Consider the following 121,375-nt stretch of genomic DNA (forward strand, 5'->3'; position numbering starts at 1 on the left):
CAAAGTGAGAACATTTCCTTTCACCAAAACACGACAATAAGCCGACCTGAGAAGTTTTAAAGATGCGTAGCAAGAGAGAGTGGAGAGAGGAAGATATGGGAAAAAAACGTAAAGACAAAGCGAGCGAAAGAGGCAAGTTGCGAGAAAGAAAGACCAGAAGCGAACAGACAGAAGGGACAAACAGACAGAGAGAGAGGAAGAGAGGCAAGAGGAGAGAGAGAAATACATGAAGCGAGCGAAAGACAGACCGAGACAGAGAGGCGAGAAGAGAGAAAGATTTGAAAGCAACATTCTGCTCGAATGAAAGACACAAATAATACATTTATAGATTACAGGGAAAGGGGGCCACCTAGTCAGTTGTAGAACTGAATGCATTCAACTGAAACGTGTCTCCCACATTTAACACAACTCCTCTTTTTTGCCACTTTTTCTCCCCAATTTCGTGGTATCCAATTGGTAGTAGTTACAGTCTTGTCTCATCGCTGAAACTCCAGTGGAGAGTCTCAGTCTTAAATAATTTTCCACACAGTCTGTGCCTGTATTTAGTTTTCATGCTAGTGAGGGCCGAGAATTCACTCTCACATAGGTACGTGGTTGCAAAGGGCATCAGTGTCTTAAAAGCGCGATTTGCCAAGGCAGGAAACTCTGAGCGTAGCCATATCCAGAAATCTGTCAGTGGCTTCTGATTAAATACAATTTTCCCAGAAATGCTTGTTGAAATTTCGATGAGGCTCTCTTGTTCAGATATCAGTAAGTGAACTGGAGGCAGGGCATGAAAGGGATAATGAATCCAGTTGTTTGTGTGGTCTGTTTCAGGGAAGTAACTGCGTAATTGTGCACCCAGCTCACTCAGGTGCTTCGCTATATCACACTGTCCGTCAGCTTGAGTTAATTTGCACACACAAAAAAATAATCATACAGACCTGTGCGTTGTCCTTGTTAATGCAATTTTGTTCCGCACATTGAAAATAGTTGCAGAAAGTCCCTGTAATCCTAGATTCAGATCGTTCAGGCGAGAAAAAACAAATCACCCAGATAGGCCAGTCGTGTGAGAAACTCGTCATCATGGAAGCGGTCAGACAAGTGAAAATGATGGTCAGTAAACTTTTAGCTCGTCTCTCAATTCAAAAAAACGTGTCAATACTTTGCCCCTTGATAACCAGCTCACTTCTGTACGTTGTAAAAGCATTATATGGTCGCTGCTCATATCATTGCATAATGCAGAAAATACACGATAGTTCAGGGACCTTGCATTAACAAAGTTAACCATTTTCACTGTAGTGTCCAAGCTGTCAGGCATTCCCTTGGCAGCAAGAGCATCTTGGTGGATGCTGCAATGTACCCAAGTAGTGTCGGGAACAACTGTTTACAAAAAAAACTCAAACTCTGTGGCTTATTTTTCAACTTGGCATGTTTTGTTTCTAAATGTATGCGCAAGAGTGAAGGTGTCATCGAGGTGTGAGACAGTACTTTTGCACATGTAACACACTGTGGCTGAGGAAAGGCACTACTCCCAATGTAAGTGAACCCCAAATCAATGTAGTTTTCATCATATTTGCGCCTCTTTGATGGTCCAACATCCCGGTCGTTGTTCAGACATTTCCTGGGTAAGGGGGCAGTAGCCCTTCGGCTGCATCAGATTCCCAATTGTCAGTGTCCATGCTAGCTGGGCTAGCAACAAATGTAGAATTACTGATGCTAGCATTGGATGTGCTCGTGGAAGCAGAACAACTTGTGTCATCGACAGGTGCAGGTGTAGTACTGCTGGTAGTAGCAGTGCTACCAATAGAGCGGTTAGGTGTCTCTATGGACGTGGGCCTTACTTTTAACTATTTATTCATTTTCGCGCAAACGGAATGAGCAGCAGCTACATTTGGCTACATACGGTCCGTTAGTAGAATTCCCGCGAGAGAGTAACGCATTAATGTGATTGGATGTTCATCATTTGAATAGGCTACCTGCATTTGACATTGTGTTGTTATTTAGCTGAACACCAGATTGTTAAATTACATTTTTGGCAGTGAAACGAGGCTATTCAGGCAAGAAAAAAACCTCACCCAAAAGTTTAGCCCCGTTGGAAAATATAAAATGGACTGTTTGAAAATGTGAAAAAGTTGAAATAATATAAATCACATTTTTATCTGGCGTACCCCGACGGTATTGCACGTACCCCTGGGGCTAGGCGTACCCCAGTTTGGCAATACCTGATCCAAAGCATCCCAAACAGGCTCAATGGGTGACATGTGGTGGCCACACAATGGGGCATTGAAGGCCATGGCTGCCAATCGGCCCTGCTTCGAAAGCACCTCTCACTCACATGGCTCTCAGATAACTCAATTAGCCATTACCCCCATCAGGTGAAATGGCCCTTCTCACAGGCATTGCAGCTCCGAAGGAGGCTAGTAAATGAAAGACAGACACATCATGGATGCAACTGGGGAGTACTTGTTGTTCTGTGCAAGAAAGTAATATTCCAAAACAGACTCTGGGACAATAGATCCCACATGAATACAACTACAAATAAAAAGTAATCAAAACTTTTTAGAAACAATAAGACATAAAAAAAAACACTTTACAAGCAATAAAGCCGACGCAAAAGATCAGAGCGTTTAAAAATGTTGATGAACTACTATGCTATGTCTTCAAATTATAAGCGCAGCAATGCCCACACAGCAGTAGGCTATAAGCGTGAATGTTCCAAAATGCAATTAGCAGGAAAACACCGTTCTCCAAAGCACAACACATAGGTTGTTAATAGGACTAGGATGGTCTCTTTTGCTGCTGGACAATGAAGGACAGTTAAGAACATGAGAGAGATACTGGTTTCAATGGCATTTGAGGAAATGTTTATAAAATGATCCCCTTAACGTTCCTATAGTCGGAGCACGGTAAGATATGACTCATAAAATGAAAAAACAATTATGGTTAAATAGTTTGAAAACGTTGACTGCCTCCGTTCAGATTGCAAGGTGGGTGATGTTGTGATGCACAACAGGTACGGACGGGCCTTTCTCTCCTATCTGAAAGGAAAGTGACTGGAGTATAAGAATCAAGCCTTTAAACGCTAATATTAATTATCCAACCTACATTATATTTGGTAAACATGACTGGTGTTTAGCTAATAATACATGTAATTAAAGTCTCATTAAAGTTTGTCAACATTTTTAGGTACCTCCCTCCTGTCAGCATCGGTCTGGACATGACAGACTGTAGCCAATATGCATAGGCTATCACTTACAATTTGGTATGTAGGTTAAATATTTATGTACATTTACATACACTTGTGTTTTTCTTAACAGAATAGCTAGAGGTTTTCGATTTTCAAATCAATTTAATTAGCTATTTTGGTTATTGGCCTTGGTGCCCTAGCCGATTGGGCACCTCTAGAAGGCCAAATGGCCTTGCCCCTAAAATCATGAAAGAACTGGGACATTTTCAGCTTCCAGGAATGGTGGGCAGATCCTTGCGACATGGGGGGGGGGGGGCAATTATCATGCTGAAACAGGAGGTGATGGCGGTGGATGAATGGCACGACAATGGGCCTCAAGATCTTGTCACGGTATCGCTGCTCAATCAAATTGCCATCATTAAAATGCAACTGTGTGTGTTGTCCGTAGCTTATGCCTGCCCGTACCATAACCCCATCACCACCATGGGACACTGTTCCCCACGTTGACATCAGCAAACCGCTCACCCACATGACGCCATACACGCTGGCTGCATCACATCTGGCTGTGATTAGGAGTCCCATATGGCGGCGCACAATTGACCCAGCATCGTCTGGGTTTGTCCGGGGCAGGCCGTCACTGTAAATAAGAATTTGTTCCTAACTGACTTGCCTAGTAAAATGTTTAAAAGTCATCATCTGCCCGTAAAGTTGAAACCGGGATTCATCTGTGAAGAGCACACTTCTCAAGCATGCCAGTGGCCATCGATGGTGAGCATTTGCCCACTGAACTCTTTTACGACGCCAAACTGCAGTCAGGTCAAGACCCTGCACGCAGCACGCAGATGAGCTTCCACGAGGCAGTTTCTGACAGTTTGAGCAGAAATTCTTCAGTTGTGCAAACCCACCGTTTCATCAGCTGTCCGGGTGGTTGGACTCAAAGGATCCTGCAGGAGAAGAAGCTGGATATGGAGGTCCTGGGCTGGTGTGGTTACACGTGGTCTGCGGTTGTGAGGCCTGTTTGGACATACTTCCAAATTCTCTAAAACGACATTGGAGGTGACTTATGGTAGAGAAATGAACATTACATTCTCTGGCAACATCTCTGGTGGACATTCCTGCAGTCAGCATGTCAATTGCACACTCCCTCAAAACTTGAGACATCTGTGCACATTTTAGACTGGCCTTTTATTGCACCTGTGCAATGATCATGATGTTTAATCAGCTTCTTGATATGCCACTCCTGTCAGGCGGATGGATTATCTTAGCAAATGAGAAATGCTCACTAACAGGAATTAAACAAATGTGTGCGCAAAATGTTAAAGAAATAAGCTTTTTATGCATATGGAACATTTCTGGGATCGTTTATTTCAGCTCATGAAACCAACACTTTACATGTTGTGTTTATATTGTTGTTCAGTGTAGTTAATAGACCAATAAGAAAGAGTTCCACAATCTAAATCAAAGTGGTGATGCAGCCAGTCAATGTCACGGCCGTTAAAAGAACTGGACCAAGGTGCAGCGGGGTGAGCGTACATTTTCTCTTTTATTCGAAATGACGCCAACAAAACAATATAAAACAAACCGTGAAGCTTAAGGCTATGTGCCATCAAACAAAGATAACTTCCCACAATCACAGGTGGGAAAAAGGGTACCTAAGTATGGTTCCCAATCAGAGACAACGATAGACAGCAGTCCCTGATTGAGAACCATACCCGGCCAAAACATAGAAATAGAAAATCATAGAAACACAAAACATAGAATGCCCACCCCAACTCACGCACTGACAAAACCAAAATAGAGACATAAAGAGGATCTCTAAGGTCAGGGCGTGACAGTCAAGGTGCAGCTGTATAACTTTTTGAGGATCTGATCAGATCATGTTGAATCTTTTCAGCCTCCTGGAGGAGAAGAAGCATTGTTGTGCCCTCTTCACGACTGTTAGTGTGTGTGGACGATGATAATTCATTAGTGATGTGAACACCGAAGAACTTGAAGCTCTCGACCTGCTCCACTACAGCTCTGTCGAGGTGAATGGGGGCGTGCTCGGCCCTCCGTTTCCTGTAGTCCACGATCAGCTCCTTTGTCTTGATGATGTTGAGGGAGAGGTTGCAGAGGGAGGTGTTTAATCCAAAGGTCCTTAGCTTGGTGTTGAGCTTGGAGGGCACTACGGTGTTGAACGCTGAGCTGCAGTCAATGAACAGCATCCTCACGTGGGTGTTATTTTGTCCAGATGGGAAAGGGCAGTGCAATAGAGATTTCATCATCTGTGGATCTGTAGTAGGATTCGATCTTGGGCCTGTATTGGCACTTTGTCTGTTTGATGGTTCGTCGACGGGCGTAGCGAGATTTCTTATAAGCGTCCGGATTAATGTCCCACTCCTTGAAAGCGGCAGCTCTAACTTTTAGCTCAGTGCGGATGTTGTCTGTAATCCATGGCTTCTGGTTGGGATGTGTACGTACGGTCACTGTGGGAACGACGTCGTCAATGCACTTATTATTAAGCCAATGACAGATGTGGTAAACTCCTCAACGCCAACAGATGAATCCCGGAACATATTCCAGTCTATGCTAGCAAAACAGTCCTGTAGCTTAGACGAGCAGTCTCTGTAATGTCACTCTGCCCTGTGGCGTTCAGCAGTCTGTGTACTGTCACTCTGCCCTGTGGTGTTCAGCAGTCTGTGTACTGTCACTATGCCCTGTGGCGTTTAGCAGTCTGTGTACTGTCACTCTGCCCTGTGGTGTTCAGCGGTCTGTGTAATGTCACTCTGCCCTGTGGCGTTTAGCAGTCTGTGTACTGTCACTCTGCCCTGTGGTGTTCAGCCTGGCGTTGCAAGTACCATTTGTACTGGTCCCCCTGTGGGAATCAAATCCACAACCCTGGCATTGCAAGCACCATTTGTACTGGTCCCCGTGGGAATCAAACCCACAACCCTGGCATTGCAAGCACCATTTGTACTGGTCCCCATGTGGAAATCAAACCCACAACCCTGGCATTGCAAGCATCATTTGTACTGGTCCCCCATGGGAATCAAACCCACAACCCTGGCATTGCAAGCACCATTTGTACTGGTCCCCCGTGGGAATCAAACCCACAACCCTGGCATTGCAAGCACCATTTGTACTGGTCCCCGTGGGAATCAAACCCACAACCCTGGCATTGCAAGCACCATTTGTACTGGTCCCCCGTGTGAATCAAACCCACAACCCTGGCATTGCAAGCACCATTTGTACTGGTCCCCCATGGGAATCAAATCCACAACCCTGGCATTGCAAGCACCATTTGTACTGGTCCCCCATGGGAATCAAACCCACAACCCTGGCATTGCAAGCACCATGCTCTACCAACTGATCATCACAAACCACTTGATGTCTCAATGTACTTAATTACTGGATTGGTCATTGTTTTCTTCATGGTGATGGAAAGTCTACAGGTACAAACATAGATGACCAGCTAATCTGGGAAGCAGGGTAGCCTAGTGGTTAGAGTGTTGGACTAGTAACCGGAAGGTTGCAAATTCAAACCCCTGAGCTGACAAGGTACACATCTGTTGTTCTGCCCCTGAACAGGCAGTTAGGCCGTCATTGAAAATAATAATTTGTTCTTAACTGCCTTGCCTAGTTAAATAACGGTACAAAAATCTACAATACAGTAATTTACATTAAGTGGTTTGTAAGTATGGTAAATTAATACTGCACAAAAAATAGTTTTCCATGTTATTTAATCAAGAAAAATATTTCATTTGATGTGGATGTTTTGTGTCTTTGGATATAACTTTGCACCATTTGATGTAGATGTTTGAGGACAGGGTTTTGTTCTTTCTGGATCCCATTAGAACAACAATTGCAGAGATAGGGACAGGGCAACAACTCTTACAATTCCAACTTAAGTCCTGCAAGATATTGTTCTTAATTATACAACTACCTTTTTTGGCTAAAGCACCCCTACTTCCCGCGGCTCTGGCCCTGCGGCCTTCACAGTGTTAGCCTAAGATTATAGTCTTGGTTTCTGCAGTTGGAGAGGAACGTTTCCCTTAATGTTATCACCAGGGTGAAGAGGAAGGGCTTTTGGCTCTGCACACATGCAAGCACGCATACACACACTTCCAGTCTATCTCTATGTGAAATTGCTCAGTCTTAATCACAGGGAGATAAATGATCAGTCCTGAACCTGCACCTCATCTGGCCCTGAGTGTGTACTATGAGTGTGTGTTTGTCTGTTCATTTGAATGCAGAGTCGAGACCTTGATTCCCAGTATGTCCTCTCTTATTACTATCAATGTGGGAGCAGAGTGGAGAAGGGGAGGAGATGACGATGACTCCCATCCCGCCAGCACATCAATGGAGAGGGAGAGTACACATGGAAATGTTGCTCAGAATGAGATCTTAAATAACTCAATCATGCATGCCAGCACACACACAGTCACAGAGACAGAGCTGCTTCATCGGTCTCTGGAATGGGAAACATACCAAGTCTGTTTAAAATGCACTCCTCCAGTTCATGCCAGCGCTGAAAACAATTTATCTAGCAGCAATAAGAACAGCTGGTTGGGGGGGGGCACGTGTGATGTGGCTAATGCACCAACCGAGGTGTCACACAAACCCCTCTCGCCCTTCTCTCACTCCCCTCTCACTCTTGTCCCCCTCCTAGTTATCCAGGGCCTGGGGAGATGGTTGGTTGGAGAGGCGTTGGGGAGTGAGTTGTATCCCACTTAGGGTGCTGGAATCATGGGAAGACTGTGGAGATGTCATTTAGCACCATGCCTCCCATCTTTAATATCCAATCATCAAAACAAAACAGGCACTACATCCACTTCCTCTCCTCCTCAAACAATAGCAATAACAGAAGACAGCATTCAGACCAATAAGGATAGTCAGCATTCAGCTGTAGGGATTTAATCAGAATTACATTTGGTGCCTCATATGAATATACACAGCCATCTGGCATATGCAATGATTTGTGTGCTAGTTGGTCAGTGTGTGTGTGTGTGTGTGTGTGTGTGCCACAGAACCAAAGTCCCTCCACAGTGCCTCAAACTGGGTTCCCTTTCAACTCCCGACAAGATGGAGAATGGTGTTTTGTGTTGCGTAGCGGGGGCAACCTGGGGCAAGGATCCATCACAGAGACACCGGCCTGATAAACGCAACCGGGACCTCCCAATCTCCACGGCCCACAAAATAAGACCAGCAACCCCAGACATCATCTGACAGGATACACTGAAAGGTTCTCTATCGCTCTCTCTTTATCTCCCTCTCTCTTCACCCCTCACTCTCTCCCTTCATCCCACTATCTCTCACTCAGGGATATAATTCCAGCCGCATGGTTCTAAATTGATTCTGCCCTGTCCAGCAGGAAACCTTTGATAAAGCCTCAGCGTACAGTATGATTGAGCAGCTTCTTAATGTATTCTCAGTGTCCAGGCATGGACCTGGCTACTACTACTACCACCACCACATGCACACACACACCACGGCAGGGAAAATCAGGGAGGGCAGTAGCCTCAGTGGACAGTTAAACAGGACTTTGAGCTACAGTATCTCCCGAGGGGGATTACTACTGAACGGGCCTTTTTCGGTCGTGGAGAAGAAAATCAGATTCCTTTTCAAAAGGATCTCTTACAGTGCATGGGGGCATTTCCATCGAACAAGACCCATGAGCACCAATATGTAAAGTTCATAGGAGTATGAAATTGGGTGTCAAATGAAGCTAAGAGTCAATGTATTTTGGGGAAACTAAAGCATAGATTGAAAAAATCTATCATTTTCCCACAAACAAATTTGGCATAAGTAAAGATTTTGATTTCTGGATAAACAGATGGAAACATTGTCTTAGAAAACATCTACCAGAAAAAGTCTTACATAAAAACCCAATAATGTTGACGGAAAGTCCCCTGCCAACACTTATATTTAGTTTGGGAGAAATTGTTTACCTTCTGTGTGTTTAACCTCTACGGGATCGGTGCCCCCGATCCCGTAGGCCAGTCCAACCTGGCCTTGATGTTAATACTTCTTATGGCTTAGATCCTGTTAACGGGATCGATATGACAACAGCCAGTAAATGTGCAGGGCACCAAATTCAAAACAACAGAAATCTCATAATTAAGATTCCTCAAACATAGAAGTATTTTACACCATTTTAAAGATAAACTTGTTGTTAATCCCACCACAGTGTCCGATTTCAAAAAGGCTTTAAAGCAAAAGCACACCAAACGATTATGTTAGGCCTGCACCTAGTCGCAGAAAAACACAGCAATTTTTCCAGCCAAAGAGAGGAGTCACAAAAAGCAGAAATAGAGATTAATTAATCACTAAACTTTGATCTTGATCAGATGACACTCATAGGACTTCATGTTACACAATACATGTATGTTTTGTTCGATAAAGTGCATATTTGTATCCAAAAATCTCAGTTTACATTGGCGCGTTACATTCAGTAATGTTTAGCTTCCAAAACATCCGGTGATTTTGCAGAGAGCCACATCAATTTACAGAAATAGTAATCATAAACTTTAAGATAAGATACAAGTGTTTTGCACAGAATTAGAGATATACTTATCCTTAATGCAACCACTGTGTCAGATTTCAAAAAAACTTTACGGAAAAAGCAAACCATGCAATAATCTGAGTACGGCGCTCAGACGACAAATAGAGCCATACAGATATCCGCCATGTTGGAGTCAACAGAAGTCAGAAATAGCTTTATAAATATTCACTTACTTTTGATGATCTTCATCAGAATGCACTCCCAGGAATCCCAGTTCCACAATAAAATGTTTGATTTGTTCGATAAAGTCCATCATTTATGTCCAAATAGATCCTTTTGTTAGCGCGTTCAGTTCACAAATCCAAACTCACGACGTGCGGGCAGGTCCAGGTGAAAGTTCAGAAGAAAAGTCATATTACAGTTCATAGAAACATGTCAAACGATGTATAGAATCAATCTTTAGGATGTTTTTATCATAAATCCTCAATGTTCCAACCGGAGAATTCCTTTGTCTTCAGAAATGCAATGAAATGCAAACTAACACTCACGTGAACACGCGTGACCAGCTCATGACACTCTGCCAGACCACTGACTCATTCAGCTCCCATTCCCCCCTCCTTCACAGTAGAAGCATTAAACAAGGTTCTAAAGACGGTTGACATCTAGTTGAAGCCTTAGGAAGAGCAATTTGACCCCATAGACACTGTATATTCGAAAGGCAATGAGTTGAAAAACTACAAACCTCAGATTTCCCACTTCCTGGTTGGATTTTTTCTCAGGTTTTTGCCTGCCATATGAGTTCTGTTATACTCACATACATCATTCAAACAGTTTTAGAAACTTCAGAGTGTTTTCTATCCACATCTACTAATAATATGCATATATTAGCAACTGGGTCTGAGTAGCAGGCAGTTTACTCTGGGCACCTTATTCATCCAAGCTACTCAATACTGCCCCCAGCCTTAAGAAGTGTAACGTCCACAGACGGACTGGACCAAATCTGAACCTATCACAGACGTACGTTTCACAAGTTTGGATAGCACAGCACAGCACAGTAGAACACAGTATAGTATAGTACAGTACAATACAGTATAGTAAAGTACAGTGTAGTATAGTACAGTAGTGTACAGTATATTGTACTGTACTGACCTATACTCTACTGTGATGTCCAAACTTGTGAAGCAAAATGACATTCATATCCATAATTATGCATTTCTGTGTAGTACAGATCAGGGAACCATGATCTAATCTAATCCATTTTGCTTACTTTAAATTCAATAACCAAAAGAGATATTTTCAAACTCAAAAGGTACCATGTCATACCCGACATCCAAGGTGGGAAACGTGGTAGCATAAAAACCTGAGGAATTCTGTTACCAAAGTTTGCATCAGCACAATTCTTCCACTAAATTTGTTATTGTACATTTTTCAGTAGAATTTGTTGAAAGTAGTCCTTGTGCATAGAGTTGTCTGTCTTGTTAAACTTTGAAATCAATGTTTTTAGTTTGGCATACATTTTAAAGTGAAATAAAAGTTTAACTCCATTACGGTGAAATTGCCACTGGATAATATCTGGTCTGCTCTCTCCGATGTTGTCATGATCAAACAGGGTATTTTTTCTTCCACAGTGACAAAGCTGTTTCCTCAAAAAGTAATGTCAAAGCCAATGAACACTAATGTAAGACCCTTGCTGGCTGCTTTGATGTAATGGCCATATGAAATTGAGCGCCATTAGACAGAAGAACTGACTGGTGAGGCACGGGTGAGGAGGGACAACACTTTCTCCCCCTGCTCGTCTCTCCAACATTGCAATATGTGCTGACAAGTTTATAGCAGTATACTGTATCTCATCCTTGAATAAGCCCAAATTACTGCAATTAGAGTGCTGGTGCATAGAGGAGAAGGGGAGATGGGTAGTATCGATCATGGAATGGAATAGAATGGCTTGAGTGACAGACGGTTGATCAGAAGACATGGTTGGAGGGGGAGGGGGTGAGGTAGAGAAGTGCAGTGTAATGACTATTGGGGAGGACAGGACATGGGGCCAGTTACCAAGACAGTCAAATCATGTTGTAATGAGTATGATGGGAGTCCTGGTTTCAAGCGCATGGCGCAGCAGGTGTAAAGGACCACAGGAGGAGGCAGGTTGCAGGGTCCAAGGCCAGGCAGAAGGTCATACACAGGGAATCCAAAAAGGTAACAGTACAGGCAGGGAAAAAGGCTAATACCGTAGTCCGGGAGATCAGGCAATAGGTTGATGACAGGAAATAGGTTGATGACAGGCAGGGAATAGGCAAAAAATGTTGTTGGTGAGGATGGCCAAAAACCACAATACATAGGATGACTAATATGGAAATTAACAGCGCTCTGACTAGAATGTGGACAAAAACAAAACAATACCTCACAATGATGGGGTGTGAAGAACTGAACTGAATAGTGTGTGTAAATGACATACAGGTACGTGAACAGGTGATTGGGATCTGGAGAGTGATCTGTGTTCAGGGGATCTGTGTGTTTGAGAGTGTGAGCTGGAAAGTGAGCTGCGTTCAGGGGATCTATGCGTTTGAGAGTGTGAGCTGGAAAGTGAGCTGCGTTCAGGGGATTTATGTGTTTGAGAGTGAGTTGGAAGCAGATGTTACACATGTAACCATGTTTTGTCCTATTTGTATTTAATTTATTTTTAATCCCAGCCCCCATCCCCGCAGGAGATGTCTATACGTCTTTGCTAGCTAAAGCCCCACTTTATCTCAGCTCACTGGTCACCATAGCAGCACCCACCCATAGCTCGCTGCTCCAGCAGGTATATTTCACTGGTCATCCCCAAAGCCAACACCTCCTTTGGCCGACCATCCTTCCAGTTTCCTGCTGCCAATGACTGGAACGAATTGGAGAAGAGAAAGAAAAAAAAATCGCTGAAGCTGGAGACCTCGATCTCCCTCTCTAACTTTAAGCATCAGCTGTCAGAGCAGCTTACCGATCACTGTACCTGTACACAGCCAATCTGTAAATAGCACACCCAACTACCTCATCCCCATATCGTTACTTATTCTCTTACTATTTTGCACCCCAGTATCTCTACTTGCACATCTATCACTCCAGTGCTAATGCTAAATTGTAATTATTTCACCTCTATGGCCTATTTATTGCCTTACCTCCCTAATCTTATACATTTACAAACACTGAACATAGATTCTTCTATTGTGTTATTGACTGTATGTTTGTTTATGTGTAATTATGTTGTTTTTGTCACACAGCTTTGCTTTATCTTGGCCAGGTCACAGTTGTAAATGCTTGTTCTCAACTGGCCTACCTGGTTAAATAAAAAACAGTGTTTTTCTGTAATTGAAGATGTAAACTACATCTGTAAAACTAGTAATTGGAGAGTATTACTCATCCTTACTTCGAGTCCATAGCATGAAAGAGGTTGAGTGGTCATATCCATTGGCCTGATAGTTGTGTACTCTTCCTCAATAATATAGCAACAAGTCATTATATTATTTTCTATCATGAAAGCCTCTAAATGACACTTGTTTTTTTGTCCTGGTACATAACATAGTAGGTATAGATAGAGAGAGAGATAAATAGTATTGATGGGCTCTCAGGCTTGCACCCTCCCTGCTGCTCAGTCACATGCAGGCGAAGGCTGTGCTCCCATAATTCAGTCTGATTTAAGGCTGTGATAGAGCGCTTATAGGGATAATAAGCAACATAATTTGCAGGAAGATGTGAGCGGACTGGATAAATTAGGCAGTCGTTTTCTGCAGCACGCTTCTCTCCCTCTTTCTCGCTCGGTTTCTCCATCTTCCTCTAGTTGTGTCAATGTTTATCTCGCTGTGTCGTTCCCCCTCTTTTTCTTTAGAGGAGGAGGGTTTGGTTGTGACAGAGAGTAATCACATCTATAACCTGTGTACCATGTGTCTCCTTTCGTTCACATTTATCATGTTTATCCTTATCAAGCCCCGTGCCATTTCTATCAGGAAGATAGAAGCAGCATCTGAAAATGCATCGACTGCATGGATCACTATCATCAGTCATACGGACTGATCAACAGGCTAAGACATGAGCTATGAAGTCAGCTAAAGGAACATGACTGAACAAGTCAGTGAGATCTTCTCATTTACCAACCATCTCAGAAATTCATGAAGGTTCAAGAATGAACAGAAATTCCGCCCCAAATGTCCTCCAATGGAGTGTGTTTCTCGCCAAGCCAACTAGGAGCAAAAACAACAGAAAGCAATATTTTGTCAAATGAAATATTGATATTCTACATGTTCAATACAGTAAAAGTGCACCTCGCCTTGGCGCCTTCAAACAACCATAAGAGACTTGCAGCCAGGCCAATCCTGTAATGAAGCAGCCTCTCTACAGCCTGGTCCAAGATCTGCTTATACGTGTTTGCCACTGCTGACCAGGACAGCACAAACAGATCAAACTGTTCTGGGACTGGGCCATCTCTCATCTAGACCTACAGTGTAAAGCTGAATTGCTGGTCATAAGAGGTCCAACAAAAGATGTCAACTCTTGATGAGTGTGGTGATGAATGCAAAACAGTTAACACTGATGCCCAGTATTGCAAACATTTACTTTTATAGTTCCTGTTGGATCAACCTACTCATGCACTGACAGTTATTTGTAAGACCCTCCTGACCAATAGTTAAATAGCAGTTAAAAAAAACAAAACAAAAAACAGCATAACAGGATCAACAATGCTGTGGGCTCCGGTCAAAAACAGTTCAATTTATAGGGAAATAGGGACGGAATCTTGGACGGAATCTTGAAAATCCAAAACATCGCACAGCCTCACAGGAGAAACCCTCGTCAGTAATGTCTGCTTTTGTCCCCTTCAAAAATAAGGCCTACACTTGTAGAACAATATCACAACATGCAGCCTGTTGCATCAGGACGATTAGAGCTCACTCTGCACCATTTGACAGGCACACACACAAACACACTCTTTGACAAGCAGGCAGCCCCGCTCGGCGGTCCATAATGAGTGCCCTTAAACTCTACAGTTGCCAATTACAGGGCATCATTAGCATCAAAATGTATTTAAAATCAGGCTCTTTTTGTTAACTAAACCATGGTGGAGCTCCTCGGCGGTGCACGCGCTCCTCAGCGGTGCACGCGCTTCTCAGCGGTGCACCCACACACAGTGTGATCAAGTGCACTGAACCTCACAGCTTGTTCACATTAATTAAGGGGTTTTGAGAAAACATTCCATCTAAATTCACGGAATGTCTCAAATCTTTTGGGTTGGGGCTTGTTTGCACTTATGTACTCTCAGGAGGACTATGTTGCACAGCCACCCAGAACGGGAAGACTCCACGGTTTCATCACCACAGAGGTTGGTGCGTGTTGTGTATTCTTATGAAAAACAGCCGCCAAAAAGATCAGGGGAGGAAGAAACTGACTGTCAAGGAATGCGTGATTTTAGTAGGTTGGTTTAGGGGTTCAGCAGGAGCATTCCTAAAGCGAAGGTTTTGTTCAATGAATGTCAATCATCTACAGATTGCGAAATATGCAGATTTTTTTTTTTGATGGGGGCAGGGGGGTTAAGTTACTGTATATAATATGTACATTTGAAGTCGGAAGTTTACATACACTTAGGAGTCATTGAAACTCGTTTTTCAACCACTCCACAAATGTCTTGTTAACAAACTATAGTTTTGGCAAGTCGGTTAGGACATCTACTTTGTGCATGACACAAGTCATTTTTCCAACAATTGTTTACAGACAGATTATTTCACTTCATTCATTGTGTCACAATTCCATTGGGTCAGAAGTTAACATACACTAAGTTGACTGTGCATTTAAACAACTTGGAAAATGACAGAAAATTATGTCATGGCTTTAGAAGCTTCTGATAGGCTAATTGACAACATTTGAGTCAATTGGAGGTGTACCTGTGGATGTATTTCAAGTCCTACCTTATCAAGCAGAGGCAGAGTGTTATCATGGGAAAATCCAAATAAAATCAGCCAAGACCTCAGAAAATAAATTGTAGACCTCCACAATTCTGGTTCATACTTGGGAGCAATTTCCAAACGCCTGAAGGTACCACGTTCATCTGACCCCAAGAATACTTCCAAAGTTGTGGCAAAATGGCTTTTTTTTTCACCTTTATTTAACCAGGTAGGCAAGTTGAGAACAAGTTCTCATTTACAATTGCGACCTGATTGCGACAAGATAAAGCAAAGCAGTTTGACACATACAACAACACAGAGTTACACATGGAGTAAAACAAACACAGTCAATAATACAGTAGAAAAATAAGTCTATATACAATGTGAGCAAGTGAGGTGAGATAAGGGAGGTAAAGGCAAAATAAGGCCATGGTGCGAAGTAAATACAATATAGCAAGTAAAACACTGGAATGGTTGATTTGCAGTGGAAGAATGTGCAAAGTAGAGAAATAATGGGGTGCATAGGAGCAAAATCAATAAATAAATACAGTAGGGAAAGAGGTAGTTGTTTGGGCTAAATTATAGATGGGCTATGTACAGGTGCAGTAATGTGTGAGCTGCTCTGCAGCTGGTGCTTAAAGCTAGTGAGGGAGATAAGTGTTTCCAGTGTCAGAGATTTTTGTAGTTCGTTCCATGCATTGGCAGCAGGGAACTGGAAGGAGAGGCGGCCAAAGGAGGAATTGGTTTTGGGGGTGACCATACCTGCTGGAGCGCATGCTACAGGTGGGTGCTGCTATGATGACCAGCGAGCTGAGATAAGGGGGGACTTTACCTAGCAGGGTCTTGTAGATGACCTGGAGCCAGTGGGTTTGGCGACGAGTATGAAGCGAGGGCCGGCCAACGAGAGCGCACAGGTCGCAGTGGTGGGTATTTGTAGTTGTCCACATATTCTAAGTCAGAGCCGTCCAGAATAGTGATGTTGGACAGGCGGGCAGGTGCAGGCAGTGATCGGTTGAAGAGCATGCATTTAGTTTTACTTGTATTTAAGAGCAATTGGAGGCCACGGAAGGAGAGTTGTATGGCATTGAAGCTCACCTGGAGGGTTGTTAACACAGTGTCCAAAGAAGGGCCAGAAGAATACAGAATGGTGACGTCTGCGTAGAGGTGGATCAGAGTCTCACCAGCAGCCAGAGCGACATCATTAATGTATACAGAGAAGAGAGCCGGTCCAAGAATTGAAACCTGTGTCACCCCCATAGAGACTGCCAGAGGCCCGGACAACAGACCCTCCGATTTGACACACTGAACTCTTATCAGAGAAGTAGTTGGTGAACCAGGCGAGGCAATCATTTGAGAAACCAAGGCTGTCGTGTCTACCGATGAGGATGTGGTGATTGACAGAGTCGAATGCCTTGGCCATGTCAATGATTACGGCTGCACAGTATTGTTTCTTATCGATAGCAGTTAAGATATCGTTTAGGACCTTGAGCGTGGCTGAGTTGCACACATGACCAGCTCTGAAACCAGATTGCATAGCGGAGAAGGTATGTTGGGATTCGAAATGGTCGGTAATCTGTTTGTTGACTTGAATTTCGAAGACCTTAGAATGGCAGGGTAGAATAGATATAGGTCTGTAGCAGTTTGGGTCAAGAGCGTCCCCCCCTTTGAAGAGGGGGATGACCGCAGCTTTCCAATATTTGGGAATCTCAGACGACACGAAAGAGATTTGAACAGGCTAGTAATAGGGGTGGCAACAATTTCGGCAGATAATTTTAGAAAGAAAGGGTCCATATTGTCTAGCCCGGCTGATTTGTAGGGGTCCAGATTTTGCAGCTCTTTCAGAACATCAGCTGACTGGATTTGGGAGAAGGAGAAATGGGGAAGGCTTGGGTGAGTTGCTGTGGGGGGTGCAGTGCTGTTGACCGGGGTAGGGGTAGCCAGGTGGAAAGCATGGCCAGCCGTAGAAAAATGCTTATTGAAATTCTCAATTATAGTGGATTTATCGTGGTGACAGTGTTTCCTATCTTCAGTGCAGTGGGCAGCTGGGAGGAGGTGTTCTTATTCTCCATGGACTTTACAGTGTCCCAGAACTTTTTGAGTTTGTGTTGCAGGAAGCAAATTTCTGCTTGAAAAAGCTAGCCTTGGCTTTTCTAACTGCCTGTGTATTTTGGTTTTTAGCTTCCCTGAAAAGTTGCATATCACAGGGCCTGTTCGATGCTAATGCAGAATGCCATATGATGTTTTTGTGTTGGTTAAGGGCAGTCAGGTCTGGAGAGAACCAAGGGCTATATATGTTCCTGGTTCCAAATTTCTTGAATGGGCCATGCTTATTTAAGATGGTGAGGAAGGAATTAAAAAAAAAAAAAACAGACATCATCTACTGACGGGATGAGATCAATATCCTTCCAGGATACCCCGGCCAGATCGATTAGAAAGGCCTGCTTGCTGAAGTGTTTCAGGGAGCGTGATGAGTGGAGGTCGTTTGACCGCTGACCCATTACGGATGCAAACAATGATCGCTGAGATCTTGGTTGAAAACAGCAGAGGTGTATTTAGAGGGCAAGTTGGTTAGGATTATATCTATGAGGGTGCCCGTGTTTACGGCTTTGGGGTGGTACCTGGTAGGTTCATTGATAATTTGTGTGAGATTGAGGGTGTCAAGCTTAGATTGTAGGATGGCTGGGGTGTTAAGCATGTTCCAGTTTAGGTCGCCCAGCAGCACGAGCTCTGAAGATAGATGGGGGGCAATCAGTTCACATATGGTGTCCAGAGCACAGCTGGGGGCAGAGGGTGGTCTATAGCAGGCAGCAACGGTGAGAGACTTGTTTTTAGAGAGGTGGATTGTTAAAAGTAGAAGTTCAAATTGTTTGGGTACAGACCTGGATAGGACAGAACTCTGCAGGCTATCTTTGCAGTAGATTGCAACACCGCCCCCTTTTGGCCGTTCTATCTTGTCTGAAAATGTTGTAGTTCGGGATGAACATTTCAGAATTTTTGGTGGTCTTCCTAAGCCAGGATTCAGACACAGCTAGAACATCCGGGTTGGCAGAGTGTGCTAAAGCAGTGAATAAAACAAACTTAGGGAGGAGGCTTCTAATGTTAACATGCATGAAACCAAGGCTATTACGGTTACAGAAGTCATCAAAAGAGAGCGTCTAGGGAATAGGAGTTGAGCTATGCACTGCAGGGCCTGGATTCACCTCTACATCACCAAAGGAACAGAGGAGGAGTAGGATAAGGGTCCGGCTAAAAGCTATGAGAATTGGTCGTCTAGAATGTCTGAAACAGAGAGTAAAAGGAGGTTTCTGGGGGTGATAAAATAGCTTCAAGGTATAATGTGAATACAGTGGAGGTAAACCTAGGTATTGAGTGATGATGAGAGATATATTGTCTCTAGAAACATCATTGAAACTAGGTGATGTCATCGCGTGTGTGGGTGGTGGAACTGAAAGGTTGGATAAGGTATAGTGAGCAGGGCTAGAGGCTCTACAGTGAAATAAGCCAATAAACACTAACCAGAACAGCAATGGACAAGGCATATTGACATTAAGGAGAGGCATGTTTAGTCGAGTGATCATAAGGGTCCAGTGAGTAGTGAGGTTGGTTGGGGTCACGGCGATTCAGACAGCTAGCCGGGCCATTGGTAGCAAGCTAGCATAGGATGGAGGTCTGTTTTTAGCCACCTCGTGCGTTTCCGTCGGTAGATTAGTGGGGTTCCGTGTGGTAGAGGGGATAAATCCAATTGGCAAAATAGATATAGTTATAGTGACCCAAGAAAAATTGTCCGATATACTTATTCAAATAGCAGCCGATAAGACAGCTAACAATTAGCGTGCCGCAGATGGGCGTTCAGGTAACGTCGCGACGGAGGGGCCAGTTGGATAACTCCCTCGGGCAGATAACGTTGGCAGTCCAGTCGTGAAGGCCCAGGGGGGCTCCGCATTGGCAGTAAAACGGGTCCGGATAGGTGATTGTAGCCCAGGAGTGGCTGATAGAACTCTTCAAGTGGCTAGCTCGGGAATAATTGATGTTTGCTCCGGGATCGACGTAAGTCAATAGTCACACGGATAGCAGCTAGCTAGCTGCGAGATCCAGGTGTAAATGTCCAGAGCTTGAGGTTGAAATCCGGGGATATGGAGAGAAAAATAGGTCCGATATGTTCTACAATCGCGTTGTACAAAACTGGTGATAGATTTTCGAGCTAAAGGATAGCTGATGACCACAAATCGTGGTTAGCTGAATACTAACGTTAGCCAGTAAACTGGCTAGCTTCTGGCTAGCTTCTATTGTGGATTTCAGATTTGAGGTAAATGATACTTTTATTTTTTAAATTGGTGAGGCGGGTTGCAGGAGAGTGTTTGAAGTTGAGTTTTTGAAAAATAAAATATATAAAAGATATGCGAAGAAAGTTGTAAATATATATACACACACACACACACACACACATACGGGACAAGACGAGGACAAAGGACGTCTGACTGCTATACCATCTTGGGAATCAGAAAGACTTATGGCTTAAGGACAACAAATTCAAGGTATTGGAGTGGCCATCACAAAGCCCTGACCTCAATCGTATAGAAAATTTCTGGGAAGAACTGAAAAAGCGTGTGCGTGCAAGGAGGCTCTGTCAGTAGGAATGGGCCAAAATTCACCCAACTTATTGTGGGAAGCTTGTGGAAGAATACCCGAAACGTTTGAACCAAGTTAAACAATTTGAAGGCAACGCTACCAAATACTAATTGAGTGTATGTAAACTTCTGACCCACTAGGAATGTGATGAAAGAAATAAAAGCTGAAATGAATCATTCTCTCTACTATTATTCTGACATTTCACATTATTAAAATAAAGTGGGGATCCTAACTGACCTAAAAACAGGGACTTTTTACTAGGACTAAATGTCAGGAATTGTGAAAAACTGAGTTTAAATGTATTTGGCTAAGGTGTAAGTAAACTTCCGACTTCAACTGTAAATATTACGTCTGTGGTTAAGCAAGCATGAGGAGTTACACCAGACAGACACACACCATTCAGGATCAGGGAATTCATCTTCCTATTCAAGTGCCATCACTCATTCACCAATTAGGCAAGGAGAGAATATAACGCATCATAAATCGACAGTCTTACAGCAGTACTCCTGTATACCAGGACACTGTGAATGTGTCGGTGGTGAGCTAACCAACACTGGCGCTGAGGGCTCACTGTGCTATAAGCCATGTGGGCGTCACGCTAGGCTGGCCACACAAAGCCACTGTGTGAACAAGTGTTTGGTGTTCAGAATCCTTGGGTCGCCTCCATGGGGAACCCTACCCCCCGCTTGGGCTTTGTCTTTCATAAGGGCTGGAGCATGTCAGGGAGGAGGAGGTGGTGGTGGAGGAGGAGGAGTACTGTGTGTGTGTTTCGAATTTCAAAACTCATCTACTGAAGGAAGATGACAAGCAGAGACATTAATAAAGCCAAGATGCTTTCAGAAGTCATTCAACCGCTGCTGAGTATGACTACACTGTATTCTACAGATATCCTGTTTTGTTGTTTTCTTTTAGAAAATCAAAAAAGGACCCAAAAACAAGACTACTATCTGTTATCATGGAGCCAGCTCGCTCCTGAGATGTGTGTGTGTGTTTTTTTTCTCTGAATATGTTGTCTGTGTTGTCTCCTCAGTTCCCGGCACAGCAGCAGTGTGAGCATGTGTGTCTGCCTCTCGAGTGTGGAGCAGATATCCCCGCAAACGCCCTGGGCCGGGGACTTCTGAGTGGGGCTTAAGAGTGTGTGTGCATACGTATTGAGATTCATGTGCTTGATCCCCGCCGAGATGAGGGTACATCGACAGCGTACGTAAGATGGTGGGTCGGGACACCTCGCCACCCTCCCCTTCCTGCTCCTGACAGGAATGTACACGCCGAAATCACACGGTCACGCCAATGACAGGAGCCAATTTCAATGTGATCTGAGCAGGAGACACATTTAAAGAATGTTGGGTTGGGAGAGAGAAAAGAAGAGGAAAAGACATCCTCCAACCAGACTTGCACATTCCAGAAGGTTCTGCCATATGCTTGTTGTTGAGGACACAGACACAGCTGCCCCCGAGACTGATTTTTGCTGGGTTTTCGTGGTCCTGTCTTTAGGCGCCAGTGTGGTTCTGGGTGCTAATTACAATTCCAGACCAAAAAGGAAAGGGAAAAATTAAAAGAGGGAGATGGAGAGAGAAAGACTGAGAGGAAGGGATCGTAGCTAAACAAAGGCTTCTGTGTAAGTGAGGATTGGGCCAAGATGGGGAGTTAGTTATCAGGGGGAGATGGAGGCTGATTAAAACTATACTCTGTGGGGAAACCATTGTTAGGAGACATGGAGAGAAACTGACCGGACTGGGATTGTGCTAGCGTCGATTTTCACACAAACTAAAAAAAATAGAAACTCCTTATTGATATTCTACTGGTCAAACCTGAGCAACAAAGAAAAAAAAGCATCAAAAGATTGTGATGCAGAAGGGATACCTCCAATCATTCACTAATCTGACTATAGGCCTACTGTACCAGTCAAATGTTTGGACACACCTACTCATTCAAGGGTTTTTCTTCATTTGTATTATTTTCTACATTGTAGAATAATAGTGAAAACATAAACTATGAAATAACGCATATGGAATCATGTAGTAGCCAAAAAAAGTGTGAAACAAATCAAAATATATTTTAGATTCTTCAAAGTAGCTTATCTTTGCCTTGACAGCATTGCACACTCATGGCATTCTCGCAACCAGCTTCACCTGGAATGCTTTTCAACAGTCTTGAAGGAGTTCCCACATATGCTGAGCACTTGTTGGCTGCTTTTGCTTCACTCTGCGGTCCAACTCATCCCAAACCATCTCAATTGGGTTGAGGTCAGGTGATTGTGGAGGCCAGGTCATCTGATGCAGCACTAATCACTCTCCTTCTTGGTCAAATAGCCCTTACACAGCCTGGAGGTGTTGGGTCATTGTCCTGTTGAAAAACAAATGATAGTCCCACTAAGCCCAAACCAGATGTGATGGCGTATCGCTGCGGAATGCTGTGGTAGCCATGCTGATTAAGTGTGCCTTGAATTCTAAATAAAATCACTGACAGTGTCACCAGCAATGCACCAGCACACCTCCTCCTCCATGCTTCATGGTGGGAACCACACATTTGGAGATCATCCATTCACCTACTCTTCACCTACTCTCACAAAGACACGACGGTTGTAACCAAACATCTCAAATTTGGACTCATCAGTCTAAAGGACATGTTGAGATGTGTCGGTTACTTGAACTCTGAAGCATTTATCTGGGCTACAATTTCTGAGGCTGGTAACTCTAATGAACTTATCCTCTGCAGCAGAGGTAACTCTGGGTCATCCTTTCCTGTGGCGGTCCTCATGAGAGTCAGTCTCATCATAGCGCTGAATGGTTTTTGCGACCGCACTTGAAGAAACGTTCAAAGTTCTTGACATATACTTAGGTTGGAGTCATTAAATCTTGTTTTTCAACCACTCCACAAATGTCTTGTTAACAAACTATAGTTTTGGCAAGTCGGTTAGGACATCAACTTTGTGCATGACAAGTGATTTTTCCAACAATTGTTTACAGACAGATTATTTCACTTCATTCACTGTATCACAATTCCAGTGGGTCAGAAGTTTACATACATTAAGTTGACTGTGCATTTAAACAACTTGGAAAATGACAGAAAATTATGTCATGGCTTTAGAAGCTTCTGATTGACTCAAATGTTGTCAATTAGCCTATTGGAGGTGTACCTGTGGATGTATTTCAAGTCCTACCTTCACACTCAGTGCCTCTTTGCTTGATATCATGGGAAAATCAAAAGAAATCAGCCAAGACCTCAGAAAAGAAATTGTAGACCTCCACAAGTCTGGTTCATCCTTGGGAGCAACGCCTGAAGGCACCACGTTCATCTGTACAAACAATAGTACACAAGTATAAACACGATGGGACCACGCAGCCGTCATACAGCTCAGGAAGGAGACGCGTTCTGTCTGCTAGAGATGAACGTACTTTAGTGCGAAAAGTGCAAATCAATCCCAAAACAACAACAAAATGACCTTGTGAAGATGCTGGAGGAACCAGGTACAAAAGTATCTATATCCACAGTAAAACGAGTCCTATATCGATATAAACTGAAAGGCTGCGCAGTAGAAGCCACTGCTCCAAAACCGCCATAGAAAAGCCAGACTACGGTTTGCAACTGCACATGGGGACAAAGATCGTACTTTTTGGAGAAATGTCCTCTGGTCTGATGAAACAAAAATAGAACTGTTTGGCCATAATGACCATAGTTATGTTTGGAAGAAAAAGGGGGAGGCTTGCAAGCTGAAGAACACCATCCCAACAGTGAAGCACGGGGGTGGCAGCATCATGTTGTGGGGGTGCTTTGCTGCAGGAGGGTCTGGTGCACTTCACAAAATAAATAGCATCATGAGGCAGGAAAAGTATGTGGATATATTGAAGCAACATCTCAAGACATCAGTCAGGAAGTTAAACTTGGTGGCAAATGGGTCTTCCAAATGGACAATGACCCCAAGAATACTTCCAAAGTTGTGGCAAAAGGGCTTAAGGACAATAAAGTCAAAGTATTGGCGTGGCCATCACAAAGCCCTGACCTCAATCCTATAAAAAATTAGTGAGCAGAACTGAAAGTGTGTGCGAGCAAGGAGGCCTACAAACCTGACTCCGATACACCAGCTCTGTCAGGAGGAATGGGCCAAAGTTCACCCAACTTATTGAGGGAAGTTTGTGGAAGGCTAACCGAAACGTTTGACCCAGGTTAAACAATTTAAAGGCAATGCTACCAAACAGTAATTGAGTGTATGTAAACTTCTGACCCACTGAGAATGTGCTGAAAGAAATAAAAGCTGAAATAAATCCTTCTCTCTACTATTATTCTGACATGTCACATTCTTAAAATAAAGTGGTGATCTTAACTGACCTAAAACAGGGATTTTTTACTGGGATTAAATGTAAGGAATTGTGAAAAATGTAGTTTAAATGTATTTGGCTAAGGTGTATGTAAACTTCCGACTTCAACTGTAACTCTCACTTATATCTTAGCACACACACAAACCAGAGGTGGATGGGAGGGAGGAGATATAGTATGACAGGCTCATTGTAATGTCTGGAATAGTATAAATGGAACGGTATCCAACATATGGAAACCACATGTTGACTCCATTCCATTGCAGCCATTACAATAGCCCGTTCTCCTATAGTTCCTCCCACCAGCCTCCATTGGTACACACACGCGCCCACACACATTAAATAGGCCTCTACAGTAGAATCTTACAAAACTCATCTCACTCCCCAGAGTTTCTGAAAATACAGACACTTTTCCAGTCAAATTACACATGTCCTTTCAAACTATGAAACTAGCTAGGTTAGATCATATGAAATACACTCCTACTATAGCTAGGTTATTAAATACACTCCTACTATAGCTAGGTTATTAAATACACTCCTACTATAGCTAGGTTATTAAATACACTCCTATTTGGAGCAGCAGGGTAGCCTAGTTGTTAGAGCGTTGGACTAGTAACCGAAAGGTTGCAAGTTCAAACCCCCGAGCTGACAGGGTACAAATCTGTCGTTCTGCCCCTGAACAGGCAGTTAACCCACTGTTCCTAGGCCGTCATTGAAAATAAGAATTTGTTCTTAACTGACTTGCCTAGTAAAATAAAAATATAATTTTAAATACACTCCTACTATAGCTAGGTTATTAAATACACCCTACTATAGCTAGGTTAGATCATATTAAATACACTCCTACTATAGCTAGGTTATATCATATTAAATACACTCCTACTATAGCTAGGTTAGATCATATTAAATACACCCCTACTATAGCTAGGTTAGATCATATTAAATACACTCCTACTATAGCTAGGTTATATCATATTAAATACACTCCTACTATAGCTAGGTTATTAAATACACCCCTACTATAACTAGGTTAGATGATATTAAATACACTCCTACTATCGCTAGGTTATGAAATACTCCCCTACTATAGCTAGGTTAGATCATATTAAATACACCCCTAGTATAGCTAGTGTCACGACTTCCACCGAAGTCAGTTCCTCTCCTTGTTCGGGCGGCGTTCGGCGTCACCAGTTGTCACGTTCGCTGGAATAATTATCGGACCAAGCTGCAGCGCGATATGGTTTCCACATATTATTTATTAGAAACGCACAAAACAACAAAGAAAGAAAGAACGAAACAAACAACGCAGTGTAACACACTAACTCAAAACAATATCCCATAAAACACAGGTGGAATTTTTTTTGACTTAAATATGATCCCCAATTAGAGACAACGATAGCCAGCTGCCTCTAATTGGGAATCATACCAAACACCAACATAGAAAAACTAAACTAGAACCCCACATAGAACAGAATAACTAGAAAAAACCCCAGTCACGCCCTGACCTACTCTACCATAGAAAGTAAGGGCTCTCTGTGGTCAGGACGTGACACCGGCCTTCTAGCCATCGTCGATCCACTTTTCATTTTCCATTTGTTTTGTCTCGTTTTCCTACACACCTGGTTTTCATTTCCCTCATTAATTGTTGTGTATTTAACCCTCTATTCCCCACATGTCTTTGTGTGGAATTGTTTGTTGTAAGTGCTTGTGCACATGTTTACACTCCTACTATAGCTAGGTTAGATCATATTAAATACACCCCTACTATAACTAGGTTAGATCACATTAAATACACTCCTAGTATAGCTAGGTTATTAAATACACCCCTACTATAGCTAGGTTATTAAATACACTCCTACTATAGCTAGGTTATTAAATACACTCCTACTATAGCTAGGTTATTAAATACACCCCTACTATAGCTAGGTTATATCATATTAAATACACTCCTATCGCTAGGTTATTAAATACACTCATACTATCGCTAAGTTAGATCATATTATAAACTGGGTGGTTGGAGCCCTGAATGCTGATTGGCTGATAGCTGTGGTATATCAGATTGTATGACAAAACACTTATTTTTACTGCTCTAATTCCATTGGTAAATAGTTTATAATATCAATAAGGCATCGTGGGGGCTTATTGAAAATCTGTTTGCGATTTTTGAATTGCGGCTAAGGGCTGTGTCCAGGCACTCTGGATTGTGTCATGCATAAGAACAGCCCTTAGCAGTGGTATATTGGCCATATACCACACTCCACGGGCCTTATTGCTTAATTATATCATAGCTCGGTTTCCATTCATTTAGCGACAGATTTTCAAGTAAATGTAAAAAAAAAATCGCATTAAGAAAATGCGCAGATATTCCCCACCAGTGGTGTTTTTCCACCAAACGGACCTCTTGCAGATAACAATTTGTATGTGAGTATGTATTTCACACAACATTTACTTTTTTTGTTGAATTTTTCATGTACCAAATAAAAATCTAAAGTTCAATGTGTTTCCATCGCATTTTCAACTCTACGGATAGTTTTGTCACAAAAACATGCGTTAACTAGCAAATGTGCCTACTCTTGTCTTGGCATGTGCGCTCTAGCCAACAGCTCACAGATAAAGTGTGGGTAGGCCAGTCTACATAATGAGATTATTATGGATAAGAGCGAAAATATTTGTCAAATGGCAGTGAAGCATCGATCATCGTGGTACCAGTATCATACCCTTGATATTTATTGGAAAGTAGCATCAAGATCACAGTGCATTTTCACCACTGTGAAGTTATTTAATCTGTAGCCTAATAAACTGCATGGTTTCCCAAGTCATAGTGGGAGGACCACACACCAGATCATCGCCTGACTCCCAAGTTTACTTCGATATGTTGTATTTTATATCAATATTTCCACCGTCATCTCTCGCATAATTAATTTTACTAGCACAAAAAGATCCCATCATGTCGAACGAACAAATTACTAGTCGGCATTTATAAAATTGGACCGAAACGTCGCGTTTCCATTACAGCTATTGTGATGTTTTATATTCGGTATGACTTTACCCAAATAAAAACTGTGGATGGAAACGTGGTTACTGGAATGAAACTTTTATATATTCTTTTAATCTCTACCTGACATAAAGGGACACTTCGAAAAGAAAGTAGCTAGTAGTCTGAGACGATCAAACCCCCAAATTCACCGACATTCTTGAGCTTTGAGAAACATTTTGGCACAAGTTACAAAGAGTTTTTATTTTTTATCTCTGACTACCTTCCACCTGAAAGAGAAACCCTCAGTCCATTAATGGTTAGGAACAACAGGGCCAAGGGGGCCATGTTCTTTTGTATTCCCCTGAGTCGATATAGAACATCTCCTGCCTGTGTCGACTCAGGGGAACACAATATAACACAGGCCTGGTGTTCCTAACCATTCATGGAGTGAGGGTTTATTTTTCAGGTGCAAGGTAGTCAGAGATAAAAATGGCATTCCTCTCTTTGTATCTCGTGCCAGAAGGTTTCTCAAAGCTGGTGTATGGCACTGCAAGTACAGAGTCCCACTGTTTGTTACCACAGAGGTTCAATATAGAGCGGCTTAGCATCAGCAGTAAATACTTTATGCTATCAGTGTAGAGTAGTTTTTAATGAGACTGCTGGATGGGAATATGTGGTACTAAGTCTGAAGGTTTTGAATGGTAGGCTATTTGGCATGCGAGTGGTTTAAAAAGTGGTTACCTGGGTGTCTCGGGAGTTTGAGAAAGTGGGTATCTGCAATGTAACAAAGTGAATATCTGGGTCTTTGTGGGGGATTTTGAAGTGGAAGGTATTTGTGGTATTTTGGGACTGTTCTCACCCCCATCCCAGACTCTTGAAAAGGATCTGAAATCTGAATTCAACATAAGCTCTGCTGAGTGCCTGAATCCTCCAGTCTCTCGCTCCCCCCCTCTCCCTTGCCAACTTCTGAGAAACTTACCGCTGAAACATTTATATTCTCTCTCCTTCCATCTGTCCCTCCTTCCTTCCCTCCCCTACTATTTTCTATGAGCGAGTATTGGTGAGTATTGGTATTGGTACTTCTCAGACACTTGAGGGAGGAAACGTTATTATCGAAGAAACATTTCTCTTTGCCGTAAACACACATTTGCTGGGGTGTCGACAGGCTCCTGTAATAATTACCACACTACAGTTTAAAGTCATTTTACAGGTTATCAATTAACAGAAGATAAAACAACACACATTGTTAGTGGTGTCCTCGTTAGAGGTTTTCTCCTCAGCCAAATCAAACTGTTACAACACTATACTTTCACTTCCTTGTGTCATTAATTTGCTAAACGAACGCTTTAAAATGACTAATTTTACAGCTGAAAGCTCATTGCAAATATTTAGACAGTGCAGTATAGCGTGGGCAATTAGCAACGGTTAGGAGGCCATTGAGCCTATTGATTCAGCTCTAATGTACAGTGCATTCAAAAAGTATTCAGACCCATTGACTTTTCCACATTCTGTTACGTTACAGCCTTATTCTAAAATTGATTAAAATGTTTTTTTCCCCTTGTCAATCTACACACAATACCCCATAATGACAAAGCAAAAAAATGTTTTTTAGAAATGTTTGAAAATGTATTACAAATAAAAAACTGAAAGATCACATTTACATAAGTATTCAGACCTATGACTCAGTACTTTGTTGAAGCACCTTTGGCAGTGACCACAGCCTCGAGTCTTCTTGAATATGACACTACAAGCTTGGCACACCTGTATTTGGGGAGTTTCTTCCATTCTTCTCTGCAGATCCTCTCAAGCTCTGTCAGGCTGAATGGGGAGCATCGCTTCACAGCTATTTTCAGGTCTCTCCAGAGACATTCGATCGGGTTCAAGTCCAGGCCCCGGCTGGACCACTGAAGGACATTCAGAGACTTGTCCCAAAGCCACTCCTGCGTTGTCTTGGCGGTGTGCTTAGGGATATTGTCCTGTTGTAAGGTAAACCTTCGCCCCAGTCGGAGGTCTTGAGCACTCTGGAGCATGTTTTCATCAAGGATCTCTCTGTACTTTGCTCCGTTCATCTATCCCTCGATCCTGACTAGTCTCCCAGTCCCTGTCGCTGAAAAACATCCCCACAGCATGATGCTGCCACCACCATGCTTCAACTTAGGGATGGTCACAAATTTCCTCCAGACGTGACAATTGGCATTCAGGTCAAAGAGTTTAATCTTGGTTTCATTAGACCAGAGAATATTGCTTCTCATGGTCTGGAAGTCCTTTAGGTGCCTTTTGGCAAACTCCAAGATGGCTGTCATGTGCCTTTTACTGAAGAGTGGCTTCCGTCTGGCCACTGTACCATAAAGGCCTGATTGGTGGAGTGCTGCAGAGATGGTTGTCCTTCTGGAAGGTTCTCTCAGAGGGGTTGGGTTAAATGCAGAAGACACATTTCAGTTGAAGGCATTCAGTTGTACAACTGCAAATATTTAGACAGTGCAATACCCCTTTCACATCTCCACAGAGGAACTCTGGAGCTCTGTCAGAGGGACCAGCGGGTTCTTGGTCACCACCCTGACCAAGGCCCTTCTCCCCCAATTGCTCAGTTTAGCCAGGCGACCAACCATAGGAAGAGTGTTGGTGGTTCCAAACTTCTTCCATTTAAGAATGATGGAAAATACTGTGTTTTGGGGACCTTCAATGCTGCAGAAATGTTTTGCTACTCTTCCCCAGATCTGAGCCTCGAACACAATTCTGTCTCGGAGCTCTACGGACAATTCCTTCGACCTCATGGCTTGGTTTTTGCTCTGACATGCACTGTCAACTGTGGGACCTTATATAGACAGGTGTGTGAATTTCCAAATGATGTCCAATAAATTACATTTACCACAGGTGGACTCCAATCAACTTGTAGAAACATCTTAAGGATGATCAATGGAAACAGGATACACCTGAGCTCAATTTCGAGTCTCATAGCAAAGGGTCTGAATACTTATGTTAATAAGGTATTTCTGATTTTTTTTTTTTATGTGCAAAAATGTGCAAAAATGTCCTAAAATCTGTTTTAGCTTCGTCATTATGGGATATTGTGTATAGATTGATGAGGAATAGTTTTTTATTTAATACATTTTATAATAAGGCTGTAATGTAAAAAAAGAAGGGAAAATAGAGAGGGTCTGACTACTTTCCGAATGAACTGTATGTAGGTACAAAGTATGCCGATTTCTGGAGTGCTTCCAGGTGGCAGGGTGCAGCCGCCTAAATGGTGCCACTTAATAAGTTACAATTTTATATATCCTTAGAAGGGCTATGCTCACGTTCATTAGGCACCAAACGGAAGGAAACTGGCTGAAACTGGCTACTCAGCAAATTGGATGCAGTCTATCACAGTGCCATCCGTTTTGTCACCAAAGCCCCATATAGTACCCATCCCTGCGACCTGTATCCTCTCGTTGGCTGGCCCTCGCTTCAAATTCATCGCCAAACCCACTGGCTCCAGGTCATCTATAAGTCTTTGCTAGGTAAAGCTCTGCCTTATCTCAGCTCACTGGTCACCATAGCAGCACCCACCCTTAGCACACGCTCCAGCAGGTATATTTCACTGGTCACCCCCAAAGCCAACTCCTTGGCCGCCTTTCCTTCCAGTTCTCTGCTGTCAATGACTGGAACGAATTGCAAAAATCACTGAAGCTGGAGACTCATATCTCCCTCATTAACTTTAAGCATCAGCTGTCAGAGCAGATTACAGATCATTGCATCTGTACATAGCCCATCTGTAAATAGCCCACCCATCTACCTCATCCCCATGTTTTTTATTTATTTTCTCCTTTGCACCCAGTATCCCTACTTGCACATTCATCTTCTGCACATCGATCACTTCAGTGTTTAATTGCTAAATTGTAATTATTTCTCCACTATGGCCTATTTATTGCCTTACCTCCCTAATCTTACTTCATTTGCACAAACTGTATATAGACTTTTCTATTGTATTATTGACTGTACGTTTGTTTATTCCATGTTTTAACTCTGTGTTTGTGTCGCACTGCTTTGTTTTATCTTAGCCAGGTCGCAGTTGTAAATGAGAATAAATATAATAAAGGTGATAAAAAAATATTTTAAAAAATTAAACAGTGAGGGACTAGCCTACCACCTGGACTTGTCCAATATGAAATGCCCGTTTTTCTTTTTCCATTGCACAACATTTAAATGTTTTCCATTGTGTGCCCTAATGAACATGACAACAGCAGCTTGGACCTTAAAGATACAATCTGGGATTTGTGTTAAAGCTCAACATTAGCCCACCACCAAATATTAAACAGCAAATATCCCAGATTGCACCTTTAAACTCAGAGAGAGTGCTGCGCTGAGTTATGAAAGTCAAAGCTGTTTGAAAAGTAAATCGTTTTTATGGGTCTTCTCCAAACTGCTCTAACAATCAAGGGCTGAACATTTCATCATTCATTTAAAAAGATGGATGAGTCATCGTGTGGATAATGTGTTCCGACTACAGACACAATGTCGGACCACATTCACTCTGTTTGTACATTCCATAGCACTAAATGTTTTTAACTGTTTTGGGAAATCTTGAATATTTAATGGAAGAATAATTACATAGTACAATGCCGCAGCGCTCTTGTTAAACCTTTGAAACAGGAATTAAATTAGGGGGAGTGTTTTTCTGTATTTGTTTGAATCTAGTTAAACATTCAACTGCTTTGTGGTCATACGGCTTTTTGCATTCTATAGCATACAGGCGTACGCTTGTGTTCATTCACAAAGAGAATAATAAAGAGATTCTGCACTCTCTCTATTCCACACACACACACACAAAGAGAATACTGTTAATAAAAGCAGGGCAACTAAAAAAAACTGTTATTTTGAATCCTTTGAACTGATTGGCCAGGAGGGGAACCCCCGTCTGTACATGCCCTCTTACATGGGCCTTTATATCGTTCTCTTCTCTACGCACCATCTCATTCAGGGTTATTGACAGGCGTTGGGCTTTGCCCCATTTAATCAGAAAACCGTGCTGTATCCATGGTACCGGGAGGAGCAGGCAGAGTGGAGGTAGTCCTGAAACACAGGCTGGTCAGAGAGAGAGGAAAGAGAGAGAATGAGGAAAGAGAGAGAGAGGGTAAACTAGAGGAGAGCCCTCCTGTTCTGTTCTACCTTTCAGAAAGGAGTGTAAGGACCCCCCCCCCCCACCACTCTGCCTGTGTGGAAGCAGCGGTGGGAACAGGCCCTCTCTGTGGCACGCCCTGAATAGGGAGCCTTCGCTCTTCAGCGCTCCTGAGTGGGCCTGCCAAAACAGAGGCTTTGGCCCTTCTCCCTCGCCTTCTCTCTCGCTCTTTCTCTCACAGGAGAAAGAGAATAGGGGTTTGGCAGAACAAGAGGTAAAGGGAGGTGAGGGGATCCATATGTGTAGCCCCCCATCACTGTAATTAGTCATCTCCTTCAGCCTCCTCCAGAGAGACCGCACTCTCTCTTTGTGGAAGGCTGGACTCGGACACACCGAGGTGGGCTTAGTGGTTTACATTCATCCCCTCTCTCCCCTCCTCCTGGTGGGGTTACTATTGGGCTGGGCTGGGCCGGGGAAGGTCCATTATCTATGGTGATGTGTCCTAATGATGCTGGATTTATCTCCCTCTATAGAATTGTTTCAGCCCTGGCTCCACCCCCTACCACAGAAGGAGGGATGAGACACCCAATGGAGGGTGGGAAGGATGCACACATTCAAGGTAGACGTTTACAGCATGAATCAAGAAAAAAGGAGCAAAACCGTGTACAAAGGTGGTATGGTAAAGTATTGGATACAGGTGCAGCTGCAGGCCTCACCTTGGAGAAGCTTGCAGAGAAATGTTACCAAAAAGAGAAACTATAGCCTGCAATGCTTTGCTTTCCTGAGCCCCCCCCCCCCCCCGTCAAGCAGAACAGATATGGAAACAGCCTTCATCACAAATTCATCTTTCACAGATGAAACGGCTAATGAGGCAGCAGCACTCTCTCAACAGATCTATGGCAAATGAATAAAAACAACCTCGGAGCGTCAAATCTGGTATTAAACAGAGAACAGGGAGATGTGAAGCTGAAAGCGAACATGAAATGAAGGAGGGGAGAACAGCGTAGCCACACAACAACACATAGGAAAATAGGCCAGACGTGCCGCGGCATCATATATAAATGTTGCAAATGTTTTGCTTCTAATCCCACATGAATCCATACCTCAATTATCTATGTACATTCATTACATAGCCTGCATTCATTATCATTATATGAAAAAGATCCACGGTTATTTGGTTGTTAGCTGATGACAGGCATGTTGGTTCTTTAACATATCCAGCAGGTTCTTTTCTTTTGAAACGGAATTAAAAAAGACATATACTGTTCCTCTAAATTGATAGATCATAGTATTTAAGCCTAACATATAACTTTTCCTTAGAAAATAACCCTTCCAGGCCTTCCTACTCTGACAGTATTTGCTAGGCAGCCCTATGAAGATGTATAAGAACAGAAATCCTATGTTATCTACAGCGTTTTATCTCTAGTTTGAAGCCGATGTCAGCGGACTGAGGGCACTTTGTGCCACATGTGGCTACCAATGCAATCCAGGGGCATTATTAACGACTACAATCCCCAAGAACTGCTCACTCGATGCCGCCTGGAGAACTACGGGATCTTCCCATGGTCCTCCTGAAATATGCATGGCGGGACATGGCTCCATACCGCAGGCTCCATCCATAATCTATGAGCTCTGAATGAATTCACATGTTGGCGGCGTGGATTACCTCTGGCTAGTTGGATTGGCCTGGTGTAAGAATGCTTGTGGCATATGTGGGAGGGCTGCACCTGTTTTCCCCCAATGTTAATCTTGCATTTCGGCTGCACCTCAACTGTCAGTTTGGGCACTGCCTTTTTTCTATGAATTTGGAGGATAGGAATCATCGGCAGAGGGAATATGATTTTGCTTGTTAGCATCTTTACTGGGATGTGGTGCAATTGAGACATTCACATTGCAGTCCTAAAGGGCCTGTCTCAGTCCCTATCAGCCAAGACCCAGCAGTGGACCCAGGGACTGGAATGTGGCAACACCGCTCACTGGTGCTCCGTACTAATCTATCCTAAGCAAACACTTTTCAGGGCCCATTACTGTAAGTTCTGCTGGAACTTTCCTGGAACTGTGGAGGTCCAGAGAGAGGTGTTGTGTTAGTGGGAGATGTGAGAAGCATCGTCCCTGTAGTGATGGGGTAAGCGATGACCGGTCAGTGCAGACACAGGAAGGGATGGCGGGAGCAGCTGGACACTGTTACAGGCCAACGTCAAGAGACACCTGGGTGGTAAGACAAGGATGTTTAATGGGACAAGGGAGTGTTTTCAAAACTAAAATGTTTACATGAATTCTAAAATATTTCCATTGATACACAACATCCTGAAATACATGTATATGTAGATATCTTTGTTAGAAAGAAAACTATATTTCCTTTGACTGGGGGATGCTGAATGTGAAAAACGGCTCAACTTACCCCGCTCTCCCCTACAGACATTCCAAGGCGGATCCACCTTCACTCTGTTTGCATATTCCAAGTCATTAAATGTTTAACTGTTTTGGGAGATGTTGAATATTTCATGGAAATATAATAATTACATAGTACAATGCCACAGCACTCTTGTTAAACCATCGAAACAGCAATTCAATTAGAGGGAGTGTTTTTCTGTATTTGTTTGAATCTAGTTAAAACATTCAACTGTTTTATTTAGCTGTATGGCTTTTTCCATTCTATAGCATACAGGCGTACGCTTGTGTTCATTCAGAAGGGGAATAATACAGATTCTGTACTCTCTTTCTCTATCACGTACACACACACGCTCTCAGTCTCACTACAGAATTAGACGTTTATTCACGTTTCTCCAAAAGTCACATTTCAAAGTGTTTTGACACCCCGGGTTGACTCCTGCTCAGTATCGTTCTGTTTCTCCAAACATCTCATTTTGAAGTGTTTGACACCATGGGTGTGGAGGATAGGAATCATCAGTAGAGGGGATATGATTTCGCTTGCTAGCATCTGCACTGGAATGTGGCGCAATAGTCTTGAGCCATTGCAGTCCTAAAGGGCCTGTCTCAGTCCCTATCAGCCAAGACCCAGCAGTGGACCCAGGGACTGGAATGTGGCAACACCGCTCACTGGTGCTCCGTCATAATCTATCCTAAGCAGACACTATTCAGGGCCCATTACTGTAAGTTCTGCTGGAACTTTCCTGGAACCGTGGAGGTCCAGAGAGAGGTGTCATCTTAGTGGGAGATGTGAGAAGCTTTGTCCCTATGGTAGTTGGGTGAGCGATGACCCGTCAAAGCTGACACACGAAGGGATGGAGGGAGCAGCTGGACGATGTTACAGGCCAACGCCAAGAGGCTCCTAAGTGGTAAGACAAGGATGTTTAAATGGGACGAGGGAGGAAGAGGCTAGACACTGAAAAACAAAGGGGGACAGAGGAGCGAGGGAGAGAGAGCATACACGTCAGGGGAGGGAGGGAGAGGAAATGTTCGACAAAGGGAGACATGGGGATCTCCTCTCCCAGGTTTGACTACTCTGAGGTAACCACAGACAAGGGAGGGGAGGACGTCGGTGGGATCATGGAGTACACCTCATCTCATCTATATTCTGGGTTCGTCTCACTAAGTGCACCAGGGGTTGTGTTCTGTTCATATGCAGCAGCAGGAGCAGCAGAGCCAACCCACCGCACCCTGTGAGTTATGGAGAATACACACACCCTTAACAGGGCTTAATGGCAAACTACCGTGTGAACTGGTTTACTGCTCAGTTCCCTTTGAGCGCTGCTAATATGTGACATGAATGCAAAGACACGCACGCACACACACACACACACACACACACACAAAAGGCATCTGTTTCTGACAGTTGTGCCTTAATGGAATTCGTGGAGGTTGTGTTCGCAATAAAGCAAAAATTATTAGCATAGACAGTTTTACAATGAGGGCAAACCTGAATGACAACAAAAATCTGCATCAATATAAAACATTTAAAATGCTATGTTCTCCAGGTGTTGGAGAACACCAATACTGTGGGTCTTCTCACACCGTAACTTTACGGCTTATTCTCAGAGTTAGACCTGCCTGTCAACATGATTGTGACCTATTCAATCCTAAGAAAAACGGTACACTGAACGAATGCACCTCCAGGCCTGGTCCGAGCTGTTCCACACTCCATCAACTTACAGTTTCTCAACACCATGGCACAGCTCAAACTGTGTTAAACTGTTTTTCATAAATGTCTCCTCAAAATGGCACTGGGGAGTGTGCCTTCAAAACCCAGGTAGACTAGAGAGCTAGCAACGGGGACTTGGAGAACAGAGCTCAGATCAAAAATGAAGAAAAGTGAAAAAGAAAAGCATTTATGAAATCTAAAGGTCCTGGTAGTCAGTGACTCATGCAGAGGCTTTCACATTTAGACCGCCACTACTGCTTTGGAAGTTATGGTATCATTCACCAACGTCAACAGCTCAAAAGTACTGAACACAAACAGACGTACTGACCGACGCATCTTGGCATTTTCATCAAAACAACAGTCAAGTCCTTCTCGGTATCTTTCAATTCCGTTCCTTTATTCCTTTCTCTTCCCAAAGCCTGTGAGGCAGCATCGTTCCACTTGTGACCCTGTGACGCTGTTCCGCGCAGGATGGACCCCATTGAGGCGAAACAAAGCCATCTGATTCACTTCCCCAGGTTAACCAACCTGATCCCAGATCATAGCAGCTTGCATAGTCAAGCAGTTGACTATGCAGCACTAACAGATCTGGGAGCAGGCTACAGGTTAATCAACTTCTCTTGTTGACTTCAACTAGTACATAAAACAGAGAGAAGGGGCTCCTCCTAGTGGTAGAATTGAAGACCTGCAACTTCACTCAGATGACAAACGAGGTATCGAAATAGTCAGCCTCTTCCATAGCAACAGTCCCCACATAGCAACAACTTCCTTGAATAAAAAAAGTGCTATTATAGCCTTGATCTCGCTTTCAAAAGAGACAGCTCTTTGTAGCCATCATCCTTGGGCACAGAATTGAATTTGATCCAGTTGTTATGTGAACGACCTTGCGTGGTATACAGCACAGCCAGCATTTCAATGGTGCCCTATGCCCACCTGATATTTAGAGCATGGTGATTCCGATCTATAGTCACCGTAGTCTCTCTATACTCCATTATGTTTTTCATGGATTTAATCCACAGTAGCTATAAAGACAGAGGGTCTTATCGATCAATCCAATCTCATCTACATAACAGTGGCAAAGACAGAATCTATAAGGGTAAAGTTAGTTAGTTATAAGTATTCTCCAAAATATAAAAATGAGGCACACCTTCAAAGCATACCACATCCCTATTGATTTGCGCAACACTCCTGTCCACATTAGCATTTCAGTCAGAGAATTCTCTTTCCTCCGCTCCACCATGGACTTTTTACCCCATTTCCACACTGGGATGTGTATGATGAATGCAGGCCTATGATGAATCCCTTCAAAGCCAGAGGCAGAAATAATCTCGGGGGGGGGGGGGTAGCCTCGGATGGTGAGCCCATGGTGTCCAAATGGTCCAATTGCAGCCCCCACAATGCTGCACTTTGATCAGGGTCGGTTGAGGTACGGTTGATTTAAACGCCCCTGCTTCTGGCTGTCACTACCGGCCCAGCAGGGGGCTAGCTGAGAATTCTGGGTATTGATACCTGGTGGAAATCAGTGACAGGATGAAACCAAAGGACTGCATGGTGGAACGACTCTATTGCCAGCTTGTCTGGTACATACTCAGTATATATTAAGAGGAAAAACAGCAGGTGGGACGAAAATGCGGTAGAATATCATCAGGGAACACAAACAAGCAGACTCCTGTCCATTTTCACTGACAGTAAGCATCACCTTTGAATACAGTACAGGTATATGCTGGCTTCTAGAAAAGGATAAGTGTGCTAGGATGCAATTATGCAACTAGTGGCAATTTTTTGCCTGTGGACTTGGAACAGTTTGATGCCACATTGGTCTGATGTAATATTGCATCTTGAAAGTGATGCACCCACCACTTCCCTCCGAGGGACCAGTGTTCCACCACAGGCACAGCCCACAGAGAAGAGTCTGTCAGAGATCCTTACGACAAGTGAAGGCAACTGCCATCTTGTTGTCAAGTTTCCCCCAAAACATCCCAGCGTTTATTACTGCGGTTGGTTTAATTTCAATTAGCATTAACCAACAGTTAGCTGCATGCCTTCCTGTCTGTCAAAGAGTCTCTGGTAGCCTTGAAGTGTAGCAGTCCCAGTATTGCAGACATACAGTGCATTCGGAAAGTGGCCCAGCCAGAGCCTGGACTTGAACCCGAACGACAATCTCTGGAGAGACCTGAAAATATCTGTGCAGCGACGCAGGTGTCAAGCTTGTAGCGTCATATTCAAGAAGACTCAAGGCTGTGATCGCTGCCAAAGGTGATTCAACAAAGTACTGAGTAAAGGGTCTGAATACTTATGGAAATGTGAATACTGTAAATATTTCTGTTTATTATTTTAAATATATTTGCAAACATTTCTAAAAACTGTTTTTGCTTTGACAGTATGGGGTATTGTGTGTATAAAACAATTTAATCAATTTTAGAACAAGGTTGTAAGGTAACATAATGTGGAAAAAGTCAAGGGGTCTGAATACTTTAGGAATGCACCATAACGGCCCAGAATGACAGGTTCTCATGGGATGAATGTATGAAGAAATCGCTGTCCGACTTACACAGTAGTTTTGGCTCGAGCCCAAACTTTTTGACTACGAGCTTCAGAATTTTGTCAGGTGCGGTCAAAATCAATCGTTACCATCATCAGCCTCATCAATCACCATCATCGTCCTGACCTTGCCAAGGCAGGGGGACTAAGAACAAAGTAACCTACATAACATATCTTTTCACTAGAAACTCTGCAGTAAAACATCAGTAGTTTGTGTGCGTGTACTCACACACTTGCGTCACATCAGTGAACAAAACACTACACGACCGTGGCTTTTCGAATTACCTGACATTATGATACAATTTCCTGATGGAAAACTGAATCACTTCTACGGTATAGCATCAATATCCCGACATTTGCGGGGGAGAAAACGTCAGGTAATTTTAAGCAGAACATTGGTGTCAGCTTTCTAAAAAGTAAGAGGGAAAAAAATATCTGGCGGCTTTGACATTTTCAGCAAGCAGGAATCAAAGAGGTGATAAAGATAGTGTTTACTCCCAAATAGCACCCTATTCCCTTTAGAGTGCACTACTACCCCCCATGAGGCTCTGGTCAGAAGTAGTGCACTTTATAGAGTATAGGGAATAGGGTGACATCTGGGATGCACAGTGTCTGTCAGCCAAACAAACAGAGGAGAGGAAAAGAGAGGAGAGCAAATCACTGCCTGGCCATTAACAGGGTGAGTGGCATGAGAAATCGCTCTGTGTGCGTCGCTGGCTGGGCGATGTGTATCCTGGAGCCTGTCTGGGCGATGAGATGTGCATCTTGGCTGTCACCTGGGCACCCCTGCTGAGAAGGATCTGACAGAGGAGATAAGGAGAGCACAGGGGAGCAATGTGGGTGTTTATACAAATGGTAGGCATTCCTCACATCCAATTGTACAGAAGGTTGTGTAGGTTGGTGCTACGTAGGTCTGGAAAGCCTATCTGCTTCAGCCCTGTGTACATATGGCATCACATTAAAGCCTGCATTGCATTCAAAAAAAATGTTTCAAATGTATGGAGGAAGTCATACGTCTCATAATAAATGGGGAAAGTCAAGACTTCAGTAAAAATCCCAAGCCAGACTTCAAATCAACTCACTTTTTATTTGTCACATTGAAATGCTTACTTATTGTATCCCTTAACCAACAATGCTTTAACAAGTTAAGAAGAAAAATGTGAGGGTAGAAGCTGTTGAGAAGCCTTGTGGACCTGGACAGGGCAAGCTCCGGTGCCACTTGCCGTGCGGTAGCAGAGAGAACAGTCTATGACTAGGGTGGCTGGAGTCTTTGACCATTTTTAGAGCCTTCCTCTGACACCGCCTTGGGACTTGGGAAATAAGTGTGATGAATAGCAAAAAGATGCATTGCAGAGCCTACTTTTGCCTGAGTCAGAGCTGCATTATCATTCAGCTGGGGTATTAGTTTTGGCTTCATAGAAATATTCATTTGCTCCTCATGATTACTCACTCAAACCCAATGCTTTGAGGGTTATGAGGAAACAACACAAGGAACCCACAGTCAGTATACCAAATCACAACTATTTCTCGGTTTTAGAAATGTAGGCAAGAAGAGCTCTCCAAAACCTTGTCTCAGACAGAGAACGTCTCTTGCTCTGTCACTGTGGCTGCGGGTAAAGACCCAAACTCCCCAACTCTCAGAGAAATAACAGGTACCACAAAGCGGAGCTATAGGGGAGAGCGGGGGAAATTGAGCCAAAAGGGTATAAGTTGAGAAACCCGTGTTTCTAGGAAACCATACACAAAATTAATAAATTGACCAAAAAGGTCATCCTTTCGTGGAGTCAATGAAAGTAGAAACCACATGGAAAAAGTGGTAAGCAAGTTAGGTCTAAAAAAGTCAAATTAATTTATTGTGTTAGAGACTGCAGGTTCTGTTCTACCTGATAATTAATTGCACAGGCCTGGTGTCTCAGATCTAAATCAGTCCCTGATTAGAGGGGAACAATAATAATAAGCAGTGGAACTGGCTCCGAGGTCCAGAGTTGAGTTTGTTAGAGGTTTCATGACACTTTTATCTAAACCAAAGTAGATCATTCTAAGAGTGTTCTATACATCAGCTTCAATATGAGGTCCTAAACCTAGCATGAAAGTGCATCCTTGTAGCTGTGTGGGCTAATATAGTCAACATGTTTGCCTTGGGGTAAATTGAGCAAAATTAAGTGTTTTCTTCCCAGGTGTAACGTAAGGTATTATCGCTGCGATATGAGGTAACAACTGGGCCTGGCATATGTTAAAAGTTTGAAAAATGATTAGAAGACAAAAAGCGATTGTTTTGAATTGTGTTTGGGAAATAGAGAGAGACATGTTTTAGTAGTAATATTTCATTCAGTACAGAAATTTGAAGGTGGCTTAACTTACCCTGTCCCTCAGCTCAACTTACCACATACCCAGGGTAAACTGTGCCAAGACACCACTTTTTTTGGACAAGCTATATTTACATGAATTCTGATTATTTCCATGGATACACAACATCCTGAAATATATGTAGATATCTTTGTTAGGGGCCTCCCGAGTGGTGCAGTGGTATAAGACATTGCATCGCGGTGCTAGCTGTGCCACTAGAGATTCTGGGTTCGCGACCGGGAGACCCATGGGGCAGCGCACAATTGGCCCAGCATCGTCCGGGTTGGGGAGGGTTTGGCCAGCAGGGATGTCCTTGTCCCATCGTGCACTAGCGACTCCTGTGGCGAAAACTATATTTCCCTTAACAGAGTGATGAATATATATTTTTTTTACATTTAACCTTTATTTAACTAGGCAAGTCAGTTAAGAACAAATTCTTATTTAGAATGACAGCCTACCCTGGCCAAACCCGGACGACGCTGGGACAATTGTGCGCCGCCCTATGGGACTCCTAATCACAGCTGGATGTGATACAGCCTGGATTTGAACCAGGGACTGCGATGCAGTGCCTTTGACTGCTGTGCCACCCATTTAATCCCACTCTCCCCTAGCAGCCATACTGAATAGCAATGAAGGAAGCAATGTGGTCGAAGGAACATTACTTCCAGATTCACAAGAGACAACCCACCCCTTCGGCTGTGAGAGATTGATTCTACCCTGCTACCTGCCTGGGACATTTCCACACAAATTGAATAGTACTAGCAAACCAAGAATGTGTCAGCCAGGCCCAGGAGTTATGCTGCTATAGGCTCACACCATGCTAGAAAATGAAAATAAATTGTGCATTGCATCTCGGGAATGTTTACCTCAGGCTATGGGGTATGCTATGGTGCAGCAAATCAACATTTGCAGCATTCACACAGAGTGCCATGGTTTCAATATGGTCAGTGCTAATTGGGATCCTTGGGAAGTCCCTACCCCTTAACCCTAACCTAGCACGGACCGTTTCAATATAAACACAATTTGTTTAGAGCAGTTGCACTTAAGAAGTGTTATAAACTTCAGAATTAGGAGAGTCCATAAGTGAAAATACAGCCTGGATCCAGATCTGTTTGTGCGGACTTGGCGTGACTATGACTATAGTAGTTGGCAAAACGGCAGAAACAAATCAGGGACCAGGCTAGTCAAACTAGGGTTGCCCTAAATGTATTCATATCCTGAGCAAATACAGTCAATTATCAGTGTTGATAGTACAATGTGAAATGTCAGGAAAATAGTAGAGAATGATTTATTTCAGCTTTTATTTCTTTCATCACATTCCCAGTGGGTCAGAAGTTTACATACACTCAATTAGTATTTGGTAGTATTGCTTTCAAATTGTTTAACTTGGGTCAAACGTTCTGGGTATCCTTCCACAAGCTTCCCACAATAAGTTGGGTGAATTTTGGCCCATTCCTCCTGACAGAGCTGTTGTAACCGAGTCAGGTTTGTAGGCTTCCTTGTTCACACATGCTTTTTCAGTTCTTCCGACAAGTTTTCTATAGGATTGAGGTCAGGGCTTTGTGATGGCCACTCCAATACCTTGACTTTGTTGTCCTTAAGCCATTTTGCCACAACTTTTGAAGTATTCTTGAGGTCATTGTCCATTTTGGAAGACCCATTTACGACCAATCTTTAACTTCCTGACTGATGTCTTGAGATGTTGCTTCAATATATCCACATACTTTTCCTTCCTCATGATGCCATCTATTTTGTGAAGTGCACCAGTCCCTCCTGCAGCAAAGCACCCCCACAACATGATACACCAAAGTACTTTCATCTCTAGGAGACAGAACGTGTCTCCTTCCTGAGCGGTATGACGGCTGCTTGGTCCCGTGGTGTTTATACTTGCGTACTATTGTTTGTACAGATGAACGCGATACCTCCAGGCGTTTGGAAATTGCTCCCAAGGATGAACCAGACTTGTGGAGGTCTACACATTTTTTTCTGAGGTCTTGGCTGATTTCTTTTGATTTTCCCATGATGTCAAGCAAAGAGGCACTGAGTTTGAAGGTAGGCCTTGAAATACCTACACAGGTACACCTCCAATTGACTCAGATGATGTCAATTAGCCTGTCAGAAGCTTCTAAAGCCATGACATTTTTTTCTGGAATTTTCCAAGCTGTTTAAAGGCACAGTCAACTTAGTGTATGTAAACTTCTGACCCACTGGAATTGTGATACAGTGAATTATAAGTGAAATAATCTGTCTGTAAACAATTGTTGTAAAAATGACTTTTGTCATGCACAAAGTAGATGTCCTAACCGACTTGCTGAAACTATAGTTTGTTAACAAGAAATTTGTGGAGTGTTTGAAAAACGACTTTTAATGACTCCAACCTAAGTGTATGTAAACTTCCGACTTCAACTGTATATACAAAAGTATAAAATTAGTGGATTTGGTTATTTCAGCCACACCTGTTGTGGCCTGTGGGACCGCCGAGTGCTAAAGCGTGTAGTGTGTAACAATCACTACCGAGTTCCAAACTGCCTCTAGAAGCAATGTCAGCACAATAACTGTTCGTTGGGAGCTTCATGAAATGGGTTTCCATGGCTGAGCAGCCGCACACAAGCCTAAGATCACCATGCGCAATGCCAAGCATCGGCTGGAGTGGCGTAAACCTCGCCGCCATTGGACTCTGGAGAAGTGGAAACGCGTTCTCTGGAGTGATGAATCATGCTTAACTATCTGGCAGTCCGACGGGCGAATCTGGGTTCGCCGGATGCCAGGAGAATGCTACCTGCCCCAATGCATGGTGCCAACTGTAAAGTTTGGTGGAGTAGGAATAATGGTCTGGGGCTGTTTCCCAAGGTTCGGGTTAGGCCCCTTAGTTCCAGTGAAGGGAAATCTTAACGCTACAGCATACAATGACATTCTTGACGATTCTGTGCTTCCAACTTTGTGGCAACAGTTTGGAGAAGGCCCTTTGTTTCAGCATGAAAATAACCCTGTGCACAAAGTGAGGTCCATACAGAAATGGTTTGTCGAGATCGGTGTGGAAGAACTTGACTGGCCTGCACAGAGCCCTGACCTCAACCCCATCAAACACCTTTGGTATGAATTGGAACACCGACTGCGAGCCAGGCCCAACATCAGTGCATGACCTCACTAATGCTTTTGTGGCTGAATTTAAGCAAGTCCCCGCAGCAATGTTTCAACATCTAGTGGAAAGTCTTCCCAGAAGAGTAGAGGCTGTTATAGCAGCAAAGGGGGGACCAACTCCAAATTAATGCCCATGATTTTGGAATGAGATGTTCGATAAGCAGGTGTATCTCAGGTTGAGGGAGCGTGTCATTGGCATGCTGACTGCAGGAATATCCACCAGTTGTTGCTAGATAGAGAAATTAACATTAAACTACCATAAGCCACCTCAAGTCATTTTAGAGAATTTGGCAGTATGTCCAACCAGCCTCACAACTGCAGACCACGTATATGGTGATGTGTGGGCAAGCGGTGTGCTGATGTCATTGTGAACAGAGCTCCCCATGGTGGCGGTGTGGTTATGGAATGTGCAGGCATAAGCTACAATGAACACAATTGCATTTTACCTATGGAAATGTGAATGCAGATACCGTGACAAGATCCTGAGGCACATTGTCGTGCCATTCATCTGCCGCCACCACCTCATGTTTCATCATGATAATGCACAGCCCCATATCTCAAGGACCTGTACACAATTCCTGGAAGCTGAAAACATCCCAGTTCTTCCATGGCCTGCATGCTCACCCACTGAGCATGTTTTGGATGCTCTGGATAGACATGTACGACAGTATCCAGCAACTTCGCAAATCCATTGAAGAGGAGTGGGACAACATTCCACAGACCATAATCGACAGCCTAATCAACTGTATGTGAAGGAGATGTGTTGCGCTTTTTGAGGCAAATGGTTGTTACGCCAGATACGGAGTCCGCATCCCTACCCTTCTTTAAAAAAAGTATCTGTGACCAATAGATGCATATCTGTATTCCCAGTCATGTGAAATCCATAGATTAGAGCCTAATTTATTTATTTCAATCAACTAATATCCTCATATGAATTGCAACTCAGTAACATCTTTGAAATTGTTGCATTTTTTAGTATACTTGTAGCTCATTAAACCATCGGATGTGTCCAAATATACATTGGCTAGCCTACATATTAGATCGCTAACCATAGGCCTGGGGCCATGAAACACTACTGTTTAACAGACTGCTTATCAAAATGAACCACCACAAGAGTAACTCACTAATTTCCCTCATCTCCCATAGTAGTGTTGCGTGTGCTAATCTCCCCATTTCCCATTGTAGCTCATTTCCCAGGGAAGTAAATAAGGCAATAGTGATTAAATCTGATTGACTAAATGCATTACAGAGTCAACATACATAAATTACATAGCATCTGCAGGACAGCAAGTATAGTTGAAGGCACTTTTACTTTTGGGCAGAAGGTTCTATCAGTCGCACACATGCATTGAATTTAAAGCAACAAAATAACATAGCTTCCATCAATCGTTGACAACAATATGGATTTAAGATATTTAAATGTAGTTATTCATACTATGAAAAATAAAATGGACTTCTTACAATTTGACTTTGGGGAACAGTTAAAACGACAAAGCATCAGAGGGAAATCAAAAGATGAACGCCCATATAGTTAAAGAAAAACACTGGATTTAAAACGCACTTTATAAAACTAACTGCAGTTTGACCAACTTTTGAGATACAGTAGTGCCCTAAATAAAAGATTGTATAAACATTATCCATTGCCATTAACTGAAGTTGAACAGTATTTTTCAGTTCTCGTCTACTTTGTAAATGCAGGGGTGTGTTCATTGCGCCATTTGGGCATGGCAGCATGCACTCGCTCAGTCCTTGTATTCGGTGTACTTCTTAGACGAGCCATGCACCTTGCTGGCAGGGTACTTCAGCCTATTTAGGGCCATTTTGCGCAGCACTGCTTGGGGTAAATCGATATGACATTTCTCGGCCAACTCAACTAGGTAGATGAGGACGTCGCTGAGTTCATGTGCCAGGTGCTCGCGCTCGGAGTCGGTCCAGCCGGGAAGTCCTTCAGTCACCTCGCCACGCCACTGGAAAAGCTCAGATACCTCGCCCACTTCTCCGACCATAGCTAGCAGGAGGTTGCGGGGTTGGTGGAACTGGTTCCAGTCTCGCTCGTCAGTAAATTCCGCTTGCATCCGTCGTATGTCATCGATGGTAGGTTCGGCAGTGAAGGAGAACGTATCAGATGGGGTTCTTCTCTTAGTTCCATTTCGCTTGGCAGCGTGGATGTCTGCCTCGCCGTTTTCACAGGCTATTTTTGACTTGCTAGGAGTGCCATTGATGTGTTTAGCTTCAGATAGGGCCACCGTCTCTCCGTTCAGTCCATGCACTCCATCGCCGTTCATTGCCATTGCCTTTGCCTTGTCAATTTTACACCAAACTATTGCACGGATCAACACTTAATTCGCTGTAAACAACCAACCTCGACAACAATATGGGTAAAACTCCCGCCACAAAAAACGCTGCTCTTGTAGCCGGAAGGTGTAACATAAATCCCCGGAAATTCGAAATATGGGTTGCATGAAATGTGTTACATGAAATGTGTTACATTGTGGGGTGTTGAGTTTTCCTAAATGCACGTGCCCTCGGATTTTGTGTGAAACTAAGTTTACTATGACTACAACTACCATAATACCCTAAACAGAAAGGCTAAACATGGCAGGCTCCTCTGCAGGAATGACTGCACTGCTATATAATATGAATAAACAAATTGCAATATTTTATCCAACGATTACTTACCAAAGGCACAATTGGCGTGTGATAAGGAGAATATGTATGTTTGTCTCCCGATGCCAGAGTCAAGCCCAAACAAAACCGAAAAGGTAGGTTCACGGAGTGAATGCTAACGTTAGCTAGCTCGCACTAATGTGCACTGTTTGTGTATCGTGTGCGCGCCTGTGCTAGTTAGCGAGGACGGCAGTCGCACATCATTCAGAACCACATCCCCTTCCGTATTTAGACGTTGCAAACATTGCTGTTAGTTAAAAACCCGAATGCAGTTTATGTATAGCTAGTCGTCTGCATGATAGCCTCCTTTATAAATATGTAAATATTGTCCTTCTTACCCCTCTCTGCCTTCAGAGCATCCTCACAGGTTGTCTTGACAGGGATTCTGAATGACTTTGATTAGGTATGATGATGTCACTAAAGTTGTGCTGATATGCCGCATTCAAAACAACTGGGAACTCATGACGTCAGTGATATTTAGGTCGGAAAGTCGGGGCTCTAGAAAGAGGCCCGAGTTTTTTTATTTTACCTTTATTTAAACAGGTAGGCTAGTTGAGAACAGGTTCTCATTTACAACTGCGACCTGGCCAAGATAAAGCAAAGCAGTGTGACACAAACAACAACACAGAGTTACACATGGAATAAACAAACATACAGTCAATAATACAATAGAAAAGTGTGCAATGGAGGTAGGACAAGGGAGGTAGGCAATAAATAGGCCATAGTGGCGAAATAATTACAATATAGTAATTAAACACTGGAGTGATAGATGTGCAGAAGATGAGTGCAAGTAGAGATACTGGGATGCAAAGGAGCAAAATAAATAACAGTATGGGGATGAGGTAGTTGGATGGGCTATTTACAGATGAGCTATGTACAGGTGCAGTGAACTGTGAGCTGCTCTGACAGCTGGTGCTTAAAGCTAGTGAGGGAGATATGAGTCTCCAGCTTCAGTGATTTTTGCAGTTCGTTCCAGTCATTGGCAGCAGAGAACTGGAAGGACAGGCGACCGAACGAGGAATTGGCTTTGGGGGTGACCAGTGAAATAGTTCAGAGTTGGATTACTGTTTATAACGATTTTTTTCTCCCAATCGGAGCTTGTTTTCCCCCAGTTCCCAGTTGTTTTGAACGCACTGAAGTCAGAGATTTCCAGAGTTCCCTGTTTTGAACACGGAAATAAGCCAACCAACAGAACTGTCTAAAATGCTGCACTGTAATTAATGACCCACATCTAAACTCCTATAACAGACAACCCTGGCAGTTAGCTATTCATAAGTCCAGTCTATTAGTCAGTTCAGAAAATGAAATCGTGGAGTTGATATGGTGGCTTCCCATTTGTACGTGTTAATTTATCTGACTGTGATTGTGTGCTTCTAGTGCTCCCCAGGAGCTGGTAGGTGTGGTGGGTCTGGAGATCCATGCTCAGATCCACTCCAACACCAAGCTGTTTTCTGGCTCCCAGGTTGGGTTCCAGGCTCCACCTAACTCCCTGGTGTCCTTCTTTGATGCCTCCTTACCTGGAACTCTACCTGTAAGTTATCGTGCATCTGATGATAAACATGTCTCATGTCAATAAAGGCTGTTGGTCTATTCGTTGCGTAATAATACAGTTGTTGTCCATCATAACATAATCTGGTCTATGTAACCTAGCTTACAATATGTCAATGTACATAGTCATTTGACCAAGTAGACCTAAGTTCCTTTCCTCTTCCTTCTCAGGTGCTGAACAGACGATGTGTGGAGGCTGCAGTGATGACAGGTTTGGCCCTTAACTGTACCATCAACAGGAAGTCTCTCTTTGACAGGAAGCACTACTTCTACGCTGACCTTCCTGTAAGTCAACCCGGACCCCATCTGTCCTCCAATCACAAGCTATCATCAATCACATTTATTTCTAAAGCCCTTTTTAGGCTACATCAGCAGTTTTTACAAAGTTATTGAATACAGTAACCCGGCCTAAATCACAGAGGAGACAACTTACTCCCCTATTAATAAGTAGCTCTCATCGGTCAAAGCCGCCATCTCTCCCCAAAGTAACGTTCCCATTTTACTTCCTCCCTGTCCCTGAGCTAGGCTATCATTTAATAGTGACGAGTCTTGCTAAACCGGCAGAAAAGCTTATTGCCAGCGATATCTAGCCAAATGACAGCTTCTGTTTCCTGCAATCTGTTAGCTGTTAGAAGTCAAGTCGCGGCCAAGTGATATTCACCCTCACCTTGCTGCCAGGCGCTCCTGGGTAATTTTATGACTGACATTTTATGACCTTGACTTCAAGACATGTCATTGGAAGAGTCGAAGAGATTCAATAGCAATTGCCCAACAAAGCCTCCCAAAAAGTTTCATTTCACTTTGGAAAGACGGGCAGCCCTAGCTTAATGTGACCTATGTAGAAAGCAATGACCCTGACATTACTCTTGACGAGCTGATGATGAGAAATTGTGGACAGAGAAAAGGGTGAATTTGAATAATTTAAGTGCCTTAGCGGTATTATACCATAATGGGACTTTCCACTCTCAAGAAAATGACAAGACAGCTAGGAGATTTGTCTGTTACAGTGCAATCCATACCTTTCCTGTATTCGATGAGTGAAGAGTTTAAAAAGTCGGGTTGTCAGTGTAGTTGTCTTAATGTTATGGTACGTCAATATCCTGTCAATTAAGAAATGAACTAGATGACACGATGGCCTAAGTCATTCTAGTTCTTTTGAATGGAAGCATATGGTCAACACAAGGCCTGCCAAGCCTAGATTGTTAGAAGATTGAGTTGTCTTTCGAACCCAGCAGTCAGATTCATTGGTAATAATGTTATCGTGAGTCTACAGCTGCATAATCCTTCCCCACAGCAGAGGTAGATTATTGATTTCAAAAGCTCCGACATGTATCCCAGGGGTGAAATCCCAGCAGGAAGCCGAAGGATTATTCCCAAATCCCACCTCGTCTTGTTTCCCCGTTGTAGATTTCCGGTCTGCTTACTGAGTGTTGCATCACCTCTCTCTTTGGGTTATGTTAAAACATGCGCTGTTGAAACGATAGTGCCAGTTAAGATTTAAATGTTTACCGTGCCCACCAGTGGTACCAATGCTTATAAATATGTTTTTGCTTACCCTGTAGACAACACTTGTGTTTTACCAGGCCCGGGAAATAGACAGGGAACAGGGATGGAGAGTAAAAGGCCTGTATTGCATAATGAATCATGCTAATGCGTTAAATTCAGTTGGGAGGGATGTTCATGCTCTCTTCATGATATGTAGACAGAGAAAATAATAGCCATGATGAGTGAAGCATTAAGCAGCACATTCTCTATTCAATTAATTTACTAGCAGCCTATGGAAGTAGAGAGAACGAGGACATAAAAAGAACATGCATTTATTAATAACACATATATAGTTGTGCATTATTGATGTGTTCCATGAATCCATGATTTAATTTCACACAACGAATGCACTGCTGCTCATTACATGATTTATGATGCGCTTGCCTGACCAGCAGCAGGAATGAATTGAAGTGGCAGGCAGGTGTTCTGTTATAACAGCTAGCCTCTTCTTAATAACATGCACCAGCAGCTTCACACTAATCTACTAGCGGATATGCATAATTCTACTTTTCTGGAGTGTTTTCTGTGCAGATGTTATCCCTGACGACTATTTAATGACTCAAATGGATCTGTTTGTGGGGACGTGGATGTACAATAGGTAGGGCTAGTTGAATCAAGGGTTGTAGAGGGGAATAGGTTTGGTGCATCGAATCATGAATCCGTTGAAGTCGGCTTAGATTCGGTGAACTGAATCTGAAAACGACAAATAGCAGTCTAATTGGAGAGAGAGCTCTCAGGTTTGGATTTACTTTCCTGAACCGACTGAGTGCTTTAATACCAGACTTCTCATTAGGCTTTGGGGCCGGGGTGTGACTAGAAGGACCCAGAGGCTTCCAGTAGCAGTTTTATACCACCACTGGTCTGCATCCAACTTCAGCTGCCCTTCATTATACAAAGCACCAACATATCTTCACTGATTATGCCGGGATTGCAAAATGGTCCACCATTTTGGTGGGTGCTAAGCTAACTAACGTAGCCTGTGTGTGAACAGCAATGCATACAGTATGCAAACTAGGAGGCACTTGCGCTAATGAATTCCATCTGCATTGACATTGACAGAGCTCTATGAGAGAATTGATTATTCTAGAAAGGGAGAAATCAGCATCTTTTAATGCTATAATCCTGTATTTATAGTACACCGCTGAGACAAAATGGAATGTCTCCCGTGGGCCATTATGCTTGTGCTTGTTGATCGGGTACAGTACAACACACAGATGGTTATGGCTAATTCACTTTTTTCTCTCCTTTTTTATTTTTTTGTGTTGCTCATATTTATTCCTTCCCTTTCTTTTTCTTCGTCGGCATGCCAGTAAGTATGATGCATGTTTAGTATTTTCTATGGACGGTTGCCGTGGCAACGGGACATAGTGCTACCGTACTCACTTGTGGAATAGCGGCAGCCAGCACAGTGGCTCTTCAGAATAACAGAACAGATAAAATATTCATTCAGTTCGCTTTTGTGACTTTGAACCCCTCTCAACGAAACAACAATAATATTCCAACCGCATAATAATGAGTTGGAGTAACCCGTTTTAGGGACGTATTATCCCTCCCCTAAGTAACTAACTAATGGCTGGATCTTAGCTCATGTTTAATGCATATATTGCTATTTTGTTCATAACACTCTTGACCCCTTGATATATTTAAGGTTATTTCCAAGTTAATTGTAATGGTAAATCGTTGATTATGCACGCCAAGTTTATTTTGGTATTAACCCCATGTTTTCCTATCGTGTCTTTAATATAAATGACTTAATTGTATTATATAGTGGCTGTAATTAAATACCTAAGCCTGGTCCCAGATCTGTTTGCGAGGAGTCCTCTATAGGTAATACCTATAATCGTTGTCATGCCAAATGTCAAGTTTATACAGCATATGAGACCAGGCTATTACATATCTGATAAATGAGACCCATTTAGACAGCTGAAGCAAGCACACAGAATTGACCTTTTCTAGTTTCATGTGTTTTCTCCATCCAGGCGGGCTACCAGATCACCCAACAGAGGCTGCCCATCGCGGTGGACGGCACCCTGACCTACAGTCACCTGGGGGGCCGTAAGAGGAACGCGGTGGTCACCAAGAGTGTCAGGATCAAACAGATCCAGTTAGAGCAGGACAGTGGCAAGAGCCTCCACGATGACTACAGGAACCAGACCCTTATAGACCTCAACAGAGCAGGTAGATGGAGTTTAGCTTCCCATCGGTGTACCTCAACAGAACAGGTCGATGGAGTTTAGCTTCCCATCTGTGTACCTCAACAGAGCAGGTAGATGGAGTTTAGCTTCCCATCGGTGTACCTCAACAGAGCAGGTAGATGGAGTTTAGCTTCCCATCGGTGTACCTCAACAGAGCAGGTAGATGGAGTTTAGCTTCCCATCGGTGTACCTCAACAGAACAGGTCGATGGGGTTTAGCTTCCCATCGGTGTACCTCAACAGAGCAGGTAGATGGAGTTTAGCTTCCCATCGGTGTACCTCAACAGAGCAAGTAGATGGAGTTTAGCTTCCCATCGGTGTACCTCAACAGAGCAGGTAGATGGAGTTTAGCTTCCCATCGGTGTACCTCAACAGAGCAGGTAGATGGAGTTTAGCTTCCCATCGGTGTACCTCAACAGAGCAGGTAGATGGAGTTTAGCTTCCCATCGGTGTACCTCAACAGAGCAGGTACCATAGAGTTCAAACACTCATAGACTCCAAGAGGAGTCTACCACAGAGCTCCAACTGGTATATACAGATCTAGATAGAACAGGGACTGGCTAGCCAAATCCTATGTAGGCATATGGGGAGTGTATGTAACATCTCTCTCTCCCTCCAGGTGTGGGTCTGATGGAGCTGGTGATGGAGCCAGACATGAGCTGTGGAGAGGAGGCAGCAGCAGCCGTCAGAGAGATGCAGCTCATACTGCAGGCTCTAGGGACCTGCCAGGGAAACATGGCTGGTGGGGAGGCCTGCATTGGACACACACACATACTCACTAACACACCAGGGAAACATGGCTGGTGGGGAGGTCTGCATTGGACACACACACATACTCACTAACACACCAGGGAAACATGGCTGGTGGGGAGGCCTGCAATTGGACACACACACACTCACTAACACACCAGGGAAACATGGCTGGTGGGGAAGCCTGCATTGGGGACACACACACACTCACTAACACACCAGGGAAACATGGCTGGTGGGGAGGCCTGCTTTGGACACACACACATACTCACTAACACACCAGGGAAACATGGCTGGTGGGAGGCCTGCATTGGACACACACACATACTCACTAACACACCAGGGAAACATGGCTGGTGGGGAGGCCTGCATTGGACACAGGGGCGCGGGGGGGGTTAGGACGATTCTAAGAATACACCCTAAAAATATATTAGAACGTTAGGTTAATAATTGAATATACATATTTGTTTACCTATCATTATTAATATAATATTTTATTTACAATGTACTAATAAAACTAACGGTTTATTTTTCTTTTCTTGTTTTTGGCAAAAAAGTAAACATCCAGAGAGCCTCTAATGACAGCTGTCCCATACCTTCTCTCTTGCTATAGAGGGCCAGCTGTCTCATACTTTCTCTCTTCCTATAGAGTGCCAGCTGTCCCATACCTTCTCTCTTGCTATAGATGGCCAGCTGTCTCATACTTTCTCTCTTGCTATAGAGGACCAGCTGTATCATACCTTCTCTCTTGCTATAGAGGGCCAGCTGTCTCATACCTTCTCTCTTCCTATAGAGTGCCAGCTGTCCCATACCTTCTCTCTTGCTATAGTGGGCCAGCTGTCTCATACCTTCTCTCTTGCTATAGAGGACCAGCTGTATCATACCTTCTCTCTTCCTATAGAGTGCCAGCTGTCCCATACCTTCTCTCTTGCTATAGATGGCCAGCTGTCCCATACCTTCTTTCTTGCTATAGAGGGCCAGCTGTCTCATACTTTCTCTCTTGCTATAGTGGGCCAGCTGTCTCATACTTTCTCTCTTGCTATAGAGTGCCAGCTGTCCCATACCTTCTCTCTTGCTATAGAGGGCCAGCTGTCTCATACTTTCTCTCTTGCTATAGAGGGCCAGCTGTCTCATACTTTCTCTCTTGCTATAGTGGGCCAGCTGTCTCATACCTTCTCTCTTGCTATAGAGGACCAGCTGTATCATACCTTCTCTCTTCCTATAGAGTGCCAGCTGTCCCATACCTTCTCTCTTGCTATAGAGGGCCAGCTGTCTCATACTTTCTCTCTTGCTATAGTGGGCCAGCTGTCTCATACCTTCTCTCTTGCTATAGAGGACCAGCTGTATCATACCTTCTCTCTTCCTATAGAGTGCCAGCTGTCTCATACCTTCTCTCTTGCTATAGAGGGCCAGCTGTCTCATACTTTCTCTCTTGCTATAGTGGGCCAGCTGTCTCATACCTTCTCTCTTGCTATAGAGGACCAGCTGTATCATACCTTCTCTTTTCCTATAGAGTGCCAGCTGTCTCATACCTTCTCTCTTGCTATAGAGTGCCAGCTGTCTCATACCTTCTCTCTTGCTATAGATGGCCAGCTGTCTCATACTTTCTCTCTTGCTATAGTGGGCCAGCTGTCTCATACCTTCTCTCTTGCTATAGAAGACCAGCTGTATCATACCTTCTCTCTTCCTATAGAGTGCCAGCTGTCTCATACCTTCTCTCTTCCTTTAGAGTGCCAACTGTCTCATACCTTCTCTCTTCCTTTAGAGTGACAGCTGTCTCATACCTTCTCTCTTCCTATAGACAGCTGTCTCATACCTTCTCACTTCCTTTAGAGTGCCAGCTGTCTCATACCTTCTCACTTCCTATAGAGTGCCAGCTGTCTCATACCTTCTCACTTCCTTTAGAGGGACAGCTGTCTCATACCTTCTCACTTCCTTTAGAGTGCCAGCTGTCTCATACCTTCTCACTTCCTTTAGAGTGCCAGCTGTCTCATACCTTCTCACTTCCTTTAGAGGGACAGCTGTCTCATACCTTCTCTCTTCCTATAGAGGGACAGCTGTCTCATACCTTCTCTCTTCCTATAGAGGGCCAGCTTTCTCATACCTTCTCTCTTCCTATAGAGGGCCAGCTTTCTCATACCTTCTCTCTTCCTATAGAGGGACAGCTGTCTCATACCTTCTCTCTTCCTATAGAGGGACAGCTGTCTCATACCTTCTCTCTTCCTATAGAGGGACAGCTGTCTCATACCTTCTATTTTCCTATAGAGGGCCAGCTGAGAGTGGATGCCAACGTGTCCGTCCACAGACCTGGGGATCCTTGGGGCATCAGGACTGAGGTCAAGAACATCAACAGTGCCCGCAACCTGGCCAGGGCCATAGGTGAGTGCTGCAGAGGGCTTTTCACAATACTGAGCCAAACCAGAGGCGAAGCGAGAAGTTCCACTCGCGTCAATCTGTCCACGCGAGAATGCGGCGATAAGTACACCAAGTGGGGATTGTTTTTGTATGGAAGTCTATGAGAGAGTGTCGGATCTGGTAAGAAAAATAATGTGATAGCTAATTTTCTAAGTGAGGCTTATTTGACCTAATAGAAGTTGCATAATGTTTAGGTTGTTACGAATGTACTGATATACACTACATGGCCAAAAGCATGTGGACACCTGCTCGTCGAACATCTCATTCCAAAACCATGGTCATTAATATGGAGTTGGTCCCTCCTTCTGCTGCTAAAACAGGCTCCACCCTTCTGATGTTAGGCGATTAGGCACAGTCGGCGTTCCAATTCATACCAAAGGTGTTCGATGAGGTTGAGGTCAGGGCTCTGTGCAAGCCATTCAAGTTCTTCCACACCGATCTCGACAAACCATTTCTGTATGGACCTCGCTTTGTGCACAGGGACATTGTCATGCTGCAACAGGAAAGGGCCTGCCCCAAACTGTTGCCACAAAAGTGGAAGCACAGAATCGTCTATAACTAGAAGCGTTAAGAATTCCCATAACTGGAACCGAGGAGCCTAGCCCGAACCATGAAAAAGAGCCCCAGACCATTATTCCTCTTCCAACAAACTTGACAATTGGCACTATGCAATGGGGCAGGTAGCGTTCTCCTGGCATCCGCCAAACAGCTGCTCAGCCTGGAAACTAATTTCATGAAGTTCCTGACGAAAAGTTATTGTGCTGAAGTTTCCAGAGGCAGTTTGGAACTTGGTAGTGAGTGTTACTACCGAGGACAGACGATTTATACGCTCTACAGCACTCGCCGGTCCCATTCTGTGAGTTTGTTTGGCCTACCACTTTGTGGCTGAGCCGTTGTTGCTCCTAGACATTTCCACGTCACAATAGCACTTACAGTTGACCGGGGCAGCTCTAGCAGGGCAGAATATTGACAAATTGACTTGTTGGAAAGGTGGCATCCTATTATGACAGTGCCACGTTGAAAGTCACTGAGCTCTTCAATAAGGCCATTCTACTGCTAATGCTTGCTTGACTTTGTGCTACATTTTTTACACCTGTCAGCAACTGGTGTCCACTAATTTGAAGGGGTTTTCCACATACTTTAATTTGATATATATACACACACACACACACACACAGTGGGGCAAAAAGGTATTTAGTTAACCACCAATTGTGCAAGTTCTCCCACTTAAAAAGATGAGAGAGGCCTGTAATTTTCATCATAGGTACCCTTCAACTATGACAGACAAAAATTTTTAAAAAAATCCAGAAAATCACATTGTAGGATTTTTAATACATTTATTTGCAAATTATGATGGAAAATAAGTATTTGGTCACCTACAAACAAGCAAGATGTCTGGCTCTCACAGACCTGTAACTTCTTCTTTAAGAGGCTCCTCTGTCCTCCACTCGTTACCTGTATTAATGGCACCTGTTTGAACTTGTTATCAGTATAAAAGACACCGGTCCACAACCTCAAACAGTCACACTCCAAACTCCACTATGGCCAAGACCAAAGAGCTGTCAAAGGACACCAGAAACAAAATTGTAGACCTGCACCAGGCTGGGAAGACTAAATCTGCAATAGGTAAGCAGCTTGGTTTGAAGAAATCAACTGTGGGAGCAATTATTAGGAAATGGAAGACATACAAGACCACTGATAATCTCCCTCGATCTGGGGCTCCACGCAAGATCTCACGCCGTGGGGTCAAAATGATCACAAGAACGGTGAGCAAAAATCCCAGAACCACATGGTGAATGACCTGTAGAGAGCTGGGACCAAAGTAACAAAGCCTACCATCAGTAACACACTACAACGCCAGGGACTCAAATCCTGCAGTGCCAGACGTGTCCCCCTGCTTAAGCCAGTACATGTCCAGGCCCGTCTAAAGTTTGCTAGAGAGCATTTGGATGATCCAGAAGAAGATTTGGAGAATGTCATATGGTCAGATGAAACAAAAATCTAACTTTTTGGTAAAAACTCAACTCGTCGTGTTTGGAAGACAAAGAATGCTGAGTTGCATCCAAAGAACACCATACCTACTGTGAAGCATGGGGGTGGAAACATCATGCTTTGGGGCTGTTTTTCTGCAAAGGGACCAGGACGACTGATCCGTGTAAAGGAAAGAATGAATGGGGCCATGTATCGTGAGATTTTGAGTGAAAACCTCCTTCCATCAGCAAGGGCATTGAAGATGAAACGTGGCTGGGTCTTTCAGCATGACAATGATCCCAAACGCACCGCCCGGGCAACAAAGGAGTGGCTTCGTAAGAAGTATTTCAAGGTCCTGGAGTGGCCTAGCCAGTCTCCAGATCTCAACCCATAGAAAATCTTTGGAGGAAGTTGAAAGTCTGTGTTGCCCAGCAACAGCTCCAAAACATCACTGCTCTAGAGGAGATCTGCATGGAGGAATGGGCCAAAATACCAGCAACAGTGTGTGAAAACCTTGTGAAGACTTACAGAAAACGTTTGACCTCTGTTATATACCCTTTGTTGGCAATGACAAAGTATTGAGATAAACTTTTGTTATTGACCAAATACTTATTTTCCACCATAATTTGCAAATAAATTCAATAAAAATCCTACAATGTGATTTTCTGGATTTTTTAAAATCTTTTTGTCTGTCATAGTTGAAGTGTACCTATGATGAAAATTACAGGCCTCTCTCATCTTTTTAAGTGGGAGAACATGCACAATTGGTGGTTGACTAAATACTTTTTTGCCCCACTGTATATATACACTGCTCCAAAAAATTAAGGGAACACTAAAATAACACATCCTAGATCTGAATGAATGAAATATTCTTATTAAATACTTTCTTTCTTTACATAGTTGAATGTGCTGACAACAAAATCACACAAAAATTATCAATGGAAATCAAATTTATCAACCCATGGAGGTCTGGATTTGGAGTCACACTCAAAATTAAAGTGGAAAACCACACTACAGGCTGATCCAACTTTGATGTAATGTCCTTAAAACAAGTCAAAATGAGGCTCAGTAGTGTGTGTGGCCTCCACATGCCTGTATGACCTCCCTACAATGTCTGGGCATGCTCCTGATGAGGTGGCGGATGGTCTCCTGAGGGATCTCCTCCCAGACCTGGACTAAAGCATCCGTCAACTCCTGTACAGTCTGTGGTGCAACGTGGCGTTGGTGGATGGAGCGAGACATGATGTCCCAGATGTGCTCAATTGGATTCAGGTCTGGGGAACGGGCAGGCCAGTCCATAGCATCAATGCCTTCCTCTTGCAGGAACTGCTGACACACTCCAGCCACATGAGGTCTAGCATTGTCTTGCATTAGGGGGAACCAACCGCACCAGCAGGGCCAACCGCACCAGAATATGGTCTCACAAGGGGTCTGAGGATCTCATCTCGGTACCTAATGGCAGTCAGGCTACCTTTGGCGAGCACAGAAAATGCCACCCCACACCATGACTGACCCACCGCCAAACCATGCTGGAGGATGTTGCAGGCAGCAGAACGTTCTCCACGGCGTCTCCAGACTGTCACGTCTGTCACATGTGCTCAGTGTGAACCTGCTTTCATCTGTGAAGAGCACAGGGCGCCAGTGGCGAATTTGACAATCTTGGTGTTCTCTGGCAAATGCCAAACGTCCTGCACGGTGTTGGACTGTAAGCACAACCCCCACCTGTGGACGTCGGGCCCTCATACCACCCTCATGGAGTCTGTTTTTGACCGTTTGAGCAGACACATGCACATTTGTGGCCTGCTGGAGGTCATTTTGCCGGGCTCTGGCAGTGCTCCTCCTGCTCCTCCTTGCATAAAGGCGGAGGTAGCGGTCTTGCTGCTGGGTTGTTGCCCTCCTACGGCCTCCTCCACGTCTCCTGATGTACTGGCCTGTCTCCTGGTAGCGCCTCCATGCTCTGGACACTACGCTGACAGACACAGCAAACCTTCTTGCCACAGCTCGCATTGATGTGCCATCCTGGATGAGCTGCACTACCTGAGCCACTTGTGTGGGTTGTAGACTCCGTCTCATGCTACCACTAGAGTGAAAGCACCGCCAGCATTCAAAAGTGACCAAAACATCAGCCAGGAAGCATAGGAACTGAGAAGTGGTCTGTGGTCACCACCTGCAGAACCACTCCTTCACTCCGTGTCTTGCTAATTGCCTATAATTTTCACCTGTTGTCTATTCCATTTGCACAACAGCATGTGAAATTTATTGTCAATCAGTGTTGGTTCCTAAGTGGACAGTTTGATTTCACAGAAGTGTGATTGACTTGGAGTTACATTGTGTTGTTTAAGTGTTCCCTTTATTTTTTTGAGCAGTGTATATAACAATTTTATATTGGAGTTTATTGAGTCTATTGTTCACACGTGTATCTGCCTGCCTTTCCGACAACTACTCCCATTGTTAGGGCAGAGACAAGACCATCTCGTCATTATATAGACTATATTATAGAGAGTCTCTGGCCAAACTGAGCCGAGCCAAACCAAGCTGTACTGAGCTGGCCTGGTTAAAGCCTTCACCATAGTTGCTGGAACCATGCTGAAAAGGACCATGTGAATAAGACAATATCTGATCCAGAACAGTTTGGTTCAGGTTGGCACAATAGTGTGTGAAGGGTATATCCTCATTGTCATTGGTGGGGGTTTAGTGGAGGTACTGAAGTGAAGCGGTCACGACCCAGTGGGTCTGGAATAGGCTAGTTGGATGAACACTCGGGGAAATATAGACACACACACACAGAAAGAGAGAAAAAGAGCGAACAGCATGGAATCCTTTTCATGGGCTGTCATCTTTCTGAAACAGTCGTCTGACGGAGGGCTGTGTAATTATGCGTGCACTGCAAGTCAAACTGGGAGTCAAAGATTAGAGACACCGTGAGGCACAGACATACACACACACAAACCGGCCTTATCTGTCTTTGCCTGTGTAAATGTTCTCTTAGACAACTCAGTGAAGTAATTGCCAAAACTTCCTCTTGTCTCAACTTCATACGTCTTTCCATGATTTGTTCTTTCTGAGGTGTTTTATCCCTGAAGGCAGTCGTCACTCTCTCTGCCCACAGGAATCAGAGAAACAGGCTTTCTGTTGACAGGAACTGAAGATGGAAAGGCTTCTGAAGAGACGTTTAGTGTACAGGGATAGTTAACATGGACTAGAAAGCACGAGGCCTTTCCTACCCACACAAACTCAGGAAGATATAGAATACAACTTTATTGACCATTTGTTTCAGTGAACAACTGAGCACACAGTTTGCATGCCTAACTTAGGCTAAATTGGCTTTCTACAGAACAATAGATTTCCCATCAACACTAATTCCACTTCTACAGAGTTTCCCATCAAACTTTTTTATTTTCTCTCCAACTTACTGGAGACGGTGGAGAGTCATAGGGGCCATTGAAATTCTTCACCAGGAGCAGCGGGCCATTAACAGTTCGTGTGATACGAAGTGACTTGGCCGCTTTCATTATTTATCCCAAGAGTAGACTTCCATTTTAGCTTAGTGCAGAGAAGTGATAAAGGGTTTTTAAAAGTCAAAACTCCAGACAGTCGTTTGTCACAGAGAACTAATGTAGCAGCAGTTAGGAGACTTCAGGCATGGCCATGTGTCATGGCAGATGTTGGGAGAATCTAACGCCGTGCCAGTTGGCTGGATGCTTGCTTCTGATCAGGCCTGGTGTGTGCGTGTGTATTTTCATCAACAGACTATGAGATCCAGAGACAGATGTTTGTCCTGGAGAGCGGCGGCACGGTGCAGAACGAGACACGGTCGTTTGATGGCAAGACTGGGTAAGAGGCTTCTAGAACCAACCCTCGAACCAAGTCATGCCGACAAGTCCCATTATGTTACAGTGAGAGTGTTTCTGATAACATGTCAAAAATGTCTATTGACTAAGAATATGATGTTTCGCAGGATACGGTACAATGTACACAGGATGCGTCTCTTTAGGGTTTTAATAATTATTTGGGTCAGATACCACCACCCCACTCCCCATAATCAACTTGTTATGGCTGCAATCCCGTTAACGGGATAATTGTCATCAACAACCGCTGAATTGCAATGCGCCACATTCAATGAATATTACTACAAATATTTATATTCATGAAATCACAAGTGCAATATAGGAAAACACAGCTTAGCCTTTTGTTAATCCACCTGTCATGTCAGATTTTGAAAATATGCTTTACTGCGAAAGCAATCCAAGCGTTTGTAAGTTTATCGAACCTTCGACAAAACATTATGTACACCTAGCATCAAGTAGCTTGGTCACGAAAATCAGAAAAGCAATCAAATGAATCGTTTACCTTTGATCTTCGGATGTTTTCACTCACGAGACTCCCAGTTACACAATAAATGTTCCTTTTGTTCCATAAAGATGTGTGTATATCCAAAATACCTCTGTTTGTTTGGCGCGTTATGTTCAGAAATCCACAGGAAAGAGCGGTCACGACAACGCAGGCAAGTTCCAAATAGTTTCCGTAATGTCCACAGAAACATGTCAAATGTTTTTTATAATCAATCCTCAGGTTGTTTTTAAAATATATAATCGATATTATATCAACCGCAAATGTCTTTATCAATAGGAGAGGGAAAAGCAATGGCAGCCCAAACTCTGTTGCGCGAGCAAAACTCATGCGACCACCTGACGCGATGTTATCTTTCTGGCTCATTTTTTCAAAATAAAAGCCTGAAACTATGCCTGAAGACTGTTGACACCTTGAGGAAGCGATAGGAAAAGGAATCGGGTTGATATCCCTTTAAATGGAGCAAAGAGAGTTTTCAAAATAGAAGCCACTTCCTGGTTTGATTTTCCTCAGGGTTTCGCCTGCAATATCAGTTCTGTTATACTCACATACAATATTTTGACAGTTTTGGAAACTTTAGAGTGTTTTCTATCCAATACTAATAATAATATGCATATATTAGCAACTGAGATTGAGGAGCTGGCCGTTTACAATGGGCACCTTTTCATCCAAGCTACTCAATACTGCCCCTGCAGCCATAAGAAGTTAAACACTGTATTGCCATCTCCAGAGTGATATTTGATCAAGACATTCTCTCTTCTGAGGTTTAATTTGAAAACGTTTTAGTAACTAAGGATGATGAATGAGGCCACTTGGAGTCAGTCAGTGTCTGGTGTTGTGGATCAGCTTGCTAGCGAGGGTTGTAAAGCCCATGAAATGAGCTGCTCTTCACACAGCTGGGGCCTGCCTCTAATGCGCAAGTTAGCGTGTTTCGTCATGAATCTTGTTCTGGAGGCAGCTTTGCAAAGCGGTCAATAGCTGGCACAGCCACAAAGTCATAAAATCTGATTTTAAACCTAACCTTAACCACACTGCTAATATCCTGATGCCTAACACTAACCTTAAATGAAGAACAAAAAGCCCATTTTGACTTTGCAGCTGGCCTATCTAAGGGGAAATCGCTCAATTCTGCCTCCAGGACAAGACTCATGACAATAAACGTCAACCTGCCTATAACACCATCGTGTGCGTGTGTGTGCGTGTGTGTGTGTGTGCACGCGCTGGGCCTGATGGAGTGTGTTTGACAGCAAAGCCCACAGCTCTGTCATGGTCCAGAAATACACAGAATGACTGGGGGCCCCTCACCTCACACCTGTGGCCCTCGCCCATAGTTACAGCCTCTTCAACATGAACAATCTGCCGTAGTAACTGTTGTAACGAGCGAAACACTATCGTTATACAGTACCTCAAAGCCATAACATGTGTCTCTCTGTTTTACAGTCACACCATTCCAATGAGAGACAAGGAGGGCCTTCAGGACTACAGGTGAGTACAACTCATATTCACTTCAGTATGTTCTAGCAGCACAGCCTCCAGCATGGTGTGTGTGGTATGATACGATCACCGCTGTAGGGCCTGCATGGAGAGAAGAGGGGGAGCGAGACAGGATGGAGAGGAGAGAGGTCATCGTCACACAAGTGTATGTGTAGAGGAGACAGCCCTTTGTCTGACCGTGTGACACACAGGCCTACTACTGTTGTGTTGTGATTGTGTCGTCTAAGAGGCCTGCAGAGATACAGCCAGCACTCCACTCTTATCTTTCTCTACTGCTGATAACAGCTCCCTCTCTATCTTCTCTTATCTCACTCCTGCCTCTCTTTCTCGCTCCCTCTCTGCTCTGTTGTCTTTAACTGTGCTCTCTCTGGGTGCTCCCTCTGTCACACATGCACTCCCACCTCTCTTCTCTCTCCCCTCGCTCTCTCCCTCCTCTCTTCTCTCTCCCACCTTTTCTCTCTCCTTTCGCTCTCCATCTTTCTCACCCCCCCCCCTCCAGGTTCATGCCGGAGCCCAACCTGCCTCCTCTGATGGTGTACGAGGCGTGCTCTACAGTCCCCCCTGGTGTTGCCCCCAGCCAGATGGTGGTTCTGGAGGAGGTGAGGGAGAGGCTGCCGGAGCTGCCCAGCATCAGGAGGCAGAGGCTGGTGGAGACCTACGGCATCCTCCCCGAACACAGCTTCACCCTGGTGGTGAGTGACTACTACAGTATGTAGGTTTGTCTGTTAACGTCCAACTGAGCAAGTTAATTATAATTGATGGTAGGTAGGTTTCTCACTCCATCTCTCTGGCTTTCATCTTCTGTCTTCCTGTCTGTCTCTCTCCCTCCCACTTTCTGGCACTCGTTTCTGCTCCCCCTCTCTCCCCCCCTTCCTTTGTTTCTCCATTGTACTCTCTCCCTCGCTGTCTCTCAATTTAATAACTACCCAAAGTAACCTATTCTTGCACAGCCAGTTACCCTGTCTGTGCTTCTGCCTCTGTCCAGCAAGGCGCAGTAGATTGTTGTATATACAGTATCATTGCGTGTGTTTCATTGGGCCTCCTGTTGTAGAATGAGGACGGGCTGATGGACTACTTTGAGGCCGTCGTCAGGGAGACCAAGGCTGGGCCGAGAAAGGTGATTGGCTGGGTGATGAACGAGCTGCAGGGCCTCCTCCATCAACAGAACCTGAGTGTCAGCCAGAGGTGAGACACTCAGTCGTCCTCTTCCTCTTCCTCTGTGTCCTACTATAGCCTCACTCATTCTCTTTCTCCTCTCCACCTCATCCCTATCATTCTTCCTCTACATCCTTCATCTTGTTTCGCCCTCTTCTCTCTCCCCTCCTCCCGAACTCCTATCATGTGTCTCTCCTCCTCCTCCTCCTCTGTTCGACTCTTTTCAGTCTTGCGTTGACTTCAAACCCCATGTTGAAGATCCTATCTCAGGATCCAACATCTTGGCTAGACGGAGGCCTGAAATCATTTCCATACTGGAAGCATCATTTCTGTGGTTTTTCCCTACGATGTTTCCTATCTATCTTCATGTTGATTCCTTCCTTTATTACTGTGGCAGACAGTGGATGTGAATAGAGAATATATCTGGGTAATAAGCTGAGTGTTTTGAGTGTTTAAATAGGGCTGTTTTTATCCTACACTCCAGACTGTTCTAAGACTGATCAAACAGAGTAAAGTATGATGTGTTTTGTTTTACGTCTTTGTCTGAGAACTAGTGGATGGGTGGGTGTTTGTGTGCCTTTTTGTCATTTTGAAGAAAGTGAGAGTGGATGTTGACTATGTGTGGATTCGCGTGTTTGTTGTTTGTTTAGCCATATTTCCGTTCATAACTTAGTCAGTGTGTATGTGACTGTGTGTTTCTGGCTCAGTGTGTTTCTGACTCGGGGATTGGTGACAGCAGTGATGATCATGTGCCATGTAGGTGGCAATGGGCTGTCACAGAGAAAGACGGGGCCAAATAGCCTCTCATTATAAGCACAGTGACTCCGGGGTAGATGGACACCATCACACTGTCACACAGGAAAGGATAGAATGGGTCTAATGACATCTCCTGTGCCTTCTCTCTCTTCATTCTCTTCTCTCTCTCACATATGTGTCTCTCTCATGTCTCTCTCTCTCTCTCTCTCTTCCTTCTCTCTCTCTCGCTCACTTGCTCTCTCTCATATCTGCCTCTCTCTCATATCTGCCTCTCTCACATATCTGCCTCTCTCACATATCGGTGTCTCTCACATATCGGTGTCTCTCACATATCGGTGTCTCTCATATCTGTCTCTCTCTCTCATATCTGTCTCTCTCATATCTGTCTCTCACATATCTGTGTCTCTCACATATCTGTGTCTCTCTCATATCTGTCTCTCACATATCGGTGTCTCTCTCATCTGTCTCTCTCATCTGTCTCTCTCACATATGTGTCTCTCTCATATCTGTGTCTCATATCCGTCTCTCTCTCATATCTGTGTCTCATATCTGTCTCTCTCTCATATCTGTGTCTCATATCTGTCTCTCTCTCATATATGTGTCTCATATGTCTCTCTCTCATATCTGTGTCTCATATGTCTCTCTCTCTCATATCTGACTCTCGCTCTCATATCTGTCTCTCGCTCTCATATCTGTCTCTCTCTTGCTCCCTCTCTCAGTCCGATCTCTCCTCAAGCTCTAGCCCAGATACTGAATCTCCAGGAGAATGGACAAATCTCTTCTTCTATCGCCAAGCAGGTGAGAGATAACAAGATGGCATAACATCCTAAACATCTAATGCAAAGTCCATATGTGTTACTACACTGAGTGTACAAAATATTAACACTTTCCCTGACAGACTGGCCAGGTGAGTCCAGGTGAACGCTTTGATCCCTTATTGAGGTCACTTGTTAAATCCACTTCAATCAGTATAGATGAAGGGGAGGAGACGGGTTAAAGAAAGATTTTTAAGCCTTCAGAGGGTGAATGGGCAAGACAATAGATTTAAGTGCCTTTGAACAGGGTATGGTAGTAGTTGACAGGCGCACTGGTTTGAGTGTGTCAAGAAGTGCAAATTCCATGGGGCGACGCACAATTGGCCTAGCGTCGTCCGGGTTAGGGAGGGCTTGGTCGGTAGGGATGTCCTTGTCTCATCGCGCACCAGCGACTCCTGTGGCGGGCCGGGCGCAGTGCGCGCTAACCAAGGTTGCCAGGTGCACAGTGTTTCCTCCGACACATTGGTGCGGCTGGCTTCCGGGTTGGATGCGCGCTGTGTTAAGAAGCAGTTTGGCTAGGTTGGGTTGTGTATCGGAGGACGCATGACTTTCAACCTTTGTCTCTCCCGAGCCCGTACGGGAGTTGTAGCGATGAGACAAGATAGTAGCTACTACAACAATTGGACACCACGAAATTGGGGAGAAAAAGGGGTAAAAATCCCCCCCGCAAAAAAAGAATGGTCCACCACCCAAAAGACATCCAGCCAACTTGGCACAACTGTGGGAAGCGTTGGAGTCAACATGGGCCAGCATCCCTGTGGAACGCTTTCAACACCTTGTAGTGTCCATGCCCTGATGATTTGTAGCTGTTCTGAGGGCAAAGGGGGGTGCAACTCAATATTAGGAAGGTGTCCTTAATGTTTTGTACCCTCAGCGTATATTATCATTTTCAATTGAGGTTTAACCTGAGTGTTTCATTGCTCCATACAGGTGTTCCAGGAGCTGTGGAAGACCCCAGGTAAAACGGCCCAGCAGATCGTCAAGGAGCAGGACCTGGGGATGGTCAACGACAGCACAGAGATCCACAGGATTTGCCAGAAGGTGGTGGACTCACACCCAGACCAGGTGCGGCCACCCTGGGCAAGAGCTGCCTCAATGAGGGCAGGTAGTTTGCCCCTGGTGATGCGTTGGGCAGACCACACCACCCTCTGAAGAGCCCTGCTGTTAGGGGCGGTGCAGTTGCCGTACCAGGCGGTGATTCAGGCCGACAGCAATTGTGCATCTGTAAACGTTTGTGAGGGTCTTAGGGGCCAAGCCAAATTACTTCAGCCTCCTGAGATTGAAGAGGCGCTGTTGCATCTTCTTCACCACTCTGTCTGTGTGGGTGGACCATTTCAGATTGTCAGTGATGTGTAAGATGAGGAATTTGAAGCTTTTCACCTTCTCCACTAAGTTTGTGTCTCCAGAAGTCCACGATCAGCACCTTCATTGTTGTCATTAGGAGAGAGAGAGGTTATTTTTCTGGCACCACTCCTCCAGGGCCCTCACCTCCTCCCTGTAGGCTGTATCGTCATTGTTGGAAATCAGGCCTACTACTGTTGTGTTGTGATTGAGTTAGAGGTGTGCGTGGCCACGCAGTCATGGGTGAACAGGGAGTACAGGAGGGGGCTGAGCACACACCCTTGTGGGGCCCCCGTGTTGAGGATCAGCGAAGTGGAGGTGTTGCTTCCTACCGTCACCACCTGGGGGGCAGCCCGTCAGGAAATCCAGGACCCAGTTGCACAGGGCAGGGTTCAGACCCAGGTCCCTGAGCTTAATGAGGAGCTTGGAGTGTACAGGGTCATTGACTTTTTGCTAGTAGCCAGTCTTGATAGAATTCTGTTGATGATCAATAAACTAAATGCAAACGTAAGTATTTGTGACTTATGCTGCTGTTACTGTTCCTCCTACAGGTCCAAGCCATCCGCAGTGGGAACAAGAAGGTTCTGAACAAGCTCATGGGTCTGGTCCAGAAGGAGACGAAAGGCAGGGCTGACCCAGTCCTGGTACGGGCCATCCTGGAGCAGAAGACCTCCTGAGGACTAACTAACACGGTCTGTGGCCACCTTGACATGCCTGGTGGAATATCAAAATGGTTCAAGAGGCAGCAAGCATGACATCATTATGGCTTCATCATAGTTAATGTCCTCTGGTCAAGAGGATTATTGTTGCTAAATCAACTGTCTCTCATGTTGTCTTCTGGCACCGTAACCGCCTTTAAGTTGTTGCAGTTGTATTGTAACTTTTATTTGTGTACATAAATATATTCTAATTCTCTTTGGAGTGTGCACACTTATCCCCTCCCAAACACACACTTCATCTAAAACTGTCAAGGGAATGGCATACACATCCTCCATGATAATCACACTTTAAGCAGAGCCATTCTGGAATCCCTTAGCAGTTTGGAACACTCTGGACCCACCAATGGCGAACACAGCTAATAAAGGTATGGCCCATTACCAGGCAGTTTGGGAGTCGTCCCAGAAGTCATCTTTCTGCTTTTATCACTGTCCTCTGGCAGCACTGAAATGAATCAGGAGAGCAACAGAGGACTGAAGTACTATATGCAATGTATCTCCTGATACTCCCTCTAAAATGGATCGGATTAGGAATGATTTAGAGGTCAGTGTTCAGTCAGAGGAGAGAGAGGAAGTAGTCATGAGTAGTGAGCGCCCCCTTGTGGCTGTCAAGTGAAGGAGCTACATCTCTATCGTTTAGCCTTCTATGCTTGTCTCTAGAGATAGGCATCTCTTACATTCAGTTGGCTTGAATATTGAGTTTTGTCAAATCACGCGGTAATTCAATACTGGTTGGCTGTGTGCATGTGACTTCAGTTTGGTAACGTAGGTAGTTGCCTCCCATTCATCCCCTTTGTTTCTATTGAATGCTGTATGCAGTGACCTATATAAGAAGTATTGTACATAACACAATTGGACTTCTTGATTTTAAAAGAGGGTTTGTGGCTGGCTGCTGTTTCAGTGCCTGTGAAGAAGACCTAGTTTTGAACAGAAGCTGGGTCACTGGATGAATGGCTGTCAGAAGCCTTGTTTATACCTGCTGTTAACATTCGTCCTGATCTTGTCCGTGTAGACTTAGATCTGATCACAATGCGTTTTTTAATCGTCCATAAATGTGTCCAGAATCAGAATTGGAAAAGATCAGGACAAAGGCTGCATGTTAGAACCAGGTATGAACAGGGATAGAGGGGGGATTGTTTACTAAACGAGGCCAGTGGAGTCCACTGAACAAACCATTGAAAACACAACCACTTCTGGGCGAAAGAAGCGTAAAGAAAAAGTGTGTTTTCCCTGTGTTTTGCATTTCACTTTGCCGAGGTTAAGCTAAAATATACATTTGGGTAGAGAAGCTGTCAAAACATGACATATTTCTGTTCTTCAATAAAAACGTATTATAAAGAATACAATACATGTCTTTATTCAAATAATTCCTTGGAACCTCTGACTTTAATGACAGAAGAATACACACTGGAGTAACCTGACAAGGTCATCGCTGACATCTAAAATGGATGCTAATAGTTGTAGAAAAGGGAGAAACTAGACTACTTATCTTTGGAATGAAACCTCTACGCAACTGAAGAGAACTGTGTCTCTAAATTTGGTTGAAGTAAATGTGCTCCACACAACATTCTACTACAAGAAAATATAGAGTACATCACCAAATTTAGAAATGGCAAGAAATGATGCATTCCATAAACTGTCCATCGGTCCAATTTGTGGACTAGTTCGAGCAGACAGTGGTATATTTTTGCCTTTGCAGCTGCATCCACATTCATCCTCTGGGTCATGTTCATTAGGATGCACCATAGAAAAACGTTTTGCAAAAGAAAACAAAAAAGAGCATTTCTAAATGGATAAGCTCACTTTTATGCCTACTGAACATGACCATGCTTAGCCCAGAGTAGACACTAAACAACAGGAGGAAATTCATTCAAAATTCAGGCACCAATTTTTAGGTAGTTCTTCCCTAACATACCGATTTAATAGGGACAGACATTGTAACAAAATGTCTCCTTGGTTGAAATCAAAACCTTAAATAAAATTACGTCAATTAAAATCAAGGCTATTTATTTGTTGCTAATGGTAGACCATGTCTTAGTCTGGAATTCAAACTTAAACATTCAATGCTAAAATGAATGTGCCAAATCATCAATGAACCAACCAACAGTGATGTATTCCAATCTTCCCAACTTGACTCATAAAAACATACAAGAAACATGCATTCCCTAATACAGCAACAAGAAGACAGAACTCAAGTTACAACTTCTGTGAAAAAAATATGGCAATAGAACCTCTCTCTACAAAACAGTTCCATTATTGTGACATTAAGTACATTCTGTATTAAATACCCAACCCCATCAGGAAACAAAACGTAATAAAGTACTCTTATACCTCAAATATCAATAATGATTTGCATAGTGTGCTGCTTCCTTGATTATTTTTTCCAATTATATACATAAAGTACTAAAATAAGGCGAAGACATTGAGGGCTTCCCAAACGGCACCCATTACCCCATATAGTGCACTACTCTTGATTTATATGGTCAAAAGTAGTGCACTACATAGGAAATAAGGTGTTGTTTTGGATGCAAACATTGAGTGCATCACCCTGATATGGAAAGCTCCTTTTAGAGAGATATCATTATAAATAAAGTGCATTCAGTGGACAGGACCTGGTGCACCATGGGAAAATGGAGTTAGCCGCAGCATTAAGAATTGACGTCAGAAGAACCCAGTGTCCTTAAGTACACCCCTAAAAATAAAAACTACTTCTAACTTGAATATCTAATGTGCATTGAAAACCTAACATAATTGAAATATGTCTATTGAACAAAGAAAGTCTTTGATTTAAGGTATTTAGCGACACAAACTTGTTTTGTACAGTGAGCCTGATCGTCTAACTTACTAGTAGGCCTCTCCTTCAGTCAAGAGTTTTGAATAACAACGATCACCGGATACATAGCATTAGAGAATGCCATGGTCTACACCAACTCATAAAGTAAGTATGAGATGAATGGGACTCCCACTAGCATCTAACACCAACGCGCTAACCAGTAGTTTAGTGGTGCTGCTAGGGTACTTGTTACTGGTACCCCGTGTTAACAGCCAAGTTAGCGTTACTCATTGTGGATTTATTACTTTTCCACCATTTCTCTATTTTCTTTCTCTCTACATTGTTGGGAAGGGCCCGTAAGTAAGCACTTCACTGCTAGTCTACACCTGTTGTTTACGAAGCATGTGACAAATAACATTTGATTAGTGATGAATACTCTGCAGGGAGAGATCCTGACAAAATAGGCTCCTGATTATTTCCAGTACAGCATGCAACCCCAGGGTGACAACACGGCACCACCAGAGATTTCGGTAAGGCCACGTATAAGTCCCCATTGTATGGTGGCCATCACTACAAGACAACTAGAGCTGGTCTCTGGAGAGGCTGTTGCTACCAGGGCAATACATTGACATTTATGAATGCAATATTGTAAGTCTAAAAGCCTAAAGGGACCGATTATGTGTCCTTTGTGTATCATTAACTTCCCATTGTTCCATTCAGCCTGTTCCATTCTATTCAGTCTTTGGTCGATTCGCCCCAAGCTTCCATTTCAGCATTCTTATTGGTTGGTGCAGGGGTTCCACCAAAGGCTTGAAGTAGGTCAGTACTTTCCAGTCATTATAAATCACATGACCTGCTCCTTGGATGTGACATAGGCCTATGCATACAACTCTCTGAGGGCAGAACCATATACACATGAGTCTGTCTGAGGGTATCAATGGCAAATGCATCAAATGGGTGAGAGATTCCTGTAAGTTATGTGTTACTGTATATCAGAGCCCGACATTTTTATATATTGGTTTGGAAAAATATATTAGCCTCAAATATATATATATATGTATATATAACCCAATTTAAAAACTACCTCAGGGAGAGAGATACAAGACGAGTGAATCAATCCAAGAGGTATAGTCTTCTTCATCAAGCAGTGGAAAACATGAAAAACTTTCAAAGAGTCTTTTTAAAACTTTTAAAATTACTCAAGTGGACACAACAGGTCAGGGACAGACACTCACTCCTTCCCTGTGAGACAATGCTACCATAACATCATTAAAACATTATAATAATAATAATGTTATTATAACATTATTACAATGTTATTATATCGTTACTCCTCCATAGGGACGTGCGATAGTATTGAGTGCTCCTGCGCAATGGCCGCCAGTTCTTTGAGGAACTCTGTGAAGAGGACGGTAGCGAAGACCTCGGTCCTGGCCAGGGAAATGGTCTTGGGCTGGGGAGGAGGAGAGCTTTTCATCATCCTTCCTGCCTCCGGGGGGGAACATTCTCGGCTGTCTCCGCTGTTTGTATCTGTGGAGGATAAGTAAATAGAGATGAAAAATAAAACATTAGTAATAGTAGCATTCAACTGCAGTTGGACATTGTAGCAAGCTCATGTTAGTCCACTTGAAAGAAGAAATTCTCCCTTTTATATCAGTCTCATTTTCCTTTTTAAATCTTATGCCATCTCATACCAATACATTCCTTGCTCAGAGAGAAAGCTCGCAGATAAAATGGTGGGGAGAAACCAGTGGGAATGCAGTAGACTGGAGAAGTATGAGAAGAAGAACGTCAGAAGGACCTGAGTTGTTTCTGCAACGCTTCATGACCAAGCTGAATGTATTCTCGAGGAGGAACCAAACAACACAAACTAAGCACAGATACAGTTTTAATCTTTCAGTGGTGCTTCATTGCATTGCAGTGATTAGAAACAACGTTATTTCTAGGCTCATTACTGGTCTTATGATCTAGGATATTGCCTCAAATCCTCTGGAAGCTTTGCCTGTATCTATTCTAATCTCAATGACCTGGCTATTGGCTACAAAACAGACCTAAATTACATTCTAATGATGCTCATAGGATAGCTCACAATAAAGCTCAGAATTCAACATTGAACAAATCTTTACTAACATGGAACCGGATATGTAGGACAGAGCATTATGGGTACTGTAGTTAATCAAGTTTCACCTTGACCCTTGAGTGAACTCTCCCTGGCCAGGAGGCAGTGCTGGGCGGAGGTGATCAGCTCTGGGAAGTCCTTCTTGGTCGAGGCCTGCTGCTCTATCTGGTTCTTAAGGGAGGCTAGTACCTGATATGGAAACACATATATAGTAACATCAGTAGAACATCAGACAGGAAATACAGTGCCTTCAGAAAGTATTCACACCCCTTGACTTTTTTGTTGTGTTACAAAGAGGGATTAAATATGGATTTAATTGTAACGATCTACACCAAATACTCTGTCAAAGTGGAAGAAAAATGTGAACATTTATTAAAACGTTTATGACAAATAAAACACTAATACATCTTGATTAGATAATTATTCACCCACTGAGACAATACGTGTTAGAATCACCTTTGGCAGTGATTACAGTTGTGAGTCTTTCTGGGTAAATCTCTAAGAGCTTTGCATAGCTGAATTGTACAATATTTGCCCATTATTATTCAAGATATTATTCAAGCTCTGTCAAGTTGGTTGTTGATCATTGCTAGAAAGCTATTTTCAAGTTTTAGCCATAGATTTTCAAACCGATTTAAGTTAAAACTGTAACTCGGCCATTCAGGAACATTCAATGTCCTCTTGGTAAGCAACGGCAGTATAAATATGGCCTTGTGTTTTAGGTTATTTTCCTGCTGAAAGGTGAATTAGTCTTCCAGTGTCTGTTGGAAAGAAGACTGAATCAGGTTTTCCTCTAGGACTTTGCCTGTGCTTAGCTGTATTCCATTTATTTTTATCCTAAAAAACTCCTTAGTCCTTGCCGATGACAAGCATTCTCATAACATGATGCAGCCAACACCATGTTTGAAAATATGAAGAGTGGTAATCAGTCATGTGTTGTGTTGAATTTGTCCCAAACAAAGCTTTGTATTCAGGGCCAAAAAAGTTATTTTCTTTGCTTCATGCTTTGCAGTATTACTTAAGTGTCTTGTTGCAAACAGAATGCATGTTTTGGAATATTTTTTATTCTGTTCAGGCTTCCTTCTTTTCACTCTGTCATTTAGGTTAGTATGGTGGAGTAACTACAATGTTGTTGATCTATTCTCAGCTTCCTCATTACACAGCCATTAAACTCTGTAACCGTTTTAAAATCATCATTGGCCTCATGGTGAAATCCCTGAGCAGTTTCCTTCCTCGCCGGCAAATGAGTTAGGAAGGACACCTGAATCTTTGTAATGACTGGGTGTCACCATGCTCAAATAAATATTCAGCGTTTGCTTTTTAACATTTTATCTACCTATCAATGCCCTTCTTTGCGAGGCATTGAAAAACCTCCCTGGTCTTTGAATCTGTGCTTGAAATGTATTACTTGACTGAGGGACCTTACAGATAATTTTATGTTTGGGGTAGTCATTCTGAAATCCTGTTAACCACTATTATTGAACACAGAATGAGTCCATTCAATTTATGTGATTTGTTAAGCACATTTTTACTCCTGAACTTACTTAGGTTTGCCATAACAAAGGGGTTGAATACTTGGACAATACATTTCAGCATTGAATTTTTTATTACATTTCAAAAACGTTCTACTAACAAAATTCCACTTTGATATTATGGGGTATTTTGTGTAGATCAGTGACACAAAATCTAAATTAAATCCATTTTAAATTCAGGCTGTAACACATCAGAATATGGAAAAAGTCAAGGGGTGTGAATACTTTCTGAAGGCACTGTAGCTGCCAGAGCACAGAAAGTACAGGATAAATATTGTATCAAAGCTACAATGAGGTAGTCTCGTTCGGCTATCCTGATCTCACGAGCTTACCTTGAAACAAGATGGTGGATCAATGAGATCACCATGCTGAATTGTTTCGTTTTTTTGCACGCATAAAACATTGTATTGAGAAAAATGAATGCGATCGTTGCATTTCCACAGCGCAAGACGCCTTATCAAAGAAAGTGTACATTTGTTTTGACTGAATTAAGCCAACAGGCTTTGCGTACTTGATGCCAAGAGTATTGCTATACACACTATCAGGTGTAAAACGGGTAGCTTTTGTATAAAAGCATATCACACGATTGAAAACAAAACCAGAGGCATAAACCAGACAAAACAAGGGCATTAAGCAAGACAAGACACACTGATGATGAGAGAACCAAACCGTATTCATCTCCATGACAAACAATCCACCTCTTTTAATCTGGACCCTAATGAAAATGAAGTACCCAGTGTTTGTACGTCAACAACTCGCCATCCCCTTTCATCCCCATCCAAACATTCCCTTTAATGCGAGCTTTCAAACATCCCCATTCCATTTTGATTTACTTGTTTACACATCCTCTATTCAATTATGCATGAATCAGCCGACAGGAGAGAAAAACACTGTGTTAAAGTCTCACTAGACTTGTTTCACAGCCATTTTGAACTCTGTTTTCATTGCCACGTTAAGTGTACGCCGCTCATAGGTTGCGTCCCAAATGGCACCCTATCACCTATATAGTGCACTACTTTTACCCCGGGTCCATAAGGCTCTGGTTAAAAGTAGTGCACTATATTGGGAATAAGGTTCCATTTGGGACACAACATAGTATTCATAATCTCCTCTCTAATTAATACTATTCATAACGGATCCCTCCTCTCAAACTTCTAACAGGTTTTCTGGTTGTTTCATGAGTCTCCAAAGGTTTAAACAGCTTAGAGCGGTGAGAGTGAAAAGCAAACAGTTTTTTGGGGGAACGTTTTTACACCTCTAATGCTTACTAAATGGAGCAGAGTGAAATGTTTACTAAGAGAGTTGTCTCTCTTTTGAGTAGGCGTGCATTGCAGTGTCTATGATGAGCATTTTAACAGTAGGACTGTGTCCATCTCTGCCTCAAAGTCAATGAGAGAGAACAAAGGATACAGATAGACTGAAAGTCAAAACATAGTCAGAGATAGATGGACAGACACACTGACAGAATTAATGGAATCTAGGAGCGGGAGTGGACACTGGGCTGGTGACAGTCACACTCACAGTCGTGCACACACACACACACTATCTGTACCTGATAGAGTGAGCGCACGCTGGGCTGGAACACCATGTTGGTGTTGAGGAGGAAAGATTGCAGCAGGGGCTGGGGGTAGGCAGCCAGCTGGGCCAGTATACCAGTCAGCAGGAGGTTGACATGGAGAGAGTTATCCAGCATGTTCTCCAGACGTGACAACAGCACACTGACAAATGGCCCTACAGGAAGAGAGAAAGAGAGTCTTCACTCAGATTGTCAAACCTGGTTAAAGATCAAGAACAAGCCTTAAAGTAAGGCAGATAATACTTCAATCTACACAGGAAGAGAGAGAGAGAGAGACTTTACTCAGACTGAAGTTTTATCTGTCTTACTTTAAGGCTGGTTATTTAACCAGGTTTGACAGTCTGAGTAAAGCCTCTCTCTCTCGCTATGAGTCAAATGCATTGTAAGATAACCACGTTGTGATTCTTCAGCAAATTCTTGACACGTGTTAGAGAGCTGACCTTCAAACCTGGTGAAGATATTGTACAAAAGTTAAGGCTTTTATTTCTGAGTATGTTGTTTTATCTTACCTGTAAAAGGCACAGAATGACTCCTAGTGCTCCCACTGCGGAGCTTGGTCCCAAACAGGGACAAGTGCTGCTTCTCCAGCTCAGGCGTATCCACAGAGAAGGAGCTGAAGTCCACCTCGTCCTCCTCCATGGGGGTGACAACAGGATTCCGGAACTCTTTGTCCACCGTTTTCACAGGGCTGCTCCCCCCAGTCCCAGCCTCGTCTCTGCCCAGCGTACGAATCAGCTCCTCGTACTGATCCATGAGGTCGTCCCCCACCTCAGTAGCCAAGGGGCTCTGGAGGTTGGAGTTGTGGTCCGTAACATGAGCTTTGACCTCCTTTGACCCCATTGTGACCTCCGAGCTGTTGACCTCCATGTTGGTGGGATGGAGTGGAAGACTCAGGCCATTGCTGAGGGGGACCTCATCCTTCTCCTGTAGACTGGATACTTTGAAATGGTCCTCCTCAAGGTTAAATTCTGAGTCCATTTCAGATTCCGGTAGTGTCTCCCTGCTGGGTCTGCGGCGATCCACAGTATCGCGGGCGTCCTTCTTTGCCACAAGGTCGTAGACCATGACATCATCCTGGAAGTCGGACTCCTCGATGTAGGAACCCTTAACCAGCATGATGGCAGTCCTCCTCATCTCCTGGATGTGTTTGGGCGGCTCGGCTGCAGGCGGCTGTGGAGGTCTACTACTCTCAGCAGCAGCAGCCTCGGGGGACACCACCGGACCGGCATCATAACTATCGTCCCACTCCAGCTCTAGTTGATTAGTAGGGGCTGGGTCTGTGGTCTGGGGCGGGCAGGGGGGACGAGGCCGTGGATGTGGATGTGACCTCTTGGGGTTGACTGTCTGGGCTTGGCGTCCCCTGGCCCCAGCCTCCTCCAGGGCACTGGGTTGGTACTCCTCTGGAGGGGGGTCCTCTCCATCGTAGGGGGCTGACCACACCTGGCAGGCCCGGGTGCAGCTGCTGATGCCCAGGCGGGCGTTGTAAAGGTAGTGCAGGTAGTTGACGTCCAGGTAGATCTCAGAGCCGATGACGCAGGAGTAGCCCGAGCCATCCTCCTCCAAAAAGGACTCCTCGGTCTCTGAAAAACAGACAGAAAGACAGGGAGCACTACAAGTCAGTAATGGATCTAACAGTGATAGACAGAGAGACACAAACACACAGAGAGACAGACACAGACAGAGACAGACAAACAGTGAGACAGAGACAGACAAAGAGAGACAGAGAGAGAGAGAGAGACAGAGACAGAGAGAGACAGAGACAGAGAGAGGCAGAGACAGAGAGAGACAGGCAGGCAGACAGACAGGAAACAGAACAAGTCAGTGCGATGAATAATATAACTAATCCTGGCTGACACACTGCGCTGCATGCGCACTGAATTCACGCACAGCAGAACTAATGACGTTGACAATTAACCACAGGAGGCTAAACTGATTTAATTGAGATTTAATGAGTTGATAAAAACACTTTCTAATAAGGCCTCTTATGTTATTAATCTGACAACATGAGACTTCATGTAAAAATCAAACAGAACCATAACTGATGGATGTTTGAATGACTCTTAATAAGGAATAGTAAATGGATAGGAATAATGCAGTATCAATAGAACGCGTTCTTCTACGGGGATAGGAATAATGCATTATCAATAGAACACGTTCTACTACGGGGATAGGAATAATGCAGTATCAATAGAACACGTTCTACTACGGGGATAGGAATAATGCATTATCAATAGAACACGTTCTACTACGGGGATAGGAATAATGCATTATCAATAGAACATGTTCTACTACGGGGATAGGAATAATGCATTATCAATAGAACATGTTCTACTACGGGGATAGGAATATCAATAGAACATGTTCTTCTACGGGGATAGGAATAATGCATTATCAATAGAACGCTTTCTACTACGGGGATAGGAATATCAATAGAACATGTTCTACTACGGGGATAGGAATATCAATAGGACATGTTCTACTACGGGGATAGGAAACTACATTCAGCGGACCATTTTTGTCTGAGCAAATGGGCGGAAAATAATCGTAATAATTTGTACACTGCAAATTGACCACAACTAAGCGCAAACAGAGATTGTATCTATTATTTTATTTGTGGGAATACTTGGTAAAAGATTTCCTAGATTAAATAATTTATTTGCTGAATTCCTGGTGATTTTACAGACTTCTTGGGGAGCCAAAAAAAATCACTTGCGGGGCCAGTTTGGCACACAGGGCAGAGAGAGGCAGAGAGGCCTGTTGCCGACAGCATTTCCTGTTGTACTATATACACTGCTCGAAAAAATAAAGGGAACACTAAAATAACACATCCTAGATCTGAATGAATGAAATATTCTTATTATATACTTTTTTCTTTACATAGTTGAATGTGCTGACAACAAAATCACACAAAAATTATCAATGGAAATCAAATGTATCAACCCATGGAGGTCTGGATTTGGAGTCACTCAAAATTAAAGTGGAAAACCACACTACAGGCTGATCCAACTTTGATGTAATGTCCTTAAAACAAGTCAAAATGAGGCTCAGTAGTGTGTGTGGCCTCCACATGCCTGTATGACCTCCCTACAACGCCTGGGCATGCTCCTGATGAGGTGGCGGATGGTCTCCTGAGGGATCTCCTCTCAGACCTGGACTAAAGCATCCGTCAACTCCTGGACAGTCTGTGGTGCAACGTGGCGTTGGTGGATGGAGCGAGACATGATGTCCCAGATGTGCTCAATTGGATTCAGGTCTGGGGAACGGGCGGGCCAGTCCATAGCATCAATGCCTTCCTCTTGCAGGAACTGCTGACACACTCCAGCCACATGAGGTCTAGCATTGTCTTCCATTAGGAGGAACCAACCGCACCAGCAGGGCCAACCGCACCAGCATATGGTCTCACAAGGGGTCTGAGGATCTCATCTTGGTACCTAATGGCAGTCAGGCTACCTCTGGCGAGCACATGGAAGGCTGTGCGGCCCCCCAAAGAAATGCCACCCCACACCATGACTGACCCACCGCCAAACCATGTTGGAGGATGTTGCAGGCAGCAGAACATTCTCCACGGCGTCTCCAGACTGTCACGTCTGTCACATGTGCTCAGTGTGAACCTGCTTTCATCTGTGAAGAGCACAGGGCGCCAGTGGCGAATTTGCCAATCTTGGTGTTCTCTGGCAAATGCCAAACGTCCTGCACAGTGTTGGACTGTAAGCACAACCCCCACCTGTGGACGTCGGGCCCTCATACCACCCTCATGGAGTCTGTTTTTGACCATTTGAGCAGACACATGCACATTTGTGGCATGCTGGAGGTCATTTTGCCGGGCTCTGGCAGTGCTCCTCCTGCTCCTCCTTGCATAAAGGCGGAGGTAGCGGTCCTGCTGCTGGGTTGTTGCCCTCCTATGGCCTCTTCCACGTCTCCTGATGTACTGGCCTGTCTCCTGGTAGCCCTCCATGCTCTGGACACTACGCTGACAGACACAGCAAACCTTCTTGCCACAGCTCGCATTGATGTGCCATCCAGGATGAGCTGCACTACCTGAGCCACTTGTGTGGGTTGTAGACTTCGTCTCATGCTACCACTAGAGTGAAAGCACCGCCAGCATTCAAAAGTGACCAAAACATCAGCCAGGAAGCATAGGAACTGAGAAGTGGTCTGTGGTCACCACCTGCAGAACCACTCCTTTATTGGGGGTGTCTTGCTAATTGCCTATAATTTCCACCTGTTGTCCATTTGCACAACAGCATGTGCAATTTATTGTCAATCAAGTGGACAGTTTGATTTCACAGAAGTGTGATTGACTTGGAGTTACATTGTGTTGTTTAACCTTTTACGACTAGAGGGCAGTATTTTAATTTTTGGATAAAAAACGTTCCCGTTTTAAACAAGATATTTTGTCACGAAAAGATGCTCGACTATGCATATAATTGACAGCTTTGGATAGAAAACACTCTGACGTTTCCAAAACTGCAAAGATATTGTCTGTGAGTGCAACAGAACTGATGTTACAGGCGAAACCCAGATAAAAATCCAATCAGGAAGTGCCGCATTTTTTAAAACCGCCTCATGCCAATGACTCCTTATATGGCTGTGAATGAGCTACGAATGAGCTTACGTTTTCTACGTATTCCCCAAGGTGTCTACAGCATTGTGATGTATTTTTACATTGTGATGTATTTTCTAACCCTAACCCTTGAAGAATAGCCGTAAGGGACCACATTTAGCAAGTGGTCACATGATGTCTCCCGCAGAAAATCTTGCGTAAAATACTGAGGTAGCCATTTTTCCAATCGCTTCTTATGAGAAACCAATTGCCTCGACGGATATATTATCAAATAGATATGTTAAAAACACCTTGGGGATTGATTCTAAACAACGTTTACCATGTTTCTGTCGATATTATGGAGCTAATTTGGAAAAAAGTTTGCCGTTGTCGTGATAGCATTTTCCGGTCGATTTCTCAGCCAAGCATGATGAACAAACGGGAGCTATTTCGCTTACAAAAATAATATTTTTGGAAAAAAGGAACATTTGCTATCTAACTGGGAGTCTCCTGAGTGAAAACATCCGAAGTTCTTCAAAGATAAATGATTTAATTTGATTGCTTTTCTTATTTTCGTGAAAATGTTGCCTGCTGCCAGCAGAGCCTAGCATAGCATTATGCCATAATAAACTTACACAAATGCTTGTCTAGCGTTGGCTGTAACGCATATTTTGAAAATCTAAGATGACAGTGTGATTAACAAAAGGCTAAGCTGTGTCTCAATATATTTCATTTGTGATTTTCATGAATAGGAACATTTTCTAGGGGTATTTATGTCCACTGCGTTATGCTAATTCGTTTGAGGCTATGATTACGCTCCCGGATCCGGGATTGCTAGTTTAAGTGTTCCCTGTGTGGTTTGTGTTTTGTTGGTTTTAGGTAAATACCACCTCCACAAATTAGGTCAAAGCGCTCGCCACCAACAATGTTATGACTAGTCGCAACTCAGTGAAGGAACTTTTTGTGTGTTGGAGATTTTGGCTCAGCGTAGAGCTCATTGAAGTTGCGATTGTGAATACAGAAGAGAGGGAAGTGTGAATCAGATTAGGATCAAATGTGATCTTAATTTGTTTCGTCTACTCAGACTAAGCTGCAGCACATGGCCTAAAATCCCAAACACAAATATTCAGGCCACTTGAAACAAAGGAAACTAGATTGTCTATCTCTCGACCTATAATAATGAAACCCACTGTTAAAATCCTTCAGAAGTAACAGTTTATTCTCTGAGAATCATTGATGCATTCAAAAGATCACCTTCAAATAGAAAGCAACTGGTTAAATAGGGGGTTAATTCCACTTTACCTCCGCATGCGGCACGTTACACTGTCTTGTCCTAGTGATAGGCATATATAAAGTACAGAACCATCTAGAAATCTCCAGTGAACCTATCTTACCCATGGTGCCAGTGTTAGGACTGTTGTCTGTACCCTTTGACCAGAGGATGGAGTCCAGCTGTCTGAGGGGTGGGGGGCTGTGTTCGGGGGAGCAGCAGGAGGGTGTGAGCGCCAGGATCTTAGCGGCCGACACAGAGTAGAAGTCTCTCTCCTTCACCACACGTCTCTGGCTCAGCATCATGTGATTACAGGGAATCAGGTACCTGGAGAACCAGAGGAGGGGGGGTAGATCCTGTTAGGGAGCCCCAGCAGGGGGAACTGAGACTTGGGTTAGGAGGAGGACGGGGGGTTATGGTTGTACCAAGAAATGCAGATAGGTCGGTGTTTGGGTGTTAAGGAGTAAAAGCGGAGTAAGGTCTCATCACATTGTAAACCAATCAGCTGTGAGAAACTGAATTTGTAAGTGTGTGTACACATCAACTAGGTATACAGGGCCTCCCGGGTGGCGCAGTGGTCTAGGGCACTGCATCGCAGCGCTAGCTGTGCCACCAGAGACTCTGGGTTCGTGCCCAGGCTCTGTCGCAGCCGGCCGCGACCGGGAGGTCCGTGGGGCGACGCACAATTGGCCTAGCATCGTCCGGGTTAGGGAGGGTATGGCCGGTAGGGATATCCTTGTCTCATTGCACACCAGCGACTCCTGTGGTGGGCCGGGCGCAGTGCACGCTAACCAAGGTCGCCAGGTGCACGGTGTTTCCTCCGACACATTGGTGCGGCTGGCTTCCGGGTTGGATGCGTGCTGTGTTAAGAAGCAGTGTGGCTTGGTTGGGTTGTGTTTCGGAGGACGCATGGCTTTCGACCTTCGTCTCTCCCGAGCTCGTATGGGAGTTGTAGCGATGAGACAAGATAGTAATTACTAACAATTGGATACCACGAAATTGGGGAGAAAAGAAAAAAAACTAGGTATACAAAGAAAGACATCAGACACCCCAAATGTTCCATATAATATCCTCATGAACATAGAACATGGAACAGGCCCCACACACTCACCTCAAGATGAGCTGCAGCATCACATCCTCACAGTACAGTCCAATGAGAGTCTGGAACAGCGCCAGAGACACAGTACCCAGCTGGAAAACACCAAGAAGATAAACATCACAAGATGAAACAAAGGCCTCAGAGGACCGGAATACATCACAAGGCTGGATTAACAAGTAAGAGATTACCAAGGCTGAATTTCAAAATGGCTGCCTGTGGCGCGTGGCATCATACCTGTTTAAATGTTGCAGAGTGACCATGGACAGCCTGAAGTCACAGCATTTGACGATACTTGTTTAGTAAGTATCCCTGATGCAACTTCACTTAGTTGGCATGTAACCAGCTAATACTGCCCCTATGTCCTTAATGTGTTATATTTTAGGCATGGTGTATGTCTTGATTAAGTTGGATTGTGTGGAAACAGGTGTATGCCTGCCTATCTGTCGGAGTTGCTGACAGCTGAATAATGATAAGAGTAAGGAAATGTCTGTCCATTTGAGGGTTTGGAATGGGGCGACTCACCAAGAGTGAGTCGACCTGGCCAACGCTTTCGACTCTGTCAATCACCGCATTCTTATCAGCAGACTCAATAGCCTTGGCCTCTCAAATGACTGCCTCGCCAGGTTCACCAACTTCTTCTCAGATAAAGTTCAGTGTGTCAAATCAGAGGGCCTGTTGTCCGGACCTCTGGCAGTCTCTATGGGGGTACCACAGGGTTCAATTCTCGGGCCGACTCTTTTCTCTGTATATATCAACGATGTCGCTCTTGCTGCGGGTGATTCCCTGATCCACCTCTACGCAGACAACACCACTCTGTATACATCTGGCCATTCATTGGACACTGTGTTAACAAACCTCCAAACGAGCTTCAATGCCATACAACACTCCTTCCGTGGCCTCCAACTGCTCTTAAACGCTAGTAAAACTAAATGCATGCTTTTCAACCGATCGCTGCCCGCCTGCCCGACTAGCTTCACTAGTCTGGACAGTTCTGACTTAGAATATGTAGACAACTACAAATACCTAGGTGTCTGGTTAGACTGTAAACTCTCCTTCCAGACTCATATTAAACATCTCCAATCCAATATCAAATCTAGAATCGGCTTCCTATTTCGCAACAAAGCCTCCTTCACTCATGCTGCCAAACATACCCTCAAAAAACTGACTATCCTACCAATCCTCGACTTTGGCTATGTCCTTTACAAAATAGCCTCCAACATTCTACTCAGCAAACTGGATGCAGTCTATCACAGTGCCATCCGTTTTGTCACCAAAGCCCCATATACCACCCACCACTGCGACCTGTATGCTCTCATCAGCTGGCCCTCGCTACATTTTCGTCGCCAGACCCACTGGCTCCAGGTCCTCTATAAGTCTTTGCTATGTAAAGCTCCGCTTTATCTCTGCTCACTGGTCACCATAACAACACCTACCCGTAGCACGCACTCCAGCAGGTATATCTCACTGGTCATCCCCAAAGCCAACACCCCCTTTGGCCGCCTTTCCTTCCAGTTCTCTGCTGCCAATGACTGGAACAAATTGCTAAAATCACTGAAGCTGGAGACTTATATCTCCCTCACTAACTTTAAGCATCAGCTGTCAGAGCAGCTTACCGATCGCTGCAGCTGTACACAGCCCATATGTAAATAGCCCATCCAATCTACCTACCTCAGCTCCATATTGTTTTTTACTTTTTTACTCTTTTCCACACCAGCATTTCTACTTGCACATCATCATCTGCACATCTATCACTCCAGTGTTAATTTGCTAAATTGTAATTACTTCGCTACTATGGCCTATTTATTGCCATACCGCCTTACGCCATTTGCACACAGTGTATATAGACTTTTTCTATTGTGTTATTGACTGTACATTTGTTTATTCCATGTGTAACTCTGTGTTGTCCTTTTCAAAACCATCAATGTTAAATGGGCTGCAGGTATCAGAGAAGTGTTGTTTTCTACCCTGTAGAGTACAAATCAGCCCAGGAGCGTTTTTCACAGTTGAGTAGTCCTGTGAAGAGAGCACTTGAACGTTTCAATTGACAAGCCTCTGTTTGATGTTAATGAATGAAGCCTTTCCAGCAATTCCCCCTGTTTGAACTAGACATTACATTTCCTAATATTTACTTGCCTTGTATCATGAGTCCAATGACTAATTAGATAGTTATTGCGCATTTCCATGGCAACAATCTGCTGTCTTTGATACTGACATTTTAAATATTCGCTTAAATTATTAGGAAACGGCCTCTGGGGAAACTATTTTACTCCAAAACAAGTCTCAGTTATTTTAAACATGAGCATGAGCATAGCAGCAAGATTCACAGACAACTTTCTGAAGGATCTAATTTATGTCAGGTTGAGGAGGCCTGGCTATTTACTAAGTGTTATTAGGAGACTCTATGTTGAAATATGCACAGTAATCAATATGTTTTGCAACTGTGTGCGGTTGTGTGTACTTGTGAGTGCTAGCACGAAGGCTCACGGATCTGAAAAGGGATGTTGACATATGTGCTGAGCAGGTGCCTCAGCCTGCAGACTCACTCCCGTACCTGGTGTGTCGATGCGGCTGACCAGCGTGTCCAGGATGTGGACGTTACCTGGAAGGGTGTGCCGATGCGGCTGACCAGAGTGTCCAGGATGTGGACGTTACCTGGAAGGGTGTGTCGATGCGGCTGACCAGCGTGTCCAGGATGTGGACGTTACCTGGAAGGGTGTGTCGATGCGGCTGATCAGCGTGTCCAGGATGTGGACGTTACCTGGAAGGGTGTGTTGATGCGGCTGACCAGAGTGTCCAGGATGTGGGCGTTACCTGGAAGGGTGTGTGGATGTGGCCGACCAGAGTGTCCAGGACGTGGACGTTACCTGGAAGGGTGTGTGGATGTGGCCGACCAGAGTGTCCAGGATGTGGACGTTACCTGGAAGGGTGTGTGGATGCGGCCGACCAGAGTGTCCAGGATGTGGACGTTACCTGGAAGGGTGTGTTGATGCGGCTGACCAGCGTGTCCAGGATGTCGGCGTTACCTGGAAGGGTGTGTGGATGTGGCTGACCAGCGTGTCCAGGATGTGGACGTTACCTGGAAGGGTGTGTCGATGCGGCTGACCAGCGTGTCCAGGATGTGGACGTTACCTGGAAGGGTGTGTCGATGCGGCTGACCAGCGTGTCCAGGATGTGGACGTTACCTGGAAGGGTGTGTCGATGCGGCTGATCAGCGTGTCCAGGATGTGGACGTTACCTGGAAGGGTGTGTTGATGCGGCTGATCAGCGTGTCCAGGATGTGGACGTTACCTGGAAGGGTGTGTTGATGCGGCTGACCAGCGTGTCCAGGATGTGGACGTTACCTGGAAGGGTGTGTTGATGCGGCTGACCAGCGTGTCCAGGATGTGGACGTTCTCGTGGCGGTGGAGGAGGATGAAGGAGAGGAAGGTCTGCAGCAGGATCGGCTCTGACACCGACCGCACGAACAGGTCCAGATAGGCCGTGGTAGTCATCACCTCCTCCAGGGTCAGCTAGAGAGAAACACACAACCATCAGTAGGCTGGATACAAATACGCTGCATTCTTCCATCCAATCTTCCTGGAAGTAGTGACTGGTCTGACATTGATCTGGAATGGTGGACGTAATACTGTGCGATCCATGCTGTGTTTATACTGACCTTGTGGAGGGCTGGTGCCAACACAGGCACCAGAAAGCCATTGTAGATGTAGCTGACCAGCTGGTCCCTGATGCTGGGGTGAGCCACCTGAATGACTGCATTGCAGAACTCCAGTGAGTTGAGGAACTGGACCAGGGTGGGCATCTGTAGCCAGTCCTCTCTGTGGAGGCAGTGCCACTCCTCACCGGGCACCTCCAGCTTGGTGGGCAGAGACGAGTAGAGACCGCTCAGCCCCGTGGCCAGCACCTAGAGGAGCGAGAGAGACACATTTAGTGGAACCCCTTCAAGTAGGCTATTGCTTACTTACACCATATAAACTGTACACTGTGGTCTGGTATCACGTGACCATGTTGCTGGGAATAACTAGGATCTAATATTATTGTGTGTTTCCTTTAATCTTTGCATGAGTTTCCTTTTGTGCATGTGAAAGATAACTATCCATGACTTTGCACAAAGGGCTCAAATGCCTTGGCAGGATAGAGTGATGCCTCTAAACCAGGGAACTGAATGGGCCTCTGTTCTGACTTCCTGGTACAGGTATATCACTGTCTCTCCATTGGCTTATCCAGGCAGTAGGAAGCTAGGCAGGTAATCCTGTGACAAAGAGGTATTGTAGCCTACTCCTGCTGTGCAGTTACGTCAAATACTGTTACATAACTGGTTATGGTCCATGCAGCCTGTACAGTCTCTCCACAATACAGGTGAGATTGAAACACATTCTGTTGACACTGTTTAAGCACTGCCAAGCTAGATAGTCAGTCCACAACGGCTTAACAGAAGTGTTTGATAGTGAAGATACTAGTCGCAACAGGACAAGTGTTCTGTGGGGGATACCGTAAAAACATTTAGATGGGCAGACTGGTGCATTGAGGATGACACTTTAGAGAGTTATAGTTAATGGGTTACAGTATAGATTAAATATGAGCAACATACATTACATTAATTATGAGTGGGGAAGTGTGTGGCACAAATGACTTTTATGCATTTATGTGTTCACTCTGGCCTCACTCCTAGTGGTGTTTATGTGTTCACTCTGGCCTCACTCTTAGTGGTGTTTATGTGTTCACTCTGGCCTCACTCCTAGTGGTGTTTATGTGTTCACTCTGGCCTCACTCTTAGTGGTGTTTATGTGTTCACTCTGGCCTCACTCCTAGTGGTGTTTATGTGTTCACTCTGGCCTCACTCCTAGTGGTGTTTATGTGTTCACTCTGGCCTCACTCCTAGTGGTGTTTATGTGTTCACTCTGGCCTCACTCCTAGTGGTGTTTATGTGTTCACTCTGGCCTCACTCCTAGTGGTGTTTATGTGTTCACTCTGGCCTCACTCCTAGTGGTGTTTATGTGTTCACTCTGGCCTCACTCCTAGTGGTGTTTATGTGTTCACTCTGGCCTCACTCCTAGTGGTGTTTATGTGTTCACTCTGGCCTCACTCCTAGTGGTGTTTATGTGTTCACTCTGGCCTCACTCCTAGTGGTGTTTATGTGTTCACTCTGGCCTCACTCCTAGTGGTGTTTATGTGTTCACTCTGGCCTCACTCCTAGTGGTGTTTATGTGTTCACTCTGGCCTCACTCCTAGTGGTGTTTATGTGTTCACTCTGGCCTCACTCCTAGTGGTGTTTATGTGTTCACTCTGGCCTCACTCCTAGTGGTGTTTATGTGTTCACTCTGGCCTCACTCTTAGTGGTGTTTATGTGTTCACTCTGGCCTCACTCCTAGTGGTGTTTATGTGTTCACTCTGGCCTCACTCCTAGTGGTGTTTATGTGTTCACTCTGGCCTCACTCCTAGTGGTGTTTATGTGTTCACTCTGGCCTCACTCCTAGTGGTGTTTATGGCGCAGATATAAATGATGTTGTCCCCTTCCATGCTTTGATGTTCCATGCTCCATGGAGCATGTTCCATGCTACTGTATGTTATAAATCTACCAAGTCCCCTCTCTTCATGGTCTCACATCCAAACGACTAGTGTGTGAATCTATGCATGTGATAGGTCAGATTATTTGAGAGCTTAATGCATAAGAAGCTTCATCCCCCTTCCCCCTCCCTCAAAGCTGAAAGTGAGTGGAGAAAGGCAGCATTACTAAAATGACCTCTAGTTGATTTTTTTAAAACCTTTATTTAACTAGGCAAGTCAGAAGAACAAATTCTTATGTACAATGACGGCCTACCGGGGAACAGTGGGTTAACTGCCTTGTTCAGAGGCAGAACGACAGATTTTTACCTTGTCAGCTCGGGGATTCGATCCAGCAACCTTTTGGTTACTGGCCCAACGCTCTAACCACTAGGTTACCCGCTGATTTACCTGTTGCCCGGCTTCATCAATAAAAATGGGCATTGACATATGGCTGTGTGATTTTAGAGTTACCATCCAAAAGCAAGTTATTTCCCTGGTGAGCTAATGCATCAAGATGGTGGCATGGTTTGATAATTATTCTAATCAACAACACAGGTCAAAGTTACTACATCAGTCTAGTGCAATTCGATTAATATAATTTACAATCATCATGGACTTGTGTTCATCCATTTTGTTTCATCAAACAAATATTTTTTAAATAGTTTACATTTTAAATATACAGTCTAAGATGTGTATAAATTATTTTTACAGCTGGGCTGAGTTTAGCCTTTTAATAACATGGGTGTGTTGCTTGTTACATTATCAAAAGCATATAAATACCTCACATTTAACATACAACAGCGCCACTCTCCCTCAACCTGGTTTATTATGCATACAGTAGGCTAAGCATATTTGGGCTATGAATGTCATACGCCTATCAGGGGACAAAGAGAGGTCAGGGATATTAACTTGTTTGGTAGTTGGTACAATGAGTTAATAGGACATTGAGTCAAGGGCAGAACAATCATCCATATGACATGTATACAGAGGAGATAGAGAGAGGGGGAGGACAAAGTCTAAACAAAGAGAACAAGAGAAGAGCAAAGGGACAGTGAGACCTAAGAAACAGAAATACAGAGCCATAAAACGAGAGTCACAAATCACAGACAGAACGTGAAAGAGACCAAAAGGAGCAAGACAACAGTATCATAAAGACAGACATCTCCTCACCGGACAAAAGTAGGTGTTCTCTGCGATGTGCTGGGCCACGCGCTGGTTCTCTGCAGACAGTGACATGATGAGGAGCAGGGCGTCCCGGGCCTGCTGGCCCACCAGACCCTCCCGGTGGATGAAGGGGATCAGCAGGGAGAAGATCAGGAAGTTGGCCGCCCCCTGGTCCTCACTGTAATAATAATCATCATCATAATTGATGAGATTTCTAGAGAGATTTTGCAGTATCTCAAAGCACTTTACATTGTAAGGTGAGAAGCTCACCTGGTATGGAAGAAGAGCTCCAGGACAGACTGGTCCTTGGCCAAGACACAGCACAGTTGGTTGAGTAATGACACCAGCTCAGCCTCCACCTCCGGGCCAGCTGTCCCCGAGCACGACGACAGGAGCATCATTAAGGGTCGTAACACAGGTTTGTGGTGAAGTAAGGGCTGCCGCGCCTGGCCCACAATCATCTCGTACATCTTAGAAGAAGGAGATGACTTTATTGTCAGTTGTTACTGAGATGTGTCTTTTTCCTTAATCCCAATCCCCGAGACACCCTCCTCACCCTCTGCCAGATTTCCCTGTCAGACCAGGGATTCAACCCCCCCAACCCTCCAGTTACCGACCACCATCTCTAACCTCTACACCTACCTTGAGCTGCTCCAGTTTCATATCATCAGTAAACTGTCGTCTCAGGCTCCACAGAAAGAGCCTCTCCATGACGTTCTCCATCACCACAAACTCCAGGATCGGTCCCATGGCTCCCGCCTGGCCGGCGTCCTCCTCCATGAGCAGGAACAGCATGTGTTCCACGTAGTTCTGCACCGCGCTGGCCTCGTCCCCCGGGATGGGCCCGCCAAAACGCATGGGGCCGCCGCTGGAGAGGCCGATGACACCAAGGGCAGCCATGTTGCTGCTGGTGTTGCTGCGGAGAGGATCATGCTTCTCCAGGATCTTTACCACCTGAAGGGACAACGGGGAAGGTACAGGGTTATGTCCATAGAAATGAATATAGTACCTGTATATCTGTGATAATTTCACCATCATTTTACAATTAAGAAGATCAAATAGGATGAGATAGTTCTTGCAGTGAACTGAATATTGTCTTTGGTCAACTTGAAGTTTATTCGATAACCTCGATAGAGCAAAGTTAAATCAATCAACTAGCAATAGAGACACAAAGCTATTACAGTATGCCATTGCTACTGTCATCGTAACAGTTGAAATCAAATTAGTTATTTCATGTACACCAGAGTATAAGACAAACTCTCTCAGACTCTGCCAAAGTGCTTACAATGATGTTCAGGCTAAATTAGATTGACTGAAACATGTTGGTTTGTTATGTTGGTAATATTCTCTCGGGAGGACTCATAAGTGACAGTTAATAATCGTTATCGGACAGCCTGCTGCTGCCTTTATTGATCTAGATGAACACAACAGTCTCTATTACAAGAGGAAGAATTGAGAGAGAATACAACTCAAGTCCTACGGGAAATAAATCGGGGAAAGCTGATGCATCGTTTGTGATTTTACGAAGATTACATTTGCCTGAGTCATGTCAATATAATATCTTAAGCCCAGGCATTTACAATTGTGTATAAATTGGGTTTGTGATATTCCAAATCCACTGTTGCCTGCGGAATTCTGTACTGAAATGTAAATGAACAACCACAAATCAAGTGACATCGCATTTATATTGACAGTGAACCATAAACAAAATGAACGCTAACAGTAACGTGCACATAATATAAATAAATATATTGATGGTAAATCAGCTTGATATGAAAGTGTATAAGGCTGTTTTGTCCTCTATATGTACAGTGGGGCAAAAAAGTATTTAGCCAGCCACCAATTGTGCAAGTTCTCCCACTTAAAAAGATGAGAGAGGCCTGTAATTTTCATCATAGGTACACTTCAACTAAAAAAAAAATCCAGAAAATCACATTGTAGGATTTTTAATGAATTTATTTGCAAATTATGGTGGAAAATAAGTATTTGGTCAATAACAAAAGTTTATATATATTATATATATATATATATTATATATATTTATATAATACTTTGTTATATACCCTTTGTTGGCAATGACAGAGGTCAAACGTTTTCTGTAAGTCTTCACAAGGTTTTCACACACTGTTGCTGGTATTTTGGCCCATTCCTTCATGCAGATCTCCTCTAGAGCAGTGATGTTTTGGGGCTGTTGCTGGGCAACACGGACTTTCAACTCCCTCCAAAGATTTTCTATGGGGTTGAGATCTGGAGACTGGCTAGGCCATTCCAGGACCTTGAAATGCTTCTTACGAAGCCACTCCTTCGTTGCCCGGGCGGTGTGTTTGGGATCATTGTCATGCTGAAAGACCCAGCCACGTTTCATCTTCAATGCCCTTGCTGATGGAAGGAGGTTTTCACTCAAAATCTCACGATACATGGCCCCATTCATTCTTTCCTTTACACGGATCAGTCGTCCTGGTCCCTTTACAGAAAAACAGCCCCAAAGCATGATGTTTCCACCCCCATGCTTCACAGTAGGTATTGTGTTCTTTGGATGCAACTCAGCATTCTTTGTCTTTCAAACACGACGAGTTGAGTTTTTACCAAAAAGTTAGATTTTTGTTTCATCTGACCATATGACATTCTCCCAATCTTCTTCTGTATCATCCAAATGCTCTCTAACAAACTTCAGACGGGCCTGGACGTGTACTGGCTTAAGCAGGGGGACACGTCTGGCACTACAGGATTTGAGTCCCTGACGGCGTAGTGTGTTACTGATGGTAGGCTTTGTTACTTTGGTCCCAGCTCTCTGCAGGTCATTCACTAGGTCCCCCCGTGTGGTTCTGGGATTTTTGCTCACCGTTCTTGTGATCATTTTGACCCCACGGGGTGAGATCTTGCATGGAGCACCAGATCTAGGGGGATTATCAGTGGTCTTGTAAGTCTTCCATTTCCTAATAATTGCTCCCACAGTTAATTTCTTCAAACCAAGCTGCCTACCTATTGCAGATTCAGTCTTCCCAGCCTGGTGCAGGTCTACAATTTTGTTTCTGATGTCCTTTGACAGCTCTTTGGTCTTGGCCATAGTGGAGTGTGACTGTTTGAGGTTGTGGACAGGTGTCTTTTATACTGATAACAAGTTCAAACAGGTGCCATTAATACAGGTAACGAGTGGAGGACAGAGGAGCCTCTTAAAGAAGAAGTTACAGGTCTGTGAGAGCCAGAAATCTTGCTTGTTTGTAGGTGACCAAATACTTATTTTCCACCATAATTTGCAAATAAATTCATTAAAAATCCTACAATGTGATTTTCTGGATTTTTTTCTCTCATTTTGTCAGTCATAGTTGAAGTGTACCTATGATGAAAATTACAGGCCTCTCTCATCTTTTTAAGTGGGAGAACTTTTACAATTGGTGGCTGACTAAATACTTGTTTGCCCCACTGTATGTGCCTTAGTGTGCAGATAATCAGTCCCTCTCTAGTAGGATCTCCCTACATAAGCCTCACTAATGAATACAGGACTGTGTTCAGTAGGCCACAATGCATGAAAAAAGTTATGTTGCCTGGGAAAAACAAAAATGTGTATTCTCATTGGACAGGTTCAGGTAGTACCTCCCTGTTTCACTACGTTTCAAAACATTCCTTTAATGAACACAACCCAGACATGGGAGGAACCATTCATAGAGCCACAACAATGAGCTCACTGTCCCCACCAGGCCCTGCTACCATGGCGATGGGAAGTCCACTGAGAGCAGAGCAGAGGGAGAGCCAGACTGGCTGACTGAGACAGAGCCCCCAGGTGACTGATTGATCCAGGCGTGATAACCGCACAGGATGAGTGAAGAGAGGGAAGGAAGAGGGAGGGGAGTAGTGATGGGTGTCATATTAAAGTTGCCACTTCCTTCACTCATGTCTGTCTACAATCCTGTCGGGTATTTCTGGTGTAACAAATAGCTTTGAGGACATAGCTGGGTAGCACAGTAGGACTATAGATGATCAAGTGGCCTTTTCTAACCACTGACTGGACTGACTAGTAATACATGGAGGTGGAGGCATGGAGCCGTCAGGATAATGGATAACATGTACTGGTACATAGAGATAAATCAATATAGTTCCCTTTGTGTACTGGTATCTGTATAGAACCATAGTGAGATGAAACAAACTGTTGCCCAGAACATATTATCCTGTCCTGGGCAACCCACTACACTGAGTGAATAACATCCAGCTCTCTCAGACATCCTAACAAAAGGACAGTGATTTCACAGGGGTCTGGAGAGGGAGAGATAAGGCTGAAGCCATTGACTGTCAATGAAAGTCTACCTATTTTTCTGAAATGTCAACAATGTTCCTCAATACAGGGTCCCGGGGGGTGCCTACTTAGCAGGCTGGGCTTTTCCAGGAATTCAATAGCACTCCTATCACGCTATTAATTAGCCAAAATGTAGCAATTAAGACTCAGCTGGAGCCGTATTGTAGTGGCAACCTGCCTGCAGAGGGTCCAAGACCTAGAAATGTCCTACATTTCAGAATATGATTCTGTTGAAACCCTTAACAGTGCACTTCACAGACATAACATTTATATTATCCCATAGAGCGGTGCACATTTGGCCCAACATCGTCCTGGTTAGGGTTTGGCCGGTGTAGGCCGTAATTGTAAATAAGAATTTGTTCTTAACTGACTTTCCTAGTTAAATAACAGGTTAAAAATAAATAAAAATGATAAATGCTGAGAATGATACACAAAAATGAAACAGATTGAACATAATTTCAGGCTGTTCTACGTCCAGCAACGTGAGCTCCAACCCCATTTGACAGTAAATTATGTTTGTGTTTCCAGGCCTTACTGTATTCTATTCTCTGTAGCTGAGAGGAGTGGAGACTCCTGCAAACTCCCTCCCACTGGGTTGAACTGAGGCTGAATAGAGAAGGGAGGAGCCAGTAGACAGTCATTATTTCAGTTACCACAATGAGGTCTGGGGCTGAGAGGGTTCACGTTCATGGGCGGGATTGTAGGAGTTTAGATTGTAGGATTTAGGAAATGTTTGTGTTAGAGGTTCTGCGGTGGGGTTTGGAGTTATGGTTCCAATTATAACAGTTTGTGGAAGAGCTTCTGGGTTAAAGTGATTGGCCTACAATGATATGCATTTAGTGTTCTGAGGGTTTAAATTAGGACCCGGTTCTACGAGATTGAGCTATACAAGTTAAATGAGGGTTTTGAGCTGAAGTTATATCTAAGGTTACATACAGAGTAGTGGTTTTGTTTACCTGTGCCCAGTGGTTCTTGAACACGATCATGCAGGTCTCTGGGTCAACCCCTTTCAGGACCAGGGCCTCCCCCTGTCTGCCATCCCTGTTTCCGTTGGCAACCATGGAGGCCATCATCATGATGACCAGATCTCGTGTGGGTTAAACCATTACGCAGGACGGAGAGGGGTAGAGGGGGAGAGTCCTCACTGGAGACCGGCTGAGACCACTTGCACAGGGGGGTGAGGGAATACTGGGCATCTGCAGAACACAGAAAACATCATGTCATCATCCTGTACATGCAGATGGAGAATCAGTAGTTTATCATTGTTCAAACCTATAACAATACATACTATGGCATACTGTAGTAGTAGCTGGCAGATTAAGACTACTGTTAGCACAGGACAGATTAAGACTACTGTAGCCATAGGACAGATTCAGGGTGATTGATTGGGACATTCACAGCAGCTAGGCATGTGAGAGAAAAGAGAGGGAAAACAGTGACAGGGCACAGGCAGAGGAAGAGAGCGAGCAAGAGAGGGAGACACTCAGCCGGTGGCACAACCCATGCCCTCTATTCCTCAGCTCGACAAGTGCCTGCGAAAAATACTTACCCAGGGAAAAGTGGTGATGGCTTTGTAATAATATAAGCCATTTAGCAGACGCTTTCTTCCAAAGCGTGGTACAGTCGTGCTTGCACACGGCGGTCCCGGGAATTGAACCCACTATGCTGGAGTTGCAAGCTCCATGCTCTAGCAACTGAACTACAGAGGACCACAGAGTTACAGACGTAACGCCTCGCTAGTACGCTACAATGCACAGTGAATTCCATAAGGTCCCAGTGACACCACTTTCATCACCCACTCACTCATCTTGTGACACCAGAAGAGATTATGATGCATGACAATAGAGTGTGTATTACCAGCTAGTGGGCCCGCGAGAACTAATAAAACACTATTCTTTCCATGAATGGTTGGAACTGTTTTGGTATGTAAAATATGTTGACTTTGTCTGTAGCCTAAAGTTATGTTGATTCTAGCTCTGTCCAGAAGCGCCTGTGAAAATATGTCCCTCACATATCTAGAGAGTGAGGTCAGGTGTTCGTTTCTCACACTGCTCGTCAGTCTGGAACCAAAATAATGATTAAAAGTACTAAAAATAACTTGTCTGTCAAGACACTGCAGAACTGTTCCAGCCTTAGCGTTTACCTGCTACACACTTAGACCTGTATCCCCACAGATTGAAATAAAACACAAATACATTCTCTATGCTTACACCAGCACCGATGGACTTTGCAATGCACAGAGCCATTGCTAACTTAATTATGTGACTGTGACAGTCAGATAACAATAGGTGCAAGCCAGAGTTATTTGTTGCTTCCCTTGTAAAGGAGGTGATTGTACAGGAAAGAGGACCATTGCTGCAAAGAAAAGCTTGGCTATCTGCTGACATGGTGTAGTGCAACAGGCCATCTCCCTCCCCGCCCCAGTCCCTGCTCAGGTCAGTTATAAATAGGACTATAACTCAGGACGGAGGATATTTGGCTTCTATTATCTTCCTAGAATCCCATGTTTCCGCTCCTCCGGGGACAGTGAATGGAGACTATGGCGGTTCTGAGAATCAGATGATGTTCATTCTAGGAGTCTAGTGCTATGTGATGTCATTGGTCAAGTGCCCACATCGGATGGGCGTAATTCTGAGAACAACTGATGTTCAACAGATTATATCCATGCCAACAGATTATATCCATGCCAACAGATCACACTTTGAAGACTTGATAACAGACAATTGGGACTGACTAGACAGTAAATTAAAAAAACTGGGCTACCGACTCAATCTGACAAAAATGCAAACAAACGCACAATACCTAGTTAGCCGTTGCTAGGCACTAGCATATAATCAACCAGGTCAGTAAACAACATTTTAGGACAATGTCTTCTATTGAAGACGTCTGCTTCATACAGTGTACAATAACAACACATGAATTGCAGCCATGCAATGCAGGAGTTCAACTGTAACCCTCCTGCTGGAAGCAGAAGCAGCTGCAGACTGTCAGACCACAATGACCAATTAGAGATCAGAAAGGCTGCCCCTCAAACGGCCTCTCAACCAATCACGGCCAAATCAAACTTTTTTGTGAATGGTTTCGACCCACTTGAAGAGGAGAGACTCAACAACCAGCCACAGAGCTTGGCACCGCAGAGACACACTGAAACACTCATGCTAAAGCTAAACACATCTGTTTTTAGTTAACACAGGGAACGTGCCTTATAGGAATGCATGAGGCAGGGTCACCCAGGACAGAAATCGCTGAGATTCCTACCTCTGTTTCACCATGGTTGCTCGTCTTGTATCAACAATACAGAATGTCCCCTCTTTACATCCAGACACACCCAGTCCTGTGGAGATAGAGAGAGAGGGAAGTCTAACTTTGACACACCAGAGGAGGTTTGAGAGCAGCACTGCCAGACAGTGTGACTGAGTGGAGATCCTGGTAATGTGGTACGGAGCAGTGGAATGACTGGAGACTAGAGCTATGTGAGGAAGTGACTGGACGATGTGAGTAAGAGGCTCAGAACACCACTGACTGTAGAGAGAGAGTGGGAGTAACATATGAGAGAGAGAGTGAGAGAGAGAGCAATCCAGCAACCCCCGCCACATCCACACACACTACACAAGCATGGAGACAACAGTGCCAAACTAACATCTTCTGAAAGAACATGATAAATGTCATCATCATTTGTTGAATAATCATGCTACTGTTCACTCCAATTAGAGTTGTGATATAATTGGCGTCTCTGGTCAACCATGAGCCCCCTCTCCTCCCCTAACTCTGACACTGTCACACTGAGGCACCATGGGAAACCTGTCACAACATATTACAGCGCGCAGAATAACTTTACTTCTACGATGTAACCACTGACCACACTCTTAGAGGGAAGTCAGATCACTGAAGTCCACACACGTCAAATAAAACATAAGCTAAAGCATTCTAGGCATTCTCGACCCCACCGACAACCATACAAAATGCACTGCATACCAGTCATGTCCAAGTTGACTTACTCTGTAGCGACAACTCTGAAATGTTTCCCTGAAGATCATATCGGCATGATAGTGTGTGTGTGTGTGTGTCAGCCCCCCACCCAGCCATAAAACACCCATTCCGCTGCCCAGACTGTGGCTGTAGTGCCTCCAGGGACCTGCTCCACCCATGGAGGGGAAGGTGGGGTCCAGGTCCAGCTGGGTCAAAGCAAACAGAGAGGAGAGGGGAGAGGAAAGGAGGAGAGGGGGTGTGCTCTAAAGGAATCCACACCTCCATTCACCCTCACACCCTCTACTAGAGGTCGACCGATTAATCGGAATGGCCGATTAATTAGGGCCGATTTCAAGTTTTCATAACAATCGGAAATCTGTATTTTTGGACTTCGATTTTACCGTCAGTTAAGAACACATTATTTTCAATGACGGCCTAGGAACAGTAGGTTAACCTCCTTGTTCAGGGGCAGAACGACAGATTTTTAGCTTGTCAGCTCAGGGATTCAGTCTTGCAACCTTACGTTTAACTAGTCCAACGCTCTAACCACCTGCCTCACGAGGAGACTGCCTGTTACGCGAATGCAGTAAAAAGCCAAGGTAAGTTGTTAGCTAGCATTAAACTTATCTAATAAAAAACAATCAATCAATCATAATCACTAGTTAACTACATATAGTTGATGATATTACTAGTTTATCTAGCGTGTCCAGCGTTGCATATAATCGATGCAACGCAGGGGGATGATTTAACAAAAGCGTTGCACGACTATACCTAACCATAAACACCCATGCCTTTCTTAAAATCAATACACAGAAGTATATATTTTTAAACCTGCATATTTAGCTAAAATAAATCCAGGTTAGCAGGCAATAATAACCAGGTGAAATTGTGTTACTTCTCTTGCGTTCATTGCACGCAGTCAGTGTATATGCAACAGTTTGGGCCGCCTGGCTCGTTGTGTACTAATTTGCCAGAATTTTACGTAATTATGACATAACATTGAAGGTTGTACAATGTAACAGGAATATTTAGACTTAGGGATGCCACCCGTTAGATAAAATACCGAACGGTTCCGTACTTCACTGAAATAATAAACGTTTTATTTTCAAAATGATAGTTTCCGGATTCGACCATATTAATGACCAAAGGCTTGTATTTCTGTGTGTTATTATGTTATAATTAAGTCTATGATTTGATATTTGACTGAGCGGTGGTAGGCAGCAGCCGGCTCGTAAGCATTCATTCAAACAGCACTTTCGTGTGTTTTGCCAGCAGCTATTCACAAGCACAGCACTGTTTATGACTTCAAGCCTATCAACTACCGAGATTAGGCTGGTGTAACCGATGTGAAATGGCTAGCTAGTTAGCGTGTGCTAATAGCGTTTCAAACGTCACTCGCTCTGAGACTTGGAGTAGTTATTCCCCTTGCCCTGCAAGGGCCGTGGCTTTTGTGGAGCGATGGGTAACGCTGCTTCGAGTGTGGCTGTTGTCGATGTGTTCCTGGTTCGAGCCCAGGTAGGGGCGAGGAGAGGGACGGAAGCTATACTGTTACACTGGCAATTCTGAAGTGCCAATAGTCAAAGGTTAATGAAAAACGGTCTCTCTACCGGTATATGGTAGAGAGAGAAATAGTCCTATAAATACTATATTAACTACAACCTAAAACCTCTTACCTTGGAATATTGAAGTCTCATATTAAAAGGAACCACCAACTTTCATATGTTCTCATGTTCTGAGCAAGGAACTTAAACGGTAGCTTTTTTACATGGCACATATTGCACTTTTACTTTCTTCTCCAACTTTGTTTTTGCATTATTTAAACCAAATTTAACATATGCCATTATTTATTTGAGGCTAAATTTTATTTTTATTGATGTATTATATTAAATTAAAATAAGTGTTCATTCAGTATTGTTGTAATTGTCATTATTACAAATAAAAATGAAACCTTTTTTTTTTTTTTTAATCGTCCGATTAATCTGTATCGGCTTTTTTTTAGTCCTTCAATAATCGGTATCGGCGTTGAAAAATCATAATCGGTCGACCTCTACCCTCTCATATAGAGAAGCCATAAAGCACTAAACCTCTCAAGTGCAGATTTGTAACAAGTTCTTAGTTTCACACTAAAAAGCCCCACTATAGTGCTGCACTGCTACCAACAAGACCCATAACTGGACACAAACAACTCACCAAATACCACATTCCCAAAGCTCAGCTTCTTCCTATAACAAGCACTCTTCTCATTGGGTCTGTTTTAAAGACACAACATACTGGAGACAGTGGGAGATATTATTACAGTCCTCTGCTTAGTGTCCCAGCCAGATGCATGACCCCCAATTATAGGGTAGAGAGAGACAGTAGTAGCAGTCTGTTGGGTTCCTCCAGTTGGCTGCGTCTCTGCTCGGTCTTAATGCCACAGTAATACGTCCTCTCCTTCCACAGACAGACACATTAGCTCACCAGAGTCTGTGTCCTCAACCTCATGGGGTCAAAACAGGCCTGGTGGTAGATTAGCATTGTACTTTTATAGTGGTTACCCTACCTAACCTGGACAACAATGCACTGGCAACTACTGTGTCCTAGAATCAAATTGAAGATTATGTTTGCATCTTGGCCATCTTGGTTTCTTCTTAATATGGTTGGAGTATGACTGAGTGCCTTTTAAAATTCACTACTGGGCTAATATGTCCCTGTATAGCGCAGTACTGTCTGTAGTTTAACACTCCTGCATATTATATCCAGGCTGTATCACAACCGGCTGTCGTTCAGAGTCCCATAGGGTGGCGCACAATTGACCCAGCGTTGTCCGAGTTTGGCCGGTGTAGGCCATCCTTGCAAATTGTTCTTAACTGCCTAGTTACATAACGGTTCCATTTAAAAACTGTACATCCTCCCAGTCCTAGTACATTAAGAGGTAACTCTACAGTATGCCACGCTCGAAAATAGAGTCAGTCAGTGATGAGCAATGTTGACCTCTTTAACCCATCCTAAATTTGTTTTTCATTCCTGTTATAGGAAGCTACTTTTTTGTATTAAATTATGCTGGGATTGACACTGAATCATTCTAAAAACCAATTATAATTCCAGAAAATTAGGGGTAAAAAATGTATGACTACAGACTCCACACTGCACACCAGTTGCCGAAAACACCAACAACTAGTAACTAATCTGAGACACTGGAGACAGAAATGTAGCTACTAACTGCATAGTGCACTGCATTTGGAAGACATATTGGAGGATACTACTGTATTGCTTGGAGAAGAGATGCTCCACTTGCTCAAAATAGAGCCCAGCAACATACTGTCAAGCCTGAAATAGGGCACCACTTCTATAAAGAGGAACACCAGGGAGATGGGGCACCACTTCTATAAAGAGGAGTACCAGGGAGATGGGGCACCACTTCTATAAAGAGCAGCACCAGGGAGATGGGGCACCACTTCTATAAAGAGGAGTACCAGGGAGATGGGGCACCACTTCTATAGAGAGGAGTACCAGGGAGATGGGGCACCACTTCTATAAAGAGGAGTACCAGGGAGATGGGGCACCACTTCTATAGAGAGGAGTACCAGGGTGATGGGGCACCACTTCTATAAAGAGGAGTACCAGGGAGATGGGGCACCACTTCTATAAAGAGCAGCACCAGGGAGATGGGCAACCACTTCTATAAAGAGCTGCACCAGGGAGATGGGCAACCACTTCTATAAAGAGCTGCACCAGGGAGATGGGCAACCACTTCTATAAAGAGCAGTACCAGGGAGATGGGCAACCACTTCTATAAAGAGCAGCACCAGGGTGATGGGGCACCACTTCTATAAAGAGCAGCACCAGGGAGATGGGGCACCACTTCTATAAAGAGGAGTACCAGGGAGATGGGCAACCACTTCTATAAAGAGGAGTACCAGGGAGATGGGGCACCACTTCTATAAAGAGCAGCACCAGGGTGATGGGGCACCACTTCTATAAAGAGCAGCACCAGGGAGATGGGGCACCACTTCTATAAAGAGGAGTACCAGGGAGATGGGCAACCACTTCTATAAAGAGCTGCACCAGGGAGATGGGCAACCACTTCTATAAAGAGCAGCACCAGGGAGATGGGGCACCACTTCTATAAAGAGGAGCACCAGGGTGATGGGGCACCACTTCTATAAAGAGCAGCACCAGGGAGATGGGGCACCACTTCTATAAAACAGGAGCACCAAGGAGATGGGGCACCACTTCTATAAAGAGCAGCACCAGGGAGATGGGGCACCACTTCTATAAAGAGGAGTACCAGGGAGATGGGGCACCACTTCTATAAAGAGGAGTACCAGGGAGATGGGGCACCACTTCTATAAAGAGGAGTACCAGGGAGATGGGGCACCACTTCTATAAAGAGGAGTACCAGGGAGATGGGGCACCACTTCTATAAAGAGGAGTACCAGGGAGATGGGGCACCACTTCTATAAAGAGGAGTACCAGGGAGATGGGGCACCACTTCTATAAAGAGGAGTACCAGGGAGATGGGCAACCACTTCTATAAAGAGGAGTACCAGGGAGATGGGGCACCACTTCTATAAAGAGGAGTACCAGGGAGATGGGGCACCACTTCTATAAAGAGGAGTACCAGGGAGATGGGGCACCACTTCTATAAAGAGGAGTACCAGGGAGATGGGGCACCACTTCTATAAAGAGGAGTACCAGGGAGATGGGGCACCACTTCTATAAAGAGGAGTACCAGGGAGATGGGCAACCACTTCTATAAAGAGGAGTACCAGGGAGATGGGGCACCACTTCTATAAAGAGCAGCACCAGGGAGATGGGGCAACCACTTCTATAAAGAGGAGTACCAGGGAGATGGGGCACCACTTCTATAAAGAGGAGTACCAGGGAGATGGGGCACCACTTCTATAAAGAGGAGCACCAGGGAGATGGGGCACCACTTCTATAAAGAGGAGCACCAGGGAGATGGGGCACCACTTCTATAAAGAGGAGTACCAGGGAGATGGGCAACCACTTCTATAAAGAGCAGCACCAGGGAGATGGGGCACCACTTCTATAAAGAGGAGTACCAGGGAGATGGGGCACCACTTCTATAAAGAGCTGCACCAGGGAGATGGGCAACCACTTCTATAAAGAGCAGCACCAGGGAGATGGGCAACCACTTCTATAAAGAGGAGTACCAGGGAGATGGGGCACCACTTCTATAAAGAGCAGTACCAGGGAGATGGGGCACCACTTCTATAAAGAGCAGTACCAGGGAGATGGGCAACCACTTCTATAAAGAGCAGCACCAGGGAGATGGGCAACCACTTCTATAAAGAGCAGTACCAGGGAGATGGGGCACCACTTCTATAGAGAGGAGCACCAGGGAGATGGGGCACCACTTCTATAGAGAGCACCACCAGGGAGATGGTGCTTTGCTTTCACACAATGAATGTAGTCATCTTTATTATTTCCGATGCCTGTGTAATCAACTCAATTTATAATGTTTCTGGGAGAGCATGTGACCCAGAAAAGTGTGTGTGTCTGTGTGTTTGTGCGTGCCTCTTTGCCAGGGGGGGCTAAAACCCAATCTCTCCTGTACACAACCCTGCATGCCTCTCCACTCAGTTTCACAGTCATTATCCAATTATACCAATCAGGTAATTATGTTAATGTGTTGCTTACACGTCTCCATAGCCCCAAACGCCAGAGACTGGATAAATAGAAAAGCTCTGAAGAAGTCTTGAAGTCAGCATCTCCCTTTGAAAACAGGAGTGTTGACTAAGGACTCCTGTTGCGAACCTCAGCCAGACACACACACACACACACTTTGGAGGCACTTGAACAGAGTTGAAAAGGGAAGAGGCATGCTGCTTTAAGCAGGGAGCGCTGTAAACATTCAGGCGTTTTTTTTCTGTTTTGGAGCGAGTCGGTGACTAATCTGGATCAATAATGAATCAATAGTCTCATTGATCATGAGGACGTATGTAGTAACACACTACTTGTGGCTCATTTATTCCAAAAGGAGGAAGGAGGTGAAATGAAACAGACCTCCTGCTGTTATCGGGCACAGTGAAGAACCCCTGTTGGGATCAGAGACCTGAGTCACTGATGAAAGATTACAATGTAGCCTAGATGGTGATGAAACTGAATGATGACAACTGCAAGGGATGATGATCTCATTCTGTCATTATCTTTCTCCATCCCCACTCTCACAAGTACAAAGGAAAGAGAAACTTCCACACTGCTCTTGCTCATTACTCACTCCTACTGGCACACATAGAGAACATGAATCCACTACAGGAGCTTCCACTATTTCAAAACACATCCGTTACCTAGCAGCACTATCGAATCTAGTTCCATCCCCCTCTCGCCCACAGACCTAGTGTCATCCTCTAACCATGGTTTCTGCCATTCATGTCAAGATGTTATTTCTGAAGGGTTTGGGTCAGAGTATACAGGGTGAGATGATTTCCCCTTGGGGTGGAGGTTAACTCCTCAGAGAGCTTCGTGTGAGTGAGGGAATAGGGAACAGCAACACCAGGAGAACATCAAACCTGCTTTGAAGCCTAGTAGAAATGATAAGGAACATGGAGAATTGAGAGGAAGAAATAGGCCAACTGTAGCAGTGTTTTAAAGCCATACCACCACAGTCAAACTAGACTGATGATAAATGAAATATAGCAGCATACCACCATGTTGATTTTGCTAAGGAAGCGCAGGGGGAAAGGGAAAGAGAGATGGAGAGAATGAGAGAGAATGAGAGATACAGAGAGGGAAAGATACAGAGAGAATGACAGGATGAGAGAGAAAGAATTAGATAGCGAGAGATACAAAGAATGAGAGAGCGAGAGATACAGAGAGAGAGAGAAAGAGGGACAGAGAAATAAAGTGAGGGACAGAGAGAGAGAGCTTGAAGAGATCAACAACACATTCCCCATGCTACTGTTAAATTAATTCTAAGAACCTGTTAGATTAGAGGACAGTGACCTGCTGAGTGTTCTCTGTCAACATTGTGTTAGTTTCGCCTTGGGTTTAGAAACATCACTGCATTGACATTTGCTTATGTCCTCTTGACATAACAATGCTATAACATAGGCCTATGCTATACATGCTATAACAATCACTGAATGTGTATAAGTGTCTCCTGAGTAATGAAAGTAGCCAAGTACAAAAGACACTGTAGTACCACAGTAGCCTACATCCCTATTCAACCAGTGCATGCCACGTCTACACCACACAGCGTCCCCAAAATGGCCGTGGCTGGCATCTCTACCAGGTTCCAGACCCTCTGCTGCTAAAATAATATTCTCCAGATTACAGCAAAAGTATTGGGCTCATCAGTCTGTGTACAGGGAATTAGGAGAGGTAGCTTCTAAACAGTAGGGCTTCTACAGAGAGAAGAATAACTGAATGATACATTATAGCTCCACCTGAAACTAGAATGGTTTGAACTGAAGTTCAACACTGAATTCTACCAGATGAAAATACCATTTTCTTCGAACTGTGTCATGCATCTTTGTAAAGTTGGTTACTGGTTGACTATACACAGAGCAACAAGTCCTAGTCTGAGTTAGCTAGGTCTCTCTACCTAACTCCCAAGGTAAATACATTGAGATAAAGCTATAGAAAGTGAAGTGAAGTCTATCTTGTTACGTCATCTTTTGAACGTGTTATTCAATGGATGGGCTGGGAGGGAGGGAGGGAGGGAGAGGGAGAGAGAGAGAGGCTTCACAGGTAACAAAATAGGAAGAGCTTTTCACGGGAGATAACACAGGCAGAGCCACAGATGACAGGATAGAATGTTTGCCTAAGGACAGAGGTTTTGTAAGCATGATGATATTACTAGATATTATCTAGCGTGTCCTGCGTTGCATATAATCTGACTGAGCATACAAGCATACAAGTATCTAAGTATTTGACTGAGCGGTGGTAGGCAGAAGCAGGCGCGTAAACATTCATTCAAATAGCACTTTCGTGCGTTTTGCCAGCAGCTCTTCGTTGTGCATCAAGCATTGCGCTGTTTATGACTTCAAGCCTATCAACTCCCGAGATGAGGCTGGTGTAACCGAAGTGAAATGGCTAGCTAGTTAGCGTGTGCTAATAGCGTTTCAAACGTCACTCGCTCTGAGCCTTCGAGTAGTTGTTCCCCTTGCTCTGCATGGGTAACGCTGCTTTGATGGTGGCTTTTGTTGTTGTGACGGAAGCTATAGTGTCACACTGGCAATACTAAAGTGCCTATAAGAACATCCAATAGTCAAAGGTTAATGAAATACAAATGGTATAGAGGGAAATAGTCCTATAATTCCTACAACCTAAAACTTCTTACCTGGGAATATTGAAGTCTCATGTTAAAAGGAACCACCAACTTTCATATGTTCTCATGTTCTGAGCAAGGAACTGAAACGTTAGCTTTCTTACATGGCACATATTGCACTTTTACGTTCTTCTCCAACACTTTGTTTTTGCATTATTTAAACCAAATTGAACATGTTTCATTATTTACTTGAGGCTAAATTGACTTTATTGATGTATTATATTAAGTTAAAATAAGTGTTAATTCAGTATTGTTGTAATTGTCATTATTACAAATTAAAAAATTAAAAAATTGTCAGATTAATCGGTATCGTCTTTTTTGGTCCTCCAATAATCGATATCGGTATCGACGTTGAAAAGTTATAATCGGTTGACCTCTAGTGTGTGTATTCTGACAGAGTGGCTCCAGTTTCTAAAGCTGTGAGATGTAAAAGGCGTCTCCCTCTCAGCAGGTGTTTCACACACTAGAGGGGTCATGATAGATAGCTGTAAAGCCAGCTAGCCACACCTACAGTAGCACTCACAAGGCTGTCCTAACTTGTAGTACACTGGCTTTTTAAAATATTTTTTACACTTGCTGAACATGTTGCTGTGTGTGATTCTTACCTCTGAGGCCAGACATTTAACTCTAATGAAGTCTAGGTACACATTGTTACACCCACCAAGCAATGACAACTCTTTTTCCCAATATGAATTAGTAGTCTGAACGAGTGTCTGCTTCTTAAATTAGCTAAATGTATGCATGGCATTTTTCAATACTGTCGACTGAACCAGCAACCAACGCATTAGTCCACCACACTCCCACAGCCTGTGCATCTGGACTTTGTGACTGATGTGCGATCATTAAGCTCTATCAGGAAGAGGGACTGTCCTCTTCAGACAGAGCCCATAATTATGTCCTGGTCAGTGGCAGGCCCTGGTCTAGGACTAATGGACCAATTATTTTTATTTCACCTTTATTTAACCAGGTAGGCTAGTTGAGAACAAGTTCTCATTTGCAACTGCGACCTGGCCAAGATAAAGCATAGCAGTGTGAACAGACAACAACACAGAGTTACACATGGAATAAACAATTAACAAGTCAATAACACAGTAGAAAAAAAAATGGCAGGGCCTGGTCCAGGACAAATGGCAGGGCCTGGTCTAGGACCAATGGCAGGGCCTGGTCTAGGACCAATGGCAGGGCCTGGTCCAGGACCAATGGCAGGGCCTGGTCCAGGACCAATGGCAGGGCCTGGTCTAGGACCAATGGCAGGGCCTGGTCTAGGACCAATGGCAGGGCCTGGTCTAGGACTAATGGACCAATGGCAGGGCCTGGTCCAGGACTAATGGCAGGGCTTGGTCCAGGACTAATGGCAGGGCCTGGTCTAGGACTAATGGCAGGGCCTGGTCTAGGACTAATGGCAGGGCCTGGTCTAGGACTAATGGCAGGGCCTGGTCTAGGACTAATGGCAGGGCCTGGTCCAGGTCTAATGGCAGGGCCTGGTCTAGGACTAATGGACCAACAATAGGGTCTGGCCAGGACGAATGGGCTCTGATATTGGCCCTCCTCTCTCTTCTCCCACCGTTAATAGCACAATGGGTGAAAAACAGAGGACATTTACAGTGGCTTGGTGGCCATGGCAACCCTGGTGATAGATGGGCCCCGTTAAAGTGACGGTACCTTGTTGAAATATTTACAGGTGGGCCACAACTGGCCACAGAGGGAGAGCCTGGCTATATATAGTCTATCTGTCCCCTTCTCCAACGAACAACACATACATTTACAATAGGAGGACACCATCCAGGCGTCCGTTCTCCTGTAGCCGAGGGGACGTTGACCACTGTCCTCACTACAGTTAGTCTCTATGAAACAGTTAGGCCTACTGCATTCAGACTATAACATCACAAATATACATTTCTCTGAAGCCCATCTGTGTTGGCTACATTAAAACAGAGTACCAATCAACACATCATTCTGAGGCAACTTACAATACATCAACAGTCAGTCATATTTCTGAAATGAAACAGCAACATGAAGGGACTCAACAGCTGTGCCCATTAACAACCTAATACAAAAGGGTAAAAGCCATAAAGGACCTTATCAGATAGGACTGTGATTCTGTGTTAAAGACCAGCTGAAGGTTATAGGCTGAGGTGTAGGTTGGCTGAGGTAGGTGCTCAACACGTTGAACACGTGTTCAGTCAGTGTTCCCACCTCTGAGCTCAGTGGAGGAGATTGATTAACATGTTCAAACACATCAGCTCACCTCCTCATTACCTGCTAGAGAGGGAGGAGGCCCGGGGGGGAAGGGAGAGACTGGTAACAAGGGAAAGGTCAACAAGCTGAGTGGATTAGAGCCAAACTTCCTAGAGGATCAACACATATTATAAAATGCATACCCAGGCTGACACACTCAGCGTTCTCTTGCCCACAGCATTAGGTACAGCACATAATGGCACAGCAACATGCTGCCTGTATTTAGAGTGGCTAAAACAATCCCTTGAGCCATTGCGTAATAATGACTGCCATGAGACTCTGAGACAGGGATACAGAGAGCTGCACAGCCTGCTACAGTGAGATAAGGCTAGTTTGAATGGTTCAATAATACTGAGACATGTGAGTAGTAGACAACACAGGAGACAATGGTACAAAATACAGCCTTCAAGTGCAGGTTAGCTTGTCAGTGATCCAGGGAGTGAGTGAAGTGATTCTTGCAGTATGTGTGTATGTGTGTGGAACTATACTTGTGGGGTCCCCACAAGAATAGTAAATTAACAGAAATTTGACCAACTGGGGAAATTTTGTTAGTCCCCACAAGGTCAAATGCTATTTTTAGGAGGTTTAGGGTCAAGGTAGAATTAGTGTTAGAATTAGGTTCAGGAGTTAGGGTTAAGATTAGTTTTTTGGGTTAAGGTTAGAGGTTAGGGAAAATAGGATTTGAATGTTTATAAATTGTGTGTCCCCACAAGGTTAGCTAAACAATACTGTGTGTGTACAGTACCACAGCAGAACTTCCACATACGCCATCCCCATGTAGCTGTAAACAACAAAGGCCAGGAGTCAGGAGGGGTGTAGGTAGATCTCTGATGGCAACATGGATAAACCCCTGGCGTATTCTCAATGGGTTTAGTGTGGGAACATCAATCCAGATCTCTGCTGCTGCTTCCTCTCTACCTTGTTTGCATGCTGCCGCGCCAACAGGAGATAAAGGGGGTGAGTGTTTGCATGCTGCCGCGCCAACAGGAGATAAAAGGGGTGAGTGTTTGCATGCTGCCGCGCCAACAGGAGATAAAGGGGGTGAGTGTTTGCATGCTGCCGCGCCAACAGGAGATAAAGGGGGTGAGTGTTTGCATGCTGCCGCGCCAACAGGAGATAAAAGGGGTGAGTGTTTGCATGCTGCCGCGCCAACAGGAGATAAAGGGGGTGAGTGTTTGCATGCTGCCGCGCCAACAGGAGATAAAAGGGGTGAGTGTTTGCATGCTGCCTTGCCAACAGGAGATAAAAGGGGTGAGTGTTTGCATGCTGCCGCGCCAACAGGAGATAAAGGGGGTGAGTGTTTGCATGCTGCCGCGCCAACAGGAGATAAAAGGGGTGAGTGTTTGCATGCTGCCTTGCCAACAGGAGATAAAAGGGGTGAGTGTTTGCATGCTGCCGCGCCAACAGGAGATAAAAGGGGTGAGTGTTTGCATGCTGCCGCGCCAACAGGAGATAAAGGGGGTGAGTGTTTGCATGCTGCAGCGCCAACAGGAGATAAAAGGGGTGAGTGTTTGCATGCTGCCGCGCCAACAGGAGATAAAGGGGGTGAGTGTTTGCATGCTGCCGCGCCAACAGGAGATAAAGGGGGTGAGTGTTTGCATGCTGCCGCGCCAACAGGAGATAAAAGGGGTGAGTGTTTGCATGCTGCCGCGCCAACAGGAGATAAAAGGGGTGAGTGTTTGCATGCTGCCGCGCCAACAGGAGATAAAAGGGGTGAGTGTTTGCATGCTGCCGCGCCAACAGGAGATAAAGGGGGTGAGTGTTTGCATGCTGCCGCGCCAACAGGAGATAAAAGGGGTGAGTGTTTGCATGCTGCCGCGCCAACAGGAGATAAAAGGGGTGAGTGTTTGCATGCTGCCGCGCCAACAGGAGATAAATGGGGTGAGTGTTTGCATGCTGCCGCGCCAACAGGAGATAAAAGGGGTGAGTGTTTGCATGCTGCAGCGCCAACAGGAGATAAAAGGGGTGAGTGTTTGCATGCTGCCGCGCCAACAGGAGATAAAAGGGGTGAGTGTTTGCATGCTGCCGCGCCAACAAGAGATAAAAGGGGTGAGTGTTTGCATGCTGCCGCGCCAACAGGAGATAAAAGGGGTGAGTGTTTGCATGCTGCCGCGCCAACAGGAGATAAAAGGAGTGAGTGTTTGCATGCTGCCGCGCCAACAGGAGATAAAAGGAGTGAGTGTTTGCATGCTGCCGCGCCAACAGGAGATAAAAGGAGTGAGTGTTTGTATGAAGGAGAGACGGTGGGGGATAGAGGGACGGCAAGGTGGAGGGAGAAATGGAGGAAGAAGTTTCAAGTTATTTATCTTATGTAAAGGATACACATTGTATACACTACTCTGTCCAATGAAACGCTTACTTGCAGGTTCCTTCTCGACAACGCAACAAGAAATAATAAAAGATAAGAATACAACCATAAAGTAAATGGCTCAGTAGAATAGACGGCAAATGTTTAAATTGTGCAGTATTAGCAATAGTAAATAAGAGTCTGATAGCAGCAGAGATGCAGCGATGAATAGCATAGCATTGCTGTGATGTTGGTAGAGCCCTTCTCAGAAGGGATGAATAGCATAGCATGGCTGTGATGTCGGTAGGGCCCTTCTCAGAAGGGATGAATAGCATAGCATGGCTGTGATGTTGGTAGAGCCCTTCTCTGAAGGGATGAATAGCATAGCTGTGATGTTGGTAGAGCCCTTCTCAGAAGGGATGAATAGCATAGCATGGCTGTGATGTTGGTAGAGCCCTTCTCAGAAGGGATGAATAGCATGGCTGTGATGTTGGTAGAGCCCTTCTCAGAAGGGATGAATAGCATAGCTGTGATGTTGGTAGGGCCCTTCTCAGAAGGGATGAATAGCATGGCTGTGATGTTGGTAGAGCCCTTCTCAGAAGGGATGAATAGCATAGCATGGCTGTGATGTTGGTAGAGCCCTTCTCAGAAGGGATGAATAGCATGGCTGTGATGTTGGTAGAGCCCTTCTCAGAAGGGATGAATAGCATAGCATGGCTGTGATGTTGGTAGGGCCCTTCTCAGAAGGGATGAATAGCATAGCATGGCTGTGATGTTGGTAGAGCCCTTCTCAGAAGGGATGAATAGCATAGCTGTGATGTTGGTAGGGCCCTTCTCAGAAGGGATAAATAGCATAGCATAGATGTGATGTTGGTAGAGCCCTTCTCAGAAGGGATGAAAAGCGCTAGGCCTCGCCACGCTCTCATCATGTCATTAACCAGATCAGAGGAGATAATAGGCTCCATTGGTTTGGACTCAACAGGCACACACTACTGCTGGTGCGCCTGTTTTTTTAACTGCCGTAGTGTTAAGATATGAATCTTCCCTCTCCAGTCAGTCTCCCCACTAGACACCATGCTGTTCTATAGATGGAGAGTAGTGGAGGCTACTGAGGGGAGAAAGGCTCATAATAATGGCTGGAATGGAGTAAATGGAATGGTATCAAAAACATGATTTTCATGGGCTTGATACCATTGCAATCACTCCATTCCAGACATTATTAAGAGCCGTTCTCCCCTCAGCAACATCCACTGGCGGTGAGTATGCTTTAGGTCATTGGAGGTCATTTTAGGTTGTTGGAGGTCCTGCAATTTGTGATGTATCCTGAGACAAAAACAAGCTACAGTGTCTCAGCTTAGTCAAAGACAAGCAAATTCAAGAAAAAATTGAACAGGTAGACTGTCTCAGTTAACGTGACTGTAGTTACGTGAGAAGGCAGAAAAAAAAATTGTACCTTTAAAAGGAACATGCCATGTCAAATACGAGACAAAGACACTAAGAAGCTTGACAGCTTCTTCAATCTTCTCAATAAGTGGTAATCAACAGTAGACAATAAGAAGTACTTCATCGAAAGATCGCTGGTTCGAATCCCTGAGCCATCAAGGTGGAAAAATCTGCCGTTCTGCCCTTAAGCAAAGCAGTTAACCCCCAACAACAACTGCTCCCCGGGCGCCGATGACGTGGGTGTAGATTAAGGCTGGGTTAAATGCGGAAGACACATTTTGGTTGAATGCATTCAGTTGTGAAACTTACTAGGTATCCCCCTTTCCCTTTACTTAGTGGAGAATTTCAGTTCAATCAACAGTAGATACGAGGTACTTAGTGTAGACATTCAGTCTAAAAAGTTACATAACAGTTGTGTTAAGGTTCAGAGGTATGGGCGACAGTCAGTCATCCCCAGCGGATTAGGTTAAGACTATGTTAACAACTCCAGCAAGTGGCCCTCTCTACATGGCCCCCTTGTTCTCACTGACCCCTCACTGGGGTCGCCAGAGGGGGCTGGGAGGGTAGACATGCAGGTAAGGGGGGTGTAATCCCAAACACAGGACAATGCTGAGCCTGAGCCGGGCTGAGGCCATGGCCAGTGTGAGAAACTGGGAGAAAGGGAGACCGGTCGGTCGGTGAGTCATCACGGCCACCGCTGTTGGCATGGTGGCTGTCCCAGACACCTGTTTCTTCCCTGTTCCAGTCACACAGTGGCCTGGGTTTATGCTACCTCATGCTGCCCTGCATGGTTGGTCACTTTGTTCCCTGGCCTAGTCAGAGAGAGATGTTTTTCAAAACAAACTTAACCGAGCATGCCCTCTGTGCTTGTTGAAAAAGCAGCACATTCTGCAACGTTAACAACAGCCTGTCAAGATAATCGGAAGGACCTCAAGCTCAAGGACCACTAGTTAGCGGCACTCTCAGCTGCTTGTGCCTTCTGATTGACAACCATCCATGACGTAGAGAGAACACCAACTGTTCACTGACACACACATAGCTTATGAAGTGTTGCACCATGTGTTAGAAATAGCCAATGGGAGTTGATGAGTACACGATTATATTCATATCTCAGTGCCCTGGGTAAACTGTGTTACATGATACTCTGTCCTCTGTCCTATCCAACTCCCATTGACTTAAGTCTCTTCTCTTCAACCATATAATCCATAGGGTATAACTTTGTTCTGTATGTGTGCATGTATATGTGTACTGTGATCTCATGCCATTCCCAGATGAACTAACCTGCGATGATAAGTCACTAATCTCACCACTACCAGGGCTCTACAGTGAGAGCATTTTACTCGCATATGCGCCTAAATGTTTTGCTGTGCGACCTGGAATTGTTATTTAGGAGCACGAGTGAGCAGAGAAAAATGTACGATTCTGGCTTTAATATCGCAAATTATTTTAATTGTGCTCCTAAATTTCTTTGTGTGCGCCTACATTTTTCAATTTAGGCACACGCGTGCGCCTTGTAAAACAAGTTAACCGTAGAATCCAGACTACACTCTGCTCTTACATGAATAGCTTGGGTTAGCCCTACAGGTCTCACTGTAGACTGAAGTGGTCAAACCAGACATTCCACTATGTGAAACTAAACCAGCCGGCCTGTGTAATGCTCCATTGACATGCATGTCAGATATTTAAAAGGGACAACCCTTCACATTGCCCCCTCACTTGACCTGATCACACACATGTGGTTACTTAGCAGAAAAACTCCTTACTTTTCCAGTGCATTCACGTGTTACAAAGCCAATATCTTGCTATATAAAGTCTCAGTCCCCTGCTATGTTGACATAGTGCTATGAATTATTTGTTTATGTTAGGTATAGGCCCTATATCACAGCCCTTTCTCAATGCAAGGTGCCTCAGTTGGAGCGATGAGGTTTGTGGGATATGACCTCACTAGTCTGTGTGGTTAAAGATCCCAAGGCAGAGCATCTTAAAGCTGTTTACTACTAGGTCAGTATGAGGGTAAACTAGAATTCTGGAAAGGCCATATGAAGACGAGGTGTGTGTCAAGTGCAGGGGAGGCTGTTGAGAGGAGCTATAGGACGATGGGCTCATTGTAATGGCTGGAATGGAATAAATGGAACAGAGTCAAACATGGTTTCCATATGTTTGATGGCGTTCCATTTATTCCATTCCAGCCATTACAATGAGCCTGTCCTCCTATAGCTTCTCACAACAGCCTCCACTGGTCAAGAGGGGCTTGCTACATTCTCTCTTTAGGTTGTGTGGGTAGGAAGAGACTGCCATTGTCATTGGCCTGGGAATCCACACTGAAAATGCACGCAGATGTAAACACAAGTACACAAACAGACACTACTGTACATACTGTAAAATCCCAATTACAACAAGTCCACAATTCAGATTAGCCTAGTTATTCAGCACATACTGTACTTTCATGACATCAACCCTCATATTTACACTAATCAGGACAACTGAGCCTGGTATCAACTCTTCCTACTACACTGCTCAAAAAAATAAAGGGAACGCTTAAACAACACAATGTAACTCCAAGTCAATCACACTTCTGTGAAATCAAACTGTCCACTTTGGAAGCAACACTGATTGACAATAAATTTCACATGCTGTTGTGCAAATGGAATAGACAACAGGTGGAAATGATAGGCAATTATCAAGACAATAAAGGAGTGGTTCTGCAGGTGGTGACCACAGACCACTTCTCAGTTCCTATGCTTCCTGGCTGATGTTTTGGTCACTTTAGAATGCTGGCGGTGCTTTCACCCTAGTGGTAGCATGAGACGGAGTCTACAAACCACACAAGTGGCTCAGGTAGTGCAGCTCATCCAGGATGGCACATCAATGCGAGCTGTGGCAAGAAGGTTTGCTGTGTCTGTCAGCGTAGTGTCCAGAGCATGGAGGCGCTACCAGGAGACAGGCCAGTACATCAGGAGACGTGGAAGAGGCCGTAGGAGGGCAACAACCCAGCAGCAGGACCGCTACCTCCGCCTTTATGCAAGGAGGAGCAGGAGGAGCACTGCCAGAGCCCTGCTAAATTACCTCCAGCAGGCCACAAATGGCATGTGTCTGCTCAAACGTTCAGAAACAGACTCCATGAGGGTGGTATGAGGGCCCGACGTCTACAGGTGGGGGTTGTGCTTACAGCCCAACACCGTGCAGGACGTTTGGCATTTGCCAGAGAACACCAAGATTGGCAAATTTGCCACTGGCGCCCTGTGCTCTTCACAGATGAAAGCAGGTTCACACTGAGCACATGTGACAGACGTGACAGAGTCTGGAGACGCCGTGGAGAACATTCTGCTGCCTGCAACATCCTCCAGCATGACCGGTTTGGCGGTGGGTTAGTCATGGTGTGGGGTGGCATTTCTTTGGGGGGGCCGCACAGCCCTCCATGTGCTCGCCAGAGGTAGCCTGACTGCCATTAGGTACCGAGATGAGATCCTCAGACCCCCTGTGAGACCATATGCTGGTGCGGTTGGCCCTGGGTTCCTCCTAATGCAAGACAATGCTAGACCTCATGTGGCTGGAGTGTGTCAGCAATTCCTGCAAGAGGAAGGCATTGATGCTATGGACTGGCACGCCTGTTCCCCAGACCTGAATTCAATTGAGCACATTTGGGACATCACGTCTTGCTCCATCCACCAACGCCATGTTGCACCACAGACTGTCCAGGAGTTGGCGGATGCTTTAGTCCAGGTCTGGGAGGAGATCCCTCAGGAGACCATCCACCACCTCATCAGGAGCATGCCCAGGCGTTGTAGGGAGGTCATACAGGCATGTGGAGGCCACACACACTACTGAGCCTCATTTTGACTTGTTTTAAGGACATTACATCAAAGTTGGATCAGCCTGTAGTGTGGTTTTCCACTTTAATTTTGAGTGTGACTCCAAATCCAGACCTTCATGGGTTGATAAATTTGATTTCCATTTATAATTGTTGTGATTTTGTTGTCAGCACATTCAACTATGTAAACTATGTTTAATAAGAATATTTCATTAATTCAGATCTAGGATGTGTTATTTTAGTGTTCCCTTTATTTTTTGAGCAGTGTATTATACAGAAACAACACCTGAGCAGGAAATCAGATCAATTTAGTCAGCGTGCTGGAATTAAACACTGTCTGTAACATCCAATAAGAGTTCTCAGGAGTAAATGAAAGGACTTCAAAAAGCTTTGCCCTCTGTGTGCATTTTCTAGAGCCAACTGCCAACCCCCACAGTGAGTGTGCTGACAGTCTGAAATCACCAAAGCATAATTCAACATTTCTCGAAAAAGTTCACTTCAAATACACTGCATATAGCAAACAGTTTTGACTGAGTTTGATTATACAGAGTTGGGTTTTTGCATCAAGTCAAATTGTGTTCAAATCTATTTGTATCAACACTGATTTTCCTATAACAACTTTGATGTAAAACAATCCCTGTATAGTCCACACCATTGAGGTATAAAGAACGGTCCACACCCAACCAGACTGTAAATAAAATATGGCCAACCATGAAACATTGATGGGTGTCTGTTTGAATGTGATCCCATGAGGTAGTAACCCAATACCCTGACCTCTTCATCACAGAAAGATGATAAGAGTACCAAACTCCTTTCAAAAATACCCTTCATACTACCATGTTTTGTTTCCCAAGTTTGCTGAAGTTGGAAGTGTGTGTGTGTGTGTGTGTCACATATCTGTTAACCTCTGCAGAACAAATAGCAGAAAGGCTACAAATAATTATGAATTATGTTACAGTAGATGTCAAATGTACTTTATGTTCGTGGCTCTGATTAAACACATTCGTCTGGGCCCCACAGCATCAACATGTGGATAACTTCAGCAATAAACTTTTGCAAAATGTCACTTGAGGCACAATAAAGGTGAATGAAAGGTGACAGATTGTGTCCAGGCAAGAATCAAGCTGTATAGGCAGATACTTTTAAACTTATTCTGAGAAATGTGCCCAGGACAGATGACAAGTCACTCTGATATAGATGTTTATAAAAAGACAACCCCATGATAACAACCGACATGTAAACGTGTCACATTATGCCTTGACAGTCAGACAGTCCCTGTCACTTGACTTTACAAGCAGCAAAATACGTTAACAATGTCTTGCCAAGTTATTTACTTTCTAAAATCCGTAATTTACAAACAATACATTAGTTGTAGTCTACTTATGTGTAAGAAGACCAACTGAAATACCGTACCGTAGGTTGAGTCTCAGAAGTGCAAGTAGTCGACTTCGTGTAACAACACCGCACAGCTTCAAGATACGGAGTGAAATCAACCTTTTAGCCTACTTTCCTATGAGCGTCTTTCCAACACCAAAGTGCATAACCCTCTTGAAAACCACTAATTCTCCAGCAGAACGTTGTTTAATTTCCCTGGTTTAATGTCGCCTTCTATTAGAAAAGTAAAGAGATAAGCTACTTAGCTAATAAGGTCGCCACCCAGTCAGTCTGCTTACTGTACGTAGTGTATACATATGTGAGCGTCGCGAGCACACTAAGCTTTTAGGCTCCTCCCTCTTTGTGCCCACAGCAGTTTGTGATGGTGATCGGCATTCCGACTCTTTTCAGTGAGCCGGCTCGTTCGACTCAGGTCACGGCTCCCAAACGGCTCTTTTAAAAAAAAAGTTTTGTATTTTTTCAAGTCAAACAGTTTGCGATAGTTTGACTATGATTGGTGTTAAAACAATTCGAATTAAATTATTAAATGAAATCATACTCTACCTTATCCACAATGTATTTAAAAATGCATTGGTTTGTTATGAAAAAGAATGCTATTAACATTTTAATTTAATGTATATAAACAAAGCGCATATAAATGTAACAATTCAAAAAAATACAGTCTGAACAACATAATAATAGAATATTGCACCATATCAAAGAAAAATAAATAACAATGTGCAAAACTGCAGCATCCCACTTAAAACATTAAACTGGTCCCTCTTTTCTCTCTCTTCTTTATTGCCATGTTATAACCAGCAGCACACAGCAATGCTGACCATATTTTGCTTTTATGAGAGATTTGCATTCAGAAATGCAAGCTGCCTCACTTGAGGGGCTGATGTGGTTTCTTCTATCAGTAATTATTTGTCCCGTTTTCAAGAAGACCCTCTCAGAGGGAACGGATGTGGCCACTATGCAGAGTCTCCCTGTCATGACTTTAGAAAGCCTTGTTCTTCCACCAGCTCAGAGGATCTGCAGATCTCCAAATAGGATCGGACCTCCATTATGGGATCTACTGAGGGATTCCTTCGTGCTGCATCCCCAGTTGCTCTCTCATCAAACAGCGTCTAAACAGCAGACGTTTGTGGCACTGCTGCTGGTGCTTCTGCTCCATCTGATCCCTCTTCTTCCTATTGCCATGGTGCCTGAGCCAGCTGACTGCTGGGGCTGTCCCTCCCTGCTGCTGATCTCCACAGTGACCTGCTCAAAGGGTTCCAGGACTCTGCACACCTCCACCACCACCTCCCATTCCTCTTAGGTCAGAGCATCAACAGGTGTATTGACAATGGCCAGGGTGGAGATGATGGCATCCTTTGACTCAAGAAACCGCTTAAACAAATATAATGTTTAATTCCACCTTGTAGTGCAGTCTTGTTTAGTCCTCAGCTCAGGCATCCCAATCTGGCCTTGTGTAGTTTTTCAGAACCTACTGTGCTCCTGTGGAAGTATTCCAGCTGCTTTCACTTTGTCCACAGTGGGCTTCATCACCTTCAAAGCATCTCTTACAATCAGGTTGATTGTGTGGGCAAGACATGGATGATGGGTCCATTTTAACATTTGCATGGCTTTGGTTATGTTAGCTGCATTGTCGCTAACACAACAGACCACTTTTCCATCTATTTGCCATTCTCAACAGTTCCTCTGCCAAGTTCTCTGAGGTGTGTCTGTCGACTGAACTCAAAGCGGTCCAGAAGACAGATAGACATCGAAAATCCTTCAATGAAGTGACATGTAACCAACATTTAAGAAGTGGTTACTCTTGATATCCTGCAGTCAGTGGTGAGGCAAACTGCAGTAGCTTTTTGGACTCTTTCCCACACTGAAGCCTGTGTGCTCTCGTACAGTTGTGGAATAAGTGATTTTGAAAGGGTTTTCCTGCTTGGAATTGTGTACATTGGATTTAGACTATTGCTATAATTTCTAAAACCTCTGTCCTCCACGATCGAAAATGGCTGGAAATCGGTGGCAATCATTTTAGCCAATGCAATATCAATTTGGCCTTGTTTTGCTAGACATAGACTTTGGCATAAACTGGTCCATAGAAGACTGCGTTGCTGTGGGTCGCGAAGTAGGCCTACTTGACTAAGTGGATACATCTCCACGTGTGGAGGTGCTGGCTCCACCACTATCACTAGCCGGCCCGCTAGTTTCTCGAAGCTCCGCTACAGCTAGCTTCATAGTTGTGTGCACAGTTCGCATATGCCGGTGTAGGTTGTGCATAGAACCGGCTTTATATGAGATTTTGTTTTGGCAAATTCTACACTGGGCTCTAACGTTGTCTACATTATTAAAATGCATCCAAATGCTACTGTGCTTCCGAATCATTTTCCAGCTGTTGTTTTCACAGCTGTCCTTACTCTCTCTCCTCAGCTGCTAAGTGTGTGACTGTGAGTGAGTTGGCTCGACCCTCCCTCACGCATCTTTGGTTCATTGGTTGACACCAATTATTCATATCTTAATTTTTTATTTATTTTTATAAATAGATTTGGCTCTTCTGATATGCGAGCCGGCTCCCAACATTCACCTACAAGAGCTCTTAGAGCCGACTCGTTTCGCGAACGACCCATCACTAGTTTGTGAATGTGAGAGCAGTGTGAGAAGTCAATGCACTGTAAATGATTGCCCTTCACACAATTGTTTTCTATACAAAACAAGGATTTTAGCCCTGTATTTCAACACCTCTTTTTATCCTGCCTAGCCCAGATGATCAAAGGACTAGGCTATTCCATCCTAAACAATAATAATTGAATGGCAATGTAAAACCATACAAACATAGACAACTGTGTCCACCCAAATCCTGTTAACAGTGTCACCTGTTCTAAGGAGCTCTGTGCCAGCTGCCATCGAGTTGGAGCAGCTATTCACCATGTTATTAGTCTCTGTTGTAAAAACAAGGTAAACCTGTGTTCTTGGTCATGGCAGACTAAGTAGACTTCTCATAGCGGATGAGGAATTGACATTCTAGAATATGTTTATTTGCACATTGTGTATTGTGAAAAGTATATGCACACGTATAATTTCTACTTTTTTTTAACATAAAAATATTGTCTATCCTGAACTTTATGGTTACCCGATACCTTTGTAAACAACAAACTCATTGTGTATTTATTATTTACGTTTTATTATTTCTCTATTTTCTTTCTCTCTGCTTTGTTGGGAAGGGCTGTAGTAGGCATTTTCTTGTTAGTCTACTACACCTGTTGTTTACGAAGCATGTGACATTTGATTTGAACTGTGCCAGGTGCTGGCTAGTAGAAATAAACAAGGTAGATGGGGACATCTAGTGCTTATAATTTGAAGTACATCTCCTGAGAAATTGCTCAGTTGACTATGAATCTTTCAGACAGTCTCAGTGGTATTTCTCTGTCTCTATGCTGTAGAGAACATATAATGTGCTTGGACTGTGTGCCAATACTCAGATATCAAACTTGGGGATTAATTAATAGATGTGCAACACCCAAAATGGGATTCAAAATACTACCTCAGCGATTTGATTTCCTAGATGCAATGGTAGGCTATACTGTATTAGAGATAGTATTAAATGTGTGTGCTTTTTGTCTATGCTGTAAACGAGTGGT

The 121,375-nt window shown here is 44.2% G+C and overlaps 2 protein-coding genes and 1 pseudogene across 3 annotated transcripts; 1 reads left to right on the plus strand and 2 right to left on the minus strand.

The window, feature by feature from the left end:
• Positions 1-46,008: 46,008 nt before the first annotated feature.
• LOC139419010 (dCTP pyrophosphatase 1 pseudogene) lies at positions 46,009-47,110 on the minus strand (annotated as a pseudogene).
• Positions 47,111-47,274: 164 nt separating this feature from the next.
• On the plus strand, positions 47,275-69,761 carry LOC139419009 (glutamyl-tRNA(Gln) amidotransferase subunit B, mitochondrial-like). Its single transcript, XM_071168823.1, has 13 exons — positions 47,275-47,468; positions 48,751-48,904; positions 49,093-49,206; positions 52,446-52,644; positions 53,280-53,402; positions 55,676-55,789; positions 61,546-61,630; positions 63,587-63,631; positions 64,140-64,332; positions 64,692-64,825; positions 66,271-66,349; positions 67,297-67,431; positions 68,259-69,761. Exons 1-13 carry the CDS (start codon positions 47,302-47,304, stop codon positions 68,382-68,384), a joined length of 1,668 nt encoding a protein of 555 aa, XP_071024924.1. The 5' UTR covers positions 47,275-47,301; the 3' UTR covers positions 68,385-69,761.
• Positions 69,740-118,047, minus strand: LOC139419007 (FHF complex subunit HOOK-interacting protein 1A-like). 2 transcript variants are annotated; one of them, XM_071168821.1, is made up of 14 exons: positions 117,774-118,047; positions 97,593-97,668; positions 95,291-95,530; positions 90,686-90,997; positions 90,314-90,513; positions 90,050-90,221; positions 86,991-87,236; positions 86,677-86,844; positions 83,348-83,427; positions 82,361-82,563; positions 76,933-78,003; positions 76,400-76,578; positions 73,384-73,504; positions 69,740-72,726 (listed from the first exon to the last, which is right to left on the minus strand). In XM_071168821.1, the coding sequence occupies exons 3-14, from the start codon at positions 95,408-95,410 to the stop codon at positions 72,524-72,526; spliced, it is 3,075 nt and encodes a 1,024-aa protein (XP_071024922.1). In that variant the 5' UTR covers positions 95,411-95,530; positions 97,593-97,668; positions 117,774-118,047; the 3' UTR covers positions 69,740-72,523. The 2 variants fall into 2 exon arrangements, with proteins under 2 accessions (XP_071024922.1, XP_071024923.1); XM_071168822.1 differs by lacking the exon at positions 97,593-97,668 and having other exon boundaries at positions 69,764-72,726; positions 117,774-118,045.
• Positions 118,048-121,375: the final 3,328 nt, after the last annotated feature.

This window comes from Oncorhynchus clarkii, chromosome 10 (assembly GCF_045791955.1).
Source record: "Oncorhynchus clarkii lewisi isolate Uvic-CL-2024 chromosome 10, UVic_Ocla_1.0, whole genome shotgun sequence".
Taxonomy (NCBI): Eukaryota; Metazoa; Chordata; class Actinopteri; order Salmoniformes; family Salmonidae; genus Oncorhynchus; species Oncorhynchus clarkii.

Bases quoted from the DNA above. Each gene is read 5' to 3' on its own strand.
- LOC139419009 (XM_071168823.1), top strand. From the start codon at position 47,302: ATGGCAGGCTCCTCTGCAGGAATGACTGCACTGCTATATAATATGAAT. The intron at 48,905-49,092 runs GTAAGTTATCGT...CTTCCTTCTCAG, and splicing joins CCTTACCTGGAACTCTACCT to GTGCTGAACAGACGATGTGT. The intron at 63,632-64,139 runs GTGAGTACAACT...CCCCCCCTCCAG, and splicing joins GAGGGCCTTCAGGACTACAG to GTTCATGCCGGAGCCCAACC.
- LOC139419007 (XM_071168821.1), bottom strand. From the start codon at position 95,410: ATGATGATGGCCTCCATGGTTGCCAACGGAAACAGGGATGGCAGACAG. The intron at 90,222-90,313 runs GTGAGCTTCTCA...TTATTATTACAG, and splicing joins GAGCTCTTCTTCCATACCAG to TGAGGACCAGGGGGCGGCCA. The intron at 78,004-82,360 runs GTAAGATAGGTT...TCTGTTTTTCAG, and splicing joins TCCTAACACTGGCACCATGG to AGACCGAGGAGTCCTTTTTG.